This window comes from Juglans regia, chromosome 1 (assembly GCF_001411555.2).
Source record: "Juglans regia cultivar Chandler chromosome 1, Walnut 2.0, whole genome shotgun sequence".
In the NCBI taxonomy this organism is placed as follows: Eukaryota; Viridiplantae; Streptophyta; class Magnoliopsida; order Fagales; family Juglandaceae; genus Juglans; species Juglans regia.
The window spans coordinates 5362946-5486095 of record NC_049901.1 but is presented as its reverse complement, the minus strand read 5'-3'; the positions used below and the strand labels follow the sequence as shown (position 1 = coordinate 5486095).

The 123150-nt window shown below is 34.0% G+C and overlaps 13 protein-coding genes and 1 long non-coding RNA gene across 23 annotated transcripts; 12 read left to right on the top strand and 2 right to left on the bottom strand.

Moving 5' to 3' along the window:
- The first annotated feature begins 8331 nt into the window (after positions 1–8331).
- On the top strand, positions 8332–8769 carry LOC108987999. The gene has a single exon (XM_018961078.1). The coding sequence runs from the start codon at positions 8332–8334 to the stop codon at positions 8767–8769; it is 438 nt and encodes a 145-aa protein (XP_018816623.1).
- A 5867-nt stretch (positions 8770–14636) lies between these two features.
- LOC108988000 lies at positions 14637–15083 on the top strand. The gene has a single exon (XM_018961079.1). The coding sequence runs from the start codon at positions 14637–14639 to the stop codon at positions 15081–15083; it is 447 nt and encodes a 148-aa protein (XP_018816624.1).
- A 1838-nt stretch (positions 15084–16921) lies between these two features.
- LOC108988080 lies at positions 16922–17796 on the top strand. The gene is made up of 3 exons (XR_001995614.2): positions 16922–16970; positions 17104–17158; positions 17237–17796. It is a non-coding gene; the product is annotated as an uncharacterized LOC108988080 (long non-coding RNA).
- A 4535-nt stretch (positions 17797–22331) lies between these two features.
- Positions 22332–22673, top strand: LOC108988001. Its single transcript, XM_018961080.1, has one exon. It carries the CDS (start codon positions 22332–22334, stop codon positions 22671–22673), a length of 342 nt encoding a protein of 113 aa, XP_018816625.1.
- A 7412-nt stretch (positions 22674–30085) lies between these two features.
- Positions 30086–32052, top strand: LOC108987958 (protein PIN-LIKES 2-like). 2 transcript variants are annotated; one of them, XM_018961043.2, is made up of 2 exons: positions 30086–30442; positions 30563–32052. In XM_018961043.2, exon 2 carries the CDS (start codon positions 30622–30624, stop codon positions 31978–31980), a length of 1359 nt encoding a protein of 452 aa, XP_018816588.1. In that variant the 5' UTR covers positions 30086–30442; positions 30563–30621; the 3' UTR covers positions 31981–32052. The 2 variants fall into 2 exon arrangements, with proteins under 2 accessions (XP_018816588.1, XP_035543810.1); XM_035687917.1 differs by having other exon boundaries at positions 30086–30498; positions 30582–32052.
- Positions 32053–37359: 5307 nt separating this feature from the next.
- LOC108987927 lies at positions 37360–42925 on the top strand. 5 transcript variants are annotated; one of them, XM_035687316.1, is made up of 10 exons: positions 37360–37793; positions 37886–37921; positions 38330–38441; positions 38990–39236; positions 40040–40111; positions 40221–40288; positions 40411–40558; positions 41415–41495; positions 41588–41677; positions 42455–42925. In XM_035687316.1, exons 4-10 carry the CDS (start codon positions 38991–38993, stop codon positions 42494–42496), a joined length of 747 nt encoding a protein of 248 aa, XP_035543209.1. In that variant the 5' UTR covers positions 37360–37793; positions 37886–37921; positions 38330–38441; position 38990; the 3' UTR covers positions 42497–42925. The 5 variants fall into 5 exon arrangements, with proteins under 5 accessions (XP_035543209.1, XP_018816541.1, XP_018816547.1 ...); XM_018961001.2 differs by having other exon boundaries at positions 37361–37793; positions 38330–38382; XM_018960996.2 differs by lacking the exon at positions 37886–37921.
- A 285-nt stretch (positions 42926–43210) lies between these two features.
- On the bottom strand, positions 43211–46362 carry LOC108988153 (eukaryotic translation initiation factor 5-like). The gene is made up of 2 exons (XM_018961294.2): positions 46238–46362; positions 43211–45193 (listed from the first exon to the last, which is right to left on the bottom strand). Exon 2 carries the CDS (start codon positions 44820–44822, stop codon positions 43482–43484), a length of 1341 nt encoding a protein of 446 aa, XP_018816839.1. The 5' UTR covers positions 44823–45193; positions 46238–46362; the 3' UTR covers positions 43211–43481.
- A 1561-nt stretch (positions 46363–47923) lies between these two features.
- On the top strand, positions 47924–48691 carry LOC108988082. Its single transcript, XM_018961185.2, has 2 exons — positions 47924–48108; positions 48378–48691. The coding sequence occupies exons 1-2, from the start codon at positions 48006–48008 to the stop codon at positions 48644–48646; spliced, it is 372 nt and encodes a 123-aa protein (XP_018816730.1). The 5' UTR covers positions 47924–48005; the 3' UTR covers positions 48647–48691.
- A 1162-nt stretch (positions 48692–49853) lies between these two features.
- LOC108988249 (EEF1A lysine methyltransferase 2-like) lies at positions 49854–55953 on the bottom strand. The gene is made up of 7 exons (XM_018961460.2): positions 55560–55953; positions 54867–54995; positions 53953–54150; positions 52717–52813; positions 50757–50860; positions 50551–50602; positions 49854–50324 (listed from the first exon to the last, which is right to left on the bottom strand). Exons 1-7 carry the CDS (start codon positions 55775–55777, stop codon positions 50100–50102), a joined length of 1023 nt encoding a protein of 340 aa, XP_018817005.1. The 5' UTR covers positions 55778–55953; the 3' UTR covers positions 49854–50099.
- A 22500-nt stretch (positions 55954–78453) lies between these two features.
- LOC108988073 lies at positions 78454–79020 on the top strand. The gene has a single exon (XM_018961173.2). The coding sequence runs from the start codon at positions 78454–78456 to the stop codon at positions 79018–79020; it is 567 nt and encodes a 188-aa protein (XP_018816718.1).
- A 4753-nt stretch (positions 79021–83773) lies between these two features.
- Positions 83774–102110, top strand: LOC108988120 (DNA ligase 6). 3 transcript variants are annotated; one of them, XM_018961244.2, is made up of 19 exons: positions 83774–86293; positions 86407–86524; positions 86655–86736; positions 89736–89838; positions 89940–90036; positions 90999–91101; positions 91433–91561; positions 91885–91932; positions 97759–97856; positions 97964–98029; positions 98885–99044; positions 99251–99358; positions 99514–99563; positions 100343–100377; positions 100496–100557; positions 100653–100814; positions 100911–100999; positions 101277–101376; positions 101561–102110. In XM_018961244.2, the coding sequence occupies exons 1-19, from the start codon at positions 83884–83886 to the stop codon at positions 101867–101869; spliced, it is 4329 nt and encodes a 1442-aa protein (XP_018816789.1). In that variant the 5' UTR covers positions 83774–83883; the 3' UTR covers positions 101870–102110. The 3 variants fall into 3 exon arrangements, with proteins under 3 accessions (XP_018816789.1, XP_018816791.1, XP_018816793.1); XM_018961246.2 differs by lacking the exon at positions 91885–91932; XM_018961248.2 differs by lacking the exons at positions 100653–100814; positions 100911–100999; positions 101277–101376; positions 101561–102110 and having other exon boundaries at positions 100343–100399.
- A 1338-nt stretch (positions 102111–103448) lies between these two features.
- Positions 103449–106481, top strand: LOC108988121 (probable histone chaperone ASF1A). Of its 3 annotated transcripts, none has more exons than XM_018961251.2 (4): positions 103449–103641; positions 103789–104079; positions 105503–105618; positions 105723–106481. In XM_018961251.2, exons 2-4 carry the CDS (start codon positions 103971–103973, stop codon positions 106077–106079), a joined length of 582 nt encoding a protein of 193 aa, XP_018816796.1. In that variant the 5' UTR covers positions 103449–103641; positions 103789–103970; the 3' UTR covers positions 106080–106481. The 3 variants fall into 3 exon arrangements, with proteins under 3 accessions (XP_018816796.1, XP_018816794.1, XP_035540681.1); XM_018961249.2 differs by having other exon boundaries at positions 103450–103641; positions 103862–104079; XM_035684788.1 differs by lacking the exon at positions 103449–103641 and having other exon boundaries at positions 103717–104079.
- A 1692-nt stretch (positions 106482–108173) lies between these two features.
- LOC108988141 (2-hydroxyacyl-CoA lyase) lies at positions 108174–113009 on the top strand. Its single transcript, XM_018961276.2, has 2 exons — positions 108174–109672; positions 112470–113009. Exons 1-2 carry the CDS (start codon positions 108266–108268, stop codon positions 112782–112784), a joined length of 1722 nt encoding a protein of 573 aa, XP_018816821.1. The 5' UTR covers positions 108174–108265; the 3' UTR covers positions 112785–113009.
- A 2165-nt stretch (positions 113010–115174) lies between these two features.
- LOC108988176 (protein DETOXIFICATION 14-like) lies at positions 115175–119379 on the top strand. Its single transcript, XM_035694691.1, has 7 exons — positions 115175–115664; positions 116223–116767; positions 116875–116961; positions 117048–117104; positions 117190–117428; positions 117523–117728; positions 117874–119379. The coding sequence occupies exons 1-7, from the start codon at positions 115419–115421 to the stop codon at positions 117925–117927; spliced, it is 1434 nt and encodes a 477-aa protein (XP_035550584.1). The 5' UTR covers positions 115175–115418; the 3' UTR covers positions 117928–119379.
- The last annotated feature ends 3771 nt before the right edge of the window (positions 119380–123150 follow it).

Here is a 123150-nt window from a genome sequence, read left to right as displayed (position 1 = left end):
TGGAGAGAGTAGCATTATTCCACAACTCATTCCTTTCCATTTTATGAATTATCGGTCTAAATAATAGATGGTACGAACTAGGTTTGCTTGGGATGGCGACTGAGCGGTCGGTTATCCACGAGTTCCCAGGTGTTGATTACAAAGTCTGGGGAAACTGAATGCTCTGGGTCTGCAAGATGGAAATGAGAAATGGGTCTGAGGAAGACGATGCAGGAACCATAGCAGGTTAAGGGAGGTTTAGGGCATGCGAAGAAGAAGATGAGAAGAAGAACCTGCAAACAAGGAAGCTGCATCGTCTTCGTCGTCTGTTCTTCGGGAGGGAGTTTCGTCTTCTTTCGAGTTGAAGACGCTAGGAAAAGCTCTCCAGGAGGCAGGGAATTCAATTCTTCAGGGAGGGAATGCTGTGTTTTGTTTCCACATTGACGCTGGTTACGCAGGGATTCCCCAGGCAATTGCAACAAGAGTTTTTTTTTTTTCTTTTTTTGACTATCGGCCATTACTCCTTTCTTTTTATACAAGAGTGGGTGGTTTTGAAGATTCTCTCAATTAGAGACCAAATCTTACCATCTGGTCCAAAGAGTCTTGGCACCGGCCAGTACACCTGAGCAGTTTAATGAGAGCTTCCAATGGATCGAGTTACAAAAAAGAGAATCAATATTAAAGGCTAAAAGTTTACGGCCGGCAGTATTCTATTATGATCCTGAGGATTAAAAACTTAACCAAATTGGTATCCAACAATCATAGGGCTTTTGGATTAATGGTTGAATCTTTAACAATTGATATCAGAGTAGAGACCACATCACATGTTCAAGTCACGGAGGGAGCAACTTATAGGCTGGACTAAAATGCCTTGATACAATGCAGTATGGACATAATGTTAAGTCATTGAATACTAATAGATGAGTGAAGCCGCCGAAAGAGAAATGTCTACCAATCATGAGGGTTAAAGGTTTAACCAAATTAGTATCTAACAATCCTAGAGTTTTTAGATCAATGATTAGGTCTTTAACATATTCTTACCCTCATCAATAACTTATTGGTTCGAAACATATATAACTTTACATGCAAGTTGAAAAGAATATGGATAAAATCTGCAAGTTTAACATATTTTTAGACCAGACTTTCATAAAAAAATTTTTCTGATCACCTGGCCTATACAATCTGGAATTAAAGAGAGGAAGACATGTTGTATGATCATGTGATTGGATAAAAGAATTGTATAACCTAACACGAGTTATACAGTATCGCATTAATCTTGATCTTTTAGGGATATATATCTATTATATTATAATAAGTGCCTATCTAACTGTGAACAATAATTTTTTCTGATTTTACCGTTAGTTTCATTGTTTCCTGTTGAGTACCAGTTAAGCCCCCGTTTGTGTCCATTTGTGTTGTTTGTGCCCGTTTGTATTCTAAATCTTTCTACTTTCATGTTTCTCTTCCTTCTTCATTTTCTGTTCAGTACTACTACATACAAGTAGAATTTGTGCCCATATGTCACACCGTTGACGTGTCATTTTGCCACGTCATCTTTTATATTTTTTTTTAAAAAAAAAACTAAAACTAAAACTAAAGAGGACCGTCAGCAGAACACATTTGATTTTTCTCAAATCTCTCCCGCTCTTTCATCTCTCTCAAATTGGAATAGGTCCGTCGACATCTACCCACTCCTCGTCATTGAACCAGGTAAGATTCTTTGACAAAACTTTTTCTTTTGATCATCTGTGCTTGAGGATGGGACTGTATGACTTGAAAAATTTGTCAAACGAAGGGGTGTGGGACTTGTGAAATTTGTGATGAGAATGAGAGGGGCGTGGGAAGCGTCTATATCAGTGCCAAAGACAGTAGGAGAAAGCTACCTTTTGCTCGTAGAAATCCCAGTATCCCAACAAATGAAATTATAAAAAGCCTAAATTCTTGACGTGTTGCTCAGCTTCCTTCATCTGTTCGACTACCAAGTTTATTTATTCATATGTTCATTTTCATATTATAAAACGGTTTCCCATAGCACAACAACACCTTAATTATTGGCACCTATATATATAAATAGTATATTATTATGCGCAGAGTATATGTTTATTTTGGGGTTGATGTTTTATGGGTTTTGAACATCTGCATATACTATGAATGTGTTAGATCATGTGGTTGTACTTTTTGAGACAAGCATGTCCCCCTTATAGTCCATAAATTAAGAACACAAAAATTAAGAAATCCAATCAGTCTTCGGTTACTCTTCTATTTATCATATATGTGGCATCATAAATGGGAGCATCAATCCCAAGTTAGTCTAGCTATTCAGTGCATGTGTTAGTAAGCAAGGTTGAAAATATATATATATATTTTTTTCGAAAAGAACTCAGGAATCCTTCCAAGAGAAAAATGAGAATCAATATAATAAGCTCTTGCATTGGGTCAGCTTGATTTTAGTCTAATATCGTATAATTTATGTGTTGGTGATGGTTTGAGATATTTTTTGGTGGTAGTGTTGAGATATTCTATGGTGGTTTGGGATTTTTCTTTTTCTTTACTTCTCTAATTTACTCATGAATTAATCTATCCAAATGGATATGTAAACATGTAACTTTAGTTATTTTATCGTATCAGGTACAACAAATTAGGCTTACTTTGGGTGTCATGGAGGCATTGCATGGAGCACATGAAGATTTCCTTGTGAATACTTAGTATAAACATTGTTGATGTTGAGGATAAAAAGTTGTTTAAGCCCACATTTTGTATCCTAGCCGTATTTTCAGCTGTAATTTTGGATGTGAAAAGGTTGTAATATTGGGTGTATTTGATGTAGGAAGGCTGTAGTTTCAAATGTTAGTTGTAATTTTGGATGTAGCAAGGCTGTAATTTTGTATCCTAGTATTTTCAGCTGTAATTTTGGATGTAGCAAGGCTATAATGTTCAGTGTATTTGATGTAAAAAGGCTGTAATTTTGGGTGTATTTGATGTAGGAAGGCTATAGTTTCATATGTAATAGTTTCAGTTGTAATTTTGGATGTATCAAGGCTATAATTTTGTATCCTAGTATTTTCAGCTGTAATTTTGGATGTAGATGTAGCAAAGTTGTAATATTGGAGGTATTTGATGTAGCTATAATTTTGGGTGTATTTGATGTAGAATGGTTGTAGTTTCAAATGTAATAGTTTCAGTTGTAATTTTAGATGTAGAAAGGCTATAATATTGGGTGTATTTGAGCCTCCATTATGTATCTTTGTACTTTTGCAATGTAAATTTGGCTGACCTGATTAATATAATTTGTCTTTTCTCCCTCTTGAAGTTATGCCATTTGCCTATTTTTATTCTCACAATCTCATTGGTTAATAGAAAAGAAATGGAATAACATTCATATTTATAGGCCCAAGCGTCAAGTACATAACAAAATGTTGTCTCAATTACATAACAAGAAAGTCACAAGCACATAACAAAAAGTAATATATGCACATACCCCATTACAAATTCTAAGTCCCTAACACCAGTGATGGCGACTAGTTGGTTATAAACAATACAGAAAAATTCACAATTACAACTTGGATCGTATCAAATACAACGAAATAAGTATGGATGTTAGCCAGAAGTAGCGTGTGTGCATAGCGCATGTCTGCTTCCTACCTACGAAGCTGGGCTTGATCGTTGTAGAATGTCATCAAATATCACATTATAAGATAATGAGAAGTTTGCAAATTGTATTATTTATTGATCATTATCCGATTTTAAAGGAATAACTAATACGATTTAATTAAGGGACTCACCCAATAACCTACGATTTAATTGTAATATATATATATATATATATACACACACTCACACGCTTATTGTGTCCACATTGCAAGTCCTAAAACCAACTAGATAATTATAATAACGTAATTAATCAAAAAATGCATATCTTTTAAGGAAAAAACTATTACTTAGATAATAAATTAACTTGATCAGTGCCCCCGTACTGAAAGCATGAATCCTCTGCACATGCAGTGAGGCTAAAATATCCTCTCCGTATAATATATAAGTTATAATTACTTTCACATAAGATTCTTTTTTGTGATCGCATGTTAATTATCGTGTAAATAATAATTATATATATTAGTATCAACTCATTCGATGCAAAAATATTATGGAAAATAATTCTAGTTGAAAGTCTTTACATCACACACTATCATCTATGTGCGTGTTATAATTTGATTTTAAAAATAAATTATTAATTAAATTATACCATAAAAATAATATGCAGTGTAAAAACTTTTAAATAACATTATTAATAATATGCAAGAGTTTCAGACTAATACTCTTGCAGTCAATTAATTAATATTTAATCACACAGAACGCGCGTGCTGCACCAAAATTGATCAATGAGTGGTGCTACTTCCACCGAAAATTTGGTATACCGAATGGTGTAAAAAAAAAAATTCTTTATTTTTTCTTCAAACATTTTTTAAACCCCTTTAAACATTTTTGAAAATAAAATAAAATCACAAAATCATTAAAAACGCTTCCTTAACTATTAGGTAAAAGAAATAAACAAAAAAATCAACACAAGATGTGTACAATATTCTTTCGATGGCTCTATCATTTTTCTTAGATTATTTCTCTAATTTTACCGATAATATATAATTAAAATCAAGATAATCGATGATGACAAAACCAACAAAAATATCCCCAAAAAAAAATTTCCATTTTACCTTCCCTAATTGTCAGTACTTTATATGTATTTTCTTGCATCATAAACTACAAAAAAGCTTAATTTTTACGTTAAAGTACAGCTAGCTTATTTTGTTCTCGATTGAAATCCTAGCTAAAATCTAATCTTTAAGAATTTTGTTTGAGAGTTTAAATTATTATATTTTAATATTATTATTGTTTTGAAATTTAAAAAATGTGAATTGAGATTTGAAAAAGTTGAATCGTTTATTATATTTTGTATGGAGATTTGAAAAATGTGTAATGATAAAATGAGATAAGATGAGAATTTTGTAAGTACTCATCCCACCCCCAAACCTTAAAAGCACCTAATTAATATTAGCTAACTCAAAATTGAAATCCATTGATACTTTAATTTCGTATATAGTTTCTGGTGCACATTAAAAAAGATTATCATCATGATGCACTGGTAGTTCGTGAGTGTAAAATATAATTTTCCTATAAAATAATATTATAGAATTATTGTAAACGGTTATATTACGAATATATAACATGAATATATAGCCTCTGAATTAATATTGAAAGGAGGTGATATATATATAGTACTACTTTAATGAATAGCCTGGCCAGTTCGTGAAAAACATGGCCGACTAATTCTTGTCGTGGAGAATAATATTATATCTTTGAGTCGGGCTACTCTGTTGTTGTGTAGAGTAGTCTGTTCAACTTGATCGATATGTAAAATGTGTATTTTATTTTTTTATATTTTTTTAATATATTTAAATAATTTTATAAAAAAATATATATTAATACATTTAAAATCACATCTTTAATCATTAAGAAAGAAAAAAAAAACTGAGAAATCAAATCCTCAAGTAATCTGTATGGAACGTAACTCATGTACTGCTTGAAAGAACAATTTCAGCATTAATATATTAATGAATAATGATGCGTTCTTACTTTATTGCGTACTGAAGCAATACGCACGCGCTCACAGCTTAATTCCTTTAAAGATAGATCTAAGAAACAGCTACCTTGCTTGTATCCAGCTAACAACTGATGAACATACACATGATATATAGCACTTTTAAGGATAGAATTCGATATTAAAGCGTGCTCTCTCTCTCTCTCTCTCTCTCTCTCACAGTTATTATCATCAGAATCTGATATTTCAGCTTACATATAGGTACAACGCGGGATTACGATTTTTTCTCAGATTCGAGATAAACGCAAGAAGTATATATAAACTACGAGTGGATATAAGAATGATCATATAATATACGACGGAGCCAGTTAATTTAAAATTAGGTTCAGTACTGAATTGATCGGCCGTATATAAGATAGGTTTTAAGCCTTATAAATTGTCGCAGCATGTGATCCAATATATAGAGGTACTCGTGCTGGAACAACAATGATCATGGGAGAAAAAAGAAGGTAATGCATGGACGGAAGTCGATGGCCAATGTGCAGTAGTATGAAAAAGGTCTCCATGTTTATATGTACAGTACCGAGCTAGAGGAGCTCGATATCTTTGTCAACACAACTAACGAGGCGGCCATCATACTATAAATTCAGAGGTTATAATATATATATAAATAGATTCAAAGCAAATTGACTAATTAACGAAGGAAAGTGAAAAATGAACGGACGAAAGAAGTTGACATGATTGCTCGGAGAAAAATAAGGAAATAAATTTATCAAAGCTTCCATGCATATTGATTACGCGCGCGCGCGCGGGGCACGGAGTTCCCATGCATGTTTATAAAGAACCATGATATATACATGGAAATTTTACGCGGGATGAAATGGAAATAGGTCAGCAGTATTATTACGATGTCCTTTTTTTTTCATTATCTTAAGAGCCGTTAAAGTTAGGGAGATTTTAGGTGATTTCTATGGGCATGAAGAGTGACACGTACAGATAGTGTTCATGTGAATGCATGATGTGCCGGTGTCCATGATAAGAATGATTCTATTCTAAGGTCTGATCTGTACACACGTCATCATTCACAAATTATAATTTGAAATTTGTAAGATAACAAATTAAATTATGTCATCTGAATTAGGTGAAATAGAGATCTTAGAATAACATTTCTCCTTTGAAAATCACCTAGAATCTCCGGCCCGTTGCCAAACATTTTTCGTTGACAAATTACAATACAATCAAGATTTCTAAAAAGATTGTAGCTACTCATGTAAATCCTAAGTGTTTGCCAAATTTTGTCTAATTATTTGTGAAAGCAATGAATCGATTATTCTTGAGAATAAACAATTTTAATTTAATTCACGAGTCAAAAAACTCTCATAAAAGTAAAGTTAAATCAAATTCTAAAGGGTGATGCTACAGCCCCCGCTGGGGGCTCCCGCTGGGGGTGTAGTGTTATTTTACATGTGTTTTGTTTAAATAATTTTTTATATAGATCTTTTATTATTTTAAAATATTTTTAAAAAATAAAATAAATTTAAAACATCATTCAGAAAATATTTTCTTAATCAGAAAGTAAAAAAATATATATTAAAAAATACTTTCTTAATCATGAAGTAAAATAAAAAATTATAAAAAATATTTTTTAAAAAATAAAATAAATTTAGAACATCATTAAAAATACTTCCTTAATTAGAAAGTAAAAAAAAAATTCATTAAAATATACTTTCTTAATCACGAAGTAAAATAAAAAAAATATTTTTTAATAATTTTTTATTTTACTTCGTAATTAAGAAAGTATTTTTTAATAATATTTTGAATTTTTTTATTTTTTAAAAATATTTAAAATTATTAAAAAAATCTATATAAAAAATAATTAAAAAAAAACACATAAAAAATACACTAATCTCCAGCGGGAGCTCCCAGCGGCCAATTCTAAAACTCCTTTTTACTAAAGAAAAACATGGTACATTTAGCCACGATATCAATATTGAATTACATTTTTATCAAACTTTTTTCTAAGCTAATATACGGAGTTGGCTAAAAATTTAAAAATAAGTACAATCTCAACATTAAAAAGTAAATTACCATATTGGTAATGCATGCGCGCCGCACGATAAATAGTAGTTTGTAAGTACAATATCAACTTTTCAACTTTTCAACTTTTCAACGTGACATCTACTTTTTACAAAATCTTATATAGAATTTATTTATTTTAAAAAAAATTGTATTACATGTATTTATATTTATATTTATAATTTTATTTATTAAATTCATTTTGTTAGTTTTTTTTTTAAATTTAAAATTTAAATTTCATAATTTTTGGCATGATCATTAACTAACATGTGTGAAGAAGTAAATTTTTCTTAAGTAAATTTAACATTTTTCATTTTAAAAAATCATTTCTCACATTATTGCATCATAGCCAACGGCCCACTTTGATTCTATTAATTAGGCACTTTTAATTTGGACGCAACTTCCAAAATCACCGGCATTAAAAATTTCTAAATGCAGATCATTTGGCCTGAAGTTATCAAATCTTAATTATCATATATAGTTGCATGTTATTCATGATGTCCTCTCATTATATAGATTTCATATAGTTACAGTACATGTACATTAATACGTGTACGTCGTAAAGTCCGTACGCCGTCTCGATGTTCCCTATAAAAACATCCCTAGTCCCATATTAGAATTTTGCTTCACTGCTTCTTAGTTCTAAGCTTTGATTGGCGTCTTTAGTTAATACTCGATCATCAAATATGGAAGCAACCAAACTTTCATTCCCTACGCTTCATTGCCGGCCATTTTCTTCCACATCGCCACGCCACAGAGGGCGCGTTAACCTAACAAGTACTGTGGCAGCAAGCGGGGGAACAAGCGGACGAGATCACTGGGGCAGGCTTGTGGACGAGAACATGATTGTGCTCCGGTTGCGGATTAGGGAGATGAAGATCTCAGAGACGAATTACGAGCCACCTTTGAACTGGATGGAGTGGGAGAAGCAATATTCTTTGCGTTACAACGAGGATATTTCTGAAGCATTAGGGTTGCTGCAAAATTATTTGATGAATACTAGACCAGGTTTGGCTTTTGGGATGGTGGCAATTGTTTTTTTGAGTGCACTCCTATCCTCTGGGGTGGCCTTGATTCATGCAATAGAGATAGCTAAGAGGATCTTATCGATCTGGCCAGTTTAATTAATTTCGTCTAACCCTTATGTACGTATAAGGTTCTGTGTGGATGTTTGGCAGCTTTCTCCATGTCGACGTGCTGGGCAAAGCTAATTAATTAAATAGACTAATTAATGATGCTATTATGAATGGTACCATGTTTGAGATGATCTTGATATCCATCAATGATGCTATTATGAATGGTACCATCAATATGCTTGTCCTCAATTAGTTATATTCTGGGAATTCCTTTTGATCTGATTCTTACTGATCCTAAGACATGATTATGATGAGTTTTTGAATTTGCAGCATAAACATATATAGAGTAAGACACCATTTTAATGCACCTTGATGATATGATCTTTGCGGTAACAATATTGTCTGGTCCATTAAGCTGTGATGTATTTTATAATGATGCACGTGGAACAGTACTAATACCGGTAAATAATTTTCTTCATGCTTTGATCATAAGATGGCAAAATCCACTCTTGTTTCCATGTGAAGTATTTTGAATGTGTAGAATTAATCAAGCAATGCCAAAATAAGGGCGAAAATTTTGAAACGGACCTAAAGTCTACTAATTGTATCCAAGGTATTACTCCGTCAAAAGTGAGATTAGAGTTATTAATTAACTCTAAAGTCCATATAGAAGCATGGATGGTCATCATGTTCAAGTACTTTTAAAATTATATTTTTTCTTTTTTACCCCATTTGTATTTTAAATTAATTGCAATAATATCATTTTAAAATGATATTTTTTTTTCTTTTAATCTCATTTATCAATGAAACTGTACACGTAATCCCACTCAGGATTGTAAATTGAATTTTTCTTTTATCCTCATTCATCAATGAAAGCATGATCATTTTGAGGAAACGCATTCACGAGATCATGAAAGTGATTGAGAGGAATTACGAGCCTCCGAAGGAATGGATGGAATGGGAGAAGCAGTATTACGCATGCTATGACGAATATATAATTTGTGATTTGGTGGGGTTACTGCAGTCATATTTGATGAACACTAGGCCTAGTTTGGCTTTTGGGTTGTTTGCACTCGACACGTTGAGTGTCCCGGCTTCGACTGTCATGATTCTGCTTCGTTTGATGGAGGTGGCTAATGGGTTCATCTCTGCCTTTCATCACGTTTGATTTGGTTAATTCTTGCAGTAGTTATCGACCCATATATGTAAATACTGATCAATATCATCGATCATGGATTTTTGTATATTGTATATCTCACTCCATGTTCCCCATCTTTTTACTGGGAATGGCAAGATTCTTTGAATGGAGAATTATTTGATCATGTTCTTTGATTTGTTAAAAAGTTCATGCTTACTAAATAATTATTTCAGGCTCTTTATATGTTCAAAGGAGTTTTTTTAATGCTTGAATGTGGGAGATATAGCTAGACTTATTTAAAAAAAAAAAAAAAAAGAAGAAGAAGAAGAAGGAGAATAACTTATTGACTTATTTCTTGGGTCAAATGTATGAGATGCTTTGGGTTTTGGCTAGAATATCTCCTTACGTACCCACCATCCCTTAACCTGGCTGCTATATTTGAATATAAATAATAAGGGCTTTGCCTGAAAATTGCCGGTATATATGATTAATCAGTTTCACTTTCCACCATCGATTGGTAATTAAATGAAGCTAGTAACCAAAATAGCGGAAATAATCGTCTCGATCAATATCCAAATAATCATCAATTTGAACGGATCGAAACAGATAACGACACTGCTGGATGTGTTTGCAAGCACATTAATTTTACCAACAAAATGATGATAATTACAAATAAATATGATAATAAGCAGTCGACTTGTAACAATATGTCATGCGGTGGCATGTCATGTGTGTGATGGTTTAAAATCATTGGTTTAATGGGTGTCATGAGTGGTTTGGTTAGCCCTCCAATACTTGGCTGTGGAACAAGCTAGCTAGGGGCTTCACATATTTCGAATCCCATCTGCATCTTAGGAATGGGTTTTACTTTTAAAGGGACGAGAGAGGACTACCTACCTTTGTATATATCCTAGTCCCTAGAAAGTGCCCTCCGGGTTTTAATTGTGATGGTCCGATGGAGAGTAAATGACTATTGAGTCACACTCATAAAATTCCATTAACTTGACAGAGATCATGATGATAAACGTCCAAATCCATTTTTTACAGCATATATACCTACAACAACATTTATCAAACGGTCACAATTGGTCAGCTACTTGACATGAAGTACGCATCCAATTAAGGACAACAATTCGTGAAAATCTCATAAAAAGTGGACATTTTAGAAGAAGTCATGAAGCATCCAATTAAGGACAACATTAACTCGTGAAAATCTTATAAAAAATTGACATTTTAGAAGAAGTCAAGTATGGATCGAATACAAATAGCATGATTAGCATTGGATTCATCATTTTTATCTTTAAAATTTAATGAAAAGTACATATTTTTCATAAATTCAAAACTTTCATATTCATAACTCGACATTGGATTAGCCATTGAATTCATCAAAATAATAATATAAAATCTAAAATAATAATATAATAATATTTTTTAATAATAATATTTTTATTTTTTCATATTTTACAATTACACTAACTATAAGTTAATTAATAATTTAATTTGATACTTAAATTATTGTTTTCCAACTTAAATATATTGTGGCTCAAAATTGGGAAACATTAATTTAAGTAAATAAAATAATGGTTATAGAGTGTGAATTGTAAAACTTCAAATTTAAAGATAAATTGGAATGCACTGTAATTCAAAGTTTCAGATTTTAGTGTTAAGTGAATCTAATGCAGTGATTTTAAACATGAATTCATCAAATTTTGAAAATTGAACTCATTTGATGAGCCTAATGCCAATACTCTTAGAATATTATTAACTTGATCATGCATTGGAATTAATGTCTTAGTTTTTACATGATTCAATATATGGTGCTAGATGAGTTGAGCTTTTTTCAGGCATCAAATATATATATATATATATAGCAATATAGATTTAGTACTAGTAGTAGTACTGGTTAATCTTATGCTTAAAAATTAATTCATACATATATAGATGATTTGAATATGCATATAATATTATACTAGGTCAAAGTAACGTGCAAATCACGTTTGCCTAGTTAGATTAAACAGTTATTTTACAAAAATGATATGTTTTTTTTACAAAATTTGTAAAAATAGTTGATGACATATATAACTTAGAAAATATTACTTCAACTTTTATACAAGTAATATAATTAATAGAATATTACAAATGAACTTTAACAAACAAATTAACTACTACAATCAGTTCTTTAACAAGATGATTGAGTTTGCATTATCAAGATGATGGTATTTAATTGCGTGTTTTGGGCTAAATGAGATTTATTTATCCTTTTTCCTATATATTTTGGCTCTGTATTATATTTTGCTAGATAACTGTATAACCTCATTGAGGATATTTCACTGTTGTGGTTCTGTTTATAAAATTTCGGTACTTATGATTACTAAGTTGTGAAATTTATGATTTGGATAGTTATACACTCCAATAATTTCATCTCGTTTTATCTTAATATCTAAACGTAAACAGTTTTTAATTTCAAATTTTTTATTTTTTCATCTAATCACTATTTAATCATTACAACTTTGTCAAACCTTCAAATAAAACACAAAAAATTAATTTATCTTTTTTAAATACTAAAACAAAAATTATATTCTAACAATATTTTAACTCTATAATATTTTTATTCAATTGTTTTCTCTCATTTTTCAAAATTCTATAAACATTTTAACTCAAACTATTTTATTACAATTCGTAAATCAATTTACTACTATTTACAGATAATCTCATCTCATCTCACTATCTAAACCAGGCCTAACTACTCCACATTAAAAATGAAAATTTTCACTATGAAAATATTGCCAAAAAAAGAAAAAATTTAATTATTAAATAATATCATGTTTTAAGTCACTACCCGAATAATATAAGATATATTGTGTTGAAGATGTCAAAAAACAATTTAAATTTCGGATTTGAAAGAGGAGACCTTAATTTAAGGCTCGAAATAAAGATCACGACATACTTGCTTGAAAAGACATTAATTTTTAAATTAGTCGGATGTACAATTACAAGGCACATATGCGTAGTTCTACAGATACTTACGAATATTATCAAGGTATTAATTTTAGACCATCTTCTAAGAATTTGACAACTCATCATCTTTAAATTGACAATTTCTTCTTGAAAATATAGGTCAGTCCATGTTGCAGCTCGTAACTTTTAACAACAAATATCAAGGTTTTGAATACCGTGCCAAACCGGCCGGTATTTATTGTGTTGAAATAGTAATCAGTGCAAGAAAGATAGGTGTTTCATACCAAATTAAATATCAATCATTTCGATGCATTTTGGTCAATACCGGCCAGTTTTCAATGTACCAGTCAAAATTTTGTATTTTTAGTGTATTTTCATAATTTTCACTTTATTTCTCACTTGTTAAGACTATTTTCTTGACTTTACTTTTTTAATTCCATTTTCTCGAGAATTAAAATTAAACCCTACTCTCATTTTCGTGATGAAAATAAGTGATTATTTTTTTTAATAATTGAATTGAGAACTTAGAAGTATTATTGAGTTTTATAAATATGTGTTTTAATTTTTTAAGACTTGCAATGACGTTATTTTAAAAAATAATTTATACATATATAATTTATTTATTTATATATAAGCTATATCAAAATAATATTGATACCAAAATATTTTATTGCAGTGCTTTAACTAAACGATCTTCCAAACGGCATTAAAAACCTTGGGATTATCATTTTTTTTTAATAAAGTTATATTTTTTGTATTATTTTTTATTCTTTTCCTACAAGGCCATTATACACACGCACATACAAAAAGTTGGAGAAAGAGAGAGGAACAAAAGGCGAGATTGTTTCCATTAACTTTAACAAAAAAAAAATGTTAAAATAAGAATTTCCATCTCTTATTCGTCTGGTACATACTTTATATGTATAAAGAGATATATAAAAACGAAGAGCGCGCTAATAATATTAAAAAAAACAAGAGGCTAACATTATGGATAAATTCATTCTTACTGTACGGTCGTGGACCCGGGAGATCCAATAAGAAAACTAAAAAGAATTGCATAGAACGAACCTACTTCAACCAATTTTTTTCGTATGTTTTTATTTGTAGTATGTTTAATTTGGAAACCGCCAATGAAAGTGATGGTTTTTTTTTTTTTCTTTTTTTAAGGAAAGTGATGGTATTATATGCTAATTAAGGAGTTCTTAGACCCCACACGGAAAGTACTGATCATCGTATGATCGAGTCCCAATTCAGTGTCTTCAACGCGCGCAACTTCAAAAAGTTATCAGATCATGTGTGACTATCGATGCTAGCTCGTTTATTATTAGGTTCTTCCCTTTAATTTCATGTCATACACCTAACTTATTTAATTACGACAAAGTTGTGGCCCAATTAGATAATATCACAATATTAATTTATTGTTCCTTAATTAACTGAACCTTCGCGCATCTCCAAGCTGTATACAAGAACACACGTACCACACGGTACGACACAGTAAGACGCGTTGGCATTTATGCCACTTCACGTCATTCTATCCACACGGTTTAGACAATATAGAAGCTTCCTCGATAAGAATCTAAACGTCTTATGTTTTGTCACGTAACCTCTGATCGATCTCCAATATCCCACCTTGTACGTGATCTGTAAGTATGTTCCTTCCTTTAATTTCACGCTTAGTTTCCCATATGGTATATATTTGCTTCATTAGCCAAAGAAAATTTAACAACTTCATATATTTCGCAATCATACAAGCTGATTAATTTGCTTGAGTTAGCTCGATCGATCGCTACTATATATATAGCTGCTAGAAACTGCATCAATGGAAGCAACCAGACTTTCATCCGCCGCCGCCCTGCTTCCGTGGCGGCCTATTATGTCGTTGCCATCACTTAATTGCCGGAGAAAACACGTTGGGCTGACTGTGAATGCAGGTAGAGAAAGAAATGGACGAGATTCTGGGGGTAGGCTCGTGGACGAGAACATGATCGTGCTGCGAATGCGCATTAGGGAGATGAAGATTTCAGAGACGAGTCAGGCCGAGCCACCATCGAACTGGATGGAGTGGGAGAAGCAATATTATACGCATTACGATGAGGATGTTTGCGAAGTAATAGGGCAGTTGCAGTCTTATTTGATGAGTATTAGGCCAAGTTTGGCGCTGGGGATGGCTGCAGTCGTTACGTTGAGTGTTCCTGTATCTGCTGGGATGTTATTTCTTCATCTTATAGAGATGGCCAAGGCAATCTTAGCTGGGGCTCATGTATGAGTTGAGGTTGCTTTCGCCACAACGTTAAGAAACAAAAAAAGGCGAATATTTATTTATTTATTTACATATAGCGATCATACTCTATGACATAGAAATGTTATGGCGGCTAAAATTAAAAAGAAACAACAAAAGACAAATATATAGTTTTTTCTATCTTTTTTAGTAGTTTTTCTCTTACATTATTTTGAGAACGTCAAGGTTTCAGCGCCTGGATTAGCCGCTTTTCCAATTCCTTAAGCTTTTCCATGAACTCGGCCAGATTCTAAAATTGCGTCGTTCATTTTTTCAATTACGCGATTATGCACTTTCTCTAGTACTGTCGTTTCCCCTGAAAAAGCAAGTTTTGAGCAGCGCAGGCTAGTTGCTTCCGATTGCTTCCATATTACATTCGCTAATTACTCAGGCTCGTTTTATGCTAAACTTCCCTCTACTTCCAAACACTATAAGATTAGTTTTGGCAGTGTTTGAGGTCTGAACACACCGATTAGTTTTGAGTCTCGACAAAGAGAATTTACTTTGACGTGACGGGCTGGCCTAAGTTCTAAATTAATTAGATCCGTAGATTCGTAGAATATTGACATCATTTGCAAGTTGCAGCTTTGTTCAGCATGGAGATGCTGCCTCAATCAAACTTCCGAAATCCTCATCTAATTAATTTTCTTTTTCTTGTACGTTTTGTTTTGCCGATCGATTCTCTTAAGCGTATAACCTAACACGTGTTATTCAGTAGGATCGTGCTACAGCCCCCGCTGGGGCTGTAGTTTATTTTTGTATGTGTTTTTTTTTAAGTTGTTTTTTATATAATTTTTTTTAATATTTTTTAATATTTTTTAAAAAATAAAATGAATTTAGAACATTATTAAAAACACTTTCTTAATCAAGAAGTAAAAAAAAATTATTAAAAAATACTTACTTAATCAAGAAGTAAAATAAAAAATCATATAAAAATATTTTATATTTTACTTCGTGATTAAGCAAGTATTATTTAATAATATTATAATTTTTTTTTATTTTTTAAAAATATTTAAAATCATTAAAAACATCTACATAAAAAAAAAGAATTAAAAAATACACATAAAAAAATACACTGGAGCTCCAGCGGGAGCCCCCAGCGGGAGCCCCCAGCGGGAGCTCTAGCATTTTCCTATTCAGTAACGTGTTAGGTTGCGTTTGGATGTTGAAGTGAGTTGAGTTGAGATGATAAAATATTATTAGAATATTATTTTTTAATATTATTATTATTTTGAGATTTGAAAAAATTGAATTGTTTATTATATTTTGTATTAGAATTTGAAAAAGTTGTAATGATGAGTTGAGAGTATTTGAGGAACCAGGCTTCGTTTGAAACCACAATTTCTCTCAATTCATCTCAACTCATCATTACAACTTTTTCAAATTTCAACACAAAATATAATAAACAATTCAACTTTTTCAAATTTTAAAATAATAATAATAATAATAAATAATATTCTAACAATATTTTATTATCTTAACTCAACTCAACTCAACTCAACTCACTTCAACATCTAAACGCAACCTTAATCTTGATCTTCTAAGAATAAATATATATATATATCTATTCTATTATAATAATATTATAATAAATGTTTATCTAATTATAAATAATAATTTTTTCTTATTTTACCGTTAATTTTCTTATTTTCTGTTGAGTCCCAGTTAAGCTCCTGTTTGTGTCCATTTTTATTGTTTTTGTCCGTTTGTATTCTCAGACTTTCTACTTTCTTGTTTCTATTCACTTTGTATTTTCTGTTTCTTCATCTCACGAAAGTAACATTTTTTCTCTCTTCTTCTTCTTCTTCTTCTCTCTGTCTCTCTCTCTTCTCTGCATCTTCTCTTCATCTTCATCTATGCATCTTCTCGCTTTAGGTTTGTTTTTTGCAACATTAAGTTTTTTGTTTTCATATCGTTGAACTGGTTTGAGGATTGTAAATGAGTTTTTGACCTCCATATTTCTTAACAAAATAGATGGTTTCTTTCTTCTTTTTTGCTTTGCATGCAGATGATCCAAGATCTAATCTTCTCTTCTTATGCGTTTATACCTCTTATCTCTTCAGGTTTGTTTTCTTTTTTCTTCCATTTTTTATTTTGTTATTTTGCTTGATGTGTTGGTTTTTTCTTCTTGATGTAAGCAGGGTTCCTCTCACGCCAGCGACCAAACCGATTTGACGAGATGGCCGCTGTCTATAGCAAGGTGCTGCTAGGGGAGGATCAAGGTAAGGGAATTCGATTCCAACAAGCAGTACGCCTCGAAAATATTGGCAGTTCTGTTGCAGAGTATCACGGCCAACCAGAAGAGTGTGGCAGATGAACGGCATGGATCTGGTGCTTCAGGCGGTCACTATGTACAAGTCCAAGGGCCCCAAAACTTCTGATGAGGAGGAGATGCTAGAAAACTTGTTCGATTGTTTGTGTTGTTTGTTAATGTCGTTGGAAAACAAGGAGAGGTTTGTGAAGTCTAAAGGTGTGGAATTGATGATTATCATCCTGAAGCAGAAAAAGTCGGCTTATGGGTCAGTCGTAAGGGCACTCGATTTTGCAATGACCAAGTATCCGCCCGCCTGTGAACATTTTGTGGATGTTTTTGGATGTTTTTGGCCTAAAGACTGTGTTTGTTGCTTTTATGGGTAAGGTAAAGTATTCTTACAACTATTTAGGTTTTATATTTTATCCTTTTTCTCAGTGCTCGACAAAGGAGAAGGCAGAGGAAAGAAAAAGAAAGAAAGAAAGAAAAAGGAGAAGGGGCAGGGCGCAGTAGGGGAGGGAAAAAATGATAAGCCCTAAGGGCTTTTGCCTAAGGTGTGTAAAACAATATTGATATTGAAAAACAGTCATTCAATGACAAAGACATTGAAAAATGGTAAAATTTAAACAAGTTTCAAGAACATATATAATATCTGACAAAAAAAAATTGATATATTATTGGGAGGGGTTGGGTGTTGTCTGTGGTGGGCGCTGTGCAAGAGAATCCACTAATAATAATAATAATAAAAAGGATATATTATTGGGAGGGAAAGGGAAATAGAGTACTAACATAACGTGAATATCACTATCAAAATTTCATACAATAATATTTTCCACCTTTTAACCACTTTGAATAATGAAAAGAATGACAGCAGAAAGCATGGGGCCGGGGCCACAATATTGATATAAGATGCCATTATCTTATAGTACGTAATTAAACTTATTTTATTAGTGGATGTAATTTGCATGGTAATACGAATAATAATATTTTATAAATTTTATTGAGATATATTTGATATATGCTTATATAAATTTAATCTTTTTATGAAAAGTTAAAAAAATTAATAAATTCTATCAATAATTAATTTGTAATCACTTTTAACAATCTGACCAAGGAAGTTAGGAACTTATTTATTAAGAAGGAATGATGTTTAATAAAAAAAAATTCCTTAATGCATTCCGTAAATTACGGTGGAAGCAAAATCTTGCTTTTCATTACTATATTATATTATTCCAAATCCCAAATACTGCAGTGATCACCAATTCTGAAATTAAATTCAATATATATATAATTATATATATAAAAAAATCTATTCTATCGCTAATTTTACATTAAATGATAAATTTATAAGTAAAATATAATAAATAATTTACGTACAATCATCATATATCACATTATAAGATGATGAGAGAATTATGACATTTGAGAATTATAATATTTGTTGATCATTAATTATCCAATTTTAAGGAATATCTAATATGATTTAATTAAGATACTCACCCAGATAACCTACAATAAATAATATCACACACACACACACACACACACACACACACACACACACACATATATATATATATATGACGTAATAATTCCATAAACGATGATAAGATATTATGTGATACCTGATTTTCCGCATCATATCTGTAAGTTACACAAGTCAATTTATGGTTTGAAACAGGCTCCTAGAGCTTGGTTTGCTAAGCTCAGTGATAAATTGTTGTCTTTAGGATTTCGTAGTTCAACTACTGATTCTTCCCTGTTTATCATGCGTAATAACTTGGACTGCTTGTTTATTCTGATTTATGTGGATGATATCATTGTGATTGGATCTAGCTGTTTGCTTATATCTGAATTTATTGCTGCCTTACGGGTTTCCTTTCCTGTTAAGGTTCTCGGGTCCCTGCATTATTTTTTGGATATTGAAGTGCACAGAACATCCTCCGGTCTTTTTTTTATCTCAGTCCAAATATATTATGGATATATTACGAAAAACCAACTTGCATGACTCCAAGTCAATTTCAACTCCCATGGCTTCATCTAAAAAACTGACGGCTTTAGATGGTTGTACCTTTGAGGATCCTCAATGATATCGTAGTGTTGTTAGGAGTTTACAGTATCTTGCTTTTACTCGTCCTGATATTTCCTTTGCTGTGAATCGTGTGTCAATATATGCATAGTCTTCGGCTTCCTCACTAGACAGCCGTCAAACGTATTTTGCGGTATCTTAATAACACTCAGTCTCTTGGTCTTTATTTTTCCCCCACTTCCTCTCATCAATTATCTGCTTTCTCTGATGCTGACTGGGTCGGATGCCCGGATGATCGCCGATCCACAAGTGGTTTTTGTGTGTATTTTGAGAATCATTTGATTTCTTGGAGATCCAAGAAACAGCCCACAATTGCTCGGTCTTCCACATAAGCCAAGTATAAATCTGTTGCTAACACTGCTTGTGAGCTTCTTTGGTTGCAATCTCTTTTGGGAGAACTTGGCATCTTCCTCTCTTCTCCTCCTACTCTATGGTGTGACAACCTTAGTGCCACCTACTTGTCTATGAACTCAATTATGTATTCTCGGATCAAACATGTTGAGTTGGATTATCATTTTGTGCGTGAAAAAGTAGCAGCAAAATCCCTTCCAGTATCATTCGTGTCTAGCAAAGATCAGATCGTTGATATTCTTACAAAACCTCTCTCAACAAGTCATTATTTGCACCTTTGATCAAGCCTTACTCTTACCTCAGTGCCGCTTGCATTGCGGGGGGATGTTAAGGCAGCAAAAAAGTGACTCTAAAGAAACTTCTAGAATAGTGAAGAATAAGTCTGCAGAATCTTCTTGTAACAAAAATAATGACTAGGCTAGACAGGTGTCAAAAGATGTATGGCAATAGATTGCAAATTCTGTTATGCAAAAGTTTATATATACTGTCCTCATGTATACAGTGTTGTATGCAAGAAAATATTCTGAAATGAAAAGCAAGTTTCTGTAAGAAAGTTCTTCTAAGAACTTTATTCAAACACCTAGTGTGTATTGCGTTTTCATTTTCTTCATCACAGTAGTATGAAAAAGGTCTCCATGTTTATATGTACAGTACAGAGCTAGAGGAGATATCTTTGTCAACACAAGTACTAACGCGGCGGCCATCATACTATATATATATATTCAGAGGTTATAATATATATATATAAATAGATTCAAAGCAAATGGACTAATTAACGAAGGAAAGTGAAAAATGAACGGACGAAAGAAGTTGACATGATTGCTCGGAGAAAAATAAGGAAAGAAATTTATCAAAGCTTCCATGATTACGCGGCGCGCGGGGCTCGGATCGAGTTCCCATGCATGTTTATAAATTAGAACCGTGCAAGTATATACCTGGAAATTTTATGCGGGATGAAAAGGAAATAGGTCAGCAGTATTATTACTTTGTCCTCCTTTTTTCATCTAAGAACCGTTAAAGTTAGGGAGATTTTAGGTGATTTCAATGGGCATGAATAGTGACACGGATACTGTTCATGTGAGTGCTTGGTCATGATGTGCCGGTGTCCTTGAAAAGAATGATTCTGTTCTAAAGTTCCTGCATCGGTACACATCATTCACAAATTATAATTTAAAATTTATAAAATAATTTAAAATTATATTTAAAGATTAAACTGAATTGAATTGAGATAAGTAGAGATAATAAAATATTTTAAAATATTATTTTTTAATATTATTATTATTTTGAGATTTAAAAAAGTTAAATTATTTATTATATTTTGTGTTGAAATTTAAAAAAATTATAATAATGAGTTAAGATGAGTTGAAAGTAATTTAGTAACTAAATGTACCCTAAATCTTACAAATCAAATTATATTATCTGAATTGTATGTAATATAGAAGATCAGGTCCTAAAATAACATTTCTCCTTTGAAAATCATGACCTAAAATCTCCAGTTGCCAAACATTATTGAAGAAAAATATTTAGTTTACAAAAAAACTCTCATAAAAGTAAAGTTAAATCAAATTCTAAAACTCCTTTTACTAAAGAAAAGCATGGTACATTTAGCCACAATATCAATATTATAATATACGTAATTGGCTAAAAAAATTAACAATAAGTACTATCTCAACTTTAAAAAGTAAATTACCATATTGCTAATGCATGCGCGCCGCACGATAAATAGTAGTTTGTAAGTACAATATATAATTTTCAGATGAATAATATTACATGCAAATTTTAAATAGACAAGCTTTATGTATAAAAAAAAATGGGTCTCATTAATAAAAAATAACTTTTTTTTACAACTTTTCAATGTGAGATCTATTTTTTACAAAATCTTACACAGAACTTATTTTTTTTAAAAAGAGTAGTGCTACGTATACTTATACTTTTACTTATAATTTTACTTATTAGACTCATTTTATTAGTTTTTGTTTTAAATTTAAATTTTGAATTTCAAATTTCATGATTTTCAGCATGATCATTAACTAACATGTGTAGAGTAGTAAGTTTTTTTAAGTTTTTTTTTAAGTACATTTACCATTTTTCATTTTAAAAAATTATTTCTCATACATTGCATCATAGCCAACGGCCCACTTTGATTCTGTTAATGGACTTTATTGGGCACTTTTAATTTGGACGCAACTTCCAAAATCACCGCCATTAAAAATCTCTAAATGCAGATCATTCGGCCTGAAGTTATCAAATCGTAATTATCATATATAGTTGCATGTTATTCATGATGTCCTCTCATTATATAGATTTCATATAGTTACAGTACAGTAATACGTGTACGTACGTCGTCTCGATCGTCCCTATAAAAACATCCCTAGTCCCATAGAATTTTCCTTCACAGCTGCTTAGTTCTAAGCTTTGATTGGCGTCCTTAGTTAATACTCATTCATCAATGGAAGCAACCAAACTTTCATTCCCTACGCTTCATTGCCGGCCATTTTCTTCCACATCGCCACGCCACAGAGGGCGCGCTAACCTAATAAGTACTATGGCAGCAAGCGGGGGAACAAGCGGACGAGATCACTGGGGTAGGCTTGTGGACGAGAACATGATTGTGCTCCGGTTGCGGATTAGGGAGATGAAGATCTCAGAGACGAATTACGAGCCACCTTTGAACTGGATGGAGTGGGAGAAGCAATATTCTTTGCGTTACAACGAGGATATTTCTGAAGCATTAGGGTTGCTGCAAAATTATTTGATGAATACTAGACCAGGTTTGGCTTTTGGGATGGTGGCAGTTGTTTTTTTGAGTGTACTCCTATCTTCTGGGGTGGCCTTGATTCATGCAATAGAGATAGCTAAGAGGATCTTATCGATCTGGCCAGTTTAATTAATTTCGTCTAACCCTTATGTACGTATAAGTTTCTGTGTGGATGTTTGGCAGCTTTCTCCATGTCGACGTGCTGGGCAAAGCTAATTAATTAAATAGACTAATTAATGATGCTATTGCATGTGAATGGTTGTTTGATTTGAGATGAGTTGTGATTATCTTGATATTCAAACATAACCTAATATACGTTTCATGATGTACTTGTTCTCAATCAGCTATAGTTATATTCTGGGAATTCCTTTTGATCTGATTCTTACTCCTAAGACATGAGTACGATTATGATGAGTTTTTGAATTTGCAGCATAAACATATATATATATATATATATATATATATATATATATATATATATACAGTAAGACACCATTTTAATGCAGCTTGATGATATCTTTGCGGTAACATTAATGTCTGGTCCAGTAAGTGATGTATTTCATATATAATATTGATGCGTGAAACAGTAATACCGGTACATAATTTTCTTCATGCTTGATCAAAAGATGGCAAAATCCACTAGCCTTGTTTTCATGTGAAGTAAATTATTTTGAATGTGTACGTAGATCAATTAATCAAGCAATGCGAAAATAAGGGCAAAAATCTTGAAACGGAGCCTAAAGTCTACCAATTGTAACGAAATATACTCTGTCAAAAGTGAGATTAGAGTTATTAATTAATAAAAATTAGAGTCTAATCTTCTTCTTTTTTTAAAAAGAAAAAAAAAAAAAAAAAGATTCTAAGGTCCACATATAGAAGCATGGATGGTGTTGATCAAGTATTTTAAAATACGAATACATAGTACTTTTAAAATGTTATATCACTAAAAATTGGTGATTTTTAATGAAAAGATATCGTGATGTGATAAGGTGAGAATTAAAATCAGACATCTATATACTGAACTATTTAATATAAAGTAACCTTATGAAAAGGTAAAAATATGTTTTAAGAAAGAAAAATTTTATTTGCAATCTTTAAATAGAGATTATATATATAAGTCTTTCATTAAATGGAAAAAAGTATTATTTTGATAAAGATATATATTATTGTAATTTTGAAAAAAAATTTAAAGAAAAAATTAATTAGACTTGTAATGCGATCTCTATTTGAAGACCGTATATAGTATTGCTCTTTAAGAAATTAAGTAATTTCCTTCTATTAATGTTTTAAAGTAGAATATAATTCATAAAATTGCATAAACAAATTTCCAAATATTTGAACTAATTATGTGAGTTTCATCTACATGGTGTATCCTAAATAACTTTGCTAAATAGAACCGGATGTCAAACTAATTATATGAGTGCATGCATGGGGACTATTAGTTTGACATCTACAGACCACCTTAGAAAAATTAGTATTATCACGCGTACGTCTCGAAATGATTGTATCTAATTAATCGAATAATATTATACATCATACTCTCATATTATTTTAATTATTTTTTTTAAAGAGACGGGATCACATGTCCGAGAGTGACCATTTGCTATATTTATTAAAGAAAACTCACTTATGATGGAAAAAAACCGTGAAATCAAAACATGGCACTGGGAACATTCTTCCCAAGCCTATTGTGAAACTTTAACCAACAACTCAAAACAATACAAAACCTCAAGTTACAAAGCCTAAAATAAACATTCTAAACTCGTAGAGAAGGCAAATCCACTCTATCAACATGAAAAATTCCTTTTAAAGGAACTGGCAGCCCCACAAAATCCATCCAGAGGCAAGAAACTCTCTCGGCACCCAATTTTGCCAAGTCGTCGGCCATCACATACTAAGTAGTATGTGGTACATTCATCACTATTAGATGATAAAGAAGCATGCAATAAATAATTATTTAATTATAATAAATGTGTTATTAATAGGATGAAAGTGAGATGATATTATAATGTATAGAATTTTCCATAAACCAAAACTACATTGTCTTGGGCCAGGAGGTTTGGATATCAACATCATCTCGTCTCATTTCATTTCATTTAATTATTATAATTTTTTTAAATTCTCAAAATAATACAATAAACAATTCAATTTTTTCAAATATAAAAAAAAAATATTCTAAATATTCAACTTTCAACTCAACTCAACTCAACTTAATCATCTCAATTCACTATTATCCAAATCTCTCCAAATAATATTCGATCTATATATGTTTTGGGACGTGCTACGTCCACCGCTCCCAGCTCCCGTTGGGAGCTACCGTTAGGCAAAAATGTTTTTTTTTGTTTTTGTTTTTTTTACATGTATTTTTAACACTTTTAAATATTTTTAAGAAAATTATAATATTATTAAAAAATACTTTCTTAATTACTAAGTAAAAAAAATTAAAAATAAAAAATCATAACGATAGAATAGATCGGTAGAAATGAGATGTAAGAGCATTCTCATTGGATTAGCTAAAAGCTAAATCCAATGAGAATTTAGCTATTAAGTCATAAAATAGCTCACATTGAAATAGCTATATTCCACAGTAATATCTAAAATAATTTTCAAATTTGAAAGGAACTATTCATTCATCAAATCTATTTTATATTCTTTTTTTCTCTCTCCTTTTAATATCAATTATTTCTCTCTCCATTTTAAATGACAATTGAAAAAATATAATTAAAATACAATTATTAATTAATATATAATATTATGAATAGTAAAATATGATAAAATAAAATAAATTCATAATTAAAAAAATTAAAAAATTAAAAAATTTTCAAATTTTCAAAATTATTAATTACTTATTACTATGTAATAAATAAATAGATAATCTAATGTGGAGATTTGATACGAATAATTAAAGTTAAATTTATTTTATATTATTTTATTGTCATATAATAAAAAAATAATTATTTCAATGTAAAAATTTATATAAATGTAATAATTAAATGTTAAATTTATTTTGAATTCATCAAAAATATATTTTAATTTTAGCTAATCTTGAGAGTGCTCTAAGAATAGTATTTTCCATATGTTTTTGCAGGAGCTAGGTAGGCTGGAAGTGCCGTACCATGCGGTCATTAATGATAAAACAAATGCAATGCATCTCGTGCTGCACGTTACGTGTTGGATCTCAGATATATATAATATTATAGTACGCAGCATCGACGCTAGATTTTCGTCGGTTGTTGATCAATATGCAAAGTTCCACGATTTATTTTATTATTATATATATAAACTAAATAATTGTAAATTTGGCAACCAGGAATTCCGACCTTGTGATCATGCATTATTAATGGCATCAAATAATTATCGTGCATGGGGGCACGCATAACAATATATACAAATTAAAAATAGATGGTGGGAATAATAGTGAGATCAGTTGTGAATAGTAGTGAGATTTGTGAGTTAAAGTTGCTGAATAGTAATGAATAATAGTGAGATGAGTTGAAATGAACTGAGATGAGCTTCGAATCCAAACGTCTCCTTATTCTCTCTCTTCTATTATCATTTTGATTACTCATCACTGGTTTAATACATAATTTCCAATTGACAAAAAAACAAAAAAATTGAACTCGAACATATATTCATTATTCTTTCCACACTCATCATGCATGTGTTCGATCGGGGGTTGAGCTAAATTTATATGTTTTTATTTTTTGGGGAACCATAACTAGCTAGAGTACTATAAAATAATAGTTTATATATATATATATATATAATTGTATATTACATTCATTAATAACGGACATTATAACTTTGACTTGAAACATACATAACAAACCAACTACAACATTAATAACTTTTCAGTACACAATTGTGACTAACATGGTTTAGTCCATGCTGCAAACCTCTACAGACCACCGTCTAAGAGAAAACATAACTTTATCCAAGACAGAGTTTACAAACCCCATATTCTGTCTAAGACAAAGTAGAGGACACGCTTTATGGACAAAAGTCCAAGAGACTATGTATTTTTTATTTTTATTTTTCTAAAACAAAAAGATATAACAGAAATTAAATATACATGAAAAAAAAATGAATTACATATTGAAAAATATAGAACTGTATTTTCAACCTTGGAAAAAAAAAAGGACAAACAAAGTGACTGTAATGGCATGTGAGAGCCTTGTGCCACCCTGAGAGTATGGTGATCAGTCAGGTCTAAAGTAACCGGTGGCTCTGGACCTAGAAAAGTTATGTGTGGCTGTAGAAGAGCACCCTTGGTAGTGGCGCGTGGATTTCACATTCCCAGTTTGGACTGCACGTGCTCACCAGCAACATCGTTCGGCGAAATTCTTCACCCGTCTGAAGGATTGGCGCATTAAAAAACCTGCGGTAGGGCGTGTGGTAGTCAATGGACACCAGAGAGCAGCAGATCAACCTTCTGCCATACTTTGCCCTAAGAAAACAACCAAAACGAGAAAATGAAAGAAGAAAACTAGAGAGGAGATGGAGGAGGGATGAAGCTCGATGAAGGAGGGAGGAGGGAGGGAGGGAGGGAGAAGCTCCTCCCCCCTTACGCAAGTTTTGATTTGGTGGTGATTTCTAAAGAGAATGAGAAGTCTCTATCTCTAAAACTTGGGCTGGCTAGGCAATTGTGATACTTCTATAAAATAATAGTTAGTAATATGAGTATATTAGCTATGAGTATTTATGAATTTCGGAGAAAATATCATGTCCCATAAGATTTTAACTTATTATAGGTGATCTGTAAATTCAATTCACGTGAACACAACAATTATTATAACATAGGATAAAGTTATTTTCCTAATGAAATAATGAAGTATGAATTATTGAAATGCCAATTTATATAATTATAATAAATTGAGAACAGTTTGAACTTAATTCAAATATTGGAATCAACTATCTCAAACGAAAATTGTAGTAATAATTACAAAATCATTCTTAATGCATAATTCAGATGCCACTACAAGAAAATAAGGTTTTTTCAGCACTCAAAATCGATACTAATATTTAGGAAGTACTATATAATTGATCAATATTTAAGAATGCACTTGATTAATATTTAGGAAGTACTATATAATTGATATATACACCCAAATGATTGATAAAATCGGAATATTGTCATTTTTCTTTAAAAAAAAATCATTGCAACCAAGTTATCAATATCTGGCAATGATAATGTATTTTTAATTTTAAGAAAAAGCGTGCTTCAGTCATATGTGAGCGAGCTTCTTACTTATACCAAAAGAACTAGTTAAAGTTATAATTGGAATTCCTAGTTAAAGTGTCTCATTCTGTTTTGTAACTTAATTAAGGCCAACAAATGAGATAGGTCTGATTAATTTAGAAATAATTAGATATATCTCAATATCTATATATATAATCATTTTTTAAATCACATCTTAATATAAGAGTCATTCTGTTCTTGATCCTGGCTTGCATTAAGATTACATGCACTCACACTACAAGCAAAAAGGATTTTTCCAGCACTGAAGAGGTACATGCAGTCCTAATTACGGCGAGAAGTGGAGAAGGAAAGAAAGCGGGGGGGGAAAAAGAAAAGATTTTTAAAGGATTTGGCGCCGACCTAATTACGGTGATTTTGAGCGTTGCAAGAGGTGTGTTCTTTTTCCAGCAAAATAAATCGTTGTAAAAATACTTATATTCGCTATAACTAATTAAAATAAGGGGCTCACTTCCTACTGAATCGGCTTTCTTAACAAAATTATGCATCGATGAAAAACTCGCCACAAAAACTACTCTATTGTGACGATTTTTTTTTTGCAACACTCTAAAAATTGAAGGAAAAACTATTTTTTCTTGTTGTGAACATATGTTTATATTATATATTAATGTTAGAGATATTTATTAAAGAAGAAAAAATCAGTTAAAGCGTCGACTCACGGACAGTTAGGTAGAGCTACAAACTGTGTGGACGGTAAGGTATCGCTCGATGATCTCAAAGATTTTACGAAAGTTAGTTAGCTTACAGCACTCGAATAGCTAAACTTAAATTCAAAGTTTTAGCTAATATAATAAGAATTTTTATTTATTTATTTCATTCGTATCAAATTTTTATATTAGATTATCTATATATTTTTTATATAATAATAAAATAATATTAATTTACCTTCTTAAAATTTTAAAATTATTATATTTTACTATTTTACTGATTATATATTAATTAATAATAATATTACAGTTCTAAAAAAATTGCTACAATCAAATTAGGAAGTAAGAAATAAAATATTTTTTATTCATTTTGACTGTAGTAGTTATAGTAATTATCAAAACTGAGTTACCGGTGGATGAATCTATCCAAAATGTGTGTACATATATATTATACACATCTTACATGTACATACATACATATATATATATAGATATATATATATTTGTTTGGACGTGACACTTCTCTGATGATACTCGTTGTGATTTGTCAAACGAATCATGAAGAATTGAATATTATATAATTAATAAATACAGCTTATTTGCTTTTATTAATTATAAATCAAGAAGATGGAGGGGAATCTACGTCGATTGATTATTCCCCTCCATCTTCTTGATTAGAGCATAAGTAAATGCAGACAAAACCTAAATAGTTTATCTCAAAAATAACTTTGTCTATACTTTAGAGAGAGAGAGAGTTGTACCGGGTAAATGGGTCACCCACACGTCTGCAGTTTGACAGTCAAATCGGGTCCGTTCTCGTGAATCTCTTGCGGATTCAATTGACTTAAATCGGGTCCGTTCTCTTACGGCTTCACTGTAGATTTTCATAATTCCTCACAGTTAATTTTATTTCATCTAATTTAATTATTATAATTTTTTAAAATTTATATATAAAATAAAATAAATAATTTAACTTTTTTAAATTTTAAAATAAAAATAATATTATAAAAAATATATTTTAATAATATTTTATTCAATTTTTAATTTTAATCTTAACTCATTTTAAAAAATAAACGAGGCGCAAGTCATCAAGTGTAGATACTATTCTGGGCTTGTTTTGCTTAATTTTCATATGGATTTTTCTTTGGAATACTGTACAAATGTTATCTTTTATTGTTACCGCGATATTCCTCCGTAAAAAAGAATGGATTGCAATAAAATGAATTGTTACTTAAAAATTTTTTAAAAAAAAAAGTTCATGACAGTGGCCGGTTTAATGTTAGAGATTTGCTACACAACTTTCACCACACTTCACACTCTACATGTTTTTAAATTTTTTAAATTTTTAATATTTTTTTTAAATTTTTTTTGAGTTTATTTTTTTTAAATTATTTTAAATTTTTTATTCATTATTCATATAATAAATATTTGATAAAAGAAAAAAAATAATAAAAATTAGAAATAATGTGGAGTGTGGAGTGTTAGGAGGTTTTGAAAATTTTTTGTTAATGATATATCCTATTAATTAAGCATCATGCAATCAGCGTTACAAAAGCTACCAAAACTTCTACACGAATCGCTAGCTTCACTTCCATGCTTACCTACATTTCCATGTATGGCATGATATCTGTAAAGTTCTCTTACCAAACTGTCCTCTCTGATAGTGTCATTAGGATCTCGATTCTCTGAAAGTGCTCTTTTCATCTGTCAAATTAAATCCTTTTGTGAACATGTTTCTCAGATTGTAGTAATTTAAGTGGAACCAATGTTCTCCCATTTCAATGGTATTCTAGGAATGTTTTAGTTTTCGAAACTATGGGAGTGGATTCAGTGGAATTCGATGGGGAAGGCTTTTCATGTTTCTGGCTGAATCTCTTGTTATAGAACTTCGGAGAAACGATCAGTTGCGATGCTTTGAAGTCTGCGTAGAAGTTGGTGAACTGTTGACATTCTTGTTCTTCAACTTCAACATGCTTTTCATTTTCCTTTCAGAGGTTTTCCGTGTTTTCTGAGACTCATCTGCCAGAATTCTAATTCTTATACGGCATTTGTAAGGGATCTGAATTTCAGTTTTTGGGATTGATTTTTTTTTTTTTTTTTTTTTTCTGATTTAGAGGTGTGCCAACTTTTAAGGAGTTTCCTGGGATTCCAACTGCACAAAAAAGCACGAGGAATGGGGGTTTTCCGTGTTTCATTGCATGGAACCATGAAATCTGATGCAATTAATGTTCTGACTGCAATTGTGCCTCTATTGAAACTACTATCTATGAGTGTCATTGGTCTGATTCTTGCCCACCGGAAAACGCAAATTGTCCCCAAAGAGACTTTCAAGTTACTCAGCAAGCTTGTTTTTGCCTTATTCCTGCCCTGTTTGATCTTCACTCACCTTGGTCCATGCATTACTCTCGAGAGTGTCATTCACTGGTGGTTCATCCCCGTAAATGTTGTTCTTAGTACTGCCATTGGCTGCGTGTTGGGGTTCTTGGTGGCAATAATTTGCCGGCCACCACCTGAATACTTTCGATTCACCATCATCATGACCGCATTTGGAAACACAGGGAACCTCCCTCTGGCAATAGTTTCATCAGTTTGCCACAATACTGCTAACCCATTTGGTCAGGAATGTTATGCCTCCGGTGTGGCTTATGTATCCTTTTCCCAATGGGTTGCTGTTATACTTGTTTACACTCTTGTTTACCACATGATGGAGCCCCCATTGGAGTATTATGAGATCATTGAAGAAGGAGAGCCTGAAATAGAGGAGGTAGTGCCTGCTGCTGATGATCTTAGTAGGCCGCTTCTTGTTGAAGCTGAATGGCCGGGGCTCGAAGATAAGGAAACCGAACATTGCAAGACACCCTTTATTGCAAGGCTTTTCTACAGCATCTCGGGCATCTCACAAACAACTATTCCGGATCTTGATTCAGTGGATGAAGGTCCAAGAAGTACCATGTCAATTAGATGTTGGGCAGAGCCTAGGATGATTAGAAAAATCAGAATTGTTGCTGAGAAAACTCCAATTCATCACATACTTCAGCCACCAACAATCGCTTCACTGTTAGCGATTGTTATAGGACTGGTTCCTACTCTTAAATCTTTGGTTTTTAGTGATGATTCTGTGGTTTCTTTTATCACAGACAGTTTAGATTTTATGGCTGAGGCAATGGTGCCTTCAACTATGCTTGTTCTTGGAGGAATGCTTGCTGAAGGTCCCAATGAATCTAATTTAGGGATCCGAACTACAATTGGCATCATTGTAGCAAGGCTTTTAATTCTTCCTTTACTTGGAATTGGGGTCATTCTATTGGCTGATAAGCTGAATATTTTGGTCCCCGGGGATAACATGTACAGATTCGTGCTTTTGCTGCAATACACAACACCAAGTGCCATCTTATTAGGGGCAATCGCAAGCTTGAGGGGTTATGCAGTGAATGAGGCATCGGCTCTCCTCTTCTGGCAGCATGTGTTTGCTCTGTTCTCCCTTTCATTGTATATAATTCTGTACTTCAACGTGCTATTTCCCTATATCTAAGCTATGTCCTGACTTCTGTTTTTAACTTTATGAAATACATATTTCCTGATTTCAAGTAGTATATCTCTCTTACTGATTGCGGTTAAGTTGAAAGGTTGTAGTCATTACAATAAGAAATAGTTCACTAGCTGGTTCTTTTGGTCTAAAGATAAGATAAATCTTTGAAATATAACTTCAGGCGCACTGGATGCAAGGGAAAAATATATTTTCCACATAATGTTAAAGCATTCCACTAGAATCGAATCATTGCAGGAGGGATGAGATCAGTAGGGGGAGTTCGATATGTCAGACTTCCTAGAAGTCTGAGCTCTATCATTATTGAAGACTTTTTTTTTTTTTCCAGCAAGATCATATTTGCATAAACTACGGAGGCATCCGTGGCTATACACTGTTATAAGCTTTATTCAACAGCTCAAGGTTATTTGATGTCCAAGCCCTAAAAATCTTCAACTTGTACTGTACAGGTTGACAAATTTTACATGTAGCAGAGAGTTTTTTGTTGATTTTTGGCAGGAATCTGTCTCATTAATAGCGCAATTTGAAGGTTTTGGAACTACAGTCATTCATTGTTAAGTTTATCTGCTTATGATCCCTCTCATTCCATTCTCTCTGTTTTTGCCTGTCTCAAAGGAATGCACACATAATTATAGTCCAATTATGTCGTTCCAAAGCCATTTGAATTTTGAAGTATTTTCACTTCAATTTACATGTTATGTCACTATGTCCTGGAATTTCTCTTCCGGCAACATTTCTCAACAGTCTCCACCTCTCCTTTTTTTTTTTACATGGAATTTACACGTGATATGACTAGAACCAAACCCATGAGGGGCAGAGAATGCTGCAACAAAATTTCCCCTTTCATCCCTAATAACCCGTCGACCTCCACTCACACCCAGGTTTCCAAAACTACTGCCATCTTCATTCTGTATCTTAGGTTTCCCTGAGTTGCTGTAACTTTTCCTAGATTACAGTGGTTTGAGACCAGCATGTCTGCATGTGGGAGAGTGAAATTGGATCTTTTTCAATTTTAGTATGAACAAGTATCAGAACATATTGGATTAGGATAGAAGCTAATACCTAACCAATTGGAAAACATTTCCATATAAGAGAATTGTAATCTCCATTACCTGAAACCCCAGAATTTCAAAACAATCACATCTTGTTGCTAAAGGTATTGTCAATTGCTAAATTCTAGTGTCAAAAGATAGACATTAGAAGAAACCTTAGCACATGAAAATATAAATTTTTAGTGGAATACACCTTGACCATACCCATTACTCAATGGCTGAAATTGTCCATAGCTTCTCACTAATTACCAAGCGGACTTAGAAGAAAAGACCCCCATTTTTAGCAGCTGAACAGCCTGGAATATCTATTCCTGGTTGTAATCTCAGCTGCCTAGATAACAAAAAATCTTTCAATTCCGCCCCTGCTAACTCCTTTGCACATTCCAGCTGTTAGAAACTCACAATGCAGCCACCGCAATATTAGGCCTTAACACTTTATTCACCCTATCAGCAAGAATTTCAAGGCCTGACCAAGATACCCATCGTCTATTGGCTCTCCATTTAGCTTCCTCCCCTGAAACATTCAGATAACAACCTCGACACTTCCTGCACACTCTTCCGAGTAATACTAAGAACAGAGAGTAAATATGTAAGCATGCTACTCAAAACGTTTTATAAGAATCAACTTCCCACCATTTCACAACAAATTAGATTTTCAACCAGCTAGTTTTCTCTTGTTACACCAAAGGTTCAAATAACTTAACACCCACTTCCCAAGGCTAAGGAGTGTCACGTAGTTTTCATAAAATATTATCCGGCAAGATATTTCATAATTTAATGTTGACATCTTAATTTACTTAAATATCAATAACATATTAAAATTTAGCAAAATACTTGAGCTATATTCAATTCTAATAAAAACAAGTCAAGAAAACCCCAACTCTTAAATTAGGTTTACTTTCTTATAATTAATTAACATAATTATTCAATTTCAATAGAAGTCTAATAAATACTAATATCATTTAAATATTCTTAACATATTTCTTTATTTTCAATTTACAACTTTAATAATATAACTATATATATCAAAATCTATTTAGGTAAACAACAAAATTCTTTTCATAAAATAGACTTAAGTTGAATTTAAAATAGTGGCTGGATGTCAAGTAATCGGCTTGGGATTTTTCTCTGAGTTTGTGCGTCTTCTTTACGCATTTAAACGTGGGCGAGGTCCATTTTAATGGGTTGACTAGCTTTAGTAACCTTAGTAACCCCTATATATTAAGTTTCAAACTGAGTCAGTTCATACAATAATATTTTTGAACTTATAAAATAATTATTAGATCTCACAAAATTATTAATCACCAAAAACAAATTTTGGGTTCATGATTATCCAATAATTTGCTATTGGGCTTTTCCATATAACCCATCAATGTAATTTAGGTCCAATAAAATTATCTTCGTAATACTGAGTCGGGCTATTACAAATAAGAATGCTCGTAATCTTCCTGTATAAATTGGTGCCCACAATAAAGATTAGGAAAGGGGGAAAATACTGTTTATTTCAACTTATTCACTAGCCGTCCAGAATATTGTTCATAAACTTGCAACACCTTTACCAACTCTTTCAAAGAAGCTAAAGAGCCATTAAAAAAAGTCTCTAAATCATCTGCATAAATCAGACATAAATAGTAGAACAACTTTTTTAACCATGAAAAGCACCAACGTCGTTTCCTTCATCAAAAGATGTGATTCCGTCATATCTTTCATCAGAAAGCAACAAAGTTTTGGTAACTCGTCCTCGCTGCATAATCATTATGGTTAATTACTGCTGATCTAACTAAAAAAGAAACATGCTGGTGTGGGGCTTGATCCTCAACCTGCTTCAGTGCTTTAAGACATGGATCAGAGCTTCGGGTTGGCCTGCAGCTAGGATTTTGGTTTTATGCTATTCAGCGTTAAGCCATTGGCAATCACTAAAGCTTTAATTAATCTAGTCTTGGCCTGCCTACTGGAGCAGAAGTGGTCAATATCGATTGATCACTACTCAAGTCCTTGTCCATTAAAAATCGTAGCTACCATTTGATATCTAAGAAAGAAAGGGAAATAAAAAGGGCTTAAAAAAACACACCAAGAATGAGCAGTGTGCTTATATCTTGCATGCATGCCTCACTAGAACTGCATGCCTATGGTCCATTATTAGTACTACTCAATATTATCAGCATCCATGTGATGTGATCAGCTTCGTGAATCCCTTTGGATAAGAACACTTCCCGTAAGTTTGAGACTTGAGAATGAGACGGCAGCTCGTGGGTGTGGGATATGACTTCACGTGCTCATTAAATAAGCCGCCCCATTTTGTCTGGAGAACGTTTACGCGCGCCGACACAAGGTTTTATGTTAGAGTCACACGTTACAACTCATTATATTTTACTCTCAAACTAAGTAACATAATGAACCATAAGTTGAGATAGATTGAGATAATTTATAAATAATTGAGATAGATTGAGATGATTTATATAAAAATTTAAGAAAATTATAATAATAAAATGAGAAGAATTGAAATGAATTTTAAATGCAAACAAAATATTTTATTATTATGTTTATTATTACATATATACTAACGTAAATTATGCTCTTTTTTTCTGAAGGGAAGTGATTTTATTGGAAAAGGGTTTTTCAATAATGAATTCATATGGTGAGGATGATGAAAGACCATCCGATATCAAGGTAGACCCACGTTTCATGATCTGATGATCATCATTCTGTGCAGCTACTAAATATATATATCTTAAACATGCAATTTCTGCCTCTAAAGCCGATGGTGACCCGTGACACCCCAAAAAAAAAAAGAAAAAGATAACAAGGGAAAAAAATAGGTTTTGATTCGATGAAAGCCACAGAACGAGAACCAATCCCATGTCAGGTGTGGCATCACTATCACTCGATTTTTTTTTATTTTTTATTTTTGGTGTGTGTTGGGGGATGGGGGGTGGGCTTCAAAATGTAGTTTTTACATGCGATATTAATTGATGGATTACCTTATGGCGGGCACATTTCCTAAGGCCTTGGCCTCGGGAAAAGGTACATGTATAATTTCCCAACTATAAATTAAATCCATTAATGTCATTGAAAGGCCATTTTGAGCTATTTAATGGAACAGGTGTGCATTCATAGCTCCAACGTAACTTCTAAACCACTGTCCACGAATTAGGCAAAGAATTCAATCATTAGGTGTGTCCTTATTATTGGGATATATCATTTCCTAAGGCGACGCCTGATACGGCAAAAACAGACCATTCAATGTGATAACCATCGTACGTGTATTAACATGATCTATGATCTATAAGAGTTAATCTTATTCAAATTTTATGGACTAAAGTAAAAGGAAAGATAAACGAATGAAATGCATTACACAATGTATGCCACGTACGTACCCTCGACAGGCCACGTGTTGCGTGTTTAAAATTGGTTTGGTCTATATATGCCGTATGTTTTCTTTGCGAAGCAGTGCACTAGAGCACGTGAGAACATTATATTTGGTACCATCAAGTTTAATCATGCCATTCTATTATATGACATCAATAAATTCTATTGATTTAACACCACCGATATATATATATCTTTCAGATTTGAGAGATCAGGAACAAACTTTTGTTACATTTATAGTAGGTCCCTAGATATTTCATATGTCAAACACAAATAATTTCTGAATATATCATAAATTGTTAAAACTTTATAAAAAGTAGTGCTAACTTCATTTCATATGTTCGTAATGCATAATAGCTTGAACTTAATTAGCGATTCATTGTTTAAAAATCTTTTACATGTTCGCAATACGTATGATCATATATAGTGTCTATTATACGTATCTCTCTACTATCATATATAGTAAAGCAATTTCTTTATAGATAGATGATCTCTAAGAAGAGCTTTGATACTTATTCAAAACATTTATCAGGTCCAGATCAATGATTTATAGAGTTTCCTCTAAATGATTAGAAATGATTGTATCCGGTGAAACAGAGGTTACTGTATTGATTACACTAGGAGATATATTTATTGAAAGCGATACTCACATGCATTGATCTTTACACCACTGCAAGTATCTCAAAGGAATCATGATACACAGCATGAAATCATGGTTCCTTGAGGAAAAAAATAGTATAAATTAATATAAGTCTTTGCTTTAAGGTGTACTGTTCGGTAATATTTCGAAACCGTGATCAATGATGCAATTTTTTTGTGCAAGACAAAATGCAAGTGGGGCTCACGATTCATTCACTACCGTGATTTAAGCCCCACTTCTCCTACCTGCTCTCCCATCTCATCCCACATCTTTATCGTACAAAATCCATTCCACTGCAAAGCCCCACTCAGTAGTCACTACTACTCAGACACTGAAATAAACAAAGACGAGATGGGATTCCATTGTACTAATGAAAATCAAACCACAAAATCAAAATACGACTAAAAGGTACTGATAAATATGTGACATGAAATGCGGAGAAAGTAACTGAGAGGAATCGTGGCGGTCGTGGTGGTGATGGGGTTGGGCTTTTTGCCGTTAGAATCTCTCCCTCAACTTTCTCTCTTCGAACCAAACACATTACACAGAGAGAATTTGTGTTTCTGTCTACCTTTGGAATTGTGCTACCTTTACAATTGAGCTTACCTTTAGAATTGGTTTTGATTACTTTTGTTATATACGGGGACACTCCATCTGTTGCTTCGTTAAATCAAATAGGACGAAGAAGGCAAGGAGTGCTGCTTTCTTCGCTTGCAGAAGATTCCATTCCCATTCTCGTAAGCCTCTCTTTCTCTCTCTCCCGCATTGAATCTTTCTCATATTCTCTCTCTTTCTCTCATTTAATATTTCTTACATGTCAATCATATAGAAGCTGTCTTCGTTTAAAGCATGTTCTTTCATCAAGGTGACACCTTTTACAATCTGACTCTCTTTTTCTTTCGCACTATGTCTGCATTTTGAAGCTATTGAAGTGTGTCGGATCTGGATTTCTCTGTCACCTTTGAATAAAATCTTGGGTTGATTTTATTTTAAACTTATTTCTAGGTTGAATGTGGTCCATTAACCGTGTAACTTCTTCAAAGTTGCATTTCTTTTTTGGGTTTTCATATTTTTCTTTTTTTTTTCTTGAAATCTTTGTCGCTTGCGCTTCCTGGGTTTTTTAAGCTTTCGAATCCTATCTACTGAGTTTTCCATTTCCCATTCAAAGATATCTCTACTTTTAATCCTTTTTCCCCCTTTATTTGTTGTTCTTCAGCTTTATATCCCTTATTTTTCTTCTATGCTTGATGGTCCTTTATTGTTTTTTATGCAGCTTCAGTACTGCTCTTTTGACTGGCGACCGCTACTTTCTTGGGTTTCTTCTAAGTAGTCTTCTGTACTATATGCTGTATACTTGCATCGGCTATCATTTTCTGCCATTACTAGTTGGGTTCTCAATGTTCTGATAGATACCTGTTTCTTTTTTTAATTAATCGGTGATTCTAAATATCGTTTGATTGCTCACATAAGGCTGGAAAATCTATAGAGCCTAATTGGAATTCTTATGTTTCTATGCATTTTCCGTTCTAATACATCTAACTAGTAATTGATTGGACCTGTTCATGAGTGCCGAATAATAGAAAACTCATGTCCTATAATTTCTTGTTCTCTCCTGTATTCTTCATCTAGTTTACTACATTGGCCCCCTTTTGGGGAATTTTTTGCTCTCAGTTGAGACGTTCTTTTTTCTTACTTATCATTTTACGGTAAGGGTTTGTTGCAGACTCATATCGTGCTTTGATTGTAACGTAGGTATTTTCACAATTGTTTCTCTGATTTCCTATTCAGTTCCACATTGTAACGCAGTGGGATTTGTAGAACCTACTTTCCCAGACTTTGATGAAGAAGAAATAGACTGCAAATAGAGTTTGCTTGGATTTTAACTACTATTTCAATTTTTATTTTTGAATTTAATTTTTTTTCTACTTTGAAGGATGGGGGATCATTTCGTGTTGCTGATGGATCGGCTGCTCACTGAATCTACTCTTGAAGCTGCTATTGAGAGCAAAAACTTGAAGCAAGCCATGCCCTCAGCAAGCCAAAATTGTTTGAGTTCTTCCTATAGGATGGATGTCAGTACTAATATATGTCCAAGTAAATTGGTAGAATGTAGGATTTGCCATGATGAGGATGAAGAGTCAAACATGGAGATGCCCTGTTCTTGCTGCGGCAGCTTGAAGGTCAGTCAGTAGCTTACTTTGGCAACTGCTCCTTTACTTCGAGATTTGAGGCTTGTTGAGTTTAATTATTGATTGTGTTTATAAATATTGCTGTACGCTCTTGACTTGGCTCACAATGAAAATAATGCTTATTTTTTTATAAGTAAAATGGATTGCTTATTTATACAATGATCTTCACCCGTTATAATATTTTTATACAACTTCTAGAGGACAACCTTTATCTAGCTTTTTATGCAATTGAACCATCTCCAATAAAATTGGGTAGTCAGCTGGTTTCATTGTTCTCAGTAAATTCGAGTACACCAACTCAACGCTCATCCCTTGTTTTGGATTTGGCACTCCAACTTACTTTTACATGGTGATCAGTTGGATTCTTAAAAAGACATTTAAGGCTAAGGAAGAATAATGGAGAAGCCGATAGCCGAAAGAAAATGCAGGATGAATTATAGTAAATATGAATAATGATATGTTAAATTAGGTTCTAAACACATAGGTGACATTATCTTTGGTGACTTGGTATTTAATTGATCACCAAGCAACTAGACTCACAGCAGAGCTGTTTGGGCTGCTAATCTCTGGACAAAGATCTTGTCATAAACAATGAGCATTAATATATTCTTTATGTGATCCTCAGCGAGCAAGTAGTGAACTAGACTAATGGAGAGTTTTCCTGGACTATGGTATGAATTGGTCATATAAAATTATCTCTGATGTGGGACTTACGCACCTGGCTTTTAGGCTCCAAACAATAACTAGATTCCTTATAAAAAAGAAATGACTAGATTCCTTTTTAAATATTGCAGTATGCGCACCGTAAATGTGTTCAAAGGTGGTGCAATGAGAAGGGTGACACCATCTGTGAGATTTGCCGTCAGGTCTGCCTTTGTTTTATGTACTTTATTATAAATTAACTTTTTATGTTAATCATCTCAAGTAAGAAGAAATGATCACTAGCTCTTTGATTCTTGAACTTTGAAACTGCAGCATTATGAGCCAGGTTATACAGCACCTCCGCCTCTATTTCACTATGGTGGCATTCCAATAAATCTCAGGTATCCTTCACCTGGATGTACTTAATTTTTAGCTGATATTTCCTATTTTATTTTAGAGCAATGGAACTTGGATTTTTTTCTTTAACTCATTAAACATGTACCTTTTGTGATACTCTCCTCAGCGGAAATTGGGAGATTTCCAGAAGGGACCTGCACGACCCTCAATTTATACCAATGGTTGCTAGTGATCATGAGTTTTTAAACACTGACTTTGATGAATATTCAACTCCTTCAAGAAGCTTGATTTGCTGCCGTGTAGTTGCTATAATTGTACTCTCTCTCTCTCTCTCTCTCTCTCTAGCGCTGCCATGCTGTTGTGACTTAAAAGATAGATACTAATATTGCCGCCTGGCCACTGTTTACTTGTTCTGTTAATTGGTAATGAAATTAGGCGGTTATGCTGTAATTTTTAACTGTACTGGATGGCTGTGACTGCTTGTAATTTATTTTTATGAATGAAGCTTGTTTGCTTGTTGAAAAAAAAAATTAGGAAAGCCTTGCAGGTATATTGATTGGTTCTCTTAGTTCTAACAAAAAATAGCCCAAGGAGTACACATCGCCCTTTTTTCGCAGGCTTTATTCTAAACGAATGCGTAATTATGAAGCTTGAAGAAAATTAATGATGTATTTTCAGCCTCCTCAGCAGGGTTCCTGGAAAAAGTTCTCCCAGCAAATCATTTTTATCAAAATGACTGCAGCCCTGCGAAATACTTAACACCAACAATTATAACTTTGTTGACCGGTACTTATCAGTTAGTACTAGACAAACTGTGTCATATGATAGATGGTTTATAGTTGGTGACCACTTGGTGATAGTGATTAAGGTTTTCAGCCTACTACATAAAGAGCTGTTTCATACGATTCTTCACAGCCTTGCTGTCTAAGCCGGCGGATACAGGTTTTGATGCCTTTGACTTCCAATTCCAAAATAATGGTCCGATTTTATGCTTGTGATGGCATGCTATTGAATTAGAGTATTTTAAGAACATAATTCCGTTTTACCCTCAAACAGAAAATGTGCCCCAAAATTCTATTGATTGGGCGTGTAATATGATCCTTGTTAGGCTGGCTTACCAGATCACAGCATTGTAACAATAAGGGTGTTTTATTTGTCTTTTATTTGCAGTTTATGGTTCTTCTAGTTTTACGGCATACTCTACCAATCATAATCAGTGGAGCTGGAGAATACTCATTGACATTGTTCACGGTATGGCAGGCGTAGACTGTTTGTTTAGTGAAAGAAGATTCAATGGCTTAATGATATTACACAAATGTCTAATGTTTGTCACTGTATTACAGTTACTGATGTTAAGGATCATTGGGATTCTTTTGCCAATCTATATTATGGTAAGAGCATTCACTGCTATCCAGCGTCGACGACACCATCAGGTTAGTTTTGGGATCTGTTTTGCCAATGCTTTTACAACATCTGGTTAGCCTCCTTTTATTACTAATGTTTTGGGTAATAAGAGCATTCACTTCTTCTACTTTGACAGATACGAGTTTTTTTTTTACATATAAGCAAGCAAAGTTTCCTGCTAAATTGAGTTGTGCATTTTTTCCTTGAAAAGGATTTAGTAACCCCAATTTGTCAATCATGTCTTTCAAATTCACCATTCCGCTCTATAAATTTATTAGCTTTATTGTTATTGACAAATTACCCTTTAAAATTCGTTCTAAAAAATCAATTTTACTTGAAAAAAAATTTATATCTCTAATGTCTTTGGGACAAGTGTCTGTGAAATCTTTTAACTCCTATTCCCCTACATCATAGTTCTGGTATTTTTGGTAAAAATCCATGGGCACACCGATCCCTTATTGAATATTTATATATATATATATATATATATATATACACATACATACATACATACATATCCTTGAAAACTTATAATTCCGAGAACTAGAGAAAAAATTTTCAGTTAGAGGGTTATCTTATGTAGAAAAAGTTAAGCAATCAGTCGGTGTTTTTGGAATTTAAATTCTAGGAAATGCTTCTCTTGCAAGGCTGGTGAAGTCCTTTAACTACTTCTGTGCTGGTGTATTGCATAATCTATAGTTCATTATGTATGCTCTTGAGATATATAGTAAGCAAGCAATTTGTTGATTTATGGCCATTGAAAACTGACATTGTGATTAATTCTCTACTGTTTCTCTTATGTCTAGGATCCTCACTTCTCCCTTGTCACTTCTCCTTATCTCGATTAAAGAAATCCTAAAGTACTCACGTCTGCATTGTGGATTTTCTCAACAATCTGCTCGTTCAGATTTAGAAGCCAGGTTGAAGAGGAGACGCTCAAGATGATTGGTGCAATAGTACCACTTTTGCCTGAAGGAAGCCTTTTAACTAGCTGCATCTATTTATTATATAATGACAGCTCCTTATACGAATTATGAAGTATTATTGTTAAAGACTTAAAGCGACAGTGAAGTGTATATATGAATGGCAATGCTGCTTTGAAAATTGCCAATGGGAAAGCCAAAATTAAAGGGGCATATAATGTTTGATAGAGAGCTGGCGATAAATCGAATCAATGGTTAATCCTGGTAATGCGGGAGTACCAGAAACGACTTTTGACCCATACGCAGAACCCCCGCCCCTTCAACTTCTACTTGAATACTTAGTTTGTTCCTCTCTCTCTCTCTCTCTCAATGATGGTTAGTACATACATCTGATTCCTTCAAAATATCATCTACAGCAACTTTGTTACATTCTAGAGCGAAGATAAGTAGTTGAGTAAAATATTAAATTATTTATTATATTTTATTTGAAAATTTGAAAAAATTGTAATGTTTAGATAAGATGAGATAAAGTTATTTTGAACCAGGCCTAAAAGGTTAAGATGTTCTCGGAGATATCGAGAGAAATCTTTTAGGAAGCTTCAAAGTATGCGGCATCATCCATTAGAAAAATAAAATATGAATTGATAAAGAAAATGCATTCGTTTATAAAAGACACAAAATTGATGTTTTTTAACACTGAAATAAACTGCACTTACACACTGAATCAGACAAAACATCAAGCAAACCATTTTGAAGACAAAATAATCGAAGATAAGGGTAAAAGACAGGACAAGGACCAAAAGACAACCCTTAATTCTTAATACCAGACGATAAGTATAGACCTGCAAGCAAAAGCAACCGTTAATTCGTAATACCTGCAAGCAAAGGGGTTAAGTGACAGCAGAACACTTCATTCCTCTTCAGATTCTGACTCGGCACTCTGGAGCCAATCCATGAAGGGTCTAGCATTCTTCCATATCTGAGACTCCTTGTTGCCTCCTTTCAGTCCTTCTTGATACCACTGAACGATGAACTCTTCCTCCAAGATGTCAGCATCATAGTGTGCTTTCAAAATTAGAGCAACTTCCTTCATTGCACTCGTATTTGACTTCAGGGAGAACTCCTCAATTGAGCGAAGTAAGAGCAACTGCGAACCCTCTTCCTGTGCAACAGCAGTAGCAAGGTAGCTCTTCTTCTTCTTCACTTCCTTTGTAAACCCTTTCTCAATGCCATCAAATAGTCCCTCAATCAGGGCAGTCATCTTTTCTTGGGCAGAGCCGGAGTGTGATCCCAGAAGGGACTGCAATTGCTTTGCCGAGACACCTTTATTCAGATTTTCTTTTACCTCATCAGCTAGTGTTTTGTGTGTGGCCAAGTTTCCATTTTCAGCACTTACACTCAGTTTATTTGCAGCATTTACACTCGTTTTATTTGCCGCTGTTGGCTTCTTCTCTGGCTCATTTGTAGAGAGCATGACCATATCAGCTGTCACTGCACTAAGTTGCTCTTGTATGCGTTGCCTAGCTGCCTCCAGGGATGTATCCGTTTGCCACTCGACATCACCATCCTCATCTTCATCAGCTTCATCCTTCTCATCAACCTGACTCTGAGTAGGTGACGTGCGATCCTCGTCAGAGCCACTTGCTTTCTTCTTTGAGGCTTTTGTGGTGCCATCCTTCAAAGATGTAGTGCCCTTCTTCTTGGCCTCTTTCTTAATTTTCTTCTGCTCCTCATCAGCAGCCTCACCTTCCTTCAGACGCTCCTTCTCAGCCCTCCTCATAGCCTTCTTGTCCTTGGATCCCTTCTTTGATTCAGGTGGGTTCTTCAGAATGAATGTAGTGAGTTTGTCCCTCATATCAACATCTGTCAAAAAGCCACAAGCAGCACATTTCAGTTGGATCATCTGGGTTTTGGTGATCAGAATCTCTGTCTCAGGGTTCCCACAACCGTGACACTGAACATATTTCTTAATGAAGTTCTCGAGAAGGCCAGCAAGTTTAGGAGTGTCATGCGCTCCATTAACAAGAGAGGTCCCAGTTTTCTCATCAAATTTAGATTGTGCTCCAAGCTCACAACCAAAGTACTTTGTGGTGTATGCAGCTGGTCTTGCCAAAGCCTTTGCAATATCAACCATGTTGACTATGTTTGTCTTGATGCCATTTCCTCGGCCCTCAATTTTTGTTACCATTTTGGGCATCTTATACCTGTAGAAGGCATCATCATTATTTCCACCAATGTTCTGTAAAGCCATCTTGACCACAGATCAGAAGTAGTAGAAGAAATATGCTGGATCTCACAAGAAACAAATGCTAAAATTTGGAAAGTATGGGGCTGAAAAATTGTCTTCTGAGATTTTCTGAGCAAGAGAAGACTGGTCTTCTGTGGTGAGAAAAGGTTGCAGACAATTGCAACCATGAAACTCTAGATATTCCGAAAATGGCTCAAGATGCATACAGCCAGTCCTTAGAGATATGAATCTGTTCTTCTTTCTTGACGAAGGACAATACTCTCCCAACAGCCCAATTGATCCCAAATAGAAGGCGGCCTGTTCGGACATAAAAGAAACTTCGTTGACACCTTCACCTTGAGAATCTGCAAATAGCAGAAAAACCAGCAACCTCCCTGTATGAACAATGTTCATAATCAGAAAATGGTATGTAGAATTAGAAAAAATGGAAGATACATCGACCATCAACATTGCAAATCAAAATCAAATTCTCACATCAAATTCTCCAAAATAAATATCAAGTTACACAAATTATGACTCCCCTAAGAGACATAAGAAGCAGTCAGAATGGAGGTAAAACGTAAAAGTAATATCAGACCCAATACCACATTCATAATATAGAGAGAAACCGTTAGATCACATCTACTCATAGCAATATCTGCATGGTAGTAGTAGACAAAGATTCATAGGAAAACCCAAAAGATTACAAAAATATTAAGAAATGTGAAATGAAAAGTACTTCTTATATGTATTGACCATAGTCAATTTTCTCATAAGTTTTCCACATTCAGACTTCCTTAACCAGCAAACACATCAACGTACTTCCTCAATAAGACGAAATTCAATAAAAAAAAAAAAAAAAAAAAAACACTAGAACATATTTCAGGTTATATCGTAACATCTTGAAGTAAGAGGCATTCGAGTCGAGGTCACCAGAACAAATAACATAGAAACACGGCCTGATAATAGAAGCACATCCTTCTTTCTCTATACACACATGATACAACCCAATAAGTTGATCTAAATATATTATTAAACAAAAAATTTCTCTTTATATCTGGTTTTTTTCTTCGGCGAGGCATTTCTCTGTCGGGACTATCGCAAGTTAAAGAACGTAGATGTCATTCGTATTTGTGGATTTTTCTTTCTTGATTCCTCCCCAAAAGTACCGTTTTGACAACGTTTGGCACACCGTATCATGAGCTACAGAGAAATTATTTATATTTATCGTTTGAACAAATGTTGAGAGCTTTTGATAACTGTAAGATGGTGATGGATACACTGATTTGATATGAAATTGTATTTTGATCAAAAAATCATAAATCGATTGAACTTAGATAGCTTGAAATTATCAGATAACATAGCTCCAAACAGGAAAACAAGCATCGACGAATATGAATATTAGAACCAACTGACCAGGGAAACCCTAGGGCTCGTACCTGCAATTGATCGAGATCGAGATGGATAAGGCTGTGAAATATTAGGGTTCAGATTTAGACGACTCTGAGGCGGAAGAGAGAGAGAGATAGAGAGAGAGAGGGTTAGGAGGTGATGTCGACCAAGCGATTTCTTATATATATAGGGTTGGATGCAAGGAAGTGGGAGAAAAATATTCATTCACCTGTTGAAATCTATGAACCAAATCGCACTTGGTTTGGGCCGTCTGTTTGGGCTACTACTATTCAGCCCATTCTTTCCTTTTATCAGCACTATTCCACAATAGCGATGCCAACTTGAATCATTTTGATACAAAAATTTATCATTTTGCCCTACATTCATATCTTCTTCGTAATTGATTTACAATTTATATCATTTAGGTAAAAAAAATATATATATATCATTTTAATGGCTAATGAAAATAAGATCAAGCTCTTCGAATCTGACCGAAGATCAATGTATTAATTTGTTAAGTTTACAATATCATTTTTCTCATTTGTTTTACATTTTTCATTTCAAGTCTTTGACTAATTACTAGCTTATTTTGATTGGTTTTGTTAGTAACATCTACGCTACCATCGAGTTATTAATTAGAAGTGAATGCAACAAATCTCTCGTATCTATTTCTATCTATACTGCGGAATCTTCACAACATTTAATCTCACCATTCAGTAAAAGGTTTATTTTAACCTTATTTATACTTTTATGATGATCATGTGTAGAACATTGTTGGCTTTTTTAATCAATTTTGAACTAGTGCCATATTTTTTTTTTTTTTACTCCTAGCCTTTGAATATATCTTTAGTGATGCACACAACTCGTATAAAGGAAGACTACAAGAATTTATATGTTTTATATTTATGTAATTGGTTGGCCCAACAAAAAAACTCCTGGTTTCGCTCCAAATATATACTTATAAAACAAGACTTATAATATTTATTACTTATTTAAAATATTTATATACATAACAATAAATGCAAAAACTACCGACCAAAATATAAATATTTCTTGAAGTTTTAAAACACGAGATGATCAGCCCAATGCATCCGTGAAGAAGTACTAGTTCCACCGTCATGTTCATTTCATCCTGGTCGTGTATCTTGAATGATTAATTATAGAGTCTAGAACTCCTGATCTAGAATTCTAAAGCAGTTCAGTTAAGAAAGAAATAAATAGGAACACCCTATTTGCGAACAAGGGTGCTGTTTGCGAACCCATGCGCAAAAAAAAAATATAGTTATAACCGTGAATCTATAAATATAGTATAATCAATTTAAAAAAAATAAAAAAATATAAAATTTATATAAAAAGAATTAATTTTTAATAATAAATCTTGTTTTTTTTTAAATAATTACATAACACTTATATATTGGACGATTGTATCTAATATTAATCTCACAAAATACATCATGTATCGAAAAGTCTGATAACTAATTCATAACAATCAATGCAAGTTACGTGCATGGTACTGGAAGTCTATATATTGGAACGCGGTCCTTCTTCTGATAGGCATAAATGGGCTACAAAATGTGGCCTTCCTAGAGCATATATAGAAGAAGGGCCACATGTTGACTTTGTAGATCAGTCATTTATATATGTGCATTTTTTAACAACCGACGTTCAATTATTCTTTGAATTTGAGGCAATGCACCTCAGAAACGCCTCCCATTTTGAAAACTACTCAGAAATACTCTTTCAGTTTCCGTGTTTTGGTTAACTACTGTCCTGTAGAACCAGTACATCTAAGTATATGTGTGAAAATAAAGCAGCATGGCTTCTTGTCTGCCTTCCTTCTTTGTTTCATTAAAACCGCCTCTCAAGCACCATGCTCGTCAAGCCATGCATATAAGAGCTCAGAGCTTTAGTAATGAAGGTAACTCCCCTTTCACCATCGATGTCATTTTCAGCTACTACCAAAAAGAGAGGTTTTTACAAGAACAAATTTCAGCAGCTCCTTTGATTTTATAACATGTAACTTGGCACGTAGGTAGAGACTTAAGTCCAAGGATAACTGTTTACTATATTGAAATGATTCCTTAGGATTCTTACCAATTAATTGTTGTTCTCCTCGCCAAGTTGTTATGTTCGTCCTTACAGGTAATATTCATCTCACTTTGTTGTTATGTCTTTTCGCTTTGGCAGGGGAATCAAGTGACATAGTCGATGCAAACTTGACTGTTCTTAGAGACAAAATAGAGCTGCTTAAGACCAAGGAGAGGCTCGAGCGGTGTTGCAAATGTGAAAATGGTTGGAATTATGTCCCTGGATATGATTATGAACTCAAAAGAGAGAGAGAGATGTCACAGTTCTTTGAGCTTCTAGGTTTCGTTTGTGGGAGTCTTGGTTTTACCTGTCTTGGTGGCAGTGTCTGTCTTTGCCTTGTTTCCTTCTTTCTTCATTTGATTCAATAAGTTAAAATATTTTTGTGAAAAGGAAAAATGTAGATCAATCTCTCTCTCTCTCTCTCTCTCATATTGTATATCTCTTGGTTTATCCATACCATATTGTTGTTGCAACTGAAGAACTTTAGAGGCTTTTTGTTTACATTATGTTAGAGCTGTAACCTGTACTTGTGCTGAAAAAGGTAGGATTTGAACCATGCGTAGGTCCGTTTCATGATGTAAACAAAAGGTAATTTCATCGACGACTACCTTTTCCACTGTTTCTAAAGCTACAGACGTCTCGTGATGCAGAAAATAATTACAGAGCTGGTGGGAAGGGCCTTTGAATTTAGTTAGTCCTCAGACTCATTTGTTTGCCATGCCATCTGCAAGCAGTCAGTCAAGTGATTCTTAACTGTTTCAAACCTTTAAACAGATATGTACATTTGAGTCACTGTTCCTCTAAGAATTACTTATATATTGAAATAGTTTTGGTTTCATATAAGCTGATGAAAATTGAGAAGGCCTTGTGAACTTACAACTTGTTTGAGACAAGAACAAACTATAATTTATAATTAGGAAGTCATGTCTATCCTTCTATCAATCCAGTTTCCGTACAATCTTGTTTGATTATCTCCAATAATTAGCATTAACTTATTACCTTACTAAAGACATCTCCTTTTGTCCCAAGTTGTGGAGTTATTTGACCTGCATATAGCCAATTTAACGGTCGCTGAATAATGCATGTATTCCGCTACTTCTGGTTTATGCATCCTTTAATATATCAAATATATTTATATATGCTAACAACTCTTCTAAGAACGTAAAACGATAAGGCACTTGGGACTCGTATAAGCTTATGACTTTGTCCTTTTTGGCCTGCAAAAGCCATTAAAAATTTCTTCAACGATGCTTGATAAGAACAATTACAGAGTAATCTGGGTGCTGATTTACCACCAACCTAATTCTTTATTTCTATTAAATACACACTTACACTGTTCTGATGGCCGAGTACTTCTCCCAGTAACGAGTCATGGTTTTAAATTAATGGAAAACTGACATTCAGGTCGACAGTCAATCAGACAATGCCTACCTTTTTCTCATTTTATGTGCTCGGCCAGGTTTATGTTCAACAAAGGTTTGTTGAATCAATATCACCAACAAGGGTTTCTGCAGATGTAGCTTATGATTGATCTCAGAAACCTTCCTGAACGATGCTCTAAGATGTATAGCTAAATGCAATGCAAATTTAGTGTGAAATATTCTCATATGCAACCAATCACATAGTTCCCTAACAAATTAAAGCCTGAGGAAGCCTCACTTTCACATTCATCAGCAAATCCAGGGTCTCAAGGAAATAAACCTTCTACATCAGTAGCTTTCCATTTCTTCCCATGCACATACACACACGGAAAGCAAAAACCATGTGCGTCAAACCATATGACCAAAAGTATATCCAACAAAGACAAAGGGACTTGCAATTTTAGCTCCGTAAAAATGCCAGAGTGGTGACACATGATCCCTCAGATCCACCAAACATGAATGTTGGATATGAACGAACATAGCTCAGGAATTGAAATGGAGGATCTCTTCCTATTTCTTGATCCCTAGGTGTCTCACGATCCTGGGACCCACCAATCCTTCTCTGATTGAAACTTTCCACTTCTTGCATTAATTCATTTTTTGTGCTGTTACATGATGTGATAACCTACAAAAGCATCACCTTGATCGGTAACAAAAGAAAGAACATCCAGCGGAGTATGAAAAACCTTGGGAAACATAAGCTACAAATGACTCGACAAAAGGTAAATCATGATCCTCCCAACAGAGAATCTCCCTAAAAATGAGAGCTTGTTTAAAAGTATGGTATACGTAAAAGAAACTATAAGGTACCAATTCCAGTAACAAATATTAGCCAAAGCAATGGTGCTTACTAATAATCCTCCAGGAGCCACCAATCTTGATATTGAATCCCAATACATCATCCTGCGATATCAGAAAACACCAACTCAATTATTCCGATGCCCATGTATATTGGGTAGGAGATCAAATGAAAACTTCACACAACTATTGTTCAATAAGTACAACTTCCTTTTTACTTGAAAAATAGTAGTAGAATAACTAAAAAACTACACGTTACCTTTTGATTGGGCCATCAGGATGCAACCCAATGGCATCTAAAGTCCCTTTGTCCATGACAAGTTGAAACTGCCTTTCCAACTTTGATTCAAGAATATCGTCAACCTTATAAGCAAATAAGAGAAGAACAATACAGGAGATTTAGATGGAAAAGAATCAACTATAAGATTTCAACTTATTACATAAGCTTGTATTGGTAACATCATTGATGTAGATCAAATACAGTGCATTATAAAGGCTATCCATTTCACAATAATAAACAAACTTGTAAATACATGTGGAATTAGTTAAATTTAGCTTTCAATCAAAGCTTAAAATAATTCACAAGAATTTGTTTTTTGGGAGGGGGTTGAAGTGTAATGTCCTCAAGAACATTCAATATTTTATTTAATCTAGCGTTATCAATCACAATATGATGCCCTAAATTAGTATTTCACGAAAACATGCTGAATGAACCAACTTGATTGTTGATACCACGGTTGTGAATTTACAGTCTTTATTCTTTACAAATTAACATCAACTTATGATATTTCTATTTAATACCCATTAATGGAATGTTAACACACCCCCTAGGCATGCTTAAAGCTCAAAGCACCAGAGAGAGAGCACATCAAACTCCTAAATCAAAGTGCAAACACAATGTGCTTTTTGTGAAGTACCAGGTGCTAATGCAGCTTTTTTATTTTTGAGTGAAAAGTACGTAATTCAATTGGAAAAATGGTTGGATCCATAACTTGAATATTGATTAATCATACAATTCCGTTCTTACAGTCTAATAGACTACTCATAAAGATGACTTGGCAGGTATGTAGAAAAAGGGCACCTAATGCTTTCAACAACACTGATCAAGAATGAGAGGAGCCCAACTTCATCACCATTACAGTATTACATTGAAAAGAAGAATTTACCCAGTAAATCTTCTTAGCAGTGCATTAATCTAGTCTCTTTAAAGAAAATTAATGGAAACTATGAGCATGTTTTCATAAGAAACTTATTGAAAATTTTGTGAAAACTCTTTTGAGATGTTCTATTGTTTGCGAAAGTGGTAGGATCTATTTAAAATGGAAAAGTTTTGTAAGATTGCTTTTTTAGATTTTGTGTGGGTTCCACTTATGATTCATTTGGTGAGATTACCTATCAAAAGGAATTGATTCATTTGGTGAGGTCAAAAATTATTTTGGGGTTTAAACATATTTGTATTGGAAGTTAAAGAAAAACGAAAATGTTTTCGCTAATAACATGTTTTCTATTGATTTACTGGATCCATTTCAAACTGCAGACTTCTCTGTTTCGGAAATTCAAGCCAGACCAGATTATTCAAACTTCTAATTAACCTTATCTTTTGAAGTAGACAACTGTTTATCAAGCAGCCAATAAAATGGCAGATAAAATTTGTTAAAAGTGATAACGTGCTCTGAAGGAAAGAAAAGGGGGCAGGGGAGGTAAAGTAAGAAAATAAAAATCACCTCACCTTCTCCCCATCCTCCCTCTCTTCTAAAAGGCACCAAAGAAATTTGAAAGATTGGAAAAGTATCTGGTGCTAAGATCCTATTAAGAATGTGGTACGGGAGAAAACAGGTCCATTCTTAGGCACGCAAAACCATCGCACCAACCCCGCTAACAATTTCTTTTTTTAGTGGCACCGGGTATCCGGGAACAGCGTCTCGACTATCCAAGGGGTGCACAGGCTCTCGACAAGAAGTTTCCAGCAAGTGCACCTCGGGTAATTCAAGGAAAAATCCCTCAGTTTAATGGCCCCTAGAGATTGTTTGCACCCAATGGGATTTGCGCCTTGGACCTTGGAGGGAGCATACCACCAAGACCAAGGCCTTTACCACTTGAGCCAACCCCTAGGGGTTACCAACCCACTAATAATTAAAGATATTAAGATTCCACATAGAATTATTACTCTTCATAACTCCAAAATATGCCTCCAAAATAAGCTCAAGATTTAGTCATACCAAAAAATTAATGTTGGGAAATCCATCACGATCAGCAAGGCTTCGAGCAAGCTGAATTGCCCCTTCACTATAGTCGGTACCAGTTAAATCAGAGAATCTGAATCCAGAAAGACCATGAGTTCATACTTTAACCAAAACATCATTATATCTTCAGAATCATGCCCTACAACTATCAATGTTAAAATCAAACAAAAAAATAATAAATAAGTTACACTTTACTGAGGATCAAAAGAGGTGTTGTTGTAGTACACAGGAAATATACAAAAATGAATTTTATGTTTAGCACACACTGATACCTATTGAATTTGGTTTGTCTCTTCTCTCTACATTTTCCATCACTTTTTTTCCTTATTTGTCTACTCAACTAACGCAATCACATAAAATAGGGTTCTAAAAGATGACCATCCCAAACGACAACGGGATGTTACAGTAATGTTTAGGAAGGTAAAATACTGGCATGACTTTGTCTGGAGATTTTTATTATTTTTTCTTCCTAATAAAAAAAAAAAAAGAAGCTAGCATCAAATAAGGAAAGCATGTATTACATTAGTTACACGCAGCAAAGAAGACCGATCATGTCTGATGTTGGGGGAGACAACCAACATTGTAGAAATGCCCATTTCATTGATTGTAAAGCATGTACCAAGGAGATTAAAGCTAGGTGACATTGGATCTTTAAGCAGTTAAACTATTTCGTCTCAATTGTTGGCCATACCTATTATTTGGGGTATACATGGTTAATGCATATTTCACAACCTGCAACTTTCCTACTGTAGTTAGATTGCTTAATAACTTGGACTAGTTCCCCCTTCTTGATCGTGTATGCTGTGGATGAATGGTGACTGACAATTCTCTGCAAGCAAACCCACTCCCCTCCCCCTCGGGTGGAGCACACAGACATTTTCAATGTTCACAACAATTCAAAAAAATTTGTAATGTTGCAGACACTTTAAATGGACATTAAAAATGACACTTCGTTGATAACGTGCTTGACATGTGACTGAAATTTGTAACATAAAGATGCATTTACACTCCACATGTTACCCATCAATTTTTCCCCTCCGTCGCCAAATTGTTTCTCTACTCTCTTTTTGTGAAAACCCATTCTAAATCAAACAAATGCAGGAAAATCTCCTCTTGTCATTTTAATAAACAACTCCTGAAAATCCCTTCAATCGCATTCACTACGTAAAAAAGATATATTACCAGAAATACAGTCCAGATTTCAAAGCATACCCCTGCTTAGCAAGTTCTTGAAGAAGTAAACCATTGCCAGTTCCAATATCAAGGACACTCCGTGTACACAAAGATTTATCGCCCTCAACTGGCTCAGACTTGATATCATCAACATGATTTAGCATGCAACCTTGAGAAATGTCAATACACAAGCCTTTGGTCCAAGAAGCAACTACTTCCATGACATCTGCTCCAAACCTATAGAAAGATAGGTAAACAAACAAATAGATTATTTTCACTGAGAAAAAAACAAGAACATAAGATTCTTTCTAAATTCATTCTTTAGCCCTATCCCTATCAAATTAATAAGTACATCCAATCACTTCAGTGTTCTTTACACCACATTTAAGCAAACCATCTATCATACAGGGACCTAAGATAAAACCTCAAGAATATATCTTAGTGAAGAAATGAAGATGTTTGCCACTTTATGTGAATCCATTTGTGCAATCAACTTTATACTCATGTGAGCCTCAGTTTCTAATGCTTCAAGTACGCAAGGTGTACCCTCTTTCGGTCGATATTCATTATACCTTTAGTCATCAAATAAGTATAAACCCTATATATCGCATAGCATAGCAACAATGTTCCAGATACTTTAATTACATATATAGAAACTAAGATTATTTGAGTCCCTTCCTATCTTTGATTTCATCTACAGAAAATTAGAAATATAAAACCCTTGTTAGGAAAGTTTTTAGGTTTTGGGTTATAAATAAAAGTCGGTGAAAATGTTTCTAGTTCCTAAATAGGTGTATGCTTCTGTATATTCCTAGTGTACTTGGGCTATGCCTATCTTTCTATCAATGAATTAACTTATTACCTATCAAAAAAAAAAGCCGGTGAAAATTGAAATGGATTCCAGATTTCCCTGCCTGAAAATAAGAGAATAACGTATACAAATCAACACTTACCAAACTTCTCCAGCATGGCCATGCTCACGAAAATTTACTAACTCATCTGCATATGCAGAATCCCAATAACTCTGAAGGCCTAGCATTGATTGCGCTGCTTCTTCAGCATCTGCCTCCTCCTTGTCAGAACTGCACACACAATACATGATTTAAAACTCAGTATGCACATCAAAATACTAATAGTTAACAAATAAGCCATCATATTCAGCTCTTCCACAGACTTCAGCAATTTAAACAAATCATATGCTCCTAAAATCTGAGGGGAACAATTCCAAAAGTTTCTTTGGCGACTGTAAGTTGTGAGCGATTCACATATATTCCTCGGATTAGCATTAGATCAATCAAAATTGATAATCAATGAATTTGACAGAGCCACGCATCAAATAAACTAGCCCCCCACTTTCGCGTTCCACCACATAGTCTTACAGCTTTTGTTTTAACATATTCAGAGACCTTCATTTTTAGGAACTCCATAACAAAATCGCACAACTAAATTGCAAACAGTTACAAAATCTTGCTTACACTCGGTCTACTGATCATTGCATATTTTACTCAAGCAACGACATTGAAAACAAAATTCCCCCAACAATGCAAGAACCTACCTTTCACGTATTCTTGATATTTTCTCATTACTTCCCAAGAAAATTTCTCACGAACCAGACGGAGAGTTACAGAAAAATAAAGAAACGAGACCTGTAATCTGAGGGGGCGCGGTAGTTGGCGGCAGAGAGGGCTTCGGAAGCGTCGGTTTGGCGCTGGTCGTCGTCGAGGGTGCTGCCGTAGTCGCTCTTGATGGACCAGGAGTCAGCCGCCACGGAGCGCTCGTCGTCGGAGACCAGATCACACACCGCACCTCTGCTCTGCTGCGACGAGAGCTCGGGGTCCTCCGGAGGTAGTCGGATTCCAACCATTATATCATGTCTCTATGAAGACACACACAAAAACAGAAAGAGAGAGATTGGGATTCGGGGTGGGACACGGGAGGAAGTAACCGCGAGAAAGAAGGGTACTGATGAAACGTAGGATCTTTGGTCGTTAAATGGCTAATTTTGAACTTTGGGTTGGATCTTTGATTCGGATCTTCTCTCCCAGAAGTCCATTTCCCATCTTTACGGATCAATAATGATAAATACATTACTTTCCAAAAGATAAAAGAAAGATAAATGCATTACTAAATACAAATAATCATTTTACTGTTGTTTTATATTAAAAATCTTGATTTTTTTTTTCTGAGTTCTAGGATTTAAAATGAGATATAAGAAAGACATATATATAAAACGAGTCTACACCATTTATTATTATTTTTATTTTGGAAACATTTAATGACTAGTTCATATATTTGTTTTTAAATTTGAACAAAAACACTTGACAATCTTAATCTAGTAGTTAATCTTAAGGGTATAACATTAATAACATGCATGTGTTTTGACCATAATCATCTAAACTTATGTAAGGCTTATTTAGAGGATAATAACTAGACTACGCTAATATTTTTCCACTATAGATTAAATCATAATTAGATATTTTTTTATTACATATTAGATGATCATTTTAAAACATGTTTCATGTCATTGTGTTATTAGTATTATTTGGTTATGTGTATTGATTGACCAATCTCATAGATCGGCCTCTTTTTGAACATTCATTTTCATAGAGTTCGGTAAGTTGATGAAAAGTTTATTCGTAAGGGCATGATCAGTGTCCACGAGTTCTTTTATAAACATAATGCTACTTTGAAAAATAACACTTATATATATATATATATATATAAATTATTCTCATCGACCACTATTTATCACCTCATACCTTATAAAAAATATTTTTATATCTTATGAAAAACACATCCACGCCTTATAAAAAAATTATATGTGTAAAATGTGGAAGTAAATAGTGACTGATACATAACATTCATGTATATATATTAATTATATAAATATAAATATAACTCTCGGTAAAATGTTACATTTTATCTTAAATTATGTCATCTTTAATTATATGATATACCACATTAATATCTAAAATAGGCTATAGAATTGGCGACCATACTGTAAATTGTGTATTCTATCTTATTTTTAGTTGATCTTTTTGCGCCATCCCCATCGAAAGTGAATGGAATGGAGTGACTGGCCGTGGTAATGGAATTGGAATCATTACTGGAACATAAAAGAGAGTGGAACAAATAATTCATAGACCTAATTGCATGTCAGTGATGCAGAGGGCAAATTAAAAGCTGCATACATTAAAATGTTACAGTGTATATATATATCTCTTTATGTATATAAAGAGGGTCTCAAACGGCAATTCTTGTTTTAACAATTTTCATTATTTTTTCATTAAAAATTATTCACATCTGTTAAATAGTTGTATTTCAAATTTTATGCCCATTTATTAGGTCTTTTACGCCATCCGTTAAATGGCTATAATAAAAATTTGATGATGCCCATTTATTGCATCTTTTACGACCACTCATTGAAATTATCTCTATTTATCAGTTCCTGACGATACATCTGCTTGCACATCATTCTGAGATTCATTATATTTACATATGTCGATACAAATCTCCAATTAATAATTACATATTAAAAAAAAATACAAATACATAAAATTTAAAGAATAACACAACGCATAAAATACTCTTCTCAGTCGAAGAAATTCCTCATGTTTCTCCTTGAGTTTGTATTCATCTTTGTCCTGTTGAAAGCTGCTAGAGATTTACATATTCAAATTTTGTTGGATTTGAGGTAATCTTCCGTATCTTCTTATGTCAACTATTTAAAAGAAAAAAAATCATGTTCTGACCTCAAGATCTATAACTGCATATTCAGTTTATCTTTCTTCTATGTTCTGTTTCTCTCAAATCAGATGTCTGGAAGCAGTGCAATGATGCTAAAGTTTGAAGGAAACATTGAAAAGGTCAGTCTAAGCACCTTTTGTGTGTTTATAATACATTTATAATCTAGCTATGTTTTACGTTTATAGTTTCAGTCTAACTAGTTTTTGTGTGTTTATAGTATTATCTATAGTCTAGTTATGTTTTGTGTTTATAGTTCATATATTAAAAGCGTTGTGAATAAATTATCAACAAAAACCTAAAAGATTCAAGTTTATGTAGATCCAAAGAAACTAAAAGAGAAAAAACATAAGCATTATACAACATTCCTTCTTATACAAACTTCAATATTCCTTCTTACAAGGGATAAAAGATCAACATCAATGAGTAAAACAAAACATATGAGTTTCTAATCCTAAAAGGAAACCGAACATACCCATTTCAAAAATCTAAAAAGCAAATGCAAAAAAATTAGATGCAAAAAGAAAGGAACACAATTAAAAAGGAAGGGGAGGAAAAGGAAAAAGGAAAGTACCTGGCCACAAACGCATTCGCAGATATAATCAGTCTTCTTAAAACTATAATAACCATATGACATGATTATATAAAGTATGTAAAACCAAGAAGGAAAATGCCCAATTCGTCCTCTGTCTCTCCTTCTCCCTCTATTTCTCTGCCAGTAAATTCAGACTTATTAAAACAAATGAACATTAACTCCCTTCTAAAGATCTACAGATCTATAGGAAAATGAAAGGAAAAAAAATAGTCAAATCTAAACACGACCTCTTCACATATATGAAGATCTATTCATATTGTTAACAAACCTAATAGGAATAAAAAAAGGTAACAGAAAAATAGACAACAAATAAAATAAATAAAATAAAGCGAATATTGGAGTGAAAGTAAAAAAAAAAAAAAATTACACAGAATCACAAAAAAAAAAAATCACCTATTTCTTCATCTACATCCAAACACAACATATAAGAAAAAATAAAAAAAATGAAACAATAGAAAACGAAAGCAAAAAAAAAAAATTTGCAAATCAACCAAAAAGTTTAAAAAATAAATAAATAAATAAATTTAAAACCACTCAGATCTGGACACCATGGGGGAGAAAGAAAGAGGGGTTCTGGCTTCTGCTTAGGGGAAAAGCACAAGCGGCTTACAGAGGAGTAGTGGTGGTTTGGAGTTTCATCTAGCGGTGCTGGAAGATGTGGTGCTGACAAGGGGATGGCCTCACGGTGGCTGAGTTGAGCTGAGCAGTAGATATTTGGAGGAGGGTTACAGTGGTTCTCGACTCTGGGTTCTGCAGGTGTGGCTTTGGGTGAGGACAATTTCAGGTGACTTGGAGTGGCGCGGCTGGCCGTGAGGCTTGGGAGGTGTTGTCATGGCTGTGGAGATCGGAAGGGATGAGAGAGAGAGAGAGAGAGAGAGAGAGGCTCTGTTGAGAGCAAATATGATGTACACTTTCCCGTAAGATAGAGGGAGAAAGAGGTCAGGTTCTAAATGATCGGACGAATAGAATTCACTATCCGTATGTTTTCTCTGTATGAAACCGAACGGTGGATGCGGCCATAATTTGTGTTTTCTCAGGTGGAGTGGACGACCAGGATGTGATTGTGGAGTGGTGACCGGATCGTGACAGAACCTAAGCACAACTCAATTCATCTCAATTCATCATTACAATATTTTCAAATTTCAACACAAAATATAATAAACAATTCAATTTTTTTAAATTCTAAAATATTAAAAATATTAAAAAATAATATTTTAACAATATTTTATAATCTCAACTAAACTTAACTCATTTCAACATCCAAACGCAGCCTTAATGTATTCTCCACACATGAGAGCCGGAAGGGGCACTACCATGTATTAAAAAAATAAAGTTTGGTAGGTCATTTTTACTTAACAAAAGTTTGTGCCCCAGGAAAAGCACTTGAATAAAGATAGCAAGTAGAAAGGAATAAAATAAAATAACAATGACTGCATGTAAAAAAAAAAACTTCAAAACAAACATTCAAAAATAAACCCATACATTTTTTTCAGAAAACAAACATGCAAAAAAATGACTTGTAAAGACCAAATTGGCCTCTTGAAACCGAGAAATAGAATGAAGAAAGACTTTTAACCTATGCATTTTTTTAATTTTAAAAATTTTAGGATAAATTATATATATAAAAGTATTTCAATCAATTAAAAAAAATCATAACATTCAAAATAAGAAATTAATAGAGAAATATTTTAAATAATTATTAGAGAAATAGTTGGTAGTTGCTTGTAAAAAAAAAAAAAAAAACTTGAAAACAAACATTCAAAAATAAACCCATACATTTTTTTCTAGAAAACAAACATGCAAAAAAATGACTTGTAAAGACCAAATTGGCCTCTTGAAACTGAGAAATATAAGGAAGAAAGACTTTTAACCTACGCATTTTTTTTAATTTAAAAAATTTTAGGATAAATTATATATATATATATAATATTTCAATTGGTAGTTGCTTGTAAAAAAAAAAAAAAAAACTTGAAAACAAAGATTCAAAAATAAACCCATACATTTTTTCCAGAAAACAAACATGCAAAAAAATAATTTGTAAAGACGAAATTGGCCTATTGAAACCGAGAAATAGAAGGAATAAAGACTTTAATCTACGCATTTTTTTAATTTTAAAAATTTTAGGATAAATTGTATATATAAAAATATTTCAATTAATTAAAAAAAATAAAAAAATATAACATTCAAAATAAGAAATTAATAGATAAATATTTTAAATAATTATTAGAGAAATAGTTGGTAGTTGTTTGGAATAGGGAATTAAGTTTGACAAATATTTTCTAAAATATTTTTTATATGTGGTATTGAAATATGCTTTTGTTATATTCCAGTTTCATGGTATTTTATCATTTGATTATTTATTTAATTGAGCATTGGAAATAATTGTTATTTCTTTCTTTCATCTTGCTCGTGTAAAACAGTATCCAACAGTTGAAACAATCATTTTCTTCATTAACATAATGAGAAATGGTAAGATTCCATAAATAATTTCTTAATAAAAATTTAACAACGAAAATATAAATTTCCATAAGATTTAAGTGTGTAAACAATTTCTTGAAGATCATGGAAAACAACCTGCAAAAAGAATCATGTATAAAGATTTACCAGAAGAGAAAAATGAAGAGATCCGTCGAAAATAAAAAGAAATATATACTTAACAAAGAGCATTCAAAAGCAACTCGATTCGTATAAATGATTTGACATCATTTGGTAATGATTATTTCAATAGATCTGTTGGTGATCAAACGACTACGTCGATTACTCGATATTCTAACAATGATGTCCAATGTACAGACAACATTCAAGACTTTAGTCTTGTTCAAAGAGTATAAAAAAGACAACGGAATTCTGATATTCATATTGATATCACTGAAGAGGATTCGTCTCGTGAATCATGTGTTCTTCCCGGTGTTGATGTCTATGTCATTAATTCAGAGACAAATTCAACCATAAATAATGTTTTTGAATCTTCTAACCAACTCTTTATCCAGCAGGTTTTCATCTAATCATTTTTTTATATTTCTTATTCAGCAATCATTCTATTCTTTTTTTTTTGTGATTTCAAAATATATTATACAAATAGGATCTATATGTTGTTTGAGAGGAGTCAAGCTATGAAACGAATATATCGACACATTATAGGAGTAAGAAACTTATATAAAATTAGTTGGTTCTTTTAATTCAGTAATCAAATCAATATGACGAGTTTGCGTCTGTTTCCTTATTTTCATTTTTCAATAAAATAGGTCAGTTGCATCACGGTTCTATTGGATTTAGGCAATTGTTGAAGATAGTAGCATCTGAAGCATATTCTCTGCCATTAGTACCCAGCTACATACATTGTAGAGCAAATCGATTATGCCATGAAACAACTTGCTTTTGTTGTGCTGATGAGAAAATTTCTTTAGCCATAAATGATGGTTCTGATCAGCTTTATGCATTGTTCAGCTCCAACACAGATGAATCTACATACTTTAGGACATACATTCGAACTTATAACAACAAATTCACTTTTACATCCTTTGGAGTAAAATTTGATAAAGATCTATGTAGGAGAAATAGAGGAATTTATACTTTCAGAACTCAGGGACAGATCTATCATTATATCAACAACTTGCTTCCTTCAAATGGCCTTTCTTCTTATCTCCAGTTGTATTTCCATGATACAGATCATGAATTAGAAAATCTCATTTATGATTCAAACAGAATTGATTCATCAATTGTATTTCAACTCATCGATATTCTTCGCATCAATCCATATTCTATTTTTTCCGTTCTCTTAGTGATTTGCCAGATTTAGAAAATCAAATAATTCGTATAAGATCAGATGCTGGCCTAGATTAACGTGTATTCAATGCCCCTACATCCTCACAAGTTACAGCAATATAGGTAGAAAATGATGATGGGGGTCAACTAAGAGGACACAACATTTTTGTCTTTAACCATTCTTATGGAAGTCATATAGTTCAGTACTACTTTGGATGTTATGATCCGCTGCAATATCCATTATTATTTCATTTTGGAGATATTGGTTGGCATCAAGGAATTAAAAGGGTCAGTAGAGGAAGCAAATCTACACATAACAAAACAACTCGATCAATAAATCCTCAACAATCAGGGACTGTAGAAGATCAGATGCTGGTCTAGATCAACGTGTATTCAATGCCCCTACATCCTCACAAGTTACAACAATATGAGTAAAAAATGATTATGGAGGTCAACTAAGAGGACGCGACATTTTTGTCTTTAACCATTCTTGTGGAAGTCATATAGTTCAGTACTACTTTGGATGTTATGATCCGCTGCAATATCCATTATTATTACATTTTGGAGATATTGGTTGGCATCAAGGAATTAAAATGGTTAGTAGAGGAAGTAAATCTACACAACGAAACAAGTTGATCAATAAATCCTCAACAATCAGGGATTGTAGAAGAATTACTTGCAATAGAATAGCGAGGTTAGATTGCAGTATTAATATTCAAAAATTTCATTTAATATGTACGTCCAATTTAGTAACGTTTTATTCACATTCTACTTTTGTAGCGTTAAACAGAGAAATGAATGATCCAATTGTTTCTTGCCGTGAATATTATTACTATAAATTGTAAATAAGAGAAAATATCAGATCAATTTTGCTACTTTTTGGTCGACTATCTCAACAATTTGTTGTAGATATATATGTTAAAATCGAGATGTAAAGATTATATTATTTTAGAAATAACCAACAACATATTCGATCAGAGGTATATCAAGGTATTGTTGATACCATTACGCTTGGAGAAACAAACGCTTCTAATGTTGGGAAGCGGATTATACTGCCTTCATCATTTATTGGAAGTCCAAGAGACATGAAGAAAATATATATGGAAGCAATGACTTTAGTTCAGCGTTATGGCAAACCATATATTTTCTTAACAATGACGTACAATCCAAACTGGTAAGAAATTACAAACGAATTAAGTCTGCATGAGGAAAGTCAAAATCAACTTGATTTGGTTACTCGGCTCTTTCATGCGAAATTAGAACAATTAAAGAATCAATTATTCAAGAGGCAAATTTTTGGTAAAGTCTCAGCATATGTCTACGTTATCGAGCACCAAAAAAAAGGTCTTCCACATGCGCATTTTTTAATTATCTTACAAAATGATTGGAAAGTCTATGTGCCTGAATCATTTTATGAGATCGTATCAGCAGAGATACCTGAAAAAAATACAAACATGCACTTGCATAACATTGTTGTCAAACATATGCTGCATGGACCATGTAGAGTCTTGAACCCATCAAATGTTTGTATGGAAAGAAATGGTTGTTGCAAAAGTAACTATCCAAAGAATTATGCATCTACTACGACCGTTGGAAATTATTACTTCCCAATATATAAACGTTCGAATAATGGAATAACTGTCAAAGTCAGAGGTAAAAATTTAGACAATTATTGGGTTGTGCCATATAATCCATATATGCTTGCAATATTTGACTGTCACATTAATGTCGAGATTTGTTCAACAATACAAGCAATCAAATATATTTATAAGTAATTTATAAAGGGCATGATCGTGTTGCTTTCAACCTGATTTCTGAACAGAACAGTCAACAAGTTGATGAAATCTAACAATTCCAATTGACCCGATGGATTGCTCCGCCCGAAGCTATGTGGAGAATATATGGATTTGTTATTAATGAAATGTATCCAGCAGTGTATAGTTTACATTTACATCTGAAGGATCAAAACCTAGTGACTTTCCGAGCAAATGAAGATTCAATTAACGTTGTCAGTTTAGATCGTTTCAGAAAATCGATGTTAACAGAATTTTTTGCATTAAATCTAGTAGATGATAATGCAAAGAGATTATTGTATAAAGAATTTTCAGAATATTATGTTTGGAGCCAACAATACAAAGAATGGACTCATAGGAAAAAGAAAACTGTTATATATCGTATTGTTGTAGCAAATCAATTTTAAGAAGAGATGTATTATCTGCGGATATTATTAAACCATGTAAGAGGACCTTTGTCCTTTGAAGATCTTAGAACAGTTGACGATGTTGTGTCCCCAACATTTCGCAAAGCAGCAACAATGCATGGTTTGCTACAGAGAAACAGTAGCTTAGAAGATTGTTTACAATAAGCATCTCTATATCAAATGATGTCCAGTTTGAGACGGTTACTTACAACAATATTGGTTTATTGTAATCCAACCAATCCGAGGGAACTTTGGGAACATTTTGAACAAGACATGTCAGTTGATTTCAAATCAACAGAAGATTCTATATCAAATGTAAGAATCCAAGTATTGAAGTCAATCTCTTTTACAATTGAATAAATTGGTAAAGACATTAATTCCTACCATCTTCTTGATGATGACGTCTGTTTTGATGATGAAGAATTTCAATCTAGAGAAATTGATGATGAATTGGCTATTAAAATTATAGAAGAAGATATTACCGCATAAGAATCTCTTAATAGTGAACAAAAATATGTCTACAATGCAGTGTTGGAAAAAGTATTTGCAAACCAAAATTCTGCATTCTTTATAGATGGCCCGGGTGGGACAGGGAAGACATTTCTATACAAGGTACTTTTCGCAATAGTATGATCAAGAAAATTGGTAGCACTTGCAACTGCTTCATCAGGCGTTGCCGCATTTATTCTTCTGGGAGGTCGAATGACACACTCACGTTTCAAGCTTCCATTTGATACTGACAAAAGAAGCACGTATTGTGTCAGCAAACAAAGTGCCCTGGCAAACCTACTTCGTGTAGCAAAATTAATAATATGAGATGAGGCTCCAATGACAAGAAAACAACACAAAGAAGCATTAAATAAAATGTTACGTGACATCAATGATTCAGATGTAACATTCGGTAAAAATGTTGTTGTTTTCGCATAGATTTTCGACAGGTTTTACCCGTGGTTTGTAAATGAACGAGACAAGAACATGATAATTTCAGTTTGGTTCATTCCTATTTGTGGCCTACATTGACCAAGCTCTGCTTAACTGAAAATATGCGAGCAAGATTGGATTCGATTTTTTCAGATTATGTGTTAGAAGTAGGCAACAAAATGCCACTGAACACAATTAATGAAACCATAAAAATTTCGAATTGGATGCTTATTCCCTATGATGATGACAACACTTCTTTAGATCATTTAATAGAAGATGTTTTCCATAATATTCAGCAAATATTTCAAGTATGATGAATCGGACCATATTAACACCAAATAACGATTATATTGATGAAATAAATACATTGTTAATTCATAGGTTCCCAGGTGAAGTTCAGCGATATTACAGTTTTGATGAGACAATAGATGCATCTGAACAATCAATTATTGAAGATTTCTTGAATACTTTAACCCCAAATGGACTTTCGCCTCATGAATTATTACTCGATAAAAATTGTCTCATCATGCTGCTTAGAAATATTAATCATTTAGAAGAGCTATGCAATGGAACCCGTTTAATTTGTTGGGCTTTTGATCGAAATATCATAGATGCAGAAATTGCAGTTGGATACCATATCGGAAAAAATGGTTTTCATTCCAAGGATACCATTCTTACCAAATGTTGATGAAAATAGTGATTTTCCATTTAAACGAACTCAGTTTCCTATAAGATTAAGTTTCGCAATGACTATAAATAAATCACAAGGGCAGACATTAGATTATGTTGGAATTTATTTATCTCAACCAATTTTTTCACATGGTCAATTATATGTGGCTTTATCAAGGGCAAATACAACATCTACAATGAGGATTCTAATACGACAAGTGTCCACTGAACAACGTGAAAATAATTGCACAAAAAATATTGTGTTTACGGAATTACTAACATTGTCATCATATTCAAATTAATGTTATACATGTTACTAGATTTAATTGTATAGTTTTGATTTACTGTCTATTATAATATTAATCTCTATATGACTAATATTCAATCATTTAATTAAATGTCTTCGTCAATTGTTTTGGTAGGTTATGAATTTAAATCAACATTTGTTATACTTATGCATTTGAAATTTTTGTATCTAAAAAGGGGAAAAAAATGTGGACGGTGTATACATCAATAAATGATATAACTCCAAATACAATAAACTGAAAAATTAAGATGATCGTTGCGGAGAAGTCACCTAAGCGAATAAGCCAATACACAACTGTGGTGTACCAAAATTTGACATTATTTTATGAAAATGTATAATATTTGTTAGCATATATTACGTTTCAAATTTTTAATATTCTTTGAAATTGGAGGTTCTTAAATTCTATCAAATTATATAAAAATATTAATGATGTTGCACTTATTTATTTATCTTTTTACAACATATTTTGTTTAAAAGATATCAAAAATACAAAAATTATTAAAAAAAATATTTTAGTAAAATAATCCAAATAATTTTATATAATACATTATTAATCACAATTATTTTTATTGTTGTTCCAGGGAAATCGAGTGTAGGCAACAATGTTTGGAACTGATATTGACCATAGGGACGAGACTTTAAATATTTTTCAGTCATATTATATCAGCAATGCAAATGTCAAACCAGTAAATCCAAAGTACAAAATTGGAGAATATTAATATTAATGGACCTTGAACTCAAGAACAATAATAGAAGATGTTCCACAAAATGAAGAGCAAATAGAGACATCAAAATATGAGATCGTCCCATTCAAGGACGTAGAGGCCTACAAAGAGTCGATTGGAGAAATAGGTAATTTAATTTTAATTTTATTATAATTTAATGATCAATAAATTAACATTTCTATTTGAATATTTAGATATTTTAACTATTGCAATCAAAATTAAACCAACTAAAGAGGTAACGACATCATTTGGACCAACAACAATCCAAGAGATATATGTTATTGATGAGAGGTAAAAAATTCTTATAACTTCTCATTTCTTTAAAAATTGAATTCCAATATTAATTTTGAAAAATTCTATTAATTCTTTTAATTATTTCAATTTTGTAGCTTGAACTCTATATGTTTGACTATGTGGGGTCGATTTGTCCAAGACGAATGTCAAAAAATATCAGAAATGGCTGAAGATAAACCAATAATATTTTGAACAAAAATATCTGTTCGATCAAAAAATGGTATTTATAATAATTAAGCAGCTTAGTTATTTTTCCGTATTGTATTGTATATGTCTGCATTAAGATTGATCTCAATTTTAACAAAGAATTGTCTCTGTCATCACGTCCGTCAAGTACTTTTACAATCAATCATCTTCTTCTTGAGGCAGCTACAATGAAGAAATGGTAATTCTCAAAAATTAAAGATTACATATTAATGCATTTATATTAGAATTAATTGTGCGATTTATATAATTTATCTATATATTTTATTTCCTTATATTATTCTTCATTTCTGAATTTTAAGGGCGGATAATAATGTTTTGATAATTAAAAGTATCATTACAAAAAACTTGACATACCCATATGCCCCTCTGTCATCTGTTGGTATTCGAGAAATTGTGAAGAATTGCAATATTGTAAAGTTGATGAAAGGTTTGCAACCCATGGAGGTAAATATTATTTTATTAGTAATAAATTAAAATATTTACACAAACATTCATTCTAAAAATTGATTATGATTTAATGTTGAAACTAAAATTCTGGATAGAGGTGAAGATAAATGTGATTGACTTGGACCAAGTATTTTATTACATGTCATGTGTTGGCTATAATAAAGGAACTGAATATAAGTATAATGAAAGTTTCGTTTATATATATTGCAAAAGTTAAGAGGTCTACAAACCACGCTATGTATTTTACAATTTAAATTTACAATCGATATCTAATTTAATTTAGAATTTAACAATATTCAAATTTAAAATAAAATATTCATTGCATTTAAAGTGCTAGGGCATATGTTGAACTGGATGATAATACTGGAAAGATAGCCACTATTATGTTTGGTGAAGTAGCAGAAGAGGCATTTGATTGTTCAGCAGTTGAGTTGATGGAACATTCTGGAGAGGTATCTTTTAAAATTATTATTCAAAAGTTGAGTTTGGTTATATTGAGTTAATTAAAAACCAAATTGGGTTTTAATTAATTATGTAAAACTATTTAAATTTTTTTTTTTGGCAGGAAGATCAACCATATATTAAAAGCGTTGTTGATAAATTATCAACAAAAATCTGGAAGATTCAAGTTTATGCAGATCCAGAGAAACTGAAGTAGCAAAAACATAAGCATTATAATGTCCTCTCTATTGAAGCAATGCAAGATGAGAAAAATGCTGGAACGTCATCCTAAAATCAAAATTATCTCAAATAACTTTCATAAGACTATGGACAACGTTTATTTATAAGACCATGTTATAGCTTCAATTAATGCTCTTCTTTTACTTATGATGTTAATTTATAAACATTACATCGTTATTTAATTAAGCCAAAAAATTATGTCTTTATTAATAAAAAATTAATTCTTAAAAAGAATAAAATATAAACTAAGCAAACATGCATTGCACGTTGCTTTTGCTTAGTGTATATATATATATATATATATATATCCCCTTATACTTAAAAGCCGCTATAAAGGTGAACAGTAATGAACAGTGATACGTGTTTTACGCTTTTCTTCTTCCACCTTACATCCCTCTCTGCATCCGCATTCATATCTACATCCTCATAGCAAAACTACGGCAAAATAACCATAAAATCAAAGCAAAATCACCACAAAATCGCCACAAAAAGACCACAATCTGCATCCCTCCTACATCCTCACAGCAAAATCACGATAAAATCACCACAAAATCGCAGCAAAATCACAGCAAAAATACCACAAAATCAAAAAATCACCACACAAATCACCAAATCAATACAAGTTTTCACACAAATCACAAATCAGGGTTGTCGGCTGGAGGAAAGGAGAAAGTGAAGGGGTCGTCGGCGAAGGACGAGACTGATGGTGGTGGCGCGGTAGAGTAGGGGTGGCTAACAGCGACGTTATGGGGAGAAACCCGTGCGTGTAAAGGAAGAGAGAGGGTTACGGGCTATGACCTGTTGCAGAGAGAGAGAGAGAGAGAGAGAGAGAGAGAGAGAGAGAGAGGGGTTTGTGGGGACGAGATCGGCGTGGGGAAGGTTGCTGGTGATTGGGCTTGGTGGTGGCGTGGTAGCAGCGGCAGGTTGCGCTGCACAGAGCCGAGGAGAAGAGATCGAGAGGGAGAGGGGCGTGCGGCTGGAGAGAGGGAGGGAGGGAGGAAGGAAAAAGAGGGAATAGGAAAAAATGAAAGAAAAAGTTAGGATTTTATATTTTAAATCTCAATCTTTCATTTTGAATCTTCATAATTGATCCAACAGTGGAGGTTAAAACATTAAAAATAAATTAACCTAAAATAGATAATTAAAATATAAATTCAACTTTAATTTATAAATATTAATATTTCATCATTAAATAAATGATATAGTTTTGTTAAATATTTTTAAAAGAGTAAAATCATATAAATAATTAGAATTTTTAATATAATTTAAATCTCATAATATTTTTAATTAAATAAAATCATTTAAATAAATTAATTTTCTACCATTATAATATTTTTGGAGTTTCCAAAATAGAATAGACTTACTTTAATGATGAAAAAATGTGAGAACAATATAGAAATAAAAGACTTTGTATTTTTTTAGTGTTCCCTAGGTCATTGAGTAGTATGGTTGAATTCTACAATTCATATATTTTGCTAAGAAAACTATTACTAGAATATGTAAAATCTTTTAATTTTCATATTACTGTAACATTTTGTTATCATTTTGATGCTTGTTAAAATTTATTTTTCTGCTCCTGTGCATTAAATTATTGACTAATTAAATTTATTTAAAAAAACATATTATTTTTACATTTTGTGGATATTAGTCATTAGGAAAACGTGCATTGCACGTCACTCCACAACTAGTATATATATATATATATATATATATATCTCCTTGTAAACAGTAAGAAACAGTGCTTTATGTTTGACAGTTTTCTTCCCATCAATGCCCCTAGTAGTTGGGTCTTATTACAGTCTTCTACTTGTTTTTCTGTTTTATATATATATATATATATATATATATATATAATATCTATCATTATACTTAAAAACATCTATCTCCTTATAAGCAGTAATAAACAATATTTTATATTTGACAATTTTTTTCCCATCAATGCCCCTAGTAGTTAGGTCTTATTATAGTCTTCTACTTGCTTTTCTATTATATATATATATATATATATATATATATATAAAATATCTATCTCCTTATCCCTTATATATAATACTTAAAAGCATCTATCTCTTTATAATCACTAATAAACATTGCTTTATGTTTGACAATTTTTTTCCTATCAATGCCCCTAATAGTTGTGTCTTATTACAGTCTTCTACCTGCTTTTCTATTATATGTATATATATATATATATATACACACACACACACACTAGAGAACGGCCTCGAAGTGCACCTGACATAATGATTTAAATAAAAAAAAAATGAAAAGGTCAATAGCTTATTTATCTTGGAAAAAAAATACAAAATTAAAAAAAGACAAAAAAGTAAGATTAAGAAAAAAATCTAATATTCAGCAAAGTATGAGCATTGATCTGTATCCATATTGAATTATCTATTTACTCTATATATAATAATAAAATATTATTAAATTTTTAAAAAATTGAAACAAAAAGAAAGGAAAATGAGTACACTGTCAAAACAAAAAGGACATGAAAAATAGATGTCAATTCATGTGCGCCGCGAGGCTATTAAGGGTCTTTTGATAAAACATGATCATTTATTAAATTCTACAAAAGAGTTACATGTCAAATGGCCAAGAATCTTAAGAACCTTTTTGTAAAACATGATCATTCATTAAATTCCACAAGAGAGCTACATGTCAAATGGTCAAAGGTTTTAACGGCCTTTTAGTAAAACAAGACTTAACGGACTTCATGGAAAAATAAGAAAAGTTAACAAAAAAATAACAAAAGTGACTATTCACAATTAGATAGCCACTTATTATAATAGAATAGATATCTTATTATCCCTTATATCTTAAAAGTGCCTATATATATGAAATGAATAGTAATTTGTGTTTGACATTTTTTATCCACTTTTTCCATTTATGAACCTGTCTTGCTTGGCCTGGGTTTTGAGTTTTAAATTCCAACCCTTCATCTTGAGTCTTCAAATTTGATACAACGGTGGAGGTTGAAACACTGAAAATAAACAAACTTAAAATCGATAATTAAAATATAAATAACATATCATACATTTAAAATCTACTTTAATTTATAAAATACTATCTTTCATCATTAAATAAATGATGAAGTTTTGCTAAATATTTTTAAGAGAGTAAAATCATCTAAATAATTAGAGTTTCTAACATAATTTAAAACTCATATTTTTCTGAATTAATTAAAATCATTTATCTAAAATGATTTTCTAATTTTATAATATTTTTGGGGCTTCCAAAATATAATAGGCTTACTTTAATGATGAAAGAACGTAAGAGCAACATAGGAATAAAAGACTATATTTTTTCAGTGCTAGCAACAAATGTGAATTTTTTCCACGATTTTTTTTCAAGATACACGATCGTTGCAAATAGTAGGTTGATGACACGAAAACTGTTCGTGGGAAAAAATACAAGCCTTTTACCACGAGATCACATCGGCTAGTAAAACTTTGTGGAAAAACAAATTTTTACCACGAAATAAATACTTTTTGCAACGATTAAACATCGCCGCAAATAAACTTACAGAAATATTTGCCTTTCGTGGGTTATTAGTATTTGCGACAAGGTTATTAGATTTTTGCGGGGATGTTATCTCGCCGCAAATAATTAGACAGAGAATTTTTTCCCCTCCATGGGTTATTAGTTTTTGCGACAAAGTTATTAACTTTTTTCATTGACTAGTTATTGCCGCAAATAAACTAACCTGCCAGACTTTTTTAATTCTGGGTTATTAATATTTGCGGCACGTTATGAGTTTTTTGCAGCGGCAACTACCCTCGACAAATACTAATAAAAATTAAAATTCATTTCTTTCCAAAATATACTATCGTGGAAAATACTTAGTTGATAACACGAAAAATATTCGTGGGAAAAAAAAAAAAAGTCTTTTGCCACAAAGTCAAGTCCGGGGAGCAATGTGTTGTGGGAAATAGGTTTTGGCAGCAACAAAAATGTCTTTTTACGACGGAAAAAGTTACCGCAAATAAACTTAAGTTCTCGCAGCGATAATTAATTGCCGCAAAGAATTTTAAGATGAAAAATTTAAAACCCATTTCCCCCCCACCCCCTTGTATTCGTTTCTTCCCCCACCTGATGCTCTTCTCCATTGCGTCGTCCCCCCAAGTAAAAAATCCACAGCCTACCTCCCAACTAGGCCACGTTGCCACTGTCAACGTAAAAGGACCTCGCACTCGACCCGCTCATACTATATGTTGGTGCCTCACACTCGTCCCGCTTACTCTGTCTAGCCAATGAGTCTCTGCCCCACAGTCGCACCACCACCGTCTGGTAAGCTCTCTCCTCCCTCCCTCCCTCCCTCCGTCCGTTTCTCTCACTCTCACTCTCCCTCTCTCAATTTCATCTTTCATGCCTTAAAACTTAAATTTCTTGTGGTGGGTTGAGATTTGGAGTTTGATTTTACATATGGTTCGGATTTTGTATTTGAAATAAGAACATGTAAAAAAATACCCAATAAAGCAACCAAAACGTTAAAAAAAAAGAACAATCTTCTGTAATAAATATATATATATATATAGAGAGAGAGAGAGAGAGAGAGAGAGAGGGAGAGAGGGAGATAGAGAGATGATAGAAATAACCTCTATAGCTGTGTGTAGAGACTTGTATTTTGGGGAGAGGAGGAGAGGATCTCCGGTTCTTGGGATGGCGAGAGACAGTTAGAGATGTCGAGCGGAGAGAAGGCGTAAGAGACGGGACGAGGAAGAAGAGTGGAGAGAGAAAAGTTTTTGAGAGAGGGATGAGAAGCCGTCAAGGTAGAGAGGTGAAATGGACTAATGAAGATGAAATTTAGTAACGATGCATTTATATGGGTGCGTGTCGAATTAGGGTTTTATTTTTGTGCAGAACGGTGCCGTTTTAGGTTTTAATTTATTTGTCTACAGTTAAATTGAATTAGGGTTTAACTTTAAATTGGTAATAAATTATAATAAAATTATTAATAAAAATAAATTTGTAAAAAAACCAAGTTCAATATTCTACAAATTTTATTTCCAATTGGAAAAAAATTATTGTAAATATATAGTCAATTTTGTTTACATAATATGATATTTGTTATTAAAATTTGAATAAAAAATTATTACCTAGTTATATTTTAATATGTTAGTATAGCTTTATTTAAGAAACAATAATATATTGTTAAAATGATTATGTTATTTTTTATAATATATTCTTTTGCAACAGAATTGCTGCCTCTGTGCTTATCTTGTTGTTCCTCAATCTCCTGGTTTCTGCTCTGCTCTATTTCCACTGATCTTTTATTCGTTCATATCTCTAGGTATGTTTTATTATTATCCATACAAATAGATGTTATTGTTTGTATTGTATAATATTTTATGCACTTATTTGTTTAAAGCATTTTGCAAGTATATGAAATTGTGATTATTAATCAAAATTAGTAAATATTTGCTGTATGTTTATTTAAATTTTTAATTCTAAATAGTGTGATATTATATTGGTTGATTTAATTTTAATATTAAGCATATATTATTGATTAGATTATATTTCTTTATGCTTTAGATATAGATATTTATATTGTTGTTTGTTTTTTAGAATCTCGTTTCTGTGTTTTGTATGTTTACATGTTTGACAAATTATTATTGATTTATTTCTTCAGTTTCCCAAATTGTATCTTTATTTTATTAATCATTCTCGTCTAATGATTTGTTTGGATATATACTTTCTAGAATTTTTTTTTTTTTTTCCATCCTGGATCAGTTTTTCCTTTAATAACAAATCTTATATTGATAACAGGTTTGATATTTTGAAGATTTAATATTGCTTTTTGGATATTAAATTTTATATTAATACGAAACTTGATATTGATAATAGTATTAATATGGTTATTAATGACATTGTTAATAAGTAATTTTATTTTACAATTATTAGATTCTTATTATTTTAAAGTTTTCCACCGCTTACGCAAATCTTGTCAGATGTTATTTTTAATTTTTTCCCCACTGCTTTCACCGTCTGCGACTTAGCATAAAAGCAATTGTCATGTTATTTATTTTCTACTATTTGCTATCTGATAAAATTGTTGTTTTGATTTTCCCGAATCTATTTCCTCGCTTCTAGGTTCTAAATTGTTTATGAAATCTGCTCATTCGTTTCTAAATTTTAGAATAAATTAGGTATGCTTCCGTTTCTTTTTGTGTTCAGTTAAATATGAAATTTTCTATACATTCATGATCAAATAGTACTTACACATACATGTTACAAAAAATTTAGAGTGCAAACCCAAATAAAATTGTACGTTAATAGAATTGTTAAACATTTATGGCTTTGATGATTTCAGACCCAAAGAAATAGATGTTATTGTTTTTGTTTTATAATATTTTATGCATTTGTTGGTGTTAGACAATTTACAAATATATGAAATTGTGATTATTAAATAAAATTACTCAATATTTACTGTATGTCTCTTTAGATTTTTAATTGTAAATAGTTTATTATTATATTAGTTTATTTGATTTGAATATTATATATATCTTGCTGATTAGATCGTATTTCTTTATGTTTGAAATATAGATGAATGCTTGAAAAAATAGAAATTTTTAGCTCTGCTTTGTACATACATATGTACTCATGTATTTTATATGTTGTCAAATGTTGTTTAGATTACATTCTGAAATTGACGTGGGATTTAGAACCTTCTACAACTTTATGTCAATTGGTAAGACGATATTGTTACATGCAAAAATACATTTAAACATTATTAACACTATTTATTTTTATTTTTATCTAACTATTTCTATAAATAAACCTTGAAGAACCTGCAAAAGCTCCAGTAAGAAAAAGTTGATATGCTACCCAATTAGAGGAGAAAAAAGAAGAGATCCGCCAAAAACAAATATGCCGAGTTGAAAAAAATTCGAAATAATAAAATTCAAACACAAATACAGTCTCAGCATACTCTCTCTTGTCGTTCAAATGACAATGAAGTCATTTGTATAAGAGAGATTGATTTGTCTTCTAATGTTAATTCTTCTGAAACATCAACGTTTCATAAAAGAAATTTATGTTCTGACAACATAATTGCATCTCTCTCAATGTTGAGCGATCAGGTTTATTCATAACTATCTCTTATTAAAAAATATTTACTTCATTTTGTTTCCATTTTTACCAATAAATAAATAAATAAAAAATTCTTCTACAGGTTAATTATCTATATGAAGAGGGATTCAGTTATGAGAAGATGTCAGAATTCCATTCGGAACCTCAGGTAAACTACAAATTATCAACTTCTTGCATTTTTTTCTTCATCTGTTTGATACGTCATTTTCAATTATTTTATTATTATTATTTTATATAGGAAAACAACAAGACAAATCTACACCCTAATGTGCTTGAAAGAATAGAATAACTATTTTGAAACTTCTTTCCAAAAGTTTAAATCATTGTAATATATAAGTACAAAGTATTGCTGTGTAGTTATAAATGTGTTTGTGAAAATTTTTATGTTATAGTTATGAATATTTTTCAGATAACATGTGTGATATTTTTACGATCAGAGAAAAAATGTTAAAATATAAATGGAACTGCCTATACATAGTTAAATTTATAAATTTGTATATATTTAAACTCTCATTTTTTTTGTTCATTATGAATTGACAGGTAGCCAAGTAAAAATTAATTTATTATCATAGATGTAAATTTGTCGAATATTACCATCTATTACATTTCATAATTATATTTTTTACCGTATTTTACAAAATCGTGTCTAAAGCCCAAAGAGAAAAAAGAAAAGTTAGTCCAATTTACCAAGGCCTGAAGTCAGCCATAAAGCCCAACAACCCAAAATACAAAACGACGCCATTTTCATCATAAAGTCTAATACTTCTCATCCCATTTGAAGAACGGTGCCGTTTTGATTAAAATAAAATCTTAATTCTACATTCACTAAATCGTTATTCACATCTTACTTCATTTCGTCTATTCCAAGAGCAAAACTTGTTGAACTCTGGTGTGAATAAGGATAACGAAGATCAGGAGCAAAACCCATTTAGTTACTTTGATATCTAGGTTGGGATGCTCGATGATTATAAAAGTTAGTCGCATATATTTTAAAGTTGTGACTTGCTTCTTGTAAATCGTTGTATTATAGTTATAAATATTATGCAGATCGTGTGTATAATATGTATTGTAAACAATAAAAAAATTCTAGAAATATATATATAAATTTGTCCATTTATAGTTAAAATTTCTATTTTATGGTTATCGGTATTTTGTACATAACATATGTGATTTTTTATGATCAGAAATAAAATCTTAAAATATAGATAAAACTCTATCATTAATATTTAAAATTAAGAAATTGTGTGAATTTAAATTATTATTTTGTTGTTTATTGTGGATTGACAAGTAACCAATTTTTCAAATTTTTTAAATTGGGCACACGTGCAATGGACGTGTTTGCCCTTACTAGTGTATATATAGATATATATAATATACTAGATAGATATGTGTGTGTACACATTTGCCGCAAGTACTGTTCTTCATGTGGGAGAACCATCATGTATAACAGTACTTTAGTATTAAATTGGCATATGCTCCCAGAAAAAAAAAAAAAAAAAGTACTTTTGGAATGTGGCACCAACGTCTATCCCGTGACGCAGCGCGCATATGATCATCAGCCGCATGCGCTTGAACACCGACACACCGCCATGCACCGGCTTCAGCTTCTCCCATGAGAAACTTAAAAAAAAAAAAAGAAAATAGCAGAAGATTCGCGCAAAGCTGCTTACTATTCACTCGTGGTCAAACTGTATTAGGCATGCAGCTTGTGATTAAGATTTGTTATACTAACACTAACTCTATACGAAAGACAAGACAACTGCTGCTTGATCAAGAACTACAAGACCAAGACCAAGACCCACCCACTTCGGAGCATGAGAAAAAAGAGAGGAAGAAAATTTCCATCACGGAGGCAAAAAGGATCAAGTCTTACACGTACGTCAGCGGTAGAAAAATGTTTGCGATTTGTAGAGTTGTTATTAATCACGTCCATACATGACGAGAGAAGCTAGTGATATAGACATATTATATAAAAATAATTTCATAAATTACCATGAAATTTCATAAATTACCATGATTTTATATGATAATCTGTTAGACATATTTTATAATAAAAATAAATTTACGATATGACAAATCAAATTATGCGGTCACGTCAATTTATAAAATTAATTTTATGTAATTTTTTTATGATTAAAATATTTCTCATATCATAATATACATAAAAAATGAGAAATATTTTGGGATTCGAATTTAGATCTCAAATTTGTATCTTGAATGAGATTTTTTTTTATTTAATGATTAAAGAAATATTTTTTTATTGATATTATAAATTTTTTATTTTAAAAAAAAATATATTTATGATGACTAAAAAAATACATAAAAAGAAAAGAAAAATAAAATAAAACTTTTCCTTTTCGACGAGTTCTCGGGCTACATCTACAGTACTCATAGGAAAGAGACCAATAAACTACCAACTGGAAATTAGGTTACCTTCCATTCTGTGTCTGTACGTATTATATATATACATGGATACATGATGTATTAATGTTTTGTACATTTTCTTTGTTCTTTCCCCGACGCGGAGTCTAATTCGCAAAATGTCAACCTGGGGCACAACTGGCTCACTCCGAATCTTCTATTGCTATTTATTTCTAATTAGACTTTTTCCATTTCCCTTATAGAGTTGACTCCATCCTCCAAATAGAACTTCATCTCCATGATCACCTTCACGGCCGACGTGTACGACAAAGTCATTCCAACCTCCCACCGTCTCTTCTTTAAACCCTTCACTCTTTCAAATCTCCCCCCACCAAATCCCACCTCTCTCTCTCTCTCTCTCCGGTTGGAAAGTTGTGCCCGGAGTTCGATTTGAATTGCTATCGTACCTTATATTGAAAGAGTACGTACGATCGTATACGTAGATTCATCTTTTTGTAACGCGCGCAAAAATATGGGCAACTATATCTCTTGCACGCTGGCCGGCGCCCCAGGAGGCAAGCATTCTAGAGCCACAAAAGTGATCTTTCCGGGCGGCGAAATTCGAAAATTCCATGAACCCATTAAGGCGGCCGAACTCATGCTCGAAATCCCGAACTACTTTCTCGTAAACTCAAAGTCTCTCCACATCGGACGGAGGTTTTCTGCGCTCAACGCCGACGAAGATCTAGAGATCGCCAACGTTTACGTCATGTTCCCCATGAAGAGAATGAGATCTGTCGTGTCAGCTGCAGACATGGGCGTCTTGTTCCTCACCGCCAACTCCATGGCCAATAACAGCGTCTCCGGTGGGAAGGTTAGGTTCTTACTTGAGTCTGGGAACTCTCCACAGATGGTGGAGGGAAGAACAACCGATGAAAGGATGGAAAACGAGGCAGCTCATCATGTGGAGGTGCCAAAGTTAAATTTGGATGATATCGAGGAGTTCTCGACACCGGAGTTCATGCATAGGTTGTCCATGTGCAGGTCAAAGAAACCAGTGTTAGATACCATAGCAGAAGAGCCAATTTATTCATCCTGAATTAATAGATCATGATTTTATGTGAAAAACTGATATAGAATGTTACATGGGGGGGAATTTGCTTGCAAACTACAGTATTAATATCCTTTAATGTTGCAAGGTAGGTTATAGATCGATCGATCTCTAGATGTGAAATATATATTATATATGTCGTTTAGGAAGCTGCTAATGTGGGTTTAATGTACGTTAATTCCAGTCTTGACAACAATTGCATAAGTTGCTGGATTCGAAATATTTTACATGGGCTCATGATCTCCAGTACTGGAGATCCCAAGTTGTACATGGATTGATGATCAAGATCTTTATCTTGATCTGTCATGGGTAGGGTACATGCAGCATGCTATAAGCTATTAAGTTAGATGATGTGTGTTAACTAGAATTAATCAACGGTTGTATGATTCAAATTGCACGAATTATGCCAATTCAAACGGTGGGTGAAAAACTCTGTTTTCCATTTCACGGGACTGAAAATGTATGTTATCCACCCAAGCAGGAATGATTACTCGTACGTGTTGATGAAGGGAATTAATTAGATGTTTAATGAGATAAAACAGTACTTAATTTCTTCCGTGAATTTGGCATGCATGCATGCGAAACATGATCATTATAGCTAGGTATGCAATATGCATTGAAATTATTGCAAGACAAATTAGGGCATTGCATGCAGCTATTAATACTATTAGCTAGCTAGGCGTTTTGAACTTTCATGGATCGTATACTGCCTGGCTTGTTTGTTTTTACAGATGAGACGAGACGAGATTAGTTGAGATTAAAGTTAAAAATTTGAATAAAATATTGTTATAATATATTTTTTAATCTTATTTTTGTTTTGAGATTTGAAAAAGTTGAATTGTTTAGTTATTTTGTATTGAAAATTAGGAAAGTTGTAATGATTAGATGAGATGTTTTTTGAAAGCAAACAAGACCAATTTTATCAGATGAGTCTCGAGCTTGATTAGTCAACATTAAGAATTGCATCAACACCTCTACTGCGTACAAGCGGCATTTGCAAACGGTGGGTAATCGGCTGTATATGGGGGAGCTTACGTGGAAAGAAAAAAAAACCAAAAAGGACAAAGCAAAGAAAGAAAAATGTTGGAAGGAAAGGAAAATGTAAGATTTTTCTTCTTCTTCGGGTGAATAGTATATTAGAGCACAATCAAGGATTCCTGGTTCGTTGAAGCATTTCTCCATCAAGAAAAAAAAATTGAGATCTGAAAGAAGTCTTGGATTAACTCCCTCAAACTTTATCTTCTACAATGTAAGAAACTGAGAGGATATGGCCTGACCTACTTAGCTAACCACAAAAATGAAGTAGAATTTCTATCGTTTATTAAGGAATACACGAGATGCCTAAAATATTTTTTTTTCCAACCTACCCGATAGGGGAAACATGGCGTTTAAATTTACAAACAATTAAAACACAATAGCTAGTGGATAGCTTCAAACAAAAACCATTATACCCAGGAACCATATGAAGTCTATCCATATAATGCAACAGTTCAACGACACAAATGCCGGATGAGTTTTGCAGAAGGGACCTTAAATTTTCAGAAAATAATACCTTAAAAATATGAAATTTTGAGAGTTGCAGAAATTGAGATAATATTCAAATTCGTTGGATATTATAATACCAAATTACTAACAAAACGTTAAGTGGTTAGCTAAAGATTTGTGGAGAGGCAGAGCAACTTCGTGGGAGGGAAGATCTCGAAAGACGACAAAAGGAGGGCTTGTTCGTGGTCTTCAAAGGGAGGCAATGTTGTTCGTGGGAAGAGTGGTCTTTGAAGGGAGGAAGTGTTTGTGGGAAGATGAAGGAGAGGGGATGAAGCAGATCGTTTTCCATTTGATTGAAATAGTGCCGTTTTATTTTTCACGTAGGTACTGACTTTCCAGTAGTTACGCACAGCGACTGTAGATAACTTTTTTCTTGCATCAAATGCTTATCAGCAAGCTGGACATGAGTAAGATTAAGCATTGTCTGGCTTATAAGAATTATCATGATTGCGGAGTATTAACGACGGTTCGATCCCAGGATCCCTAACATGTTTTTGTTCAAGCTGCAACCCTGTGACCAATTAGGCTCATATTTGCGCTGGTTTTGTACTTTCTGCATAACTCGAATGATAAATGAATAATTGATCATCATATTTTAAATTTCAAAAATGCTATTTACAACCGGCTGGGTAACCGTCGGGTAGTCGCCACGTCATAACGAAACGGTGTGTTTTATTTAAAGTTCGTAGTAGGCGGAGAGATAAAAACTTCTTCATTTCTCAACAAACTTCGTCGTTCCTCAAAACAAAACTCTGATCTCACCCTCCGTTTAACGACGAGGTTTGGACAACGAGGACTCCTTTAGATTGCCACAACCCCTTACTCGAAGTCAACTTCCTCATTCGACGGTTTTCATTCTTCAAACCAAAAAAACCCATCAATCCAAGCTAGCTAGGTCACTAGTATCCTTGTAATTCCTGTGGAAACTTTGGAACGAGCATAATTTTCAAAGACTCTGCGGTTGTTTGAGCATTTGTGATTTTGGATTGGGACTGGAAGTGTTATGATTTGGGTTTGATTTTGTGTGTCATTTATGTGGGAATTTGGAGTCCTGTCTTGTTGGGAGCTTTTTGTGGTGGTTTGGGTTTTTGAGTTTGTGCACAAGTCTCTCTCTCTCTCTCTCTATGTTTGTTTATGCAAATACGCATTTATCTATTTTATGTGCTTGTGGGTGTCTGGGTTTGGATTTGGAAATTTCGTCCCTTTCTAAATTAAAATCAGCAATAATAGAACTAGTGCAGAGATTCAACCAGGAAAATGAAACACAAGAGAGAAGACAGGGTTACACATCACCGACAGAGACAGGATCACCGATCTTGAACAAAATGGAGAGAGATTGAATTGTAAACACCAAATGCTTGAGTCAAAATTCGATAAAATGTTCCCAAGAGAAAATGGGGTGCAGTGCGTACGAGACAGAGAAAGACGAAGAGGGTTTTGAAGTCCAAACAAATGAAGGAGATTAGGAAGAAAATCCTATGGCGTTGATTTGGTAACACGAGCGAAAGCCAACGGCCGTTGGTTTAGTTTTTAGGAAGGAAAACTAGGACTTCACTCTGGAGGAATGTTGAAGATGTGGTAAAATGGGTTTCCAACTGTGCGGCATCTTCCCTTCACTATGGGTTTGGTATTTGGGTTTCTCTCTCCTCACATGTCTTCTTTATGCTTTTCACTCATTTTTTTGGTTTTTTTTTTATTCTGTCAGATGATGCTACGTCAGCCGGTTACTCGGCGGTTGTACCAGCCGGTTGTATGTAGTAAAACTGTTTAAATTTTATCGTTTTCAATTACATCAATAACTTATTATATTTAATTTTTATTATTAATAATTTTTTATTTAAAACAAATCGAATTAATATGGTTTGGATAAGGATCATCGTTTCCCACAATTTCATAAAGAAAAGTGTTATTATATTAGAAAGAAATTTTATAAAAATAGACGGCGGTTGGTTCGAATTCAAGAAATCAATCAGACCGAATGGTGCAGACCGGATTGGATCGGGCCAATAGTCTATTAATCGATTTCGAAGTGTTGTGTTTTTAAATGAGATCGGATCGAGATCCATCAAATGTATAAATATTTTAAATATTATTATATAGTAATTATATAAATTAATTATATAATTTTTATTAAAAGAATCATCATTAATTATATATATAATAAAATTATTTAATATTTATTAATTATATATAAAATATTAAAGAGATGACTTAATCTGTAAATTAAAATGTTCATTGATCTAATCAGATTGATAGCTAATGATCCGATGGGACAAAATAAAATTTTCAATTCATGAAACCGAACAGACCGGAGCGGACGATTGCATAGCGACTTTAAATTCGTATAGTACAGAACAAGCAATTCTTGTCAAAAAAAGAAAACAAGAAAAAAAACAATGACCTCTCGGAGCATTAATATTGAATTGTTTATTCTATTCTTTAAATTTTGACTAATATATAATTTTTTTACATTTAATTAATCATTTAAAATTTAAAATTTATATTAAATTATTTACCACACTCTTTATAATAATAAAATATTTTTATTATTTTTTATTTATTTTATTTTCATAATCTTTAATAATCTCTAACAAATTATATTCATTTATATTTTCACAATCTAACAATTTATAATATAATAATCTTATATGTATTTTTTGAGATTATTATATTGTAGATATAATAAATATAAAAAGAAAAATAAATTTACTGTAGTTTATAGTTTGGATAAAAATAATTTAATTAATTTAATATGGAGTAAATATAAATGATATTGAGAAATTTTATTAGTAATTTTTATTAGAAGATTGTATGTACAAATTCTTTATTATATAAAAAAAATATTATTTTAATAAGAATATTATTATAATTTTAAAAAAAATTAAAAAAAAATTAATTAGATTTATAATATAATCTCTATTTAAATACTGTATATAACAATGTTCAGTAATATTTATTAAATTTAAAGATAAAAAAGTATTTAGTTAATTTAAGAATTCTTCTGAACATCAGCCCATAACTGCAGTACACCAATGCTGTGGGTTTTTTTTTTTTTTTTTTTATCCAATACACTTAGTGTACAGAATATGTTATGTACAGTAAAATGTGATTTATATTTTCTCTTAATTTAATGCCAATGCTCTCGTAAAATAGAACAACCTACGTCCTACGACTTGTACGCTTCACATGTACAATACGCGCCTCTCTCCTATTTCTCGTTGCTCGCGCCCACCAGAATGCCTCGTCTTCCATTGTAGTCCTCCAAAGAAAACCACTCACCGCTAGACTCCCTCTGTTCCATGGGCCATGGCCTCCCAATCCTCCGAAACCCTAGCACTGGACTCCTCCCATCTCTTCCTCACTGCCCTTCAATCCCTCCGCCAACAACAAGAACCACCACTCCCTCTCTCTCTTGCTTCCGTTCCCACCTCTTTTCCCCGGTCCAAACTCATCCCCAAAACCCGTTTCGCGATCGATGCCTTCCGTTTCGCCGGTGATTTCTCCGTTTCCTACTTCCTTTCCCACTTCCACTCCGACCACTACACCGGCCTCTCCCCCAATTGGTCCAGAGGCGTCGTTTTCTGCTCCCACACTACCGCTCGTCTCCTCGTTGAAGTTCTCAAAGTCCCTTCGCCGTTCGTCATTCCATTACCGCTTCGCGAAACTGTTGCAATCGACGGCAGTGAGGTTACACTTGTCGACGCGAATCATTGTCCCGGTGCGGTGCAATTTCTGTTCAGGATTCCAGGTCCCAACGGCAAATTCGAGAGGTTTGTTCACACGGGCGATTTCCGGTTTTGCGATTCCATGAAATTAGAGCCTCTTTTCTCTGAATTTACCGGATCGGATGCGGTTTTCTTGGATACTACGTATTGTAATCCGAAATTTGTGTTTCCGTCACAAGATGAGTCTGTCGAGTATGTTGCAAGTGTCATAGAGAGAATAGGAGGTGCGTATGACAAGGATGGCCTAATGAAAAACGTTTTGTTTCTTGTAGCTACTTATGTTATTGGGAAAGAGAAGATTTTGCTTGAAATTGCTCGGAGGTGTGACAGGAAGATATATGTGGACGCTAGAAAAATGGAGATTCTGCGTGTCTTGGGGTACGGTGATAGTGGGGTGTTTACAGAGGATGAGCGTGAAAGTGATGTTCATGTTGTTGGGTGGAATGTATTGGGTGAGACATGGCCTTATTTTAGGCCGAATTTTGTGAAAATGAAGGAGATCATGGAGGAAAGAGGGTACTCGAAGGTTGTGGGTTTTGTTCCGACAGGGTGGACATATGAAGTGAAGCGCAATAAATTTACGGTGAGGTCTAAGGATTCTTTTGATATTCATCTTGTACCGTATAGTGAACATTCAAACTATGATGAACTTAGGAATTATGTGAAGCTGTTGAAACCGAAGCGTGTTGTTCCTACAGTGGGGTTGGATGTTGAAAACCTTGAGAGTAAGCATGCTAATAAAATGCGAAAGCATTTTGCTGGGTTTGTTGATGAAATGGCCAACAAGAAAGAGTTCTTGAGGGGCTTTTATCGAGGCTCTTTTGAGATGGTTGAAAAGGATGCCAGTGGTGCCTCAAATGAGTGTCTGGACCGGGATAACGAGGCCGAGACATCTGTGTCAAAAGTCATTAAAACTGGTTATCCGGGTTTTGTGTTGGAATCGTCATTGTCTCTGAAAGAACCGGCTACACAAGATCCAGTCTTATTGAATGATGAGGATGCATCTCCTCTCCAACAACCTTGTTCACAAGATCTATCCATGTTAAATGACGATGAAACAGAGAAAATCATTCAGGAACTTTGTGATTGTTTGCCAGCATGGGTCACTAGAAGCCAAATCTTAGATCTGATTAGCAGCTCTGGAAGGGATATTGTTGAGGCGGCCTCCAATTTCTATGAGCGTGAAACTGAATTTCACAAGCAAGTATTAGCTAGTAAAGCTTCTGAGTCTTCTCAGAAAAGCTTACTTAATGACTCCACCTCGGTTTCAAACCCAGGCTTTGTTACGAGCAATCCTGTTGGAAGTGTGGACAAATTTTTAAGTCAATTTGATAAGTCTGTCAACCTGATAGATTCAATCAAGAGTAACATTTCCCCTGGAAAAAGGAAAAGGACTATTGAGGCTGAGCCAAACAAGAAGGTAAAAGTCAATTCAATTAAAAATGGCACTTCTCCTGGAAAAACGAAAACAAAGACCGAGAATAAGCCGGACAAGAAAGTAAAGATCAATACAAAGTCGTACTCTGGTGGATCAAAACAACCTACAATAACAAGGTTTTTCAGTAAAGTTTTGCCTGATGTTTCCCAAGGTGGTAAGGTTGGAACCTTGTTGGAGGAAAGCCCTAAAGATGAAAATCTGGTGCCTGATGATGATGCGAAATTATACAGGGATGAAATAGCTCAGTTTATTCAAATAATAAGCGGTAACGAATCATCTAATGGCTATGCTGCTACCATCCTAAATAAAACAAAAGGAGATGTTAACAAGGCACTGGATATATACTACTGTGATACTCAGGGTGGCCTTGGTGACTCTGTTAAATCAGTTCTGGAGCAGAGCAATATGGACAACTACTCTCCTGGCCAAAAAAAGAATGCGTCAGGGAAATCAGAACATACTCCCGATATCTCTGTGCAGGCATTGTTAACAAAGGATCTGGATGCAACTCTTGTAGCACTACCGTCAGAAAAATACGATCCTATAAAGCATGGTTGGTCATTTTATAATTTGAAGTTCTCTAACATCTTGAGTTTTCTTGTTCATATCTTTTGATTCTCAATATTTTTAATGGCAATATTTCACCTTGCTGAGATACATTTGCAGCATGCTGGAGAAGTGGGCAACCTGCTCCATATATACATCTTGCGAGAACATTTGACCTGCTTGAGGATGAGAAAGGAAAGATAAAAGCTACTTCTATGTTGTGCAATATGTTCAGAAGGTTTATTGCTGTAGATTTCATCTTTGATACTGTTGATAGATACATAGATAGATATACATTCTTTCTGTTATGGTTTCATTAGGGTATCTAAATGGGGCACAATCTTTGCCTGCAATTGTTTTTATGACAGTCTGCTGACCTTGTCTCCTGAGGATGTGTTGCCCGCCGTATATTTGTGCACAAATAAGATTGCTGCTAACCATGAAAATATAGTGAGTCCCTTCCCTCTGCAATCTTTCTCCTGTTCTGGAGTTGGAGATGACTTTGACTTGGTGGTCAGTTATCACAATAAAGAAATATCGTTAGTAACTTTTTGTTTGGTTTATGCTGTATAAATAATACCATTGTGGGGCTAGTCATTATGTGAAGGGCATGGTTTATGTAGAGATCTATCAAAGAAGTTTGCTTGTTTTCTTGTTCTTTTAAATTTGTGCGAAATTTTTAAATTTTCTGATTTCTATTCTTAAAATTGATTGAGTTTTCACTGTTTCTCAGTTACAAGTCCATCCCCATCCTATTGTTGTTACTTTTTCTGAAAAGGTACCCTAAAATTGATAATATCAGGAAAAATGGAAATATGTGATGCGTTTATGATGCAACTTAAGGGATGGTTTGGTTACACAAAACCAAACTATCTCATCTCATCTTTTTTCATATAATCATTACAACTTTCTCAAACTCCCACACAAAATATAATAAACAATTCAACTTTTTCAAATCTCAAAATAAAAATAATATTATAACAATATTTTATTCAACTTTCAACAAAACATTTCATCTCATCTCATCTCATCTCATCTCATCTGAATTGCATAACCAAACAAAACCTTAATTATTTTGGGTGTGGTTTTGATGATTTTGATGAGACATACTCAGATTAGATATTGTTATACATAACCTTGATACTTTAAATGTTCTTTCTGCCCAATGCACTCTTAATGATTCTGCTGACAATGGCAATTTTTTTTTTTATAAGTAAGAAGAATTCATTGATCCATGTAATTAGGCCTTGCTCCGGTACACTGAAGTGTACAAGAGATGAACCTAATTACAAGCTAAGCGCTGTGGAAAACATCATAAAAGTCATTAAAACTAATCCCTTTAAATACAATAGCCAAAGCCCAAAGTAACAATGTATGAAAGAAAAAGTCCTTGAACCCTCCCATTGAACGTTCCTTGTTATCAAAACAACGACCGTTCCGTTCGTTCCATGTGCACCACATGAGACATAGAGGCACCATCTTCCATACAACTGCTATTTGACGATTGCCCTGAATACCTCTCCAACATGACAGTAAATCTACCACCAAACAATACCAAGTCTAGTAAAGATTTCATCCCATATAGCCTTAACCACGGCGTAATGAAGAAGAAGATAATCCGCTGATTCACCATTTCTTTTTTGCATAAAGCACCAATCTGTTATAACAATACCACACTTTCTTAGCTTATCAGTAGTCACTATTTTTCCATGGGAGGCCAACCAGCCAAATAAAGCAACCTTGAGGGGAACGTTACTCCTCCAAATGCTCTTCCAAGGGAAGACAATGGTAGAATGGATCGACATAACCTTATAAAAGGAGTTTACCGAGAAGTTCTTGTTCCCCGAATGAATCGAAAGCAACATGTCCTCCCCTCCAACATTTAAATTTAGCGCATATAATGCACCATAAAATTTTGTAATATCTCCCATCTCCCAATCCCGGGCAGCTCTAATAAACCTCACAGACCATTGAGGAGAACCAGAAGAAATGGCCATGTTATTGGCCACTGAAGCATCCTTGTCCAATGCAATCCTGTGAAGAGAGGGGAAGGCATTCATCAAGGCAACTTCACCACACCAAGTGTCTTACCAGAATCCGATTTGTGTTCCCCTTCCCACCTCAAATCTCAAATTGTTGAAGAAATCTTCCCATCCATTCCGGATAAATTTCCAAACTCCCACACCATATGTCCCTCTTAATTCATTTGAGCACCAACCTCCCCAAACACTCCCATATTTGACATCAATAAAATTCCTCCAAAGAGCATCCCCTTCCCGATGGTACTGCCATAACCACTTCCCTAGTAGTGCAATATTGAAGTTTTTCATCTTTCTAATGCCCAAACCACCACAAGAAATCACAAAAAAGCTTCTCTAGTCTATTCGCCACCCTTGCAGGCAAAGGAAATAAAGATAAAAAGTATGTTGAGAAGTTAGATAACGTGCTCTTTATTAAGGTGGTTCTACCACCTTTGGACAAATAAATCCTCTTCCAACCGGCCAATCTATATCGATATTTTCAACAATCCCATCTCACATTGCCTTGGATTTATGAGGAGTCCCCAAGGGAAGACCAATATATTCATAGGCAAAGATGACACCTTGCAGCCCAAGATAGCAGCCAATTCACCTAAGTTATGAACCAAGCCAACATGAACCATTTTAGATTTCAATAGATTCACCTTAAGTCCAAAGACAGCTGCAAAACAAAGCAAAAGGGCCCTCAAGGAGTGAATCTGATTGGGGTCCAGCTCACAAAGGATCAACGTGTCATCAACGAAGAGAAGATGAGATACATTAAGCAACCATTCGAAGAGCCACCCACCTTGAAGCCCGAAATAATGCCCCTGTCCGACGCTGCCTTCAACATTCTACTCAACACATCCATTACCAAAACAAACAAAATAGGAGATAAAGGGTCCCTTTGTCTCAGACTCTCAAGCCCCAAGAGCTATTGAAGAAACCTTTAGGAGTGCCATTTACTAAAATCGAAAATCTGACAGGTTAAAGAACCTTTTCAACCTGTCCAGTCTCTGGGGTTGGAAATCTTTTGACATTAGGGTTCGTTTGGCACTATAACTGTTCTCAAGTATTATCAGATATTTCTTTCTCAAATATCACTCAAACATAAAATACTTTTTAATTTCAAATTTTTAATTTTTTCATCTAATCACTACAACTTTCCTAAATTTCCAAACAAAACACAAAAAAAATACTACTTTTTCAAATTTCAAAACATAAATAATATTAAAAAATTATATTCAAACAATTTTTTAACTTTATAATATTTTTATTCAACTTTTTCTCTCTCATTTCTCAAAACCCAATAAAACATTTTAACTCAAACTATTTCACTACTGTTCACAGATATACTGAGATATTCTAAGTATCCAAACGGGCTCTAAGAATCTGCTCCCGTGCTTGTCCTCATGTCATACTATGCTCCAGGAACTAAATATCGGTGGAAGTTTGGTCACATCAGCATTGGAAGAGGCATGTGGCACAAACCGGTGCAAAATAAGGGAGATGTATAACAAGCTCGGTGATCTTGGTAGTAACAAATGTTTTTTTTCATGATTTAGATTGTCTGCCAAACTGTTTCTTGCTGCAAGATTCTTATATAACGTATGAAATAGTCTATTTTGCTTAAAGGTGATGTTGCTCAAGAATGCCGACAAACACAGACTTTACTTGTCACTCCTTCACCACTTCTAATTAGAGATGTATTTTCTGCACTCCGAAAGATAAGGTATGAATAATCCATCTTGGTTTTCTATTTATGACAGAATTATGAGCTTAATGGCCCTGTGCACTTGGGCTTTGCCTACTTCTATGAATAAAACTTCTTGATTACCTATCAAATAATTATGAGCTTAATGGACATATTGATGATTATTCAGTGGTAGTTTTCTGACATGCCAAAGGGATAAGTAGAAGAAGGATAGCCGTAATTGGATGGGATTATCAGTGAGGTGTAATGCCTTAGTAGTTAGGGTAGTTTTTAGACAAATGAGCATCTCCTTCCCCCAAAACAGTGGGTGCAGGAAAAGGTCTTAGCATTTAGGTGTACGTGCATGCACGTGCGAGAGAGATACAATACTTGATTTTTCCTTCTAACTTCTGCCTGTTTCAACCTCAAAAATGTTTTTCCATTTTATAACTTTTTCATCGATGGTGACTTTTGTTTTCATTTTTCCATTATATTCTCTTGGTGCTTGTTTTGAAATTTTGATAATTACCTGGATATGCTATTGCAGTTAGTAAATATTACCACCTTAGCATTATCCTAATACTTTAACAATATGATTTTATAATGATATGAGTCTTTTTTTTTTTAAAATATGGAAGACAATTGTGGATGGTTTTAAAGATCACAAGACTTTGTTAAAATTGTCAAGATAGTTGCGTTTTGGGTTATCAAAATAGCTCAAGGTTCATTTCTGCTTTTATAACACAGTACCTTTGAGAAGCCCTACCAAACTGAGTCTTATTTCTAGAGGTTTTAAAAGAAATCATCTCTTTTGTATTGTTGATTAGTATGAAAGAAATAATTTCAATAAACTTCAAGTTCGAGATTATGGAATTTAATGAACCTACTTTAATGGCTTATCAAAAAAAGAACTGATTTAAATGATTTACATATTTAGACGTGACACTAATTGCTAGCAGTTTGTTATAAAATCCTCGGTCTTCTTATATGATATTCATCAGTGTACAAACAGGCAATGGAAGTACTGTTCGAAAGAAAAACCTTATTGTAAATCTCATGTGTACTTGTAGAGAGAAGGAGATGAAGTTTCTTGTTAGAACTTTGGTAAGTCTTTTAACATAGTTTGATTTGGACATGTCTACATTTATCTTAATACTTATATTTTGCCATTTGAATTGAATAAGGTAAGAAAGCAGAAGGGAGGATCTGTTGCTTCTGAAGTCACCTTCTTTTCATACTTGAACACATATACTGTGCTCATCTAAGAGAATTTTAGGAAGAGTGTTGGTTTCAGTATCTACTTTCAAATAGGGTGGGAGAGAGGCAGAAATATTTTTTAATGCGTATGATAATTGGTGGAACTTAACATGCGGTTTAACTTCTGTACTGAACTATGTTTTGTGAGTGCCTGGTTCTCAGTATCATTTCTCTGCAGATAAGGAATTTACGGATTGGAGCAATGATCCGAACTGTTCTTCCTGCTTTGGCTCAAGCAGTTGTTTTTAATTCCTCCCCTGGCTTTTACCCTGAAGGAAGAGTTGATAATTTGAAGGACAGGCTTCAGGTGAATTCATTCCACTGCTTTTAACTAGATCTGCCTTTTTTCTCATCGTTTTATGATTTTATCTTTTTAATTCTCCATTTAGTTGGCACTTTTTAGATCTTTTATCCTATCTACCATTCAAACAAATAAGTTTCTACATAATCTCTGATAATTTTTGAACATTTTTTCTTTTTCTTTTTTCTTTTTAAAATTTTCCAAGATTGTTTGTGAATTTTGTTTGTGAAGTCAATTAGTAATTATTTAATGTGGGTATACTTAATTTGTAGAATTTGTTTTTGTTATATAGTTTCTGATGGTTACTTGATCTTTTGGTTTCTTTCCAGTGCCTTTCTGTGGCAGTGGTTGAAGCCTATAATATCCTCCCCAATTTGGTTAGTATTGGTTTTATGCATTAAAATTCTTTGCTGTTTTCATTCTTTTTCCTTCTCTGGAAACTTAAATTTTGAATTTTCTTTTATTCTTGTTCGGGGGCAGAGCTCGTACATTCGTTACAGCTATATGCTACATCTGTTTATTTTGTAAACTGTTTTGAAAAGAAATGCTTCTCTGCTCGTACTTAATAAAAAAAAGAAATGCTTCTCTGCTCATGCTGCTAATAGAATTTGTTTTTATTTGTTAATCCTCAAGCTCTGTTTTTGAATTGTGACTGCATTAATTCAAGCTCTGTTATCGTAATTTCTTATGGGGAGGAAAAGAAGTTTCATTTGGTTAGTTGGAACAAGGTTTGTCAACCAGTTTTTTTGTGGAGGATTGGGGGTTAGAAATTTGAGGTTGTTTAATAAAGCACTCATTGGGAAATGGCTTTGGAGATATCATGAAGAGAGAGATGCTTTATGGAAAGAATGTTGTTGCTGTTAAATATGGGAGTGGGTGGGGGGATTGGTGTTCTAAAGAAGTTAGAGGAGCGTATGTGGTGAGTTTATAGAAGTTTATTAGGAAAGGTTGGGGGGAGTTTTCTAAATATATTAAATTTAAGGTGGGGGAAGGGAAGATGATTCTCTTTTGGCATGAAATTTGGTGTGGGGAATCAGCTCTTAAATCGGATTTTCCATCTCTCTACAGGCTGGCAAGGGATCAAAATGTTGTTGTGGCAGATTATCTTCAATGTATAGAGAAAGATAGTAAGTGGGAAGGTTGGAAAGAGTGCTTTTGATAAGGGTTAATCTCCCCCCTCTCGATAGATATAGCCGTTTCCATCCTGAAAGTCGTTGCTCAACCTTCTCTACCACCCCATCCCAAATGCTCTTTGCTTTGAAAGACGCTCCTAAGGGGAGTCCAAGATATTTCATAGGGAGAGAGGCAATTTTGCAACCTAGTAACTTCGCTAAAGAGGCTATATTGTTCACCTCCCCCACCGGAGCCAGCTCTGACTTCCCCAAGTTCACCTTGAGTCCCGAAACAGCTTCAAAACACGACAAAACTGCCCTTAAAGCTTGAATCTGGCCACTTACAGCAGCGTATCATCTGCAAAAAGTAAATGAGAAATGGAGCTGGTATTACTATTGCTGCCCACTGAAAAACCAGCAAGAAATCCCCCCCTTATAGCGGCCTCCACCATACGACTCAATGCCTCCATTACAATGACAAAAAGGAAAGGGGATAGTGGATCCCCTTGTATCAAACTCCTGGAAGATTGAAAAAAACCACAAGGTCTTCCATTGACTAGGACCGAAAATCGAGCGGTTGAGACACAATGTTTAATCCAAGCACACCATCTATCCCCAAAACCACATCTTCTAAGCATATAAAGGAGGAAATCCCAACATACATGGTCATAAGTTTTCTCCATATCGAGCTTGCAAAGAACCCCCGGGGTGCCCTCTCGCAACCGACTATCCAAACACTCATTTGCTATCAACACTGAATCCAGGATTTGCTGACCCTTTACAAATGCATTTTGAGGTTTGGAAATGAGTTTGTCCATAACCAAACTCATACGATTAGCTAACACCTTTGATATGATTTTATAAATCCCCCCTACCAAACTAATAGGCCGGAAGTCTTTCAATTCATATGCACCGGCTATTTTCGGAATGAGAGCAATGAAAGTGGCGTTTAGTGACTTCTCAAACTTTTGACTAGAATGAAAAGCATGGAAAATCTGCATCACTTCCTCTTTCATAATGTCCCAACTCTCCTGAAAGAAAGCCAAAGAGAAACCATCCGGACTGGGTTCTTTGTCTCTGCACATACTTTTCACCACGAGATGCACCTCCTCTTCATCAAAAGGCCTCTCCAACCATCCAGCTACATCCAAATCCAGTTGAGCAAAGGGTAAACCATCTAGTTTGGGACGCCATTCTTCTTTTTTAGCAAGGAGATCCTCATAATACTGCACTATGTGATCTTGGATTTCTTCGGAAGAATATAACACATTAGAACCGGAATGGAGTACTTCAATGGCATTGTTGCGCCTATGTGAATTAACCACCTTGTGGAAAAACTTAGTATATTTATCCCCCTTCAACCAAAGTGCCCTTGATCTTTGCCTCCAAGATATTTCTTCTAGCAACAATACTTTCTCAATTTCGGTCACCACCACTTTCTTCCGTAATAAAGAGTCTGCATTAACAACCCCTTCCTCCAAAGCCTGCAACTCATCCCAAAGGATATTTTTCTGCACTTCCGTATGTCTAAATTCTTCTTCATTCCACTTCATCAAGTCATACTTGAGGGCTTTAAGTTTACCCCCCACTATGAAACTAGGGGTGCCCTCAAAAGAATAATTGTCCCACCAAACCCTTACCTTATCTGCAAATCCTTCAACTTCCAACCACATATTCTCAAATTTGAAGGAACGTCTACCCCCACGAATACCATCACAATCAAGCAAAATTGAGAAATGATCGGAACAAACACGTGGCAGCCTTTTCTGACATAGGTCCGGGAAATGCGTCTCCCAAGAAGAGGAGACTAGAAATCTATCCAGCCGGGACCCCCCTCGGCTATTGGACCAAGTGTAGGCCCCCCCAACCAGCAGAAGATCCACAAGATTCAGATCAAAGATCAACTCTGAAAAGGCTTCCATTGCCCCTGACGACGTAGAGGCCCCTGCCCTCTCACTAGGGAACCGAACAATATTAAAATCTCCGCAAAAAACCCAGGGTAAATCCCATAAGGAATGAAGACCTGCCAATTCCTCCCACAAAATTTCACCTTGTGAGTTGGCAAAGGGTGAGCTGTCCATTGGCGAATGGGGGGTTAATGGTACGAAACTTGTGTGTTTTCAACAAGACACTCTTAGGGAAGTGGTTGTGGAGGTATCATAAGGAAGGAAATTCGCTGTGGAGAGAGGTTATTGATTATAAGTATGGTTGTGAGTGGGGGGGGGATGGTGCTCTAAGGAGGGTAGGGGGTCTTACGGAGTAAGTCTGTGGAAATTCATAAGGAAGGGGTGGAATACCTTTGAAAAACATCTTAAGTTTGAGGTGGGTGATGGAACACGTACCCGCTTTTGGTTCGATGTATGGAGTGGGGAGAGTCCTCTTTGTCTGGCTTTCCCAGTTGCTTTTAATTTGGCTGGAAATCAGCAAGCCCTAGTTTCAAAAGTTCTATGTCGTGCCAATGGGATGGTCACTTGGAATGTCACTTTTACAAGAAATGCTCAGGACTGGGAATTAGAAGAGCTGGCAGATTTTTACAGTTACTTGTATTCAGCAAAGCTAGGGGCCAATGGGGGAGACTGTATGTTGTGGACTCACACGAGGAAAGAGAAGTTTACTGTTAAATCTTTCTATAAAGTTTTGATAGTCCTACAGCCCACTTTCTTTCCATGGAAGAGTATATGGAAGGTTTTAGTGCCTTCTAAAGTTACTTTTTTTACTTGGACAGCTGCTCATGGGAAGATATTGACGGTTGACAATTTAAGAAAACGAGGTATGGTGATCATGGAGTGGTGCTACATGTGTAAAAAGAGTGGGGAATCGGTAGATCACTTGCTCTTATATTGTGAGGTGGCTGGGGAGCTTTGGATTGGTATTCTTAGTAGAGCTAGGCTAAGTTGGGCTATGCCCAAGAGTGTGGTGGACCTATTAGCATGCTGGAATAGACCTCATAGTAGTGTCCAATTAGCAGCCGTGTGGCGGATGATTCCTTTGTGCTTAATGTGGTGTTTATGGTTGGAAAGGAATGACAGGTGTTTTAATAACAAGGAGCGTGCAATGGGGAAAATCTGGAACTTTTTTGTATTCTCTATTTTCCAGTGGTTTTCTGCTATTGTATTGAAGGGAGGGAATGTTCATGAGTTTTTATCTTCTTTTTAGTCTACTAGAATGTAATTAGGTGCCTCTCTTAGTAAATTTCCTGTGTACTTGGGCATCGCCTAATTTTATTCACATCAATAAAGATTATTACTTATAAAAAAAAATAATATTTTATGGAATGTTGACTTTATTAGAGATCCAAATGACTGGGAAGTTAATGTTGTTTCAGATTTTTTGGGAAGGATTTATAATTCAAAAGTGATGCAGGGAAGAGAGGATAGGCTATTGTGGGACTACGCTGGAAATTTTAGGTTTTTAGTCAGTTCTTATTATAAGGTGCTTAATTGTCATTCTGGCTGTATATTTTCATGGAAAAGCATTTGGAGGGTGAAGTTATCTACTAAGGTGGTGTTCTTCAGTTGGGTGGTTGCTCTAGGGAAAGTATTGACTACGGATAATCTTAGAGAACGTGGTTTGTGTATAGCCGTTTGGTGTATCATGTGCAAGAAGAATGGAGAATCTGTAAATCATCTATTTTTACATTGTGAGGTGGCAAACTCTTTGTGGTATGAGGTTATTAGTTGGACATGTTTATTTTGGGCGATGCCTAAGGAAGTTATGGAGCTTCTTGCATGTTGGCGTGGTTGTGAGGTGAGAAAAGATGTTGCTGCCAGGTGGAGAATGATTCATTTGTGTTTAATGTGGTGTTTATGGCTGGAAAGAAATTAAAAATGTTTTGAATACAAGGAGCGCTCTTTTGAAGATCTTTGAAACTTTTTCTTTTCTACTTTTGAGTTTGTGGGCTAAGATCTTTGTAAAGAATGATGAGAATGTATTGAATCTGTTTCTGTTTTAGTTTTCCTGTTTTCTAGAGTGTGGTAGGTATTTCCTTTGTATACTTCCTGTGTAATTGGGCTATGCCTTTTTGTGATAATAAAATTCTTATTAATTATAAAAAAAACACCATTTGGAAGGCAATTATTAGCAAGTTCTTGATCAATTGCAAAGTGCTGATCTTGGAACTAGAACTAATTAGCCTAGGGACTGATTGTTCAAAGTATTTCTGTCTCAACAACTTTACACCTTGCTTTGATAGCCACTACCTCAACTTTTGGAGGAAATAAACCATAGGAAGTTGAAGGCTTTGTGGGATGAGGTATTTGCTAAGGCGGGGGAATCGCTTGGGTGATGCCCAAGAGGGTGGTGAACCTTTTGGTGTGTTGGAGAGGGATTCTAGGAAACTGTCAAATTGCAACCGTTTGGAAGATGGTACCTTTTTGTCTTATGTGGTGTATTTGGAATGAGAGGAATGGGCGCTGTTTTGAGAATGGAGAACGATCGGTGGAAGGGATTAGAGATTTCTTTTTTCATACTTTGTTGCTTTGGGCTTCGGTTATTGTATTGGATGTGAATAGTCTTAATGACTTTTGTACTATTTTTCAAGGTTAGCTTGTAATTAGGTGTCTCTCTCTTGTACACTTCCTGTGTATTTGGACTATGCCTAATTACGATTTTGACTAAATTTCTTACTTATATATATATAAAAAATAAAGGTTGGCATCATACTTTTGATTGTGTACTTAGAAAAATAAATTGGATATTAGAGGAAAGGCATCTTCGATACAAGATAGTGCTAATGTTATAGAATTTGTAAATGAGTTGTGGCCAAATATTTGATTAGGAGAGGGGGTGTTGGATTGGGGAATTTATCTTATTAGGTTTAACATTTTCTTTAGTGATAAATTTGCTTATACTCCCGTTGATTTCCTTTGTATTATGTTATGGTGGTGGTTAGTATACAGCATGTAATTTTTTTTATGGGTAATCAAGGAGTTTTATTCATAGGTTATTATACGGTATAGAATTGACCTGCATACTTTATATGGCTGCTCTTTTGTGTACTCCTATTTTGTGATGAACTTGGAAGATATTTGGGAAGTGTACGTTACAATCACTATCTGAAAATGTAACACCTGTTTAATTAATTGTAAGCAGGATCTGGTTGTTCCTTCTCTCATGAACAAAGGCATCGAATTCTCTTCTTCAACGTTGTCTATGGTTCCAGGAATTCCTATTAAGCCTATGCTTGCAAAGTATATATTCTTGGATATGCAATATTTGTGTTTTTCCTATTTGGAATTATGCAGGATGCATGGCAATGCTTCGGCTTATTGTTTGTATTGTTTCTTCCTTCTGATAGAATCACAAATGGTATTCCGCAAGCACTGAAGCTCTTCGAACATAAAGCTTTTACATGTGAATATAAGTATGCCCATTTTTTCTATTGTAGATAGATCATTTTCTTGCGGTCTTTTCCCATTCAGTTATTTATTTTAAGTTTTGATGAGTTGGATCATATATTATGCTTATTAACATATGGACAGGTGACAGTAGTCATGTTGGGTTCTTGCTTGGATATGATAACAAGTATTGCATACAATTTTGATTGTTATTGATTAGGTTTTTATCTAAATTTACCGTATTGGCACCGTAATGGTAGAATTGAAAGAATCTAGCCACAAGCAAGATGAGTAGTTGAATAGATTGGAGATATTACCTTTCCATTCTTCCTTCTCCTCTCACTTGCCCATTTTCAACAAATAGGTCCCACTCCCTAGGGGGCCTCTCTCCGATGAGGAAGAAACAAAGTAATATGAAATCTTATAGCAAATCTGATCTGAGGACCTTGACAAGCAGTTATTTTTTTACTATATAGAGGCATGCTTTAGGTCATACAGGGAATAGTAGTTTTTAGCTTCTTCATAGTTCTCTTTCTAATGTCCTCAACTTCAAATAGTTATTTATAGAGGCTTTCTAATGTTCATAGTTATTTATATATGTTCCTGAATTCAGAGTTTGGAACTTTAACTCTTTTATCAAGTTAGATGCTATTCTATATCTCTGCTCTTGTTTTCTTACTGAAATAAGAAAAAGAATTCAGTTCCATTGCTCTTTGCTTTTGTTCGGTCAGCATATGACATTTTTGTCATGAACATAATTAGTCTGGTGGTTGTCATTGAGTAGACAATATGTAATCAGCATTTTATAATCCATTTCGCTTTATTGTTTTGTAAGTTGGCTGTATTATCTGCTGAACTGGTTCCTGTTGTTGTGATTTTAGGTATGACGGTCAGCGTGGCCAAATTCACAGATTAGTTGATGGATCTTTTCATATTTTTTCTCGAAATGGAGATGAAACAACATCAAGATTTCCGGATTTGATTAATATAATTAAAGAGTCGTGTAAACCTTCTGCAGTGACTTTTGTACTGGATGCAGAGGTAAGCAAATGTGGCTTTTTATATTAAGTAAGACCATGTTTCTGTCAGATGCTTCTTTGTTGTTGGGGGATTGAACCTTGTTTGCTTTTTTTTTTTTTTTGCCTTAAATCCTATTTTAAGGTTAAGATGGTTTATTTTTGAGCTGGTACATGAAAGATCATAAATTAAGCATTAATCATTCTGAATGTGTTCCTTTCTGGTTTCAGGTTGTTGCAGTTGATAGAAAGAATGGCTGCAGACTCATGTCCTTCCAAGAACTATCTTCACGAGGGAGAGGGAGCAAAGATACCTTTATCACAGTGAATAGCATAAAGGTTTGATGTGTACCTATTTTACTTCATGATATATTCCAATACTTTAATGCTTAAATATGAAAGCTATGGAGCTTTTCCTTAAATGGAACCTTTAAGGTAATATGCTTTTTGTTTGAACTTCTAGATATGATTCTGATGGTTTCTTGTTAACACAGGTTGACATTTGCGTGTTTGTATTCGATATAATGTTTGCTAATGGAGAACGGTAATTATTTTAAACTTTGTCTTGGTATTGTGAGTCGTGACATGTGTTCTTGCCTCGTATATGTGCATCGAATGTTTTGGAAAAAACCGTACACGTAAGTGTGCACATTTTGGACTATTGTAGTATGTTTAGCAGTGGTATCCATCAACATTGCCCCCTTTACTGACCAAGATAGTCAAGTTTTATATATCTGTCAAGTGTGTATGATATTGAGAAATTGCGATCAAATGGAGGTCATTCAATGTATTTTTTGTTGTGATTATGAAGTGGTCCCAATACTGTTGCTTTCCTGTTTAATATTTGACGATTCAAGCTCGGTTTGATTATACTGGAGTCAAGCTCAAGCAGAGCTCTAGCTAGTTTTGCAATTTGCGAGCTTGCATGTTGGTGGATCTTAAGCATTTTATTTATTAATTTGACTGATTTATCATCTATTTCCATGACTTTCCTTATTTTACTTTATGGATGAAATTTGTTTTTGTTGTGGTGGTAACATATTTTTGAAATTTTCCTTTTTATGAGTGACTTGGGAAGTGGTCAAACCAAATGAGTGTATTTTTTGCGGTACTCATAGTCCTAATTGGGAAAATGAAAAAAAGAAAGGTTACACAACATGGTGTTGCCTTCCCCTCCCAGATTCCATCCCCAAATCTAAGACCTCATTATTAGCAGGGGGAAAGGTTTCACATGGCTACAAGAATCAGTGATTCTATTTTCAGCATCCAATCTTATCTTTGGAATAAAGTTTTAAATTTAGCTTGCCTCATACTCTCTTGCAGGCTTTTGGGTTTTCCTCTCCGCCAAAGACGAAAAAGTATGCATCTCCACATCTTATGGTGCAGTATTATTTTATTTCTGGATTTAAGAATCTTCTTTTCCCTTGAAACTTACCGTAATTTAATCCTTTAACCCTTTGTGCCAAAAACTCAAAGAATTGAAGGAATTGTTTTGTGATGAGAAGTTGGGATATTTTGAATATGCAAAGGAAATGACGGTAAGTGCTTGAGTTTTACCTTTTGTTTCGTTTTTTGTTGTCTTTTTAAATAACCACTATATGATTACTGGTTTATATGATTTATCTGTTTGTAGGTTGAAGCAAATGATGCTTGTATGACTAATGAAGCCACATTAAGCAAGATAAATTCTTTTCTTGAAGATGCGTTCCGCTCCTCATGTGAAGGGATCATTGTGAAATCATTAGATGTTGATGCTGAATATTCTCCCTCAAAGCGTACTGACACATGGTTAAAGGTTATCGGCATATGAGATCTGTTTTCTTACTTCATATAGTTAACGAAGAGCAAGAAAGTTATAAACCCCTGATTGACGCCATTCTTTTGTTTGAAGGTCAAGCGTGACTATGTGGAAGGATTATGTGACTCTCTTGATTTAGTCCCAATCGGTGCTTGGCATGGAAATGGGAGAAAAGCTGGATGGTAAGACCCCCCCTGGTTCATGCTGCTTGCGGATAGCTATTTGCTATAACACTTGATTTGGAATTTACGCGAAACTTAAAATAGTTTCCATCTTCTAGCCTTCTAGGGCAGAAAAATTTAGTTTATAGTAAAACCATTGCAGAAAGAAAAAGAGTGACAATAAAATGCATTTTTGATATCTTTAAAATATGTAACAATAAACTATAGTTCATTCATGGTAGAGAAGTATCCGTTTCTTTACTAAAGAAATATTTATTTTGATTGTCTTACGTTGCAGGTACAGTCCATTTCTTGTGGCATGTTACAACCCTGACACTGAGGAATTCCAAAGCGTGTGCCGTGTCATGTCTGGGTTTGCAGATTCTTTTTACAGAGAGGTAATCATGATTGTTGCTTGCTTGCATGGTTATTATGTGCATGTTGGTAGAGTTATAAATGAACCAAAGCTGCATTTAGCAGCATATCATTTTATGTAGTTTGTAGTTTGGTGTTTGTTACGGGAGAAAATAATTCTTTAGAAGGGACAACTCACTGACTTGGGATGCCTACATTGAAATGCAGATGAAAGATTTCTTTTCTGGGGACACGATTTTATCCAAAAAGCCACCATATTATCTAACAGCTGAGGTGCCTGATATGTGGTTTTTGCCAGAACTTGTTTGGCAAATAAGAGGTGCAGACTTCACACTGTCACCAGTTCACAAGGCGGCCATAGGTTTAGTTCATCCATCTCGAGGTATCTCAATCAGATTCCCCAGATTCATCTGCCCCGTTTCTGATAGAAATCCAGAAGAATGTAGCACAGCTGCAGATGTAGCTGAAATGTTTCAGTCTCAGACTCGAAGGATGGATGTGGCAGCTGAAGATTGAACATTGTCTTTGTCATTCTGTACATGATATGAACCCGTTGTGTCCATCAGTACATAAAAGCTGCTTTTGTATTTCAAAATAGTTTTATGTATAGTTAAAAAAAAAGAAAAAGTTTAATGTATAGTGCACAGAGGATGATGCAGCTGAAATTTTGTACCGTACCGTTAGAGAAGATTGGAGATTAGCTATCCCCTTTTGCTACTTATTTTTAGCCTTCCAAATAATATATAAATTTTTAATGATCCTACTTCTGCATAGCGAAAGCTAAGAGGGCGGCAGATGGTTTTTCTTTTCTTTTCTTTTCGGTTATTCTAGTTTTAAATTGGTGTCTAGAGCACATCATTCATATTTAAGTTATTACTTAAATAGTAAGATTTGATTTATAAAATTTAAATTTTAAAATTTATCTTTTAAATTAAATTATATTATATAAACACTTTATCTGATGTGCTCTATACACTAATTTAAGAATGAAAATTTTCTTTTCCAATTTATTTTGCAGGAAAGACAGGAGAAATAGATAAGAAAAGAAAAAAAAATAAAGATAAAATGTAACACATCTGATGGGTAGTGTTGGGATAACTAGAAAATATGACCTGACTCAACAAAACTCATGCTAATAAAAGAGATGTTGGGCTATAAGTTGAGCCCAACTACTAAACTCTTATTACTCTACCCAAGCTATGACTTTGGTCCGTCTATCTCTATTACATACGTATGACATAAAATAAAGAGTTATTGGCAATTATTTATGCTTCATATTTATATAATATCTCTTTAAACTAGTTTACATTAGATTTTACATCTTCAAAATTTTGGGTAGCTATTATTTTACTCTCAACAAATTTTGCATAGCTATTATCTTCAAAATTATACATCTTCAAAATTTTGAAGAAATACTATTCACTCTCAACATTATTTTACTGTTTTTTCTCTCTCCTATCTATTAAAATCAACTTTGTGAAATTTGTATTAAAATGATTTTGATATATGAAATTTGTATTAAGTTGATGATACAAAATGTTTTTTAATACATATTAATATTTATTGATAAAATTAGTCATTTTGATATATAAAATTGGTAATATTTGTATATATGGAATTGGTATTTTTGAGCACTTGATACTAATTGTAAAATATATAAAAATAATAATTTTAAGAAAAAATAAAAAATAAGAATATTTTATTATTATTTGGTTCAAATATACATAATTCAATGTGAGAGTTTTTCTTGATATACAAAATCAATCTTCAAAAGAAGTGATTTTGAAGTTGCATATAGAGAAACTAATGATAGTTTCTGTTATATATAGTCGTAGAGTGTGCAATTTTTGTATAATCTTATTAAAAAATAGTAGAGTCTATTATTAAATTATTATTATTTTTTTTTATATGGGTATCGTATTTTTTTTTTTTTTTAAGATTGCACGATTTTCACAATTACGATTACAAATATCATTTTTTTACAAAAGAAGAAGAAGAAGAAGAAGAAGAAGAAAGGAAAAAAAAAAAAAAAAACAGAGAGAGAGAGATTATCCCTCTAAGGTCACGTGCAAATTGTTCTCCATGGATACTGGGACCTGGAGTTTACTTCTCTCAGTTTCAGCCCTAAATTCTATCTAATCTGTCTATCTTTCTTCCCGCCACGACGCACGCACGCACGCACGCGGTGTCTGTCAGAGAACCGACCGTTTTCGTAACCTCCATTTCCATACATACTCCCGCCAAATCTCGCAACCGGCTGTCGCCGGTAAAACCTCCGTACAATCCCGGTGAGTATCCCCCAAATTTCATATAAATTTTTGTTTTATTTAAAGGCTAAGAGAAAAGGGAAGTGCTTTTGGTACTTTGGTTCGGTTTTAAAATTCGAATTGTTTTTCCCCATAAAGTGAACAAATTTTAAATTTTCATTTTTTCAGATAGTGTAGGTGTTGGCTGGCGTGGTGTAGTGTCGTTGAGATTCCTGTTTTGTGTTTTTTGATTTCTCGTTAGGGTTTTTACTCTGAGGTCGGATGAAGGTTCTGGAAGGTAGGGTTCCCATTCAGTCGCACGTGGACCAGCTGCATGAGAGCTCCGCGCTTTCCTCCCATTTTAAACAACTATGAGTGCTGTGAATATCACCAACGTTACCGTCCTCGACAATCCTGCCTCCTTCTTGACCCCCTTTCAGTTCGAGATCTCCTACGAGTGCTTGACCCCTCTCAAAGACGGTACTCTCTCTCTATCTCTCTCTCTCTCTTTCTGTCATTATTTTCTTCTTTTTTAAATTTGGTTGATTCCGGTTAGGGTTCTCTCTCTGCTTGACTGGTTACAAATTTCGCGAAAATAAAGGAAGCTTGAATGCATCTTTAATCTGTCGTAGATGTGGAAAATGAAATCTTTAATGTATCGGGTTTGATTCCGTTTTTTGAGTAAGTTCTCTATTTCTTTCCCAGTGATTTATCCGCACCCAAACAGCTGGGTAGGGTCTGCAATGTCATAATTGTATCGTATTAAACTTCTGAGATATGGGATTTGCTATTGTGTATCGATGCTCTTTGTTTTTGCCCCTATTTGTGATATGGTCAGGATTTTTAGCTAGGGTTTGGAATCTTGTTTTGATTTTGGAGTCAGAAGTAAATCCCAAATGCTTATGGTTTTGTATGAGACGATGAAGTGTCTTGAGGCAATGGCCAATGAACATGGTTTACTGATGGTGTACAAATGCTAAAAATTATGAGACCACTAGGTGTCTTTTTGAGCCTCTATCATTATACTAGATGTTCTGCATTTGAAGAATGGGTACCTGTTGAGGATTTGTTTTACACAAGTTTTTTTATTATTATGACGAGGAACCCTGGGGACCGTGTAAACATGACATGTTTTTACTCAGTAAAATGCAGGACTTGTGTAACACAAGTAAGGTAACTTTTATTAATGATCAAAGAAAAAAATTAGACGACTTAGTTGAGGTACACGGGGATACATCAGATGCACCAAGTTAGAGAATGAAAAGTGCAGGAAAATCTGGAAGTTAGAGCTAGAGAGACATAGATTGGTTTCCATCCAAAGGTACTACACATTAAAAAAGAAAACCTTGAGATCTTCAATTGTCCTTTTTTTTTTGTTTTCGACTTCGTTCATTTCTTTTCTCCATAGGCACCATACAAGAAATCCGGGATCACTTTTCACTGATCTCTGTGGTTGCTACCATCCTGCCACTTCCAGCATGATAACATAGCTACTACCTATCTAGGCAGCACCAAACCTACCTCATAGAGACTAAAAACAGCTTGCAATATTGTGCTAGCTACGTTACAATGGAGTAGAAGATGATCAAATATTTTGCTCTCAAAGAAGCCTTGCTCCTGCCAATGGTCTTCTGTGGAAAAGTAACGTTGTCATGGGGGACTAAAGCCTTGTAGAATGGCTTAACTTCAAACACCTCTCTCGCAGATATACTTCAACATGTCTTGTCTTCCTTTTCTTAATCTAAAGAGAATACAATTGAGCATAAAAAAGAGGTAAAGAGGTCATGTCCCAATCTTGTTCAATCTTTGTTTGTTCCATTGTGTGAGCTCTTTAATTAGTCTTTGTTGACTTATTTGCTGTTTATCTAAGAGTAACAAATATCGTTTTGTTGTCTTGGTACAGATTTGGAATGGAAACTCATCTATGTGGGGTCTGCGGAGGATGAGACTTATGACCAACTATTAGAGAGTGTACTTGTTGGGCCTGTCAATGTGGGGAACTATCGATTTGTTTTACAGGCAATCTTCCCTGGCACCTTGTACCGCCTCTTTTCTATTAGAATTTTGCATTTGAATTCCATATAGAATCAACTTTGATCTATTCTTCTGTTGGACATTTGCAGGCAGACCCGCCGGATCCATCAAAAATTCGTGAAGAAGATATCATTGGTGTGACGGTGCTTCTGTTAACATGCTCTTATCTGGGTCAAGAGTTTATCCGGGTGGGCTACTATGTCAACAACGATTACGATGATGAGCAGCTGAGAGAGGAACCTCCATCGAAGGTCTTAATTGATAGGGTTCAAAGAAACATTTTATCTGATAAACCGAGGGTCACGAAGTTCCCCATCAATTTCCACCCAGAGGACAGCGAAAGTAGAGAACAACCACAGCCACCTGATCATCCTTCTGAGACTGATGGAAATGAAGAATTGCCTGCTTCACCTGATCCTCATCCTTCAGATGGGCAGGGGCAGTAAATAATGCAATCACAGGATCTACTTCCAGTCCCTGACCTCTTGGATTTTCTCATTCAAGGTATTAACGGTGGTTTCATTTTGGAGGCATTTTGATTGCGTTAACTTGACAACAATGTGAAGGAGTTTATGAGGTGGTGGTTGAACTTCTAGGGTTCAGTTTGACCATAGATTGTTAAATCCTATTGTATTAAGCTGATTGCTGTGTTTCAAATTGAATCTTCAGTTGTGTTGGGGCCAAAGAGAGAAATCCTGGGTTCATAGTGGTTTTCATCAAATTTGGCCTTACTAGTTTTGGGGTTTAATTATCAACATTTACTGAATGTATCGCTGACAACCAATGTTTCTTTTAATGTTGGAAGGACAATTGAGTGAATCCCCCATATCACAATTTTAGTGTGTATATATGTATGCATGTATGTATGTTCCTATTTAAACTTTTGGAGTAATTGATGGTAGGGGCATTGTCTAGTGAGCTTGGTCATGGGTGGGGAAGGTTTCCGTAATTGCGGATACACAAAGTTTAAAAAAATCCCTGTTGGAGAGCCAAACCAGCGTGACGGTCGGGGCCGGACGAGAGACAGCAGTTTTTTAAGTTCGAAATAATAATAATAATAAAATGCGATAATATATTTGAACAATGTAGCGTAACCTCCGAGAAATACAAATTAATAATATTATTCCTTAAGTTTGGATATTTGGACGTATGGCGCAGGTACTCCGTGGACACAAAACCTCTTACGTGTTTTAAAAGTATGCATTGCTGGCCTTTTAAAATTACGTGTTTTATTTATTACTCTTCTCTCAAGTCAAGTTTTAAAAGAGCAGTGTTATATACGCTTCTTATTTAGAAATTATAATATAAATTTAGATAATTTTATCTTTTAAATTTTAAAAATATTTTATTTAAAATAATATTTCTTTTATTTAATAAAAAATTTATATATACAATCTTTAAATAAAGACTATAAATAAAATTTCTCGTTTTAAAAATATTGTTAAATTACGTGTACACGCAATCTAATTGCTTACTGGGATCCACGACAGCCGATACATATAAAATGTAAAATTGAATATTCCTTTGTTATTTTTTAAAATATGCATTGCTGGCCTTATTATATTGATATAACACGTTTTAGTAAAGAGTAATGTTAGGTATAGTCTTTAAATTGTAAATTTAAATTATTTTAACTTTAAATTTTTTAAAATTATAAAACTATCCTTCCTAAATTGATGTTTCATCTCATTTAATAATATGTCTGTACATATAATTTCTATTTGAAGATTACAAATAGAATTTTTTTTTTAATAAATGGTCTTAATGCTATTATTATCTTAATTCTCATTATCTTTTTATTATTTTATAATATATTTTTAAAAATTATTTATTATATTTATCTTATAAATTTATTATTTAATATCATATAATTAAATGATAAGAAAATAAGAAAATAAATAAATAATGAATAAATTTTTTTTTCTTGTATTGACCAATCCCGCCGCCCCACATCGCTTATCTGAAAATCTCTTTTGGCAACGTGTCCAGCCTTTATTACATGGAGTGCTGGCTGGCTGGCTGGCTGGGTCCAAGGATTTCCCAAAACCAAATTTTGTTACGACTAAGGGCAAAACCGACGTTTCACCAGACGTACCCACCCATATCCAACTTTGCCATTTCTGTTTGTTTGCGTTTGCCGTTGTTGGCCACTAGTCGCCGTCACCTCCCCCAGTTAACGTTATTCTGTGCACAGTCCCAGTCCATAAAACCTGACCTCTACATCAATAATTCATTTTGATAATTGCAATCCAAATTCTCTTCTTTTTCTTTTTCTTTCTCTTTCTCCTCCTCATTCTTCTTTTTTTTTTTTTTTTTTTTTTTAATGATCCTCCTCATTCTTCTTGATGTGCAGAGTTTTATTTATTTATTCTTTATATCTTAAATTTTGACACGTGTTAAACATTATCTATTTAAATAATATATATATAAAATTATTTGAAATAGGACGAGGGTACAATCGTAACTCCGAAACAGTATCACTTCGTGATTATCCCCGAAAATGGAGGGCAAAATACTTGTACCTTCCCTCGCCTACAAAATCATACGCAGTGCAGACATCGTTCAACAGTCCTCACGCACTTTACTTTTCTCTAATCCTTCTGAACAATCGTCGGAACCAACAAATTCTCCCATGGCGGAATCAGACCTCACCACCACCAAATCCTTAATAGACGGCAACATCCTAGCCGCCAAGTCCCTCGCTCGCTTTGGCGTGGACCACATGTTCGGCGTGGTCGGCATCCCCGTCACCTCCTTCGCCAACCGTGCCGTTACCCTTGGCATCCGCTTCATCGCCTTCCACAACGAGCAATCGGCCGGCTATGCCGCTTCCTCCTTCGGCTACCTCACCGGCCGCCCCGGTGTTCTTCTCACCGTATCCGGTCCAGGCTGCGTCCACGGCCTCCCTGGCCTTGCCAATTCCATGGCCAACGTTTGGCCGATGATCATGATCTCTGGCTCCTGCGACCAATCGGACATCGGCCGTGGCGACTTCCAGGAGCTCGATCAGATCGAAGCCGTAAAACCTTTCTCTAAGTTCTCTGCAAAAGCAAAGCACATCTCCGAAATCCCAAATGTCGTGGCCCAAGTCCTCCACCATGCCATCTCAGGTCGGCCCGGTGGTTGCTATCTGGACCTCCCGTCCGACGTGTTACGCCAGACCATTTCCAGCTCTGAAGCTGAAACTTTATTAGCTGCGGCAGAGAGTTCTATAAAGCGCGTAGAAATCCCGGTCCCACCAGTTTCCGATATTGAGAAAACGGTGTCGTTGCTTAGAAATGCTAAGAGACCGTTAATTGTGTTTGGAAAAGGAGCGGCATTTTCACGAGCAGAGGACGAACTGAAGAGGCTAGTAGAAACCACTGGAATACCGTTCCTACCGACTCCAATGGGGAAAGGGTTATTACCAGATACGCACGAGCTGGCGTCGACGGCGGCGAGATCGTTGGCCATTGGCAAGTGCGACGTCGCGCTTGTTGTTGGTGCTAGACTGAATTGGTTATTGCATTTTGGGGAGCCACCCAAGTGGTCCAAAGACGTTAAGTTCGTATTGGTGGATATAAGTAACGAAGAGATTGAGTTGAGGAAACCGAGTGTGGGTTTAGTTGGAGATGCGAAACAGGTTCTGAAATTGATTAATAGTGTGATCAAGGACGACCCTTTTTGTTTGGGTAGGTCGCATCCTTGGGTTCAGGAAGTAGCGAAAAAAGTGAAGGACAATGTGGTGAGAATGGAGGCGCAATTGGGGAAGGTTGTGGTGCCGTTTAATTTCTATACGCCGTTGAGGATTATAAGGGATGCGATATTGAAAGTAGGGAGTCCGGCACCGATATTGGTTTCGGAAGGGGCGAATACGATGGATGTTGGGCGAGCAGTGTTGATTCAGACGGAGCCGAGGACTAGGTTGGATGCTGGGACTTGGGGGACAATGGGGGTTGGTTTAGGTTATTGTATTGCGGCTGCGGTGGCTTCGCCGGATAGGCTGGTGGTTGCGGTCGAAGGGGATTCTGGATTTGGGTTTAGTGCAATCGAAGTTGAGGTACTCTCTCGCTCTCCCCCTGTAAAATGCTTATTGGTGATGGCAGACAAGTTGCCACCACCAATAAGCATTTTTTCAACTTTTTATTTCTTCACACGTTGTAGGAACAAATGGCTGCTTTTAAGTATGTTGGTTCACTTGTTCATTGTTGCTGTTTGTTTGGCTGATGTTTGGCCGAATTAGCTCACGCTCACAGACCATTTGGTTCCTTTTGGTCATTAGTTAAAGTTGGCCATGGCTTTTCAGTCATAGGCTGCATTCTAAGAGTAAAACCAACGAAGAAGAGTGGGAACCCACTGTATATTAATTAAATAAAGCTGTCGGCTTAGTACCAGACACCCGATGCCAATAAAAAATAAGTAAATAAAGCTATTTAGATTTGGTTCTTGAAATATTGAGAACCATCCCGGATGTAGGAAGAAGTTTAATTAGGGGATGGTAATATTATTAAAATTTGGAGTAGATCATTAAATCTCTCTATCCTTGTGTTTTCTGCTACATTGATGTTGCCACTTGCCGCAGTTGCTCCATTTTTTTTATCATGACTCCATTGTGTAATTTGATAGTCTTTCCAAGAATATGGTTTTGGAAAATGGATTCTTTTTGGACGTCATTAGTATCATAATATCTGAGTTGTAATGGTTGGGGTAGCAACAGAATATTTTCCCATTAAGACATAAGAGGGGATTAACTTTGTGTTTGGAGAATTTCAAAGCCTTGTTAGACCTCTGCAGTGTAAGCGAGTTCCATTTTGGTTTTGTTGATGGTCTCATGAGTGTTCATCTGAGAACAAGATTCTATCGCTGTTTGCATCTTTCACATCGTTCTTTTTTTCCTTCTAGATAGGTGTCTCTCTTATATACTCACTGTGCACTTGGGTTGCACCTTTGCACTTATCAATAAAGATTTCTTCTCAAATAGAGAAAAAAAACTATCACTGTTTGCTGCTCAGATGGTATAAGGCTTTGGTAGTTCACATTAAAAATTTGCTTCTCATTGTTGGGACCTGATGTTGGTGGAGATTAGAATGAGCTGGAACCATGGATATCTTTTACTTATTTTGTTTCCTAAGTAGTTATGAGAATAGGAATTATAGGAGAGTAGAGGACTGACAGTGGTTGTCAGATTCCAAGGGCCTTTTAAGTCCTGTTTTATTCTTGCCATTAATTTTTGTTATGTTCTCCAGTCGAGAATTCTGGTGCATTCTGTCTGTTTTCATTCCCTGAGAAGATTAAGCACACTTATTTTAGTCTGAGAAAAGAAAAGTGCAGAGGCATTTCTTGAATGACAGACAAAGGCACCGTCATCACTTAGTTGATCATTTTGTTTGCCTAATTTGGATTTGATATTTTGGATGTTCTGTGGCAAAAAAACTGAAAAGAAAAGGCTTATCAGGTTTCTTGCTTATGCTGTTGTCATTGCTTAGTTGATCTGTTTGGCTTGCCTCATTTAGATTCAACAATTCGGATTTTCTCAGTGGGAAATGAATTGAAAAGGCTTATTGGGTTTCCTGTTTATGCTGTTGTCGTTGCTTATGATATGATTGGTTTGCCTCATTTTTTATGTTCTCTGTGGACTGTTGAAAAAATTGAAAAGGCTTCTTAGGTTTCCCATTTGTGGGGGAATAAAATTCCAACTTCATTAACTTATTGATGTACCGAGAACCTTGAGGACAGATTTCAATCTGTTTGCATTGGTCACTTACCTGTGATGTCAATCTTCGCTTCCTTGTGGGAATTGGTGTAGACATCCGAATGCTTCCTAGAATGGCTACAAGTACTAGGAAGGACAAGAGATAGTAGTTGTCAGATTTTGAGGGCCTTTTCCTACCTTCTTTGAGTAAATCCCATACTCATCTAGGGGTGCTGTTGGTATGATTTGTCTCGTAGAGGATTTGCCCCCCCAACACAACACACACACACACCAAAAAAAAGCACTCCAAACCATAAAGAACAGGGTTGAGGATAGGGTGGATCATGGGCTCAAGACCACCGAGTGCATTTGAACTAATGAAACTATCAAAGAGGATTTAGTTACCTTACCTGTAGTCTGATTGAAAGAAGGAAAAAAAAAAGGTACAAGGGGTGTTAGTAGTTGTGATGGTGATGGTAATAGTGGTGGTGACCATGGTGTTGGTGGTGGTGGGAGTGGCAATGCCAACCATGGTGGTGGTGGCAGTGTGAAGGTGGTATGGGGGTGGTAATGTTGGTGGAGTTTGTGTAGAGTGACATATTCACCATGAAACTTGAAATTGGGTTTGGATGTTTGAAAATCCCAAAAGAGGAAAATGACAGTGCTAACCATGGTGTTGATGGCACCCACGGGGCAGTGTGAAGGTGGTATGGGGGTGGTAATGTTGGTGGAGTTTGTGTAGAATGACATTCACCATGAAATTTGAAGTTGGGATTTGGATGCTTGAAAATCCCAAACGAGGGAAATGAACATCAAAATTTCCAAATTACTTTTCAATTAAAATCTCATCTCAAAATGTCTCATTCAAACATAACATTAGTTATATCTTCTTCTTGTATTGAATGGGGATAATTTAAATGTTTTTCTTTCAGACTTTACTAATTCCTAGTTCATAGCTTGTATTTAAGTGTTTCGGCTTGTATACATCCTGTGTATTTGAGTTTTACCTATTAGTTTGCATTAATAAAATCTCTTATTACTTATAAAAAAAAAAAAAAATCTTCTTATTAATACCATATTATGTTAGTCTGTTCGTGGTTTCTGTACTTGTTAGCTGTATTGTATAAATAAATTAATGTGGTGTATCTTTTATTGACGTCTGCAGACATTGGTTCGATACCAGTTGCCTGTGGTTGTGATAGTATTTAATAATGGTGGAGTATATGGTGGTGACCGGAGGAGCCCTGAAGAAATTGATGGGCCTCATAAAGATGATCCTGCACCCACTTCCTTGATCACTGATGCAGCATATCACAAAGTAATCGAAGCTTTTGGAGGCAAAGGTTATCTTGTTGCGACCCCAGAAGAGCTCAAGTCTGCCCTATCGGAATCCTTCTCTGCCAGGAAACCTGCTGTTATAAATGTCACAATTGATCCTTACGCTGGTTCAGAAAGTGGCAGACTTCAGCACAAAAACTGAAGTGACGCTTGGCTGCATTTTTCCCTTCCTTTTTTGGGATTTGTGCATCATTTGCTGCATAGCAAGGTTGTATTTGCGTTAAAGGGGAGTACTGCATTGTCCTATTGTGCATAGTTATTGAATAAGGAGAGCTTTAGGGTGTATTGGGATCTTAAAGTGAGTTGAGATGAATTGAGTTGAGATGATAAAATATTATTAGAATATTATTTTTTAATATTATTATTATTTTGAGATTTGAAAAAGTTAAATTATTTATTATATTTTGTGTTGAAATTTAAAAAAATTATAATAATGAGTCGAGATGAATTTAGAATCCAAACTTACCCTTAACAAAAAGAAGAGCCTCATGAACATAGTATTGTTTGTGTTTTGCATTGCTTGCAGCAGTTGTCTTGGGTATAATTTTCGAGTTAAACCTCATTTGAATGCCTGGTAAAGAGCTAAACTCATGCATATAAGACAGCACTTGCGGAAGAAACAATAATAAATCCCACTTTTGACTAAAAATATACCCTTACATTGAGAACAACTTCGTCAAATAAATCTTTGCAGGCCCAATCAAATGCCTGACGTTTCTTATATTATTTACGTCTCCCATCAAGACCATGCAGTCGTCGGTTAGTCTCATTAGCGAATTATACCATATGAATATTTAATACCAAGTGGAGCCAAGCAGAGGAATAACCAACCCATCAGCAGTGAAACCCTTCCAGTTCTTTATAAAGCTGAACTGTTACGTTACCGTATTGAGAAGAACAGAGAAAAGGGTATGGAATCGAGCTGATAAGGTTAGATACACCTTTTTAACTCACTTGCAACATCATCCATTGCATATATCAATTTTGATTTAATTATTTTTAAAAATCATTTTAGTGGAAAATGATTAACCTACCATCTTCTTGCACTCTTTTACAACTCTATACTAAATTAATAGTGACTTGTTAAATTAAAATTCATTTTTAATGAAGTGACAATATGCTCATGCGTATATATTAACTGATTGTAAAAGAATCTTAATATTAAGAGATCAGTTGTAGGAGTTGAGTGATGCTCATTTACGGTGGAAGAATAAGTTTGGGATTATAATCAAAATCTCAAAACCGAAGATATAATAGTGCCATTATTATTAATAACAAAAACATTCCAGATACATAAAGAAATTATAAAAATGAAAAGAAAAGATTAATGTAGGAGAGACTATGGATACCAACAAAATATGAATATTACGATTTCATATGATCTAAAATTGAGGATTTTAATTTGTTACTCTATATAAGAGCATTCACATCTGGATGAACAATTTTTTCTTCAAATTTTAACTAAAAGTCATCTCTTTTTAAAATTTTTTTTTTTCTAATTTTTACTATCTTTTTAAAAACTCCTACATCTCACTCTTTATTATTTCTTTATTCTATTAAAATAATATTTCTTTATTATTTTTTTCTACTCATTTATTTGTACATCTTTAACTACTTTTTTTTTTTTACATTTTTATAATTATTTAAATTATTTTTAAAATCAATGCTTTCGTAACAATAATATTTAAAAAAAAATCATATTTTCACAAATGGTAAAAGAAAAAAAATTGGATCATCTCAATGGTGACATCTTTTTTAAATTTCAACTATAACAAATATGAATATGAGAGAAAATGTAGATGATTGGAAGAATAATTTATTTTATTTGTTAGTTATAAATAAATTATATAAAAATAAATCCACAAGGCTTAATGTAATATGTCAGATTGTAAAATTACTTTTATTATAAAGTAGATCTAACAGATCGCATTGGAGACACATTAGTTTATGAGTTTATTTTTATGTATTCTCTTTATATATGTAAAACTTTTCTTCCCTAAAATAGGAAACTGGATGTAGAGGGAGTTTTGTCAAAAAATTAATTTTTTTTGCTAAAATTTAGGGAATTGGAAGCTTTAAGTTGTATTTAGACGTTAAGTTGAGCTGAAATGAGTTAAGTTCTTTATTAATAGTAGTGAATTGAGATGGCGAAGTTAGTTTTGTATGGCTCATCTAAGATGAATTTAAATGTATTTTAATATTAAGATGAATTTAAATGTGTTTATAAAAAATTAAAAAAAATTATAAATCTCTTACATAAAAAAGTGTTTAATTAAAAAAATTATAAATTTCACTTATAAAGAGGTATTAAATATTTAAATTAAGTGATTAATGATTAGATATTGAGTTAGGTTTAAATTATCCAGTCACATGAACTCAACTGACTCCACGTGTAACCGTAGCCGGCATCCGGATGTAGATGCTAATCTTAATGATGCCAAGTATAATATTGCTGATTGATTGATTGATGTATATAATATTAATGATATTATATTATAATTATGACCCTTTGACAAAGTTATTGACCTCTGTCTCATCCACCCCCAGAATGTTTCTCTCTCATTTCTCCCTTCTCCTGAAAATCATTTCGACGGGTGAACGAAGAGCAGTGCTATTGTACACCTACCGAAAAATACTACTGTAGCTCTGCTCGAATAATATCAAACTAATCTTGCGGCTACTTCAACCTTTGCAGCTAGAAGTAACCCAGTATTCCATATTGAAATCGTATATATAATTTGTTAGGGAAAAGCATTTAGGGAGTGAGTAGTGGGGAATGGAAGAAGCACTGTTGTCGCCAGCAAGGGAAGAGAGGGTATGGAGGCCGACTATAGGACGGGGTGCCTTTGCGGAAGAGCTGAAGAGGTTGAGCTTCATGGCAGCACCGATGGTGGTGGTTACAGTGTCACAGTATCTGTTACAGGTTGTGTCGCTGATGATGGTAGGACATCTGGGTGAACTTTCACTCTCCGGTGTCGCTATAGCCGTCTCTTTCACCAACGTCACTGGCTTCAGTCTTCTTGTAAAGTTCTCCTTCCTTTACCCTCTTCTTTTTACTTCATCCCTCTATTTCGTTTTAGCTTTTAAGACATCGTTAATTATCATCCCCGGTGAAAAGTCTGGGACACTAATTTTCAGTAACTCTCGTACTTTTCCCTTTACTTTTTAGGGACATATTGAGACAATTTGAAAATATCTAAGCTTAAAGGATTGAGTTGTTGTTGTAACGGTTGTTCCTGCAATGATAATTTCATAATTTAAGCAATTACGTATATTATCTTGACCGTCTCTTTTCCATCTTCTTCCCCATAATTCTTGTAACGGTTGGCCCCAACTTGAAGCTTGATCTTGGCCAGATTAACATGAGCCGAGATCTAACTAAGCTAATGTTTTTTATGAGCTTGATGCAAACAATATTTGAAACGACCATGCAAGCCTCTTAATTGAATGCTAGGAAGTTAATATGGCTTGCCCTTGTTATAAGTCCGTCTCAACCCCCCTCAACTTTGATTGAGTACGTGCTTTTTACTTCCTAACTGAAGCTTAATAGACGAATTGACCAAATTTGAATGCCAAGCAGTTTGGAATGGCTGGTGCTTTGGAAACTCTATGTGGGCAAGCTTATGGGGCAGAGCAGTACCAGCAACTCGGGATATATACTTACTGTGCAATACTTTGTCTTACATTGGTTTGTGTGCCGGTATCTCTACTCTGGATGTTTGTCGACAAAGTGTTGGCACTGCTTGGCCAAGACCCTTCAATCTCACTTGAAGCTGGAAAATACTCAATTTTTCTCATTCCTGCACTATTCGGCTTTGCTGTTCTGCAATCGTTGGTTCGCTACTTGCAATCTCAAGGCTTGATCATTCCAATGCTCCTTACCTCTTGCGCAACGCTATGCTTCCATGTTCCTCTTTGTTGGGCTTTGACTTTTAACTTTAAACTGGGAATTATTGGAGCAGCTTTAGCTAATGGTTTATCGTATTGGTTCAATGCAACCATGCTTGGATTATACATAAGGTATTCTTCAGCTTGTGAGAAAACCCGCATCTCGTTTTCGAAGGATGTTCTCCGAAGCGTTAGGGAGTTCTTTCGCTTTGCTATACCCTCTGCTGTGATGGCTTGGTAACATCTCCTTTCTACGTTTTAACCAGACTTCTTCGATTTTCCTCTCCATTTTATTTTTCGAAGTAATTACTGATAAGTTTTTTTTTTTGCCAATAAACTACTAGTCTTGAATGGTGGTCATTTGAACTGCTTGTACTACTTTCTGGGCTTTTTCCAAATCCGACAATTGAAACCTCTGTTCTTTCTATATGGTATGTTTCCTTAATTAGCCCTATGCTAAATGAATACAGAATTATCAATATCATGGATTCTAATTTTTCGTAGCCAATTTGAGCAGCCTTTCGACAATGTCACTGCACTACTACGTTCCATATGCTGTTGGTGCTGCTGCAAGGTTTAATCTGAGATTGCCTACTAGTTCATAAACCTCGCATGTTTGCATTAAACTATTGAAAATGAATGCAATGGACATTTTGCAGCACTCGGGTTTCAAATGAACTAGGAGCTGGGAATCCACAAGTAGCACGATTATCTGTCAGTGCTGCGATGTTTCTTGGAGCCATAGAGATAGTCACTGTGAGCACAACTCTTTTTTGCTGCCGTTCTGTCTGGGGGTATGCTTACAGCGATGAAAAGGAAATTGTGGATTATATGAAAGGAATGACTCCATTGCTCTGTTTATCGGTAATCATGGACACCTCACAAGCTCTGCTTTCGGGTCAGTTCCGCACTTGTCCATATTGAAATATCTGTATTTTGGATTGTATCTGATAAACAACTGCTTAACCAAGTTATTATGTCATATGCATTAGGGGTTGCTAGAGGAAGTGGGAGGCAACATATAGGCGCCTTCGTCAACCTTGGAGCATATTACTTGGTTGGAATACCAGGGGCTGTTGTATTGGGTTTTGTTCTACATTTAAGAGGGAAGGGCCTATGGATTGGGATATTGGCTGGTTCTACTGTACAAGCAGTCATGCTCGCTCTGGTTACAACCTTCACAAATTGGCAAAAACAGGTTCGCTTTTGCTGTCTTTTTTTTTTTTTTTTCTTTGAAAACTTTTGGGACTAACTGCGGAGAAAGTGGGGAAGAAAAAGAAGTTGGAATCCTGTACTGCAAACAACTAGGAAACCTAATATTAGCTTCTGTGATTATGTTGCAGGCGACCAAGGCAAGGGTGAGGATATTTCAGGGAACAATATCTGCTGAGACTTGATTAGTTTGAGTTATTCATATGACATATTTATATATTGAGAAATAGCTTTAAATCCTTGAACATTTTGGTAAAAAAAAAAAAAAATTACGATGGTTAGCATTTTAGAAGTCGTGGATTGTCAACAGCTCCATACCTTGTAGGCACAAGGCTATGCGTATATATTGCTGTTCGTGCTATAATAATCCCTGTAGTCTGGAGATTGAGCCATCAATTTACGAGCACATAGCTCTCTCTTGTAATGTTTGGTTATGAAAGCTAATCTGTCTCTTGGGTTTTATAGATATGATCTTGTAACCAGTTTTATTAAGATTTGCGCCAAGATCGTCCTCAACATCACTCACTCTGGGGTGTCCAATAAAAACAGCACCCCTCCATATTGTTCTTACAATTTTCATCTCAAATTATGAGTACTGACACAGTACATTGTTCTTTCAAACTTCTTAAGACACGAGGGACCAGATTAGGCATCTATATATATCTTGGGTAAGATTCTTGCGTACTTATTTAGCATCCCTCCCACCTTTCACCTTTGTTCGATAAGTGGGATCGTCACTATTGGATACATTATTCAGATAACTAAAATTCTGATCAACATCTTGCAAAATTTCTAAGTCAGAAAATCAACATGAATGGTACTGCTGGGAGGGGCTTTTTATGATATAGTATTTCCCCTGATAAAGTTGTGTCCGCTGGATCGTTGGTAAGATGTATATATAGAAAGTAAAACAAAAAAAACAAAACAAAAAAAGCTCTGCCAATCATTGCCTATTTGATTTATCTTCCTCCATACAACAATTATGAGAATACCAAGGAAAAAAAAAGCAGACTATGGAGAGTATCAAACAAAAGTCGATGTATTCTGTACACAATAAAATACTAGATCGTCCCTAGTATTCATATTTAGCAGTACTGCAGAAAGATGTGGCAAAAATTACATACCTTGCACAAGATACATAAATATATCTTATTTCTCCCTCGGAAAGAAAGAAACAAAAGCCAAAAAAGATCAAAGAAAAAAGAATAAGAACAATATAAGATCCGTCCTTATTTTTCCTTATTTCATAGCGTCCTGGCTAGATCTGTTGAAGTGCGTGATACAGTGCATGCTAGTAAGGCGGCGGAGGAGGGCGATTCCATGGTGGAGGAGGAGGACGATAAGGGTCTGCAAAACCGTAAGGTTGTGGGGGTGGAGGGGGACCAGGTGGTGGTGCATAGCCATAAGGTGGTGGGGGTGGTCCTGGTGGATGATGGTGATATGGCGGTGGGGGTGGAGGATAGAATTCAGGACGTGGTGGAGGAGGCCCGTAAATATTTGGCGGCGGTGGCGGTGGGCCGAAAGGATCCAGGGGTGGCGGTGGAGGTGGGCCGAAAGGATCTGGAGGTGGAGGTGGATGTCTATGGAAAGGCATTATTTTTCTGGTGCTTGGGTTTATGGAGAGGCTAATATAAGGACAATTAAGAACAAAGTGGAGTACTGGTTTATATAGGCCAATTGCAGCTGTGAGATTAAGATGAAGGAAAAGTTTGTAGGTGCCATGAAATTGATCAGGGACTGTTAGTTGGAAGAATGGCAGATAAAAAAAGAAAGATCAGAACAAATGTTTTGATTCTGGCCCGATCTACTGGCACTACTCGATCGGTTGCTTGCTGTCAATTATATTCACAAAAAGTTGGCATTTTAAGTTTTCTAGCTTATCAACACACGATGATCATCATTCGTCTACATGAATTAATAAAAAACTTTGGAATTTTTTCTGCCCCATGTCACATATATATATATATATATATATATATATATATATATCTAACTTAAGGCACGAAAGGTTGACATGAAACAAATTTTGGAAGAGTTTAATTTATGAAAATATCAAAGCATTTAAACTAGAAAAAAACTAATCGGGTTGTGGTACCTTGACCGGGTGTACTCGGCTTTTGCAACTCAGGTTTTGGCCCGGAACCTGGAATCGAAATCAAAATCCGACCTTGATTAATAGTCCTAGGAAGAATGATAGATACAAAATACAACATTAATTTTTTTTTAAGAAGAGGACGGTACCTTAATTTTATTGATAACCCTCACTTTTAGTGGAGGAAAACCGTAATTATAACTAGACACCTGGAGGTTACAAATAAGCATAAAGATCAAAACCCAAGTATCAAAAACTAAAAGACCTAACTACAAATTAAGAAGGCCAAAAAATTACAAATCAAATAGAAAGAATAATCCTAAGAAACCAACCTGCAAGAAATCACACATATAAGAAAATAACAAAGGGACGAGAAGTAAAAATAAATACTTCACTTTGATAACCTCAAATAAGAAAAACTAATTTTGTCCATATAAAATTTCTATCATAATTTCTATCATAAATTCTATCTCAGCGTGACGAATTTTTTTCCATTTTTTTTTAATTTCTTAAGTATTTTCAGGCGCGCCCTTTTCCTGAGAATTATAGTATTTAACATTAATCAACATTGTAATGGGTCAAAATAAAGAAACACTTATCACCAACAGACTCAGAGGAACACCTCATGTATATATATTATTTATATTCACGTACAAAAGATCGGGAAATAGGACCATTACTTCCTCAATATATTCTGTCTTGTTTGAGAGTTGAGACTTGTAGTTGGAACGTCTCATGATACCCGTGGCCGAGAGACACTTGGCTACCTTTGATTCCAAACCGTGTTTCGAAACGCGTGCCTCATGTAACGTGTATGCGTTTCGCCTTTTTTTCAACAAACCATTGTTGAGCTGCCACGTATAATGTGATGAGTTTGACATTTGGGTGTCCCGTTCTGAAATACTTGAAAACAATGTTTCTAATTTCTTGCCAGGATAATGATAAGAATAAATATTTACAATCTTTTAACATTCTATATTTTATATTTTTTTAATTTTTTTTAAATATTTATTATAAAAATAAAAAAAATTTTAAATAAATCAAAAAAAAAATTTTTTAAAAAATTTTTAAAAAAATATTAAAAAATTTAAAAATTTAAAAAAATATAAACTGTAGAGTGTAAAGTGTAGTAGAAGTTGTGTAGCAAAACTCTAATGATAATATAAACAACTAAAAAAATAGTTAGGTTTGGATAGTTTAGATTAGATGAAATGTTTTGAATAGTAATTAAATAAAATATTTTAATATTATTTTTATTTTGAGATTTGAAAAAATTGAATTATTTATTATATTTTAAAATTTAAAAAAATTGTAATAATATAATGATATGAGATAAGAATGTTTGTGTATTTAAACTCAGCCTAAATTTCTATTTAAATATTGAGTTAAATTAAAATGAGTTAAATTTTTTATAAATATTTGTGAGTTAAAATGAACTGAACTCATTTAAGGATAAAAAATAAGCCTAAATTTAGAGGTTTTTAGTTCGCGATCTTTTTGTTACGATGATCTCAATATTCTAGTATGATTATTTTCAATCTTCTTCATTTAGTGATGGGACAGATGCACACGCCAAGTAGAAGTGCGCGAGCTCTCATTTTAAGCGTCTCTGATCTGTTGATTATAATGATTAGTGATACTAATTATTTAATTTGGGTATTGAGAATATTTTATCTTAAGAATATCTTATTATTATTGATATATTATTATTATTTTTTTAATACTATTTAATATTTTATCATTAATTTTTTACAGAATATCTCACGATCTAAATACAACCTAAATCAATAGTAAAAGTAATAGTAGGAGTTTCAACTACAAATGGGCTCTTTAAATAATAGTAAAAGTAATAGTAAAAGTATATATATACATACACACCAAAGATCTTTGTTCTTAAAATTTGGGTTGAATTTATTAACGTAAGAGTCGCTTTGGTTGAAATTCTATAAAGTTAAATATGTTAAAATTGGGCATGTCTCATTGTGCCTTGATGATGTCAAGGGGTTGGTGTTCTGGAGATGGGTAGTGGAGGGGTTGCCACTATTCTTGCAAAATTCAAAATGGAAGGTGCGTGAGGGAACAATATCTCTATAATTTGATAAGTTTATAGAATAAAGGTTGTTGTGTGAAGAAGCTAATGAGATTGTAGAACCAAACATTAAAAGTAAAGAATTGTTTGTAAATGATCGTTGGGATGTGGCTCGTCTTGAGATGTTGTTGGGGACACAGAGCAAGTAATGTTATGTTACAAGTGGGCTCTTTAAGAAATGAGAAAGACGTGTTATTATGGCTACATGAAAAAAATGGGGTGTTTACATCAAAGTCGGCATGGGAAGTCCTAAGGATTAAGATGCTAAAGTCTGTTTGGGCAAGATGGATATGGCATAAACTTTTACCGAAAAAAATGTCTATTTGTATGTGGAAAGCTATGTTTGGTTGTTTAAGTGTGAATGAGCAGGTGGGTTGGGAATTCCTATACTTTCTCGGTGTAACTGTTGTGTGGAAGGTCATCAAGAGGATTTGCAACATGTTTTTGGCAAAAGTGACTTTGTATTGGAAATCTAGAAAAAAGTCTTGAGAGAGGTGGGTGTTCATTTCTTGGCACAACAATCTTGGATTGATAGAGTTCAATTGTGGTTCGCTAGAGCTACTATACAATCTCAGATTGTAAAGCTACTAGACAATCTCATATTGGTATTTTTATGGGCTTGATTCCTGTTGTGGTTATATGGAGAGTGTGGAAAAGGAGATGTGCTGCATGTATGGAGGGAAAACTTGAAACTGTACAATAGGTTTGGTGTTCGATTAAATACTGAGTTAAGGTCCTTGCAACCGAAATCTCAAAGGTAACAAAGATATCTTATCAGAATTTACATTTGCTGCTTCGCTTAGACATCCCAGTTGTGGAACTGGACCTTCCATGGTAATTGTAGTCTGTTGATTGAGGCCTTCTTTTGGGAAGCTGAGGCTGAATTTAGATGGCAGTTTGTTTGGGAATCCAGGACCTACTGGGGGAGGGGGAATCATTTGAAATCATGAAGGGAGGTTTGTGTTTACTTTCTCAAAATTCTTTAGTTCTTACACTAATAATGAAGCTGAGTTTCGGGCAATTGTAAGGGAAATCAAATTTTGCCAACACTTGGGTTATTCTTTCATTGAGATAGAATGTCATTCTTTGATTGTGGTTTCTTGGTTGGTGAATAGAGTTTGTACAATGTGGTATTTATGAGATTTTTGGAACCTATTGATGAACTTGTTAGAGGGTTTTGATTTCTCTATCAAGCATCTTTTTAGAGAAGGAAATAAAGTGACCGAT

Coding starts and splice junctions, on each gene's coding strand:
- LOC108987999 (XM_018961078.1), top strand. CDS start 8,332: ATGGAAGCAACCAAACTTTCATTCCCTACGCTTCATTGCCGGCCATTT.
- LOC108988000 (XM_018961079.1), top strand. CDS start 14,637: ATGGAAGCAACCAGACTTTCATCCGCCGCCGCCCTGCTTCCGTGGCGG.
- LOC108988001 (XM_018961080.1), top strand. CDS start 22,332: ATGGCAGCAAGCGGGGGAACAAGCGGACGAGATCACTGGGGTAGGCTT.
- LOC108987958 (XM_018961043.2), top strand. CDS start 30,622: ATGGGGGTTTTCCGTGTTTCATTGCATGGAACCATGAAATCTGATGCA.
- LOC108987927 (XM_018961002.2), top strand. CDS start 38,991: ATGGGGGATCATTTCGTGTTGCTGATGGATCGGCTGCTCACTGAATCT. Junction 39,237..40,039: donor CTTGCTGCGGCAGCTTGAAG/GTCAGTCAGTAG, acceptor TAAATATTGCAG/TATGCGCACCGTAAATGTGT. Junction 41,496..41,587: donor ACTCATTGACATTGTTCACG/GTATGGCAGGCG, acceptor ACTGTATTACAG/TTACTGATGTTAAGGATCAT.
- LOC108988153 (XM_018961294.2), bottom strand. CDS start 44,822: ATGGCTTTACAGAACATTGGTGGAAATAATGATGATGCCTTCTACAGG.
- LOC108988082 (XM_018961185.2), top strand. CDS start 48,006: ATGGCTTCTTGTCTGCCTTCCTTCTTTGTTTCATTAAAACCGCCTCTC. Junction 48,109..48,377: donor TCAGAGCTTTAGTAATGAAG/GTAACTCCCCTT, acceptor TCGCTTTGGCAG/GGGAATCAAGTGACATAGTC.
- LOC108988249 (XM_018961460.2), bottom strand. CDS start 55,777: ATGGTTGGAATCCGACTACCTCCGGAGGACCCCGAGCTCTCGTCGCAG. Junction 54,151..54,866: donor GGCCATGCTGGAGAAGTTTG/GTAAGTGTTGAT, acceptor ATCTTTCTATAG/GTTTGGAGCAGATGTCATGG. Junction 52,814..53,952: donor CAAGAACTTGCTAAGCAGGG/GTATGCTTTGAA, acceptor TTCTGGATTCAG/ATTCTCTGATTTAACTGGTA.
- LOC108988073 (XM_018961173.2), top strand. CDS start 78,454: ATGGGCAACTATATCTCTTGCACGCTGGCCGGCGCCCCAGGAGGCAAG.
- LOC108988120 (XM_018961244.2), top strand. CDS start 83,884: ATGGCCTCCCAATCCTCCGAAACCCTAGCACTGGACTCCTCCCATCTC. Junction 86,294..86,406: donor ATACGATCCTATAAAGCATG/GTTGGTCATTTT, acceptor ATACATTTGCAG/CATGCTGGAGAAGTGGGCAA. Junction 99,045..99,250: donor CTTTTGTACTGGATGCAGAG/GTAAGCAAATGT, acceptor TTCTGGTTTCAG/GTTGTTGCAGTTGATAGAAA.
- LOC108988121 (XM_018961251.2), top strand. CDS start 103,971: ATGAGTGCTGTGAATATCACCAACGTTACCGTCCTCGACAATCCTGCC. Junction 104,080..105,502: donor CTTGACCCCTCTCAAAGACG/GTACTCTCTCTC, acceptor GTCTTGGTACAG/ATTTGGAATGGAAACTCATC. Junction 105,619..105,722: donor ACTATCGATTTGTTTTACAG/GCAATCTTCCCT, acceptor GGACATTTGCAG/GCAGACCCGCCGGATCCATC.
- LOC108988141 (XM_018961276.2), top strand. CDS start 108,266: ATGGCGGAATCAGACCTCACCACCACCAAATCCTTAATAGACGGCAAC. Junction 109,673..112,469: donor TTAGTGCAATCGAAGTTGAG/GTACTCTCTCGC, acceptor TGACGTCTGCAG/ACATTGGTTCGATACCAGTT.
- LOC108988176 (XM_035694691.1), top strand. CDS start 115,419: ATGGAAGAAGCACTGTTGTCGCCAGCAAGGGAAGAGAGGGTATGGAGG. Junction 117,105..117,189: donor GCTGTTGGTGCTGCTGCAAG/GTTTAATCTGAG, acceptor GACATTTTGCAG/CACTCGGGTTTCAAATGAAC. Junction 117,729..117,873: donor TCACAAATTGGCAAAAACAG/GTTCGCTTTTGC, acceptor ATTATGTTGCAG/GCGACCAAGGCAAGGGTGAG.